The sequence below is a fragment of the Gobio gobio genome, assembly GCF_949357685.1.
Source record: "Gobio gobio genome assembly, chromosome: 5".
In the NCBI taxonomy this organism is placed as follows: Eukaryota; Metazoa; Chordata; class Actinopteri; order Cypriniformes; family Gobionidae; genus Gobio; species Gobio gobio.
The window spans coordinates 33,095,785-33,239,963 of NC_137101.1; the positions used below are offsets into that span (position 1 = coordinate 33,095,785).

At 41.8% G+C, this 144,179-nt stretch overlaps 1 protein-coding gene across 2 annotated transcripts; it reads left to right on the forward strand.

The window, feature by feature from the left end:
• The first annotated feature begins 4,270 nt into the window (after positions 1-4,270).
• On the forward strand, positions 4,271-88,156 carry ptprb (protein tyrosine phosphatase receptor type b). 2 transcript variants are annotated; one of them, XM_079818284.1, is made up of 34 exons: positions 4,271-4,764; positions 4,929-5,217; positions 15,395-15,658; positions 17,534-17,797; positions 19,610-19,879; positions 21,107-21,379; positions 25,965-26,231; positions 29,983-30,243; positions 36,675-36,938; positions 39,144-39,407; positions 40,155-40,418; positions 40,562-40,831; positions 42,340-42,603; positions 45,010-45,258; positions 45,654-45,923; positions 48,294-48,572; positions 52,417-52,566; positions 52,687-52,948; positions 54,728-54,834; positions 55,180-55,285; positions 55,379-55,459; positions 55,551-55,632; positions 55,843-55,933; positions 60,246-60,322; positions 73,747-73,881; positions 75,355-75,477; positions 75,939-76,102; positions 76,201-76,336; positions 77,662-77,771; positions 82,787-84,482; positions 84,795-84,921; positions 86,397-86,495; positions 87,323-87,506; positions 87,644-88,156. In XM_079818284.1, exons 1-29 carry the CDS (start codon positions 4,711-4,713, stop codon positions 77,767-77,769), a joined length of 5,688 nt encoding a protein of 1,895 aa, XP_079674410.1. In that variant the 5' UTR covers positions 4,271-4,710; the 3' UTR covers positions 77,770-77,771; positions 82,787-84,482; positions 84,795-84,921; positions 86,397-86,495; positions 87,323-87,506; positions 87,644-88,156. The 2 variants fall into 2 exon arrangements, with proteins under 2 accessions (XP_079674410.1, XP_079674411.1); XM_079818285.1 differs by having other exon boundaries at positions 55,852-55,933.
• Positions 88,157-144,179: the final 56,023 nt, after the last annotated feature.

A 144,179-nucleotide genomic window follows, 5' to 3' on the forward strand; every position in this document is an offset into this window, starting at 1 on the left:
GTACACCACCTTTCAAAGACACCCCATTTATTAGCATAAACTTTCCGAGTGGAGGAAGCTCTAGCACTTAGGATGGTCTCAATAACTGCAGGCGAAAGCCCCGTGTCCCTCAGTTGGTGCCCTTCAGGGGCCAAACATGAAGGTTCCACAGGTCGGGCCTGGAATGGAATATCGTGCCCTCTGCCTGAGACAGAAGGTCCCTCTCTTCGCCGGAATCGCCCAAGGCGAGCGGTTGAGGAGAGACACTATCTCCGAGAACCAAACCCTGTTCGACCAACGCAGCGCTATCGATAAGAAGCAAGACCCTTGTTGGCGAACCCCGGCTAGAACTCCCAGGAGCAGAGCGACTGGAAGGAGGGAATACAGACGCATTTTGGGCCATGTATGAACCATCACATCCAGACCCAGCGGGGCTGGGTGACAGAGAGAAGCAGGGACATTGCGCTGTCTGAGAAGAGGCGAAGAGGTCCAATCCCTGTGGTCAGCTCTGTAAAATCTGATCCAGATCTGCTTGACTACTTCTGTTACATCTGTAACTCTGTCTGGACAGTAAATCTGCTCCCACATTCAACCGCCCTTGAATGTACACTGCTCGAGTGACAGGAACTTGTTCTGAGCCCAGAGAAAAATCTGTCTCGCTATTCTGATAGCGTGAGCACAGACCCCCCTGGTGATTATATATGAGATATTTAGCTGTACTGTCCACCCGCACTAGGACATGACAGCCCCTCAATTGGGGGAGAAAGTATTTCAGGGCCAGAAATACAGCCGTCAACTCGAGGCAGTTAATGTGCCAACTTAGTTGATGACCCTCCCATTCCCGTTGGGCTGGACGACCACTTAAGGCCGCACCCCAGCCCGTCAGGGAAGCGTCCGTCGTTAGCAACTTGCGACGACAAGGTACGCCTAGAGTGGGACCCAAGGCAAAAACCAGGGTCTGAACCACATGGTTAGTGTACGAAGCCACATGGCGCGCCACTTTATTTGCCTGAGGATTGGCCCTAAGCCCTCTGGCTTTGAGCCACAACTGAAACGGTCTTATGTGCAACAACCCCAAAGGGAAACCCGTGGATGCTGATGCCATTAGACCTAACACTCTGGTGCTGATGATCAGTAAGATCTTGGTCTAGCCTGACTTTGCTCAGGGAATACTGAATGGTCTTGATTCAAGCCACCTTGGTGACCAAAAACCGAACAAACCCTAGATAAGTCGTTCTCTGGGCAGGAGAAAGAACACTTTTCTTGGTGTTGAGTCTCAACCCTAGAGAAACTAGATGAGCTAACACACTGTGTTGAAGAACCATCTCATGTGATTGTGCTAATTTTAGCAATCGCCTCTGTAATTCAAAATTTGAATGCCCCGGAATCCCAATGGAGCCGGTAATACATCCATACATTTCGTATACATGCGGTTACAAGGCTAGCCGAATGGAAGACCCGAAATTGGTAAGCTTTTGCCCCCAAGAGTGAAACTCAGGAACTTCCTGTGTTGTGGCAGTCTTTATATGCGAATACATGCGTCCTTCGGATCAATCGTGCCGAATCCAATCACAATGTTGAATATGCGACACGACCGCCTTCACTGTAACATCTTAACCTTGAGTACTTTAACTGCTTCACGGTTTAAGACTCAAAGATCTAAGATTGGACACCCCCCCCACCCTACTGGGGACCAGGAAGTAACTGCTGTCACTTGTGACAGTACGAACGCCAACTCCGCCTTCACGGAAGTGGAGACCACGCCGTTCAAACACGGAGGACGACAAATAAATTAGTTTACTAATTTTTACTGTGCTTAACACCCATGCAGAAACGCCTGGCAGAAGTTCACACGCTGCCTGAGACTCTGAGAGTGACAATTTTAACACTTCCTGTTGAGGGGATGTTAGACGTTCTATGTCCTGGATGATAGCAGGATTTAAACACTGAACGTCTAACATTTCACTGGAAACCACTGCCCCCCCGAATCACCAGAGGCGGCGGGGATGGAGTGGTTTTGAGGATAACGGGGTGGGGCAAGCAAATGTTTGACATGCCCTGTCCCGTGGGGGGAGACTGGGCACCAGACCACCGGACTTCTTATATTGATGACAGTCCCGAGGTCTGCCCTGAGAGGTTGTTGAGGATGACGAGCTGGTCCCCAGTCTTTACGAGGGAGAGCACGACTCGCCACACTCTGCTTATTACCCCCCTAAATCTTGAAGGACCGAAGAGAGGTTATGTGGCTGACAGCCCCTCCCCTTGAGTGCATTGAGGAAGAAACTGAGTGAACACTTCCTCATGTTTCTTCCACTCCTTTAAATCTGGCCACTACAGAGTTAACTGAGTCACCAAATGAACCACTCAAATCCTTCAGAAGGTCAGCCTGATATGCCTGCAAGACAGCCATTGTGTGCAGCGCAGAACCAGCCTGTCCCCTTATATTTATAATTCTTATATAAATCATATACAATATATATTATATATATATTCCATATAAAATAATATACAATATATAATTCATACATATATAAGCTTTGCCCACGACAGCCGACGTTTATTTTCTACATGGCTTCGTGGGGAGGTATGTCTCTTTAATGAAAATGCAGACCCAGACGAGAGATAGCTCGTGAGCGTCTCCCACCTGGGGTATTCTCACATATCCACGCGATTTCGCACCCATGATAGTCGAAAATGTCGACGTCAAGGGTACAAAAACACGTGAAGTAAATGTTTTTTCTAGACAGAAACCTCAAGCTCACTGCGTTCGGGGATCTCTCATTCACGGTACCAGACAAACTGCCCTGGCCACCGCGCGAACAACCACCTCGATAAATTCCTCGTATGGATTCACTATCATGTGAGGAACGATCGCAGGCCGGCTGCTCGAGGTCCGCGGACCCAGAGATTCATCATCATTCCCCGCGCGAGCCGAAGAAACGCTGGAGCTCGCTTCGGGATCACGCGGGGAAACATGCATTTGTTGAGCGAGCAAGCGAAAGGGACGGACCCGTCTCTTGCTCGTCAACAAACCCATTCGAGAGCTCCGAAAACTGGTGCGGACTGAAAGTAGCCCAGACGAGCATAAAGCATTCTAACTGCAAAGGCTTGCAATGCTTGCACTCGTCTGACTCAATGCAGCGACCGCATGCTCTTCCCCAAACACACACAGCAATAAACGTGTTATTTGAAAGAGAACATGGATATACAGCGTTTCGTTTCCAACTGATCAGATTTAACTAGAACTCTTTCCACTAATGTTTCTTTGTAACAGAGATGAGAAAGAGAGAGAAATCGGCACACTGCCATGTTGAAAACTAACTCCTAACAAAGATCTCGAGTTGAGTCTTGAAAGAGAGAGAGAATTTTTTTTTTTTTTTTCAGATACTTTGTAACACACCATAACACAGAGTTGGTCTGAAAACAAAAAGACCTGGTTTGCTCCAGCTGAAGCTCATCTATTTATAGCCTCGTGCAGCAGGTGCGCCTATGACGTCACCAGCCGAGGCTATAAATACCTCCCGGGTCAATTTAATTGACGTGTTTTCACACTATTTTCACAGCTGGTTACGTCAAAGACATCCCCATTTGCATAAGCTTATGCAGCATTGAGTGTAGCTTTTCAAAGGGAACAGTGTAATGTAAATGCTTGATTTTCCCACACAAAGAAACTGGGAAAGTTATCACAAGACATATGCTAAGGAAGGAATATCTCCAAAAGTCACATTTCACCTTTTCTTTTCTTCATTTTTTATTTTCCTTCTTCCCCTTCTCTCTTTCTTCCTTCACCCTTTTCTTCCCTTCTTCCCCGCCTTTGTTGGACTATTGTTCCCCAGCTTTCTCTGGCTAACTTGAGGGAGAGGTCACGCATAAACATTATTTTCTCAAAATTACAAACATGTACAGATTTTAGCAATGAAAAAGTTATATGTAAAGGAAATAAGCACAAATGTCAGGGCATGTCAAAATGCCTCGAGGGCCCAGAAAACACCTCAGACCCCAAAGGGTTTAAGTGTCTTTGTTGCACTGTAACTACACATTTATTAAGGTTAGGATTAAGTTTTGGTATAGGGTTAGTTTCATGTAGTTATGCATAATTATGTAACAAGGATATGTAAAATAAAAAGTTTTACCAAAATAATTTTCATTCATTTAATTCTCTTGATGGAAGAACGTTTACAAGCCTATTATTAGATTTGTTTTCTCTTCAACACATCCTTCTGCAGGAGCACTGAGGACACAGGAAGGAAGTGGGGCTGGGCTGTATTGAGTGTTCATGGAGCCCAAAGTCATTGGCATCTATTGTTCCAGCAAAAGTTCCAATTCACAGGCATTTATGACCTAAAATGCATTTAGTGGAGGGTGTAGGTTGAAGAAACACATTTTTATGCCACATTTTTATGAACTAGTCTAGTAAAGAAAGGGTACTTTAAGCAAAAGATTGCCATCAGACAGACTGTACAACGCGTCTCCACTGGACTAACAAAAACAAAGATTCAGTAGACGTTTGATTGAGGATATCCTTTAGAGACAGAATTGTTTTCCTTCACACATTCCTGATTGTTGTGGGCTAATGAGTGAAAGTGAGCAGTTCCCACAGAGGTCCTCCAGACTGGATATCGCAGAAAAGTACTTAAAAAGAACTCCTGGATTATACACCAAGGAATGATGTGACTTTTCCAACAGGATTTTTGTGTATTAAACAAAAACATCTAAAAACCAAAAATAGCAATGCTGGGAAGTAAAGCCATTCATGTAGCTGTTTGGGTAACATGTGGAATATTGGTAAGTCTTATTTAACATATTTAATAATAATAATAATAATAATAGTCCTCTTGCAAAAACTAAACTTTTTTTTTTTTTTTTTTACAAAAAATACTATACTGTATGTGGTCTTCTGAATGCCTTTTAATCAGCCCAGTAAAATTATTTCCAACTTTTGTTTTCAGAGTACCATGGTGGCAGACACATGGGAATGTAGCATTAAAGTTGTGAAAGCCATTTCTACCACAGACTCAATACACATCATGCTGGATAACGAAGATGTGAAATGCCAATATACAGTTTCTGTCAGAGAGAGACACAATGACTCGAAAGATTGTCATCAAGACCATGAATATTTCTCACATTTTGAATGCAAAACTGAGAATTTAGATTCTGGAACATGGCATCATCTGGATATAAAGGCAAAGTTGGGTGAAAACCAACAGACACAACACACTGTCTCCCTGCCAACTAGTAAGAATCCTGCTTCTTTGCATCATTTTCAGTCTGATAGTGTTTCTCTCTGAACAAACCCCTAAATAGTAATTATTAAACTTGCGTGTAACTCATCAGCATTTGGGCTCCAGACATAAATTATTTCTCAAATAATGTTGTTTATTGAGAAGATGAGTGATGTTTTTTCACTAAGCTACAATACTTAATAACTAGTATAACTAGTATAGCGAATAAGATCTGATAAAACAAAAACAAAGCACTTGTGACTTTAAAGGAGAAAAAGTGCTATTATAACATTTGTCAAGACTTTTTCATTGCAGTTTCATTCATTTCTAAAAGCTTTATCTTTGCATTTTTGTCCAATGCCATTCAATTTGACTGAATAAGCCATACATGCATCATAATCTATGCTGAAATACAGCCAAGGGAAATACTTTCTTCTTCTTCTGTTTGATTGTAACTACAGAAATTAATTACAGCTGTAATTGCATGCAGGTATTTTTAAATATAAGTACAATGAAAAAATATATATGTACACAATAAGTGCATACTATCAAATTAATAATTTAAATGTTAGTACATAGTAATTAAAGACACTTATAAAGTGGGACCCATAAATTGTATAATCTTTCATTATTTAATACGTTTTTTATTAATTTGAACTTATATTGTTTTATTTGTTTATGTTCAGCCATTTTGCTTCCACGTTTGTTGTAAGGTGAGATGCATGTGTACCTTTATTACAAAAATACATTACATAGAAAACGTCCCATTGCAAAATAAATAAATAAATGCAGATCCACGTTAGTTGATTAAAATAAACAAATGAAGAAAATAGAAAATAACTAAACATTGCTTTATGCTATAATACTGATTTATAAATAAAGCAATTATATAACTGAAATGTATAATATTGTGTGAAATCTGTCATGCTCCCTGGTGTCCCATCAATTGGGCACACATGCACTGCATAGAGTTCTGCAGTGATGACATATTTTTGTAGGCCAAAACCCTCAACAAAAAGCCAATTGGATTTTTCCATTGTCTTTTGAATAATTGCAAAAAATAAGCTCTCTGGAAAACGTGGCATAAATTTATAAGATTATTTTAAAAATTTTGTTTTGTTCAACATGATAATGTTTTATGAATTTTGAAGTCTAAATACAATCTGCAGAATTAAAAAGCTAAAGGTAGGCTATAAATAATAATATAAATAAGTAGAAGGCTATAAAAAATAAAGGGGTCATAAATTGAGAAATTTCCTTGATTTTTTTACTATAAAAATATCCGGTAAGTTTCAGAACTCAAAACTTAACTTGTTAGTCCAAAAAAAGCTTTTATTGAAACCAAGCTCAGCAAATGACTTCAGATTGTCACATTATTATGTCATAGTGCGACAAAAGACTCCGCAGAAGAAGATCAACGCCTACTTCTACATTATTGCCTCTTTAGCCCTGCCCATCGATTGACACGTCATGTAGTAGTAAATACAAGACAGACACAAACACAGGAGGATTACTCCAGCAACAAGACATTTGAAGTGCCAAGTTGTGGAAAAACAGACATCCTTGTGATCCTAACATTAATAAAATGTGGATAAACTTTCTTTTTTTTTTCTTTATTAAGTCAGTCAGATTGCGCCAGTAAGAGACTGTTCATTTGTTCACTTCATTTTACTGCAGATTTGTTTTTAAACAATACAGTTTGACGCAGGCTTTTCAGTGCATTGTATGAAAAATTTCCTGGAAGACTCTCCAACCATCCAATCATTGTGATGTGTCCCAATCGACCACTATGCTCCTTGGTGAGTTTTGCAACCTATCTTAACGTCAGTACATCTCCGCTTCCCACTATTATTATGCTTACATAATTCCAGTCTCAGTCCTTCTTGACTCTGGGTTAGCCAGCAACTTCATTTACCGCGGAACTCTGCCACCAGCTCAACTGCAAAAAGAGGCCCATTAAAGCCTCCAACAAGGTCCAGTCCATAATTGGAAAATCACTCGGCTGTGGCACTATCCGTTATTGTGTGGGACCCATCCAACTGCAAGTGGGCTGTCTTCATATCGAGAACATCGTCCTCCTGTTTCTGAAGAAGTTGATGTCGATGCTGATGTCTTCCTGGAGCACCCATGGCTCATTAAACACAATCCTGTCCTGTCCTGGTTCAACCGTGACATCTTGAAGTGGGTGAACCAATGCTTCCCTGACTGCTTTCCCAAACGTTCAAAGGTGGAGTTGACTCTCTCCATCAACTCCACCTCCTTTGAAAGCCTGTGGAACCGCAGTCCATTGAGATTGCCTCCTGTTACTTCCACTTTCAAGACGTCTTCTGCCCCAAACAAGCCTACCAGTTGCCCTCACACGACCATGGGACTGTGCTATCAACCTCACATTCAGTGAGTCAGTGCCCCGTGGAAAAATTTACTTTTTAGATGCGATCCTGGCCCACACCAACTGCAATGAAAACATTCCAATGCTTCATTGGTTTCACTAACTTCTACTGCCATTTCCTCAAGAATTACCATTCCATCACCGCTCCACTTACCTCCTTCCTGAAGTCCAAGCCCAAGTCTCTGTCCTAAACCAAAGAAGCCACCCATGCCTTTCAGCACCTGAAAAGAACTACCGCTCCCCTCTTAGTTAATCCTGATCCAGATAAATCTTTTGTGGTTCAAGTGGATGCTTCTACAACCGGCTCCATCCATGCACCTTCTCCTCCAAAAAACTCCATGGCGGAGCAAAATTAAGACACTGGCATCCGAGAACTGCTCACTATCAAGTTAGAGTGGCGGCATTGTCTGGAGGGGGCCCGTTATCCATTCCTGGTACTCTCTGATGACCGAAACCTAACTCAGAGAAGCCAAGAGGCTCAACCCCAGTAAGGCAAAATGGACCCTCTTCTTCACACAGTTTGAGTTCTCCATCTCCTATCATCCAGGGATGAAAAATGTGAAAGCAGATTCCCTGTACCGTCTCTATTCTCCAGAAGAAATTCCAGAGAATCCCGAAACCATGCTGCCACTTAATATTGTCATCAGTCCCATTCAGTGGTCCCTCGATGATAGACTCGCCATAGAATCCACCACCAAGCCGGCTCCTCCGGGGTGCCCCTGCCAACCGTATTTAGGTTCCTACATCCCAACGTTTTCCCCTGTATAAGTTTTGCCAACTTATCTTGGCTGGAGATATACAAGTTGTATATATATATTTCCCTTTCATGCATGGTGTCCACATTTGGGGACAGTTAATTTAACTCCATTTAGGGTTCATTTATCTTGGTAATTCTCTCCAAACCACTTGAGGGCAGTGTCAGTAGATTGACAGCAATATTTTAACAATGGCTACTGTCTTGTAACCCAAATATTCATTGCTTGATGACATCATTAATCCAAGATGGCTGACAGCGATAGCCATGTGCCAAATGCCCCAGGCATATCTGTGAAAAACTTTTTTTCTCAATTGAGCTAAAAAAATATATTAGTATGTACAGTAAAGTATGATGAATATGTCTGTATTTTAAAAAACTAAAATTTAGAGTACAATGACGTTTTTATACACCAAAAACTAACTGTCCACGTATGTGGACGTCATGCAACAGTGGAGTCAGATTGCATAAAGTCTGATTTCTGTACCCGGCTAGTATATGTGTTCTGTTTTTGCAAATATGTTTTGAATTGTCTTATATTGTAATAAAACAGACATTTAACAAATATATCAACATAAATAACCATTAAAAGTGACATTATGGCATTAAATGGCAACTTTACACATACATACCGAGACACATTTGCATTTTGCCTACCAAACAAGGACAGCACAAATCAAGCACTCAGTTCAGAATAACAGAGAATATCCCAGAGGACAGTGTGTGTGACAGTGACCGCACTGATGAGGAGTGTGTGCCAGCAAAGCCCAGCCCATATTGCTATTAGGTTTTCACATATATGTAACTAGCATTATAGTTCCTACACTCTGTGTTTTATCGTTGTTATATTGTAATATTAATATTTTAAATATCTGAGCTGTTATGCATAGCATAAAATTACATAGTAAAAGCACAATATTCCATATTGTCATCTGTGGCTTTTTGTCCCATTTTACGCCTTTGTTGCATGGTGTCCACATACGTGGACAGTTAAATAATTTTTAAATAAAACTGAATTTTGTAAAAATTAAAATGGATTTCAATTTTAGCATCATATTACAGTAATAAAAAAAAAAAAAAAAATCTAGATAATGTTTTCCATAATGCATGCATGAAAGGGATATATACTTTATAAACTTTATAAACATACATACAGTATACTCACGTAGAGCGAAAAGGGAGTATTACTGATATATTTTGTCATAGAATAAAATGTGTCAACCACAGACCTTATTTCAGGCATTTAAACAAAAATCCATTGACTTCAGGACAAGAAGTGCTAAATGTTAACTTGTTTATGGGGTTTGGCCTACAAAAATACTTGTATCCCTGCAGCTCTCTAAACCTCTGAAGTAAATTAACCCTGCTCCTGAGCAGGTAATGTTTACAGAATAAGTTGTTACTAACATATCAAGGTATGTTGCATAATCTGCTTGCTGAAAATATCTCAATAATATAAAACACCACATCCTTAAATATAGCCAAGAAAGGCTCTCCAAAATGACTTGGGACATTCGTTTGCATTGACCCATTGGAGAAATTCAGTAGTCCAATAAAAACTGAAAGAAAAAAAAATTAAAAATAAAATTATCCTAAAATTTTGATTTTGTTACACAGGTGGACTGTGCATCAACAGAAGGTATTAATACACCTTTGCGCTTTAAATGTTTGTAGGAACAATGCTGCACATTGCTTCATTTAAGCTTCATGAGCGCGTGCACGGGTTGAAGCGCTATTTTTAGCACGAGTGTAATGTTTGTTAATAGATTTAACGTAAAAAACATCATTAATCTTGACAAACTATATATCATTCTAAACGTCTAAACCTCAAGCATCGAGGACAGACCACTGTTTTTCAATGAAAAGCTTATAACGGCAGTATTTTTGCATGAATGTAAGCAATACACATCAAAACAATTGATAAGAAAAAAAGAGCACATACCGTAGTTTCCTAATTACGAGCCACACACGCATCCACTGCTAAAAGTTCCAGAATGAATGGAAAGGTGAGGGTCCACTGAATAACATCCCATAGAGCATTTTAATCCAACGAAACAATAACGGTGTAATATTGATGGTTAATCCTTTGTTTATATCGCATTTCTGCGGAGCGGAGTATCATACTAGACTGTTATGCAATAAAATAATGCACCAAAAACCGTCTCCCGGTAGCATAAAGTGGCATGGGTTTAAAGCTTAGAATGTTACGAACATAATACAACTAACCCCACTCAAAAACATGAAAAGATAGCCGCGATATAGTCAAAAATATCCAACCATAGCACTCGTTTTAACGATGTCATGACGTGCTCATCCAATGATAATGTCTGTTTATCTGGAGCCAATAAAAGCATTGAATCGTCATGACTGACAGAAAATGTAGCCAATGAACACACGATTCCAACGAGACCTCTCATGTGTATATTTGTCACATGGGCGTGAATATTTATTCATTTGAATGTGACGCGCTCTCCCACGAGAAGCTGAGACGTGACCCACTGTGACACACACACACACCCCTCCCTGTCATCTGACAGCTAACAGCTAACGGGCTAGTACAGACGGTGTCTTTGTAGTAACTGTTTGCTAATCTTACTAACTGGACGGAATTTATTATCCAATGGATCGTCAAAAGAAGTTTGTATTGTGCTGAAGATGCTTTATTTGAGCTCACTCGAAGCAGCGATGTGGAAACCATTGAGGAGAGTCAAGACAGCGATGACGGTGATATGCTTGTTGACAGAGACGTTGATCCAATAACATACCGGTGAGTTGCTATGTGTAGTTGTTTATGTATATTGAGAATGTGTGTGAGAATGTATTTATTTTATTGTTTCTGTGTGCTAGAAAAAATGCAATATACCAGTATGCATTATACATATGCTGATATTTTGCATTTTTCCTAGCACACACGGGGAAAAATTATATATAATTTTTCCCCATGTGTGTGTAAATAAAACATATATATATATATAACACATGTAAATGTTTATATATATATATATATATATATATATATATATATATATGATCAGTATATGTATAATCTATACTGGTATATTGCCATTTTTCTAGCACACAGAAAAACATAAAATAAATACAGTCTCAATATATATAGCATATATATATATATATATATATATATATATATATATATATATATATATATATATATATATATATATATATATATATATATATATATATATATATATATATTATATATATATATTGAGACTGTATTTATTTTATGTTTTTCTGTGTGCTAGAAAAATGGCAATATACCAGTATAGATTATACATATACTGATATTTAGCATTTTTTCTAGCACACACAGGAAAAAAAAAAATATATATATATATATATATATATAATATATAAAATGCATTTTTTCCCCTGTGCTACAAAAACAAATTGACGAAAAAAGAAAAGTTCTGGACGGCCGACCATCTGTGTGATTGTTGATTTTATGTCTGGCCATCAATATGAATGCTCACTGTATCACCGGCCATTAGATTGATTGAAGGACTGTGTGAGAATGTATGGGCCGCCGTCAATATGAATGCTCACTGTATAGCCGGCCGTTAGATTGATGCTTGGGCTGTGTGAGAATGTATAGGTGGCCGTCAATATGAATGCTGTCTAACCGACTGCCCATCAGTTTCATTGTTCATGGTATGGCCTGTAATTAGAGTGAATGATGACAGTGTGATTGTTGATTGAATGGGCAAACTATACAGAAATAATACATGCAGTGCTAATTCTCTTTCCTTTCCTTGCCATTCTACAGGCATCAGGTTGAGTCTTCAGATGAGCTATGGCATCCAAGCACCAGCCAACCAGCAGAAAAGCGAAGGAAGCTTTCAGATTCTTCAAGATCTGCACTTGCTGTTGTAGACCTGAATCGGCCAGTAAAAGGCCAGTAAATGTGTTTTTTTTTACATTTGCAAATTGTGTGTGTTTTTATAGCTATATATTTATATTATATTGTTATTTATATTACTAGTTATATTTATAGTTATTATACTTATATTACTTGTTGTATTTTCAGTTGCAAAGAAGTTTAGCTCTTTTTTATTAATATTTCATTTTTATTATATTTTTATAAGTTCTGTTGTACAAATAAATCACTTATACAAAGTCTTATGGTTCTGCCTATTATTTTATAGTTGAAAAAGCATTCAAGCATCATATATGATGGCTAAAACAGCTTGCAGTACACTTCATAACATTAGTTATCAAGTCTCCTGTAGGTTTCTTGGCACCTGGACATATTCTTAGAAAAAAGCATGCAGGAACCCCATTTTTCATGATATCTTCGTCTAATTTTAAATATAAACTGATGAGACTTGTGCCTTTCAATTCATTAACTAACTGGATTCCTCCAGGCTTATTTTCATATATTTTTACATCAAATAATAAAGTGTTCATTGTAGCACAAATCATCTTCAAGACACTTCAACTTCTATAACTGTTTGTCTTTCTAAGTTTTTTTCTACTTTAATGTTTGGGTAATAAACTCTAAAGTGTTTTCTTTTTAAAGATGTCTAAATTGTGCATGTAGTGCAAATTGTTTAGCAACTGCAATTGTTTTAGTTGGGAGATGTCATTTCTGGGGATGTGCCTCAAGCAGGCGGAGGGAGAAATGGAACAGACATAGTCTTGGAAAAAAGCTTGCAGGAACCACATTTTTCATTATATCTTCCTCAAACTTGAAATATAAACTGATAAGTCGTGTGGCTTTCAATCCATAACTGAACTGGATTCCTCCAGGTCTATTTTCATATATTTTTACATGAAATAATACAACATTCTGTGTAGTGCAAATAATTTTTGAGGCATTTCAACTATTATAATTTTTTATCTGTTTGAGAAATATCAACTCTGATTGCTTTTTATTAGAGTCCCAAGTGTCTTCTTTCCAAAGATACCTTAATTGTGCCTGTAGCACACTGTTCTCAGGAGCTATAATTGTTTTAATTCAGGTAGGTCGTTTTCAGCTGTGAGCCCCAAAGTGGGGATGCAGCTTAACAGGATAAGGTGGAATAGATATCACTAAGTAACTGAATCTTGGAACTATTTTCATTGGTGAAGCAAATATAGGCAATATTCTGTCTAAAATGTAAGTAACTCAATATCAACTTCTTATTTATTGAACTAGTTTATTGTCTAAAAAGGAATATCTCACTCAATTTCAGTGCTTATGGTTATCTGTTGTCAAATATATCGGATGTTTTAATCAAATTTTGATTAAACAGAAAACAACAATGAACAATAATATTTTGGACATTTCACTGATGCTATGTAAAAGAACTTTAAACTGTGTGTACACAGATTATGTAAATCTAGAACTATATGTGCTGGGTAAATCCCAATGGCTAAGTGTCAAAAGCTTCTCTAAATATGAGGAAAGGTTGGATTGTGCTGATAATGTGCCGTGCATACGTGTCTGGGCTAAAATCCAAAACAGGAGTTTGACTGTAGGTCATTTCTTTCAGACTGTTCTCCCCCTCCCATCCGGCTCATTGTTCTTTTGTTCCAATATATACAAAGACTCATTAACTCTCAGAGGTCAGACTGATTACAGTGACAATTATATAATGTACATTTGGACACTTAGGTTATACTTAGAATTGCATTAAAAAATTACAATAAGTAAAAATTGCATACAAAATGCTACTGTGACACTAAGTAATTGGCAATGGCAAAGGTGCAGATTTACTAAAAGCTTGTGCCAGCGCAAACCCTCTTTTGGCGTTAAAAAAACTACTGTATGCCTGTATTATTTTTGCAGCTGACCATATTGCATACGCATTTGCAAGAGTTTCCCTTTCAGAATCACAATTTAGGGGAGGAGAGTATTTAAATTAATCATACAAGGTGATTTACTAAGGTTTACGCTAGTCAATTTAATTGGTATTTGTTCCATTATTTACTGCCCAAAAAAGCATGTCTTAAACCAGACGCTAATTTGCACTACTCTTGGTAGATTGCATTGGTCATTATGGAAATTATCAGGCTGCCTCTGTGTTCTTTAATTTTCACGTCGTCAGTAGATCACACACAGAACTTTCCACTTCCACCAGCGTTGGAATTGCGCTCTCAAGCTAATTTGCCCTGTTTAGAAAAATCTGGCCCAAAATGGCTAAGAAACATGAAGTTAGTTAGCTTTCTTAAGAAATATGTAGCTGTAAATCTGCATATAAATATCTTCAGGCATACTGGACAGAAGCTGTACAGATTTCTGTGATTAAAACAAAAGACAACGGGTGGGGTGTTATTTTCATTTTCTATTTTAGTTATTTAATATTGCATATTATTAGTTGGATCATTAAAAAATGGGATAAAATTTAGTCTTGAACAATGACTATTAAAATGGGTAAAACATATGTGTTAATGAAAAAATCTATGATACACCCACATATGGTTCTCAAGGAGAAAGAGACTGAAAAAAGTAATTAGAAGAGGTTGTCTGAATGTGACCTTTAACCCTAAAGGTTTATTATCCTGTTCTCTCACAATACCTTTTCAACAAAACCTCATCAGGAAGAGCTTTCTTAAAAAAGCAAAGAGCAGCGCTATCGTGTTTTCACATATAGGTTGTTAGACATTCCGCTGCGCTTTCACTGAGAATAATTCACAGCAGGACCCGCTGTGTCCACACCTTTCCTTTCTGCGTAACAGAGTTCTCACATGAGAGCACCAACATATTATAAGGACTGTTATGATAACATCTGTCTGAGGCTACAAAACTGACCAAAGTGATTTTGTGTCTATTTGGTATGTAGAACCTGTTTAGCACTGTGTATGCAAGATTTAAAGTATAAATATTACTTCACTTCATTACAATACATTTAAATGTCTCTCTCTCTCTCTCTCTCTCTTATATGCATACACACACACACACACACACACACACACACACACACACATTGCATGAACTGAGTCTACCACAGACAGATTGACACATTTTAATGCATTTAATTATAATTATACATTTTATTGGTTTTCTACATGGTTGACTGCATTTTTATGTCTTTTGGTTAGGACCTACAGCAGTGGAAAATCTCTGGGTTTCTGGGGATGTGAACAGCCTGGAAGTGTCATGGCAGCCTGGTCCAGGAAAAACAGAGGGATATCGAATCATGCTCATAGACAGCAATGGCATAGGTTCAATCTGGAACGCAACAGTTGCAAACACGACCACCTCTTATACAATAAAAGGGCTTATTTCTGGACGACTCTACAACATCACTATTATCGCAGAGGTTGGAGAGCTTCAGAATTCAGCATCTAGACAAGCACAAACAGGTATTTTGTATTGGATCATCAAGTAATAAATTAAATAACATATGAACAAATTTGTTTGACAATGCAGATACTGTGCTCATATATATGTGCCTTTATGAATTCCTCTGCTGTATTTTAAGCAGATATGTTAACACCCTTTCCTGTTTTGAGCACTGAAATGTCACCTTTGTCTACTTCTGTTATGTCACATTATGTCATGCTGTCTCAGTCATATGAAAGTATCCAATTGGAATCTGATCTAACATTATTGACTGTCCACAATGTGTACCACAATTGTTTTGTGTGTTCATGCCGCTCTCTTTTTTTTCTCTCTCTCAAAATGTCTGCATTGTTTTCTATGGCAATGACGTTGCGTTGGTAGGCATATGCCAATAACAACAACCGGAACATGGAGGGATTTGCAATACAGATCTGTTGTCTTATTTACAACATGACAATCTGTTTTTAAAATCACATTTCACGTTTTGCCGTTCACACTTGATAAATCTTTTGATCTCATATGCAAAAAAATCAGATTTGACTCGCAGTCTGAACAAGGCATCCTGACAGCAAAATTTTAAACATACTATACTATATATATATATATATATATATATATATATATATATATAAATAAAAACATTATATTACTACGTTTTTTCTTTTCTTTTCTTTTTTTATTGGGTATTACACCAGCACGTCTTGGTTAACTAATGTACTGTTTGTTAAAATTATTGTTTTGTGTGTCTAATGTGTTCAGGTTCAGTTGTACTACATATTTTTAATTAGAATAAAACCAAATAATTTGAAGAATATACAAAAGACAGTTAAACAAAATAAAAGACTGAACAAAAAATTAAATACAGTGTTACAAAAGATATCAAAGATTAGCAAATGATCGCATCAGTTCTTTAATAAATGTTGAGTAAATTCTCCTATGTTTTTAAAATGTGAGACATATTAACCTTTTTTGTGTTCCACAAAAGAAATTCATACATGTTAAAAATTAAATTTTTGGGTGAAGTATCCCTTTAAATGGTTAAATATTTGCAAAAATACATTAGTGCTCTATCATAACATTTTAAATATCAAGTAAGCAAGTCCACAATTCAGAATTAAAATATTGGTATTATGCGCAACAAACTTCCGTATTCTGTAAAACAGGTCTCATCGCTTCGTCTTTTGCATGTGCTTCATTAAATATAGAGCTGTTTTATAGAGCCTCCTTCAAAGGAGCAAGCAAACATGAGCATAACCAATGTTCATCGCATATGCAGACTGATATCTAAAAGTTTAGTTTTTTTCTTCTTCCCACTAACATTTAGATATTTAAATGGAATAAAACAGCAACAATAAAAAGAACTACTGTAGCTAGGTTAGCTGATTACCTTAAAAGTCCATAGTTATCACAGTAAATTCATATTGCCGTTAACACTTTCTCCGGCAAGCGGATGCAATGAGACCTGTTTTCCTGTTTGTACATGTGACGTCCGGCATAAAGCCTATTCAATATTAGCTGTATGTTGCATGTCAATAGCAATACACTACACCAGATTTGTGTATAATCTGGACTAAATAAGGATTAATTTACCCAACAATACACAAAGGTTTTATAAAATACAAATAAAATACAAAGTTATACTGAATAAAAATTACTGATAGACTAAAATAAAAATTAAAACTGAAACTACACCACCAACAAACATACTTGGTAAAATAACTGAAACGAAACTAAATAAATAATTTGAAACAAACAAAAAAATCAAATCAAAACTAAATTAAAACCCTAAAACTATAATAACCTTGATGAAGACAAACTTTTTTGTACTTTAAACAGAAGGCATTTTAACAACTTTAGTGCGTAATGTGACTATCCCTCTCCCTCTTTCTGTACAGTACCAGCTGCTGTCTCTAACCTTCGAGTGGTTGGCAATGGCAACCAAAACACCCTCATGGTTCTGTGGGACAAAGCCTCTGGTGATGTGGACAATTACCTTGTCAGTCTGATAATACCTGGTTCAAACTCTATTCAGAATGCCCTGTCCCCTGATAGTACAGATGTGATGTTTGACAATCTGAGTCCTGGAAAGACCTACCAGGTGTCAGTCAGCACCAGGAGTGGAACACTTTCTAATAAGACATGGATCACAGGAATAACTGGTTAGTACAAGTTGTTGGATAAATCAGTTAACTTTGTGGTGTACATGACATTTCTTCAATAACTCTTGAATAACTGTTGAATCTTTTTTAAGTTGCCAGCCACTGCCAGGGTTTTTGATCATTTTCACAAAAATGTAATGGCCCATAGAATATTTTGTTGTATGAATATCGGAGCATGCAATATATCAAAAGAAAGAACAGACCCTCTGCTTTTAAACAAAAAGCTTCATGCATTCCTTTTTTATCAACGCTTAAATATGGATAAGTTTCATTTAAAAAAAACACATTTTGAACAAAAAGCTGAGAAAATCAAATTTTTGTCAAATACTACATCCAGATCAGATTCAGAATGAGATGGAGTAGATTGAATCCATCAACCCCCCTAATGCTTGCACAGTCCTATAACTCGTCCCGTGGTCGACATTTCATCCGGTAACATTAGGCAGTTTTGATTTATATGATGTTTAATGTTGATGATCACGTTATTTTACATATGCATCTGCTTACATACGATCGATTGTTTTTTGCATTTTCTTCATCTGTGTTTTGATCAGGAGATTCTGTACTCATTCAGAAGATGCGTAATAGCGCCCCATAGCGTATAACAGTGAAAACACGGAAACATGGAAAATGCCGTGTTTGGCAGGGAAGCATTTTCCCACAAATAAAGGAAAATTCCGTGTTTGATGGGGAAAGAGATAATAGTGAATCTTTAATTCATAAATATCTTTAAATTTTTGGGGAGGCACACTGCATAGGGAAATATATCTTGTGCTGGTTGACTTTAATTAATTTAATATATTTTTTAAGATTATTAAGTTAGTGTAGTGGATAACACTGTTATACTTAGGTTTACGGGTGTAAACAGGGTCTAAAACGTTTTGAGCTTGTCAACTTGACCACTTCCAGAGGTAAATGGAAATCGCAAATTAACCAGACTGCTTTCGTAGTGTAGACGACCATGCGGTTAATGCATTCAAACAGCCACAAAAGACTACTCTCTGCCCACCTACCTAATACATAATCATTGTGAGACGTGTTGTTGGGAAGCGTGCATACTGATGATTTAAACTTAACCAACTAATTTCTTTAAAAGTCAAACAAATTTCATTTGATTAACAAAAACAATAGACCTTCTAACACACACCCACAATGTTCAGCATGGTGTACTTTCCAGAAAAGTTCAATCTGGCTTGTAAACACTGTCGAAACTACCATTGGTCTGTGGCAATTGCTTAATAGGTAAGTGTGGCTCTGAGGCTCCTCCCTCTTTGACGTAGATATCGTTGACGTAAAGAACTTTGCTGTGAGTATATTGAGCCTTTTCTGCTTGTGTTGTGACAACCTGCAGGAATCTCCCAAATTTAGAAGACTCCTAAACACTAGTCTGAGACAGTAGTTGGCAATGTCACTTTGTAAAGAAACATTGCACCTAATAGACTGAACATGCACTACGCATGAACATTACATCACCATTTACACAAATTTGAGTTATTGTAGAGACGATAATGGTATCGGTTTCAAAAATGTGCTCTTTGAAACCCATTTTCAAAAGTTTGCGGGCCCCCAAAATGCCGTTGTCATGTAAATGAACACCCAAAATGCATAAAAGGTTTCCCGTGTTGTTTATACAGTGTTGTATAAACAGCCCCTAAGGATTTTTTAAAGGCCTCTTCTTAATATAATTAATCTAATTATTTAATTTTATATTATTATTATTATTATTATTATTATTATTATTATTATACAAGTATACTAACTATTTATTATATAGCTAGTAGTTACATTGTATTATTTGTTTTTTCCTATTAGAACCAGGGAAGGTGTCAGATCTGGTGATGGAGAATCTGTCTGATCGTGGCGTGCTAAAGATCACCTGGACTCCCCCTCCTGGAGAATGGGAGCACATCCGTGTGGTTCTGTCAAATGGAAGTGAAATCCTGGTTAACCAAACTGTGGACAGGACAGCAAAGCAAATACTCTTGTCAGGGTTACATCTGCAGCCTGGCAGACTGTACAGCATGGCAATCAGTGTAGAAAAGGGAAGCCTGGCTAATACTGTCTACTACCAGGGGGAAATAGGTAACCATTTGTCAATACTCTCAATAACTATAAATTATCTAAAATACAAGGAGAAGACACATTAAACCTGTTTTAAAATAACTTACTATTCATTATAATTAATTTTAATATATTTGTACTGCTATGCATGCCCCTTAAAACCCCTGAATTTCAGGACTATGTCTTAAATCCCATTCGCACTAAGACAATATGCAATACTCACATTCGATTTTTTTTGTTCAGATCAATGCAAAAGAAATAGCAAAATGAAGGAAAATGCAAATTCACTCTTTTTCAGAAGGTGGCAATATTTATTTTCTGTCAAAATGATGCAAAGCACAAAATATTTACCTCATCACATAACATATATATTTTTTTACATTTTGTAAAAATATGTACAATTTTGGCAGTCTGAAAAGTTTTTAGAGAGATGTAAAAACAATATTCTAGGTTCAGTACTAGTAACGTTCAGTCAACAGAATTTGTGGCATAAAAAAAACAACCCAGAAATCTGGTTTACAGTGAAGCACTTACAAAGGAAGTAAATGGGGACCAAGCGTGAAAAATTCAAACATAAACAATATGCATGATTTTAGTGTGAAAATATCACTCATTAACCTTTTCTGTGTAAATTTATATCCAATTTTACAATGGACACTTTTTCACATTTTCGTGTGTGTCAGAAGCGGAAGTCGTCATAGTTAGTTCTATAGTGGTATAATTTTTGTGTTCCCGTTTGCTCCAATAGCAAAATAAAACAATCCATGATGTTTCCACGACTTTCCATAAGAGGGACAATACAGAGAGATTGATCACAGCAGTCAGAAAAGAGAAGGATGTCAAATTTTATGTCACTCCCTCAGTCATTGTATTAGAAACACCCCCACAGCAGCGCTAATTTGTTTTTGTATTTTTGCAATTTACTGCCAAGGTAATAGAACACAAATTATAGCATTAAAATGTTTTTTTTGGTTTGCTTTTTTAATTATTTAAACTTTACTATATTTGCAATGTTGATTAATGTGGAAATGCATCATCACAGTCTGTGAAAAGGGTTCATGACAATGTAACAAGGTAAACCCTGAAACAACTGTATGGAGAAAAAAAATAATAATGGAAGAATAAATTTAAGTGGTTTTATAGCATTATTATCTTAACTGCTTTATTTAAAAAAAATCTTAAATTCTTACATTTTGTATTTTAGGTTATGTAACATCTTTCTTTTGCTATTGGTATTTGTCTTTTCAGGTCTTCCACCAGTATCTCAACTGCACATCCGTCACTCAGATGAGACCTCCCTAAGCGCTCTGTGGACTCACGCCTCTGGCTCATCATCCCGTAATGGCTACATCATTCAGCTTTTCCAAAGCAACACGTCTACAGTTATTCAGACGCGCAACTTGACCCGTGACATGAGAGAGTGCACCTTTAATGTCCTCACGCCTGGTCGCCTGTACGACATTACTGTAACCACCATGACAAAGAACATTCATAGTTCTGCTTCACTAAAGGGAAGAACATGTAAGGTTATCTTGTCATTTTCTAAGAAAGATTAATATTTTTTTTTTCCTAGTTTAATAGTCTAGAAGTGTAACAACGAGGCTGAGGCTGCATTTGAATCCATTTGCAGAAGTTTATTAATAGTACGTTTAAGAGACAGAAACGTTAGGCCAGGCACCACAATAGCAGTCCAATCAGTTAACATACACAAGATAGATCCAAAAGGCAGAAGTGAGTAAGCAAGCAGAATGTCCAAACACAGTCGTCAATCCAAATCAAGCTACCAATGCAAAGTCAAAATCCAACAAACGTAAGTCAGGAAATCAGGCAGAATCATACACAAGGCAATCAGACAGAAAACTCAATGAATGAGCTGGTCGATTGGGTCTGGCACGATGAAAAATCCTCAATGAGAAAGGGATCCAGGATGACATGGGTGGCTACCCACGACCTCTCCTCAGGTCCGTAGCCTTCCCAGTCCACCAAGTATTGAAGCTGACCCCCTCTCCGTCTTGAGTCCAGTAACTCATTAACCTTGTAAGCTGGAGTTCCCTCCACATCCAGTAGTGGTGGCGGCTCTTGAGCCTAAGCGCCGGGGTCAGCCTCCGGGTGGACCGGTTTGAGTAGCGAAACATGAAAGGATGGAGAGATATGATAGTTAGCAGGAAGCTCCAACTGGTATGTGACCTCATTTATTCTTCTTAGAATTTTTAAAGGACCAACATACCTTGGACTGAGCTTCCTGCTTGGTAGCTGCAATTTGAGGTCCCTCGTAGAAAGCCAGACCCACTGCCCTGCTTGGTAGGGAGGATGTGGGCGACGTCGTTTGTTGGCCTGGAGTTCCTGTACTCTCATGGCTCTCTGGAGATGGACGTGTGCACTGTCCCACACCCTCTCACTACGCCGGATCCAAGCGTCCACCGCAGGGACCGATGAGGGTTCGCCAGACCACGGGAACAAAGGGGGCTGATACCCAAGGACGCACTGGAAGGGGGTCTGGCCAATGGCAGAGTGAGTCAATGAATTTTGTGCATATTCGGGCCATGGCAGGAATTCAGACCAGCGGTGTTGATCTCGGCTACAATATGATCTAAGGTATCTACCAATTTCTTGGTTTAATCGTTCGACTTGTCCATTTGCCTGAGGGTGATATCCTAATGTGAGGCTTATATTGATGTCTAGATGTTTACAGAAAGCTCTCCAAACTTGGGACGTGAACTGAGTTCCTCTATCACTGACAATACTGACTTGATGCACTGAAGCACTGACTTGATGAAACAGTGCTTGTGCAGTCTCCATGGCTTGTGGGAAGTCGTTTTAGAGCAACCAGACAACAGGATTTGGAGAAACGGTCAATTATGACTAAGATAGCAGTGAAACTGTTGGAGAGAGGCAGGTCTGTTACAAAATCAATAGAAAGATGGGAAAAAGGACGCTGTGGGATAGGTAGTGTTTGGAGGAGGCCAGAAGGTAATTCCTTGGGGGTCTTAGATTGGGCACAGACTTGACAGGCTTTGACGCATGTAGTGACATCCTTGGTCATGGAGGGCCACCAGAATGAGTTTTTCAGTAAGTGAAGAGTGCGGGATATGCCTGGATGGCCAGAGCTGAGAGAAGTGTAGACCCATTGCGTTACTGACGTAGATTTTGTGGAACATACTTTTTGTCATGAGGGCAGTTGTCTGGTGCTGGCTCTTGTATATCCTGTATCTTGTATATCTTGTATACAAGTTCACTTTGTATATCCTCCATTATGTCCCAGGTGACAGGAGCGATGACAATTGAAGGTGGGAGGATGCATTCTGGTGTGAGGCTTTCAATGGGGAGATCATACTGCCTAGATAGGGCATCTGCCTTGCTGTTCTTACTGCCTGGACGATATATCACCGTAAACTGAAACCGTGTGAAAAACAAGGACCAGCGAGCCTGCCATGGGTTGAGTCGTTTGGCACTCTTTATGTATTCTAGATTCTTATGGTCAGTTATTACCTGAAAGGGGTGGATTGCTCCTTCTAACCAGTGTCTCCATTCTTCGATGGCTGCTTTCATGGACAAGAGTTCTTTGTTCCCAACATCATAGTCCCTTTCAGCTGCAGTTAACTTTCTTGAGAAGAATGCGTATGGGTACAGTTTACCGGGTTGGCCATGGTGTTGGGAGAGTACAGCTCCGATTCCACAGTCTGAAGCATCTACCTCTACCGCAAATGGAAGATTGGGGTCAGGATGTTTCAAGATAGGGGCTGTCGTAAACTTTTCCTTCAAAGTCCGGTATGCTTGGCTTGCCTCCTCAGTCCATTTCAACTTCGAAGGCTTCCCGTTCAGGAGGGATGTCAGAGGGGAAGCAATCATACTGTAGTTTCTGATGAAACGCCTATAAAAGTTGGCAAAGCCCGGAAACCTTTGAAGCTCCTTCACAGTGGATGGTTGTGGCCATTCTGTGACAGAAAGTTTAGACAGACCTAATTATATTGGTTCGTCACCTGGTTTGGTGGTTGGTGTTGACATCGGTTGCGAGACGGCAGGTGAAAAGTTCTGAGATCCTCTCACATTCCTTTGTTTCGGGGCTCGTCTCAGCAGATTATCAATTTTTATGGTGAGAGTCACAAAGTCAGAAAATTACAAGTTCTCCCCTTTACAAGCCAGCTCTGTCTGCAGATCAGGGTTGAGGCTCTGTTGAAACACAGCTTTTAGTGAAACATCATTCCACCCACTCTGAGCAGCGAGTGTTCTGAACATGATGGCATAATCAGCAGCAGTATGGTTATCCTGTGACATTTGGAGAATCTGTGTGGAAATATCCTTGCCCCCAGCAGGATATCCAAACACTTCTTGTAGTTGTTGGATGAAATAATCAAAAGATGTTCTAAATCGTACATCTGTGTCCCAAACTGCCGCAGCCCAGTCAAAAGCTTTGCCAGATAATGTCATCAAGAAAGTGCATTTATTCCCATCAGACACAAACTTGTCTTCCTGGTTATCAAATTTAATTTTTACTTGACGCATAAAGCCTCTACATTGCTCTGCAGATCCATCAAATTTATCAGGTAATGCAAAGCTTACCGTCTGATGAAGAGACTGGATGTAACAAGTCAAGTGTTCATTGACTGACTGGAGTTTAGCAAGTTGGTCTTGGTAGCCCTTTAAAATTTCACTTTGATAGTTGAAAGCCGCTTGCAGGTTTGAAACTTCTGCTGGACTCAGTTGTGGTGAAGTATTCTGTAACGACGAGGCTGAGGCGGCATTTGAAAACCATTTGCGGAATCCAGTCGTCAATTAGTCGTCAATCCAAATCAGGCTACAGTCGTCAATCCAAATCAGGCTACTAATGCAAAGGGAAAATCCAACAAACGCAAGTCAGGAAATCAGGCAGAATCATACACAAGGCAATCAGAGAGAAAACTCAATGAACGCTTGGTAAGGCAGATGAACTGGCAATACTTCACAAGGAGCAACCACACATGCTGCGTCCCAATTAGCCTACTTATACTACGACCTAAAAGTATGCACTCTTTTTGTGAAGAAAAGTACATACTTTTGAGTGTGTAGCAGAAGAGTATGCAAGCTTTGGGACATACTACTTTGTCATCTTTAACGGACTCTGTCGCTTAGTTACGTGCATCCCGTCACCGTTTAAACTGCCCTGTCAATCATCGTCACAGTTCAAATCCTCCACATTCAATTTAATTTCCTACCATATCGGAGAGAAATGTAGTAGCACGTTGATCTACCATTCGTGGGTCTTTAATGCAGAGACACCCCTCATGTGTTTGCAGTTTAAATATAATGATCCATTTAAAAGTTAATGGCCAAACGTATCATTACAAAAGTTCTCAATGCTGCTGCAGGTAAAATATAATGTGGATAATATTGAATAAATATCTTTTCGCCAGGTTAAATACTGATAATTGCTCACTCAAACCCCTTTATCTAACCCTCTCGACTTAACCGCCAGACTCGCATAACTGTCATGTTTGTAGTTTTTTTAACACTTTTTATCCGTGTTTGTAGTTCTAATCGAATCCTCGTCCATCTCACAATGGGTTGTGGGCAATATTAGCCGTTAGAGTGCGCATTGATCTGCACTTCGAATTCTGACCGGAAATAGTAGACCATCCAGGAATCTTTGGAATACTCTTTTCAACATACTACGATTTGGGACATATTCATTCTTTTTTCGAATACTATTTAGTACGGATAGTATGAGAATTGCGACGCAGCAACAGTCTCTTCCTAAATACTGTCAAACAGGAAATGATAGTAGAAACAGAGGGAGTGGCACATTGTCAGTACTCAGGCGAGGGCTCCCTCTGCTGGTGTGGCGTTACAAGAAGTAAGAACCGTGTTAATTTTCTGAGGGTCTAGGTTATCATGTCTGATGAAACTGATGATTTTCTAGCTTTTTCTTCTTTGGAAAATTGTGTTAAGACATTTTCCATGCACAAACTAACATCAATTATTATTATTTTTTAAAAATCAGAATAAACTTATTAATAAAAACTTTCATTTTCAATGCATTAACAAATGTTAAACAGAACTGTGTTTTTATATTATTAAAGGAAATAAAATATTTAAAGAATCTGATTGTTATCAAATGGTGTGTTCTCAGTGCCTTTAAAGGTGAATCATCTGAAACTAAGTAACAAGGGACATACAGACAGTCTGACTGCAAGTTGGGAGAAACCACTTGGGGATCTGGATTTCTACCACTTGCTGCTGTTACAGGTCGAACAGATGGTGCACAACGTTTCTGTTTCAACAAACACAACCTCCACCCTGCTCCCATTCCTCAGACCCGGTGCTTTACACAAGTTAATGGTTACCACTGTCAGCGGATCACAGACCTCCAAACTAGCCGAGGCTGAATGCCGTACAGGTAACATTCTGCGTGAAAGTATGCAAAATATGCATTATATAAAGTAAACTGCTAATGTAGATTATAAAATGTATTTATAAATATTTTTTTATACATTTTATTTACTTATATTTCCTCATATATTTTTTGACCATCTTTTTTTTCCAGTAACTATTTTCCCACGTCAAATTCACAACACCATCTCTGCAAAACTATTCACAGTTCAACACAAAGGGCATTTATGGAATTTCAGGAAGCTCTGCATAAAAGAAGCAGGTCATAAACACATCCTGCTGGGCTCAAATGCTCTTTCTATTTTCAGCTAGTGTTTAATGAACTCTTTTGAAGTGGCCCAAACAATGGAGGACAGTTACACACTCTACAGCCACTAGAAACCATAAATACCACATGAAAATATTCTGTAAAAACATTTTAATTTATTTAACATGTAATTGTCACATTCATATTCGCTTTTGGAATGCTCTGAGGATTTTGAGTTTACCTGCAGATACTTACCTTTATTTCTGTTTATGGAAGTTTCAAGTTTGAAGTATAGATTGAGGTTTATGTTGACTGTTTTTTGAAAAGATTGTTCTGGAGTTATCTATCACTGGCTTTGATTACCTGACATACATTCCTGTGGATTTCAGTAGCGATCATTAGATCGCTTCAAGCCCTATGTTATTCAAGTTTGCTAAAGACTGTTTCAGCCAGGAACACTTACTTTGAGTTTATTGAAACACAAGTTATATTTGGCACTATTGTTCTTTATGGGGGTTCTTGCTCCATAACTAATAGAACATACTAGAGATTTAGCATTAACCCCCCATGGAACCATCATCTTGAGTGATATACAGATGATTAAGACACTTTAGTAATGTCTTTAAAGCGAAACAGTGGTAATGTGTAGACTTGCAGTGAATTCCAGGACATCTACTGTAGCTTGGCTATGAGGATGAGTGTCCCTCTGCAGTGAGGTCCAGAACAGCTAGGACTTGAAAGCAGAGGTGGGTAGAGTAGCCAAAATCTGTACTCAAGTAAAAGTACAAGTACTTACTGAAATATTTACTCAAGTAAAAGTAAAAGTAACAAACGTAATATTTACTTGAGTAAGAGTAAAAAAGTATTCGATGAGAAAACTACTCAAGTAGTTAGTTACTAGTTACTTTCGATCTGATTGATAAGCGAAAACCCTGAATTTCAGGCTTCTTGGAGAGCTTTCACACACCTCTCTGTAACACTTTACAATAAGGTTGTATTAGTTAACATTAGTTAATGTATTAGTTAACATGAACTAACCATGAACAACACCTCTGTTCAGCATTAGTTAATCTTTGTCAACGTTAGTTCATAAAAATCCAGCTGTTCATGGTTTATTCATGTTAGTTCACAATGCATTGACTAATGTTAACAATATTTTAATAATGCATTAGTAAATGTTTAAATTAACATAAAGATAAATAAGTGCAGTTCATTATTAGTTCATGTTAACTAATGTAAGCTAATGAACCATATATATATATATATAAAAACACACACACATACATAATACATACATATATACATATATATACATATATATACATATACACATATATATACACATATATATATACATATATATATACATTTATATACATATATATATACATACATATATATATATATATATATATATATATATATATATATATATATATATATATATATATATATATATATATATATATGTGTATATATATATATGTGTATATATATATGTATATATGTATGTATTATGTATGTGTGTGTGTTTATATATATATATATATATATATATATATATATATGTGTGTGTGTGTGTGTGTGTGTGTGTGTGTGTGTTTAATGGTTAAACAGTGTAAATTAATGGTGTGCTGGGCTAAGCTCTTCTTAAAACATACTTTGTTCTTATATTTTTATAAGTATATAGGCTATTCTTTAGGTAGGAATAACATACAATACCGTTTTTATCTGTGTGTATTTTCTACACTTCAGACAGGTGTCTGTCCGGATTTGTGTATAAATGCAAGACGTCACATTAGGCTATTCAATTTGTTTCGTTTTGTGAAGAAAAGGATATGTAAATGTGAAGATGTGAACGTTTGTTCGTGGACGTGGACGATTCATTGCTTGCACAAGAGCGCATATGAGGAAAACACTCGGACAGTGTGTGAAATAGTATTATAATAAGGGGAAATTTCCCATAGTTACCAAAATGACCGTTAATAGTGTTCAAATATAGGCATCATTGTGACACTTACCGCTCTTTTCAGGGTGGAATTATTGTATGCTGAGAGATGTCAGTTCGTTTTGGTGCACACAACATGCATCGCATTATGAAACTGTTTTCACTCCAAGATGTCAAAAAGAATATAGACTGAACTTGAGGCCACGGGCAATCTGCCTCCCGTAGCTCACACACATCTTCCTCTGCTTCGGCCATCATCTTCCGACTAAACGCGCGCTAATATAAGCGGGTGATGCGTAGCAACCTCTCGCGAAGCAGCCTCTCCAACGTTTCGCGAGACTTGCGAAAGTCATATTCACTTATTTTAATATATATAATATAATTATTACCATTTGACAGTAACGGAGGAACGCCACCGAATGTAACTAAGTAAAAGTACAGTTTTTTCACAAGAAATGTACTTGAGTAAGAGTAAAAGTACCCATCTTTAAATCTACTCTAAAAGTACAAGTTACCCAAAAAATTTACTCAAGTAAATGTAACGAAGTAAATGTAATTCGTTACTACCCACCTCTGCTTGAAAGCCTTGGTAATCTGAAAAAAAAGAAGACAACAGCCAAAAGGTGGACAGTAATGTGCCTATATTTATAGTGGGGAGGGAAGGAGGGTTGCGAGAAGTTTCAGCATACTTCCCGAGCAGTAATATATATATATATATATATATATATATATATATATATATATATATATATATATATATATAATCTCCCCGGTCTAATAGGAGAATAGTAATTGGAACGATTTGACAGCTGACTGCAGCACTATGCCTACATGGCCTGAGTGAACTAACGCTGCGCTTGATTTTAATACTTACCTGCACTCACCTCAAGCTGCTTGTCTGTTTCCTCAGTTTTGTGTTAAACAAACTCCTGTACCTTGGTTCATCGCATTAAACAGTTCATTACTGCCGTCATCAGGTAGTTTGGATCAGAAACATTTTCCTATACCTCTTAACACTAACCCCCTCAAAAAAACAAAACAAAAAAACACTGGTGCGTGTTCAGCTCCTCCAGTTCTCACCCCAATTCACCTTAAATCCCAATAACTCACTATATCCTTATTTAACCTTCCGATATTCTTTCCCTTCTACCCACACTATATCAGCATCTTACCCGCACCCTCCTTTCTTATATATACTTCTTCTACATTCTCTTTATTAATCCTGTGTTATTCAGAAACTGAAACAACACATTTACACTGTGTTGGTGTGTCGTTACAGTAAAGTCATTTCCAAGTTTAATCAACAGTGTCAGCTATGAGTTCTAAAAGTGTAACAGTCTGACTATAGGATGCTTAAACAAAACATTGATTTGCTTGTTTGAAAAAGAAATAAAATTAATTTTGAGAAGCATTTCAAACTAAAGTGAGCACCATTATTTGTCTATCCTATTGATCATGTATATCTACTATATATTTACTATCTATTGATCATGTATATTTACTATCTTTACTATCTATATTTACTATCACATGTTTACTATCTATTTACTCTGTGGTTTTCAGTGCCCGCTGCTGTTTCTGACCTCACCGTCACTAACAGTGGTCCAGACTTTCTGAATGTGTCGTGGAAGGCAGCAGAGGGAGTTGTGGACAATTACATGGTGATGTTGAAAGACCAGGAGAAGACCGTACACACACTCGCTGCATCTAAAGCAACCACAGAGTGTGTGTTCAGAAGCCTGGTTTCCGGTCGACTGTACACCATCTCCATCACCACACACAGCGGCAGTTATAGGAACCAAACTTTTGTACAGGAGAGAACAAGTAAGAAATATAGCTTTAGGTTTAAAGTAATTTTTAACAGGATGGTAGCACCTTGTACATTTTTTTGCGTCTTACGGATAAATCTGCGGCAGCATATTCTTATTAACATTAAATTGGTTAATTAAAATGATCATTGATACAAATTAATAATAATCATATAATAATTAGTGCTGTCAAATCAATATATATTTAAGAAACAATTGTTCCCTTTCGTTCAGTCACTACGACGTACGTTAGTGACTAACGAATGGGGGGTTTCGCTTAGAAGCCAATTATCTTCGAGTATTCTACAGCGCCCAATGGCAGTGCCAATGCCATGGGCATGCGGAATTTGCATGCGTAACTCCGCCCCACCTCGTGGGTATATAAGGAAGTACGCTGGCAACATCGCATTATGTTTCTGCTTTGGAGCCAAGAGGATCTCTTCACTCCTTCAAGCCTGATCTGAGTCTTCGACAGCTTTTCGAGACGAACAGCTTTCCAGAGGCGTTGGTGTTACGGCGCGTTCCAGTGATCATCATACTGCCTGCCTGCTGATCTGCGCAGTGGTCCGCTAGACAGCTGGTGTGTGGTCCTTGGGCGCTTCGGCGTTCTCTGCGAGGCTTCCTCTCCTAAAAGAGCTTACACGTGACGCGTCCTTTTCAGGATGTCTCGTCCGTGTACTTCTGGGTGTGGTCGGTCGTTATCTCCCTCTGATGGGCACACACACTGCCTGGTATGTTTGGGCTTTCAACATGCCCAGGCAGCGTTTGTGGATGAGTCATGTTCCCACTGCGGGAACATGACCATCGCGGTGTTGCGGTCAAGACTCCATGACCTTCGTACAGAAGTGAGAGTCCCCTCTACCACACCCCGATCTACTGAGTCCCAGAGGCCCAGTACTTCGGCTGGTGGTCAGGGTGACCTGACGGTTACGGTGTGGAACAAAGCCCCGACGCTCATGCCTCGGGCCACACCCCCGTCTTGCACACTGCAACCCGCGAGTGTTCAGACGCAGATCGCGGGGCCGGCTCCGGCCCCCCCGCGTGTCTCGTTTGGCGCTCCAGAGGAAGATGCGATGTCAATCACCGCATCACAAGGTGGGCTCGAGTCCTCTGAGGATGATGACTCGGCTGTGCTGCCGCCTTCGGGCGCGCCAGCATTGCCCGAGTCGGACCCAGAGCTGACAGCCATGTTGTCTCGGGCAGCCGCAAGCCTAGGGATAGAGTGGAACCCTCCACCCTGTCCCGAACGCTCAAGGCTCGATGATTGGTTTTTGGGAGCCCGCGCTGACAGCAGTCAGTCCCCGCCTCCAATACCTTTCTTTCCCGAGCTGCATGAGGAACTCGCGCGGTCCTGGAAGTCCCCGTTGTCTTCCCGTGACCGTTCGGCGACTTCCTCCGCCTTCTCCGTCCTCGATGGGGCGGCAGCTAAAGGGTACACTGGGGTCCCTCCAGTTGAACGTTCTGTTGCGATGCAACTGTGTCCTCAGAGCGCTTCAACCTGGCGTGGCGATCCTAAGCACCCCTCCAAAGCCTGTCGATTCACATCAACCTTGGTGGCGAAATCGCACAGAGCCGCGGGGCAGGCTGCCGCTTCGCTGCATGCCATGGCGATCCTCCAGGTCTACCAGGCCAGGATCCTCAAGGACATGCACGAGGCCGGAGTTGATCCGGGGCTCTTAAATGAGCTGCGTGCCGCCACCGACCTCGCTCTCCGGGCGACGAAGGTGACCGCACGCTCCCTGGGTCAAGTGATGTCCACAAATGTGGTCCAGAAGCGTCACCTTTGGCTGAACCTGGCTGATATGCGGGACACCGAGCGGACCCGGTTCCTCGATGCCCCCATATCCCAGGCCGGCCTCTTCGGCGGGGCGGTTGAGGACTTTGCCCAACATTTCTCAATCGCCCAGAAGCAGACTGAGGCTATCAAACACGTACTGCCCCGGCGGCCAGCTGCTGCTTCCACCCAGCCGCCGGCACAGTCGCCTCAGTCTGCTCCACGCCGAGGACGCCCTCCTAAGGCTCCCGCCCCTCCCACCCGGTCCAAGCAGCAGCCTTCACCCGGGCCGGGTCGCGGAGGAAGCCGTAGGAAGGCGTCCAAGTCCCCTCAGGCCGCCCCGCGCCCCGCTAAACGCCAGGCCAAGCGGCGCTCCTGAGACGGACGGCTCAGGGATGGGAAATTCTTTCGAGGAGATGGTAGCAGGACCACTCCTTCCCCCGGTGGAGGGCCGGGGGAGAATCCTTTGTTCAGCTGCTGGCCCCCGGGTCAGCAGCACCCTAATTTGGTCAAAGAAAGAATTAACACTCCCATCCCTGAGCCCACAGAGTCCGGTGATGACGGTGCGCGCCACCCACGGGTCCCGCCACTCGCATCCCACTCTGTCGCCAGCCTCCTGGCAGAGCAGACCCCAGTGGAACGTGCGTCCTTCCCTGGTCTCCTCTGTCAGGACGCAGCTGTCAACCGTGCCCCCGCACCGGGACGCCCCACAGCCTCCCTTGTCCGGGCCGGTGACGCTGCATCGCTGCAAGCCCACACCGGGTACGTCTGTACTCCGTATGACCCCGCTGGTGCAGTTTCTGGATGTCTGGCTTCAGCTTCCAGGGCTGTCCCGCTGGGTTGCACGGACCGTCAGGCGCGGCTACGCGATTCAGTTCGCGCAGGTTCCTCCCTGCTTCCGGGGAGTCCGTTCCACCATGATCGGGGCCAACGCCCCCGTCATGCGAGCGGAGATTGCCACCCTACTGGCGAAGGGTGCGATCGAACCTGTCCCTCCAGCCGAGATGAATTACGGGTTTTACAGCCCGTATTTCATTGTGCCCAAAAAGACCGGTGGGCTACGGCCAATCCTGGACCTGCGCGTCTTGAACCGTTACCTTCACCGGTTTCCGTTCAAGATGTTGACAGCGAAACGCCTTTTCGAATGCGTTCGTCCACACGATTGGTTTGCAGCGATCGACCTGAAGGACGCCTACTTCCATGTCTCCATTTTACCTCGACACAGACCGTTCCTACAGTTTGCTTTCGAGGGGCAGGCATATCAGTACGCAGTTCTACCATTCGGGCTATCTCTGTCCCCTCGCGTCTTTACGAAGATTGCCGAGGCAGCCCTTGCGCCCCTTCGGCAGCACGGGGTTCGCATCCTGAATTACATCGACGACTGGCTCATACTGGGTCACTCTCGAGAGCAGGTTTGCGGACACAGAGATCTGGTGCTCCATCACCTAGCCCGTCTGGGCCTTCGGGTCAACTGGGAGAAGAGCAAACTTTGCCCCGCGCAGAGGATCTCTTTTCTCGGTATGGATATCGACTCGGTCGCCATGTGCGCGCAGCTTTCGAGCGCGCACGCGCAGTCTCTGCTGACTTCCCTTCGACAAATCGAGGGCAAGAGTGCGGTTCCACTGAAACTATTTCAGAGGCTCCTGGGGCATATGGCATCTGCAGCCGCGGTAACGCCGCTCGGATTGCTTCATATGAGACCGCTTCAGCACTGGCTACGCGATCGAGTCCCGAGATGGGCATGGCGGTCTGGCACGCTCCGGGTACAAGTGACTCGGGCCTGCTTACAGACACTCACCCCGTGGTCGAACCTCAGTTTTCTACGGACCGGAGTGTCCTTAGAACAAGCTTCCAGGCATGTTGTTGTGACAACAGATGCATCATCCACGGGCTGGGGTGCCATGTGCAATGGACAAGCAGCCGCGGGCTCCTGGACAGGACCCCAGCGCCTTCTGCATGTCAATTGCCTCGAGTTACTGGCAGTACGGTTCGCCCTGCACCGCTTCCGAGCGTTGCTGAGGGGTCAACATGTACTAGTCAGGACAGACAACACGGCCGTAGTAGCGTACATCAACCACCAGGGCGGTCTACGCTCCCACTGTATGTCTCAACTCGCCCGCCATCTCGTTTTGTGGAGTCAGAAGCGCCTGAGGTCCCTTCGTGCTGTCCACATCCCGGGAGACCTGAACTGTGCAGCCGACGAGCTCTCACGGATTCAGCCTCTCCCCGGAGAGTGGAGACTCCACCCCCAGACGGTCCAGCTGATATGGGAACGGTTCGGCGACGCACAGGTAGATCTGTTTGCCTCCCAGGACTCTTCCCATTGCTCCCTGTATTATTCCCTGACCGAGGGCACCCTCGGCACGGATGCACTGGCGCACAGCTGGCCGTCAGGGCTACGCAAGTATGCGTTTCCCCCAGTGAGCCTTCTTGCACGGGTACTGTGCAAGATCAGGGAGGACAAGGAGCAGGTCATGTTGGTCGCCCCGTATTGGCACGGCCAGACCTGGTTCCCAGAACTTTTACTCCTTGCGACAGCCCCTCCCTGGCCTATTCCTCTGAGACCGGACCTCCTCACTCAGAGACGGGGCACCTTTTGGCACCCGCGTCCAGCGCTCTGGAAGCTCCACGTGTGGCTTCTGGACGGGACGCGGCAGGTTTGAGTAGCCTTCCACCTGCGGTGGTCGCTACCATCACTTCCGCTAGAGCTGAGTCTACGCGACGCCTCTATGCGTTGAAGTGGAACCTCTTCGTCACATGGTGCTCTTCCCGCCAAGAAGACCCCTGGAAATGCCCGATCGGGTCCGTGCTATCGTTTCTCCAGGAGGGGGTGGAGCGAAGGCTGTCTCCCTCCACCCTTAAAGTATATGTGGCCGCAATATCTGCCTACCACGATCTCCTGGGGGACAAAAAGGTAAGTCAGCACGACCTGATCATCAGGTTCCTGAGGGGGGCGAGGAGACTGAATCCTCCTCGCTCTCCTCTCGTTCCCTCTTGGGACCTCTCAGTAGTCTTAAGTGCTCTGCAGAGGCCTCCCTTTGAGCCTTTGCGGTCGGCCGAGATTAAGTTCTTGTCTATGAAGACGGCTCTGCTGACCGCATTGGCCTCGCTTAAGAGGGTCGGGGACCTGCAAGCATTTTCGGTTGACGAAGCGTGCCTTGAGTTCGGGCCGGCTAACTCTCACGTGATCCTGAGACCCCGGCCCGGATATGTGCCCAAGGTTCCTACCACTCCGTTCCGAGATCAGGTGGTGAACCTGCAAGCGCTGCCTTTGGAGGAGGCAGACCCAGCCTTGGCATTGCTCTGTCCAGTACGCGCTCTCCGCGCCTACGTAGACATGACGCAGTGTTTCAGGACCTCAGACCAGCTCTTTGTCTGTTATGGTGGAGAGCGGAAGGGAAATGCTCTCTCAAAGCATGGTTCCCTCCGGCGACCCCCACACGAGTATTTCCACCGTAAGGCTCCTCAGTGAGCAGGTGTCTTTCCCTTGGCAAGTCCCTGCCACCCCTAGGGTTAAAAATCCACCTTCGGCTGGTACCCTAGTGATCTTCCATATGCAGCCCTCAGCGGGTCATATGTGTATTCTCTAAGCCCTCCCTTCGGTAGGCATCTTGGCATTCCCTCACTGGGATATGCTTCCCAGTGTACCTTGGTATTCCTGTGATAAGTGGGAGTCCTTCGTCCGTACTAGTCTTACGACAGGGTACTCACACTTACGCAGGGCACTGGATGACGGCTGAGTGGCGTTGTTGTATTGGAACCCCCATTCGTTAGTCACTAACGTACGTCGTAGTGACTGAACGAAAGGGAACGTCTCGGTTACGTATGTAACCCTCGTTCCCTGAGGAGGGAACGGAGACGTACGTTTCCTCTGCCACGTCAGCTGTGCAGCCTGGAACGCGGAGTTCAGTCTTGGCTCCTGTAGCAGTAACATAATGCGATGTTGCCAGCGTACTTCCTTATATACCCACGAGGTGGGGCGGAGTTACGCATGCAAATTCCGCATGCCCATGGCATTGGCACTGCCATTGGGCGCTGTTGAATACTCGAAGATAATTGGCTTCTAAGCGAAAACCCCCATTCGTTAGTCACTAACGTACGTCTCCGTTCCCTCCTCAGGGAACGAGGGTTACATACGTAACCGAGACGTTATGTTTATATAAAATATTTCTAATATTTCTAATATAAATATATATACATGCAAATATTTCTTAAATATATACATGAATGAGTATGTATTTGTATATATTAATAATTATTATACACAGTACACACACACATATATATTAGGTAAACACAAACTTTTATTTTGGATGTGATTTATCACGATTAATCGATTTGACAGCACTAAAAATAATTATATATAATCATTTTAAAAAAACTTCCTAAAACATTAAACTTATCAAATTCCCTAAAATAAACTACTTCAAAAGACAATTAATGCCCTTTTAGTTGTTTAGTTGTAAAGTTCAACTGATGGGTTAAAATGTTAAATTCAAATTTCTTAAGATTTCCTTCATTTTGCAGTGAAATGCAAATGATTTAAGAACTTAGAACTATGATATGATAAAACAGAGCTAGATGATAACGACAAAGCTACAACTTTTATTTACCAAAAACTAATTTATAATCACATTAAAGATGTGTCATTAATGTGTAATTTCCCCTTTCAGAGCCATCCACGGTCCAGAATCCCACCGCCATTCACTCAGCCCGAGATGACTTTCTGAAGGTTTACTGGAATCATGCCTCTGGGGATTATGACTATTATGAAGTGACGATCGAGTATAACAGCACACATCTTCAAAGTCAGAAGCTCAATAAGACACAAAGTGAGTGTCTGTTCAGTGATTTGGTTCCAGGACGTCTCTACACTGTGACCATCAGCACTTGGAGTGGGCAGTACAACTCTGCCATCTCTATACATGGCCGAACATGTGAGTGACGTTATGTTTTAGCATCTCTTTTCCTTATTATACGCACCAAACTGTCATTAAAATAATAAATCTAACAATAATATCACTGAACACAAATCAGTCATGTGAACATCACTTAACTTTTGAATCAATATCAAATGAAAGTTTTTTGATATACCAAGCTATTTTCATGTTTCACATCAATTAATTTAACCTCTTATGTACCACATCTTCACAATGCTTTGATATATTTTGATGAATCATGGTGTTAATGCCTGTACTTCTGTTCAGTTTACGAATTGAGCTTTGGTGATTTTTCCTGTAATTGTTACTTGAATCTTTTATTTAGTCTAATTCTTTGTACTGTTTTTCTCATCAAGTATTTTATTTTAGGGCACTTAATAAATTTAGACTGTTTCCGTAAAGCTTGTTTATCAAGCTTTATTTTTTTTATTATACATCATTTAATTAACCAGAGTATGCTTTTGTAGAATTATCTGTAAGAAGCACTATACGTAGCACCTTATACACATGCTTCTTACAGATAATTCTGCAAAAGCATGTTTAAAATGAATCCAAACCTGAAGTTAGCTTAAACTGACAGAGCTAAAAAAAAAATAGGTTGTCCCTATTCTCTATTCTGAGTAATGTGTGTGTTTTGGGAATAACGTGCAATAAACCAATCAGAGTCTCATCTTCCATTCCTTTTAAAAGCCAGTTGCGCTTGTATCATGGCGGATTCACTATTTACATGGTGGAATATACTGTAGACGAGTCAGTTTAAATACATGTGTGTATTGCCACAAATTTTTTAATAAGTAGCCAATTTAATTTGTCATTACTGCAAATAGGTAATTCTAATACATGCAATGACTATGCATTATGGCATGTAGCCATTTTTATCTTTATGTACACAAAAATAATCTTTTACATAGTAATCCTTTTATTTTTAATATTTGGTATGTTTCAGGGTTCCCACGCTTCTTGAAAGTACTTGAAAGTACTTGAATTTCCGACACATGGATTTATGGCCTGGAAAGTACTTGAAAACAAATATAGGTCCCTGAAAGTGCATGAATTAAATTTTAAATACATTTTGTTTAGAATGGTGTTATTTCAAAAATTGTCCTACAGTATATGCGCTATTAAAGACAGAACGAAACGTTGCTTATGTTTGGGGGGTGGAGGGGTAGAGGGGGAAAAAACTTGAACTGATGGAGAGCAGTACATACGCTTGCTGAAAATGAAAAGTTGCGATTTTCTAGGCCGAAATGGCTAGCTATAGGAACCATACTCTCATTCCTGCATAATAATCAAGGAACTTTGCTGCCATACAATGGGTGCAGCGGAGCAATGATATTACACAGCTCCTGAAAATAGGCTAACTTACGTCAACATAACCAACGTGACAACTTACTTGCACAGAGAGCGTGCTGGGGACTATTTTTTGGCGCTGTGTAATATCATTGCACTCTGCACCCATGGTACGGCTCAAAGTTCCTTGATCATTATGCAGGAATGAGAGTATAGTTCCTAGGCTAGCCATATTGGTCTAGGAACTACAACTTTTAATTTTTCTGTCGGTCTTAGTAGCCTTCACGATGTAACTATACAACTCACAACATATAAATAGGAAAATGTTGACGTTATTTTGTCACTTATTTGTCACTTATTGAGCAGTAGGCTAGCTGGAGCCGTTTACCTCCAGTCTTTGTGCTGTGCTAGGCTAGCTGGAGCCATTTACCTCCAGTCTTTGTGCTAAGCTAGGCTAGTGGTATGTGCGTCAGACAGAGTTGAGACACAACCAGACATGGAGATGAGAATGGTATGTATGGACTTATCTAACTCTGGGGGATACAATGAATAAGCTAGAGTCCCAAAAAGTAGATGTGCTCCTTTAAGTAGCCTACTTTAAGAGGTCTTTCGTGATGCTACATATGCTGGGTTAATAGCATAGCAACGCACCAACAATGCGCCTGAACACGACTCGTTTTCAGACCAGCATGCCCATGGGTGCACAAATAGGCACAAATGCATTTGCTATTTAAACAACGTGGCGCAGGATGAGAAAATGATAACTGAAACTAGCAAAAAACACTTGCCACATTGCGCCGGGTGTATGATAGGGCCCAATGACTCTTATAAATGACATTGTTTTTCGCTTTCTTGTATGAGAAAAGATGTAATCAGTGGACTACAATAAAATTTCACCCTTGTGTTTTTCAGTCCCGGGTGCTGTGGGTAATTTGTCCCTGACGGAGTGTGGAAGCAGTTTTTTGAGGGTGAACTGGACGTCTGCGCCAGGAGATGTCGATAATTATGAGGTTCAGATTCTCTTCAATGACACGCAGGTGTCACCAGCTGTGAATCTGAGCAGCACAGTTAGGGAACACCTGTTCTCTTCGCTCACACCAGGCCGGCTCTACAAGATGGTGCTGTCTACTCACAGCGGGTCATACCAGCGTGCCGAGATCCTTGAGGGCCGGACAGGTACTGCAAGATTTGTATTGATAATGCACATATGCTTGAATATAATTTGCTCTAAAATCAAAATTAAGAAATTATATTTTCTATAAAGAAAATGAAAAATATACAGTATGTTTTGGATTTGAATTGTGATATAATTGTCATGGATTCAAGTTTATACCTCGTAGTATTTGTTGTACTGCCTTAAATTTATCCTAATTTAAATCATTGCAATACAGTAATACTGTGGGTGTAACAACGAAGGCATGTTTTTATTTATTTATTTTTTTTTTTTAATTCTTATAAAGAATAAGAATTGTCCATTTTGATTTTATGTTGACTTTAAATGTCCTATTACCTTTGAAGGGTGAAACATTAATTTTCATATTTTTTAATTACATTTTCTTTATTAAAAAATATAATTTTAATGAAATCATTTTGTTTTGACTTTGGACCAAATGTGAAGCAAAAACAACCTGGACATATATTTTATAAGATTCATATTTAAATGTAATACGTTTTATTATGAAGCTAAATATTTTAACATTGCATTAAGTAGTGGTTTAATATGTTATTTGTTTTTAAAAAAGTAAAATCATTCTCATTTGAAATAAATCTGAACTGAAGAATCATACTCATTATATCATTATATACAGTACACTCAATTAGGTGTTGAACCCGACAGGATTTGAGTCAAGATGCATTATTAGCAGCATCACCATCCTTTGTGTAACAGCTGCGTAATTTTCTTTCCCCCATCGTACCAACCAGTACCCAGTCAGGTTCGGAGTGTCCGTCTGAGCGCTGGCACCATAGACAGCAGTCTCAGAGCTTCTTGGTCCTCTGGTGATGGAGACATGGACTTCTACTTAGTGTCTCTGTTTCAGGAGACACATGTCAAGGACATCACACATGTCCCTAAACACATCACACAGACAGAATTTCACAACCTAATACCTGGTCAACTGTATTCAGTTACTGTGCAGACGGTCAGTGGAACTCGGACGAACAACAGCACAACTAGTGGCAGAACCGGTGAGAAACACATATAATAATGGTGTTGTACATGTCAGAACAAGAACTTCAAGTGGAAAGACAACACTTCATGAATCTGATTCATTAAATAGTATTGTCAAGTGCTTGAAACCAGAAACTAAAGTCCAATGTGTGTGTTTCAGACCCCTCTGCAGTCACTGGCCTACTAGCAGATAATGACCTCAGCACACACAGTCTGTTGGTGAGCTGGACTGGAGCTGTGGGTATTTATGATGGATACAGTCTCCAGCTACTAGATGACAGTGACAGAGTGATTGTCAACGCCTCTGTGCCCGCCGCTAAAAACCGCTACCTGTTTAAGAATTTAACGGCAGGAAGGTGGTACAAAACACACGTTCAGACAATCAGTGGCACAGCCAAAAGCAAGGACGTCACCACTGAGGGACAAACACGTAAGACCTTTTGTGTGTTTAAAGTAACTTAAAATCAAAATTGACCCTATTTACTTCATTTTTTATTCACTTGCCAACTTATCACTTTCACAAGTGGTGGTAGTATTTTAGTAAGTGATGCAAATGAAAAATTAAATAGCATTATGAAAGTTAGTTACTGCAAATTGAAACGTTGAATAGAAACACTTATGATCTGTAGTGAAAATGATGCTTTGTGGTTTTGTGTATTGTACTAACATAGTTGAAAATATGCTGACAGTTTTGAAAATGTATCACTTGCTTGTGAAAACAATACAGAAGCAATTCTGGTTCCTGGTTCTATTGTGCATGTTTTGTCACTGCACATGGTTTTTATCCATAATAATTTTTGTTGCACTGTAAGATGCAATGTCTTTTCAATGTAAAAATGTTTCAATGTTTCATTAAATTATGTTATAAAAATGTTGCAATGTAACTTGCACCAAGTTAATTCCACATAGATTAAACCAAACCTATTTGAAGCACTGATATTAAAATTCTTATACCGATAAGCAGACACTTATGTTCATTACATAACCGATAATTGCCAGTATTAAATAAATACAAATATTTCGTGTATTTTAATTATTGTAATAGCTTTTAAACATAAAGAAAATGTTAGTATTACCTTACAGTGCATTTTTAAAAATCTAAATCCAGTCTTAAACTACATGCGAAATGCAACATTTTTAAATATTCATGTTATTATTATTATTATATTAATAATAAACAAAGCATTGGTATTACTTTACAGTACCTTTTAAAAATCTAAATCCAGTCTTAACCTGCCTACAAAATCCACCAGATTACGGATACTACTAGTACTGCTACTACTTTATTTATTTTAAAGTAGTTTAAAGGTGCAAAAATTCTGATTTTATTAATTTTTCTGGATTTAGATGTTTAAAAATTTACTGTAAGGGAATACTGATATTTTGGTAAAACTTTACAATACGGGTGCACTAATATGCATTAATTCATGCTTAACTAATGTACATATAATCATGATTTAATGTATGACTCAAGAAGAACTAAACCATTTATTAATGATTACTGCATCAGCAACTAATGAAGATTCTATATGATTAATAGATTAAGTAATCATTAAATTGTTATTAGTTAAATGTGTCATATTGTATTAATTCCCTAATAACATATTATATTAACTAATAGTGTAAATTCACATGTTAATTACCACAATGGTTGAAGCCATGCATTTATTTACTTGTTGAGGCACATGACTATTAACCAATTCAAAATTCATTCAAAAGCCATCACCCCAATGACATATTACTTAACATTAAGTAAGGGTCATGTGCCTCAACAAGTAAACTCAAGATTGTATTACATTTTGAGAAAATTATTACATTATAAACATTTTATTAAAATAATAATGTAATACTTAATGCAATTACATTATGTGCAGTTTTTACATTATGAGTTGCTACATCGATCAATGATGACAAGACCTGTTATCCAAATCTCCTCAGGTCCAGCAGCAGTGACCGGACTACACATATGCTCCAACACAAGCAGCGACCTCTCATTCTGCTGGGCTGCAGCGGAGGGCCAGGTGGACAGATGTGATCTTGAGCTGTATGATCAGGGCAAGACCATACAGTGTCACAGGAAACTGGAAAAAGATGTTCTGAACTGGTCCTTCACACACCTGCTGCCAGGAATGCTGTATAATATGGTGATCATCAGCAGGAGTGGGAAGCTAAGCAGTCAGTCATCTATATGGGCACGTACAGGTGAATACTTAAGCGGCACCTGAAGCATCCCATTTCCAAAACACACATAATTCATCATTAGACTTCCACGACACAAATCGGCACAATGCCAAATGCTCATTATAACAGTATGAACAACTTAAATACACAATAAAAACAAAACATTGCACTTTTCTAAAATAAAGAAAACAAACAAGATGCCGCTTTCTGCCTCATGGTTTCCTTTCCATGAAGTTAGAGGAACGCGTCACAAAAATGTATCGAAACTAAGCGTAGGCTACTAGCAAACTCCATATACACTAGCTGTGTCTCATTTAATTTCATTTTGAAGGCTGCATCCTCTGGAGGACACATCCTGTGAAGGATGCTGTATATGGAGTGTCCTTAATCAGAATTAAACGAGACGTCCTCCGTAGGACACACAGGCAGGAAGTATCACGTTGATATGCCAACACGTTCACAGTGAAGTTGCACTCTCACACCAGTTATGTGAATGAAAATTATTTATAACTTGAAAATGGCTATGAAATGTTTCTTGCCTTGACAGCAAAGTACTGTTCTGAACGTTTAAAAATCACTTAACACTTGTAATCCTGTTTACCACAACTATCTATTTGAGGTAATACAGCTTAAAAACAAAAACAAGCTTGAAACCACTTAAGTTTAAACACCACATCTTCGCTTGCATGTCTGCCGGCGGCGCCATTTTTTCAAATAATATTTAAAAAACATGACGGTTGTTAATGGCGACGCAAAGAATTGTGAGTTATCTGCAGCAGCGAAGGATACACCTCATGCACACTCCGAATTCCTGAAAAGAAGGGCGCATTTGAAGGTCGCACTTCGCACTTACAAAGTAAGTGTCCTACTTACTTTTCTGAAATGAGACAGCCTTGATGACGCATGTAGCCTTCAAATGCGACCTCTGGAGGACGCAACCTTGCGAAATGAGACAGCTTATATTGCCAAAAGTACTGGGATGCCCCTTTAAATCATCAGGTGTTCCAATCACTTCGATGGCCACAGGTGTATACAATCAGGGGTCCTCTGAGTTAAGAGAAAGAGCCAGGGATAGGGAATTATCCATCTAGAAACCTCCTTCTACTAACTCAACCTGCGAACCCCATGACCGATCGCCACTCTGCCTTTTCAGTAGTGGGACCCAAACCACGAGGTGCAGGCGCTTGACTCGAGAAGAGAGCCAAGTGGAATCTGAGCTTGCAGACATTGAATCTCTCGGTATGCTGATAGTCAGCCTCCTCAGTGGCTGACCTAGCATGCTCCTCTCCCATCACACACATCAGATGAGAGTCGTCAGGTGTAATATAACGAGGACAGGGAGTCACACACACATCGGCTGCGTCCGAAAATCTAGGCAGTTGACTCCTTGCCTTGCTGCCTTATAAGACAATGGCTTGTAAGGCAGTGTTTGTACATTAAAGCACCTCACGAAACTGATTTCGGACAGACTTCTAAGGCAGTGTAACAGTTTAATGATCTACAGCAAAATAGAGAGAGCTTTGGTAAGATCTAAACAAATATTTAATTACTACATTAGTAATTTCTGGCTAGAAATGACATCAGAAGTGGAAAATCTTGGTCTACACACAAACTGACCAGCAAATGCAACTTTTGGACACCATCTGCCACAGAATGGAACGCACAGGATTGTGGGATATCAAAGGCAGCGAAGGATACATCTATGCTGCATTCAAAACTCAATCAGATGAAGGTATCTCAGGAGACAGGAAGTGAAGCTAACATTAGATTCGGAAGTGCCTTGATGGCTTCCGACCTTGAAATGTGTCCTCCAAAGGCAGCATTTTTCAGGTTACGGACGCAGCCATCCTAAAACTCGACCCTGACATGATGGCAGCATTTCTGGCATCTATTTATGGACTTTGTTATGTGCTACATTGTGTTGTGACGTTTATACATTTGGCCAATCAGTTTGGCACGTTAAGACACGTGCTTAGCATCAACGTCATGACGCGGCATCAAGTTCCACTCAAAAAGGAACAATTTTTTCAAAGTTACAAACAAACTAAAAACTACTTATGAAAAATCCAAACTAAGCTAAACTAAACTAAACTGAAAACAACAAAATACATTTCTAAATCTAACAATTTACAAAACTAGAACTGGTCTAGAATTGAAATAGATGTAATTTTTATGTTACTGTACAGTATATCAAAATGTTTGTAACCAGTGAAAATCTGTAGCATTTTTATCCTTGAACCCCAAATTTCAAGTCATTTCTGACTCTTGCTCATTCTAATCTGTCTAATAAAAAGCTAAAAGCACATAACTAAACACATCTTTTATATATGAAGATATTGTCACTAAAAAGCTGTCCAATTATTATCAGTTAGAGATTTCAATGGATTTTTTGTTAGTTTGACAAAACTTGTTTGTTTGTTTTCCCAGCTCCTGCCTCAGTCATAGATCTACATGTTGAGAATCAGGGTCAAATGGACAGTCTTCTTCTGAGCTGGACACGTGGTCCTGGAGCACTTACTGGATATTCAGTCACTGTAGATGGCTTTGAGCAGCATTTGGGTCCAGAGAGCACTCAGGTGGTCTTCCAAAGACTAGTGGCTGGTCGGCTTTATCCTGCTACGATTCAGACCTGGAGTGAAGATCTGACCAACACTACGACTGCAGTAGGGCGCACAGGTCAGTGCTGCTGCAAGTCAGCACTAAAGCTCTTGAATTATGTTTCACCTTATCACTGATCTAATGCCATAGTGATGAGCCTATTTCGTTTCATTTTTTAAATATTGCAATTTTTAAAACAGTATGCAACAATATATATTTTATGCTGAAAATCCTCTTCTCCGCTGCACCTATAATTTTTTTAGTAAATAATGACTTGATCCTCACTTAAAGTATCATACAAAATCAGAAGACTTGAAATATAATGACCAAGTCATATTAATGAAACTTTTATGATACTTTTATAATGATTTGTGACCTTTTTGGAGCGCAGCAGCACTTAGCTTTCATCAAATAAAGTAGCTTGGACATTTTTCTAAAACTAAAGCTAAATTACTCCTATTATATCAAAACAGTTCCTGCACCACCATCATCAATTTCCATCAGCAGCTCTTCCGGCTCTTTGGAGATACATTGGCATGTCCCATATACAGGAGACTATGATGATTTTGAAGTGACGTGGTCTCCTCAGGACACACTTCAGCTTTCTCGTCTTCATTCCACTCAGCGTATCCTGGAAGGACTTCATCCAGGCCGGCTCTATAATATCAGCCTACGGACTGTCAGTGGGATCACACACAGTCCTGTGACCTACAGCAGTCCTGTTTATCAAACTGTCAGAACCCGTGAGTACAGATTCATCAACCACTAGAGCTCATACCAGGACTGACAAAAATTATGTTGAAAGTTATTTGTGGCCAGTTTCACATCCTACAGTATTTAAACAAATTAAAAAACTTTAACTAAAGTTAAGTATGTGATTAACTTATGAAAGAACATACAGTAACATCTAAAAACCTGTGGGCTTTGTTTTGCATATGGCTCTTAGATTTCAGATTAAAAAAAAAAAAAAAAAAAAAAACATATATATATATATATATATATACACTCATCTAAAGGATTATTAGGAAGACCTGTTCAATTTGTCATTAATGCAATTATCTAATCAACCAATCACATGGCAGTTGCTTCAATGCATTTAGGGGTGTGGTCCTGGTCAATACAATCTCCTGAACTCCAAACTGAATGTCAGAATGGGAAAGAAAGGTGATTTAAGCAATTTTGAGCGTGGCATGGTTGTTGGTGCCAAACAGGCCGGTCTGAGTATTTCACAATCTGCTCAGTTACTGGGATTTTCACGCACAACCATTTCTAGGGTTTACAAAGAATGGTGTGAAAAGGAAAAAACATCCAGTATGCGGCAGTCCTGTGGGCGAAAATGCCTTGTTGATGCTAGAGGTCAGAGGGGAATGGGCCGACTGATTCAAGCTGATAGAAGAGCAACTTTGACTGAAATAACCACTCGTTACAACCGAGGTAGGCAGCAAAGCATTTGTGAAGCCACAACACGCACAACCTTGAGGCGGATGGGCTACAACAGCAGAAGACCAAATCGGGTACCACTCATCTCCACTACAAATAGGAAAAAGAGGCTGCAATTTGCACAAGCTCACCAAAATTGGACAGTTGAAGACTGGAAAAATGTTGCCTGGTCTGATGAGTCTCGATTTCTGTTGAGACATTCAGATGGTAGAGTCAGAATTTGGCATAAACAGAATGAGAACATGGATCCATCATGCCTTGATACCACTGTGCAGGCTGGTGGTGGTGGTGTAATGGTGTGGGGGATGTTTTCTAGGCACACTTTAGGCCCCTTAGTGCCAATTGGGCATCGTTTAAATGCCACGGCCTACCTGACCATTGTTTCTGACCATGTCCATCCCTTTATGACCACCATCCTCTGATGGCTACTTCCAGCAGGATAATGCAGCATGTCACAAAACTCGAATCATTTCAAATTGGTTTCTTGAACATGACAATGAGTTCACTGTACTAAAATGGCTGCCACAGTTACCAGATCTCAACCCAATAGAGCATCTTTGGGATGTGGTGGAACCGGAGCTTCGTGCCCTGGATGTGCATCCCACAAATCTCCATCAACTGCAAGATGCTATCCTATCAATATGGGCCAACATTTCTAAGGAATGCTTTCAGCACCTTGTTGAATCAATGCCACGTAGAATTAAGGCAGTTCTGAAGGCGAAAGGGGGTTAAACACAGTATTAGTATGGTCTTCCTAATAATCCTTTAGGTGAGTATATATATATATATATATATATATATATATATATATATATATATATATATATATATATATATATATATATATATATATATATATATATATATATATATATATATATATATATTAATTGTCATAATTCTTAACCCTAAAGAGACTTTCGGGACAAATGTGGGCAAAATCATTAAAAAAACAAAAAGACTTCCCTTAATCTGAGCAGTACAAGACTTGGCTACTTTTCCTAAGTTTGCCACCTGAACACACTGAAGTTAATAAATAAACCTAAAGAAATAACAAAAATAAGCATATTTTACTTTTAAAAAAGATGGTACTTTAGAGGTAAATAAATTCATTAATACCCCAAAAAAGTCATAAATTGATAGATTTTATTTTATCGAAGATGGTGATATAACATTTATTTAAAAACAAAAAAATTGGGATCACACCTGAGACCTTGTGCCCTTTGTGCACCTTTGTGCCCAAATTTGTCCACGAAGGACCAATTAAGGGCTGCTATACAAAGTCTGTATGTGTTTAAAAAAATATCTGTAAAATAAAAGACTAATGATGCACCCAGCAAGTGTAACTGAATGAATCAGAGAATCAATCTTATTGAGTGTTTTTGGTGAACAGAATTAAAAGCGTTGAGTCACTGGGATGAACTAATCTCATCCTAGCTGTTCTGGAATGTGTAGTAGTTTGGTAAATAATGTAATGAACACAGTCGATTCCTCTGCACTGAAACATTATCTGTTCTTTCTGGGATCAACTTCCAGCCCTGGTATTAGATCTAGATTAGATTATAATAGGTTTTGGAGAATGATTTAGTGAATATTTGCTCAGAAACTCAAATATTAAACTCTGTAAATTACTGTAGATTTAGTGATTATAAGAGATTTATTTTTCTCTACAGCTCCACATTCAACTCCAAGCATCCACTGTTTCCCCTTGAGCTCGACCTCTGTCTACTGTTCCTGGATGCCTCCAGAGTCCGATTATGACTCTTATGTTGTGGAATGCCACAATCAGGGCTCCAGGACACCAGTGTACACTTACACACTGGGACATGATGCTCTCTCGCAGCGTTTTGACAGGCTGGAACCCTTCAGAAACTACACCATTTACATTACAGTGATGTCTGGAGACAAGCAAAGTTCAACCACAAAAAACAGCGTTATCACTATGATCGACAGTAAGTGACATTAGAACACAATCTTGCTCATACTTCTTCAAATCACAAACTCTCATTAAAGACTTCTGGTCACTTTATCGGTGCATATTGCTGTATAATGTGATCTCAACATGGCAGCCATCATGAGGGGCAACCTACTCAGTGTAAAATAAAACAGCTTTTTTCTAGAACACAGATTTTAATCATTTTAATTAAAGTTAATACTAGATTTTTTTTTTTTTTGCAGTCTGGATGAGTCAACGCTAGTTGCCTAAAGTTGACAGATTTCACAGAAAATCGCAAACATGTTTATAAAAGCTACTTAAATGTCCTATTTGAACTAAGGCCTAATCATGGTTTAATCTGAGCCCATTCTATGAAACCAGGCCATTGTTTTCATTTGTCATGCTTGGCTCAAATTCAAGCTCCTGAATGGACATAGGGCTCACATACCTGGTCAGAATTAGCTGGCATAGCTCTGGGTCATGTGGGGGGCTCTGGCTTAGCGGGCTTAGGCACTGGCTCTGGGTTTGTGGCAGGTGCATGGAGGTGTTGGCTGGGTTCTGGTTCTGTGGTGGTTGTAGACAAGGACATCGACAATGGGTAAGCATATTCCAAGCAACAGAGAATGACTTCTTGCCATGTAAAATTTCCCAAATTTGGCAGATCCAGCATTCCTTAATAATTCGGTCCTATACATTCCAGCGCCCAGCGAGAGCCCCTCAGACCCCGTTCTGATACGGGCGGGGAAATTCACACAGGGAGAGTCACACTGTTGTTCCGCAAGACCCACTCAGCATACTTATTGGATAACGCTGGGAAGCGTGCCTGGAGGACGCTGTGGGAGCCACATCATGCCCGGAGGGAGTTACCATGTGGAGAATATACGTATGGACTGGCCTTGGGCAGTGCAACATACGGAAGTCCCAGGGGTGGCCCCGGCCTGTTGTAGGCAGGGGAACAACACCGTACTGAGACGGCAGGGGAACTCTGCCGAGGGAAAGACACGAGCTCGCCGAAGGGAGCTGTACCGTGGAGAATACACATATGGGACCGCCGCAGGGGTCACGACATACGGAACCCAGCCTGACACAAGTTCCACCAATGCATACAAGTGCCAGACCTGGCGTCGTACGCTCTGCCACATCCGACTGCCGTGGGTTGCGGAGGACTCAACAGGGTTCACCATTTCCTGGGGAACTCGAGTGGAGAAGATAAGCGCATGTATCTGTTCCATGGGGAAGGGAGTGGCACAGCAAGCCAACACTTAGAACGGGCACTTCAGCGTTGCTGACTATGGGAAGCAAGCACACGAGAAGCAACCGGCTATAAAACCTAGCGAACGTGTTTGGTGTCGCCCAGCCCGCAGCCCTACAAATGTCTGTCAGCGAGGTGCCACGAGCCAGCGCCCAGGAAGAAGCTAGCACCCCTGGTGGAGTGAGCTCTAACCCCGAGTGGGCAGGGCACGTCTTGGGATTCATACGCCAAGACGATGGCATCCACTATCCAGTGGGCCATCCTCTGCTTGGAGACAAAATACGTACCAATATGTACATATCATTGCAGTTTCAAAGTGAAATGTCCACTGGGTGGCGCTAAAAGCTTAGTTTTTTTCCGGAACAGGGGTGCCATGAGCGTGAATCTGACGTTTTATTACGTTGTTTTTTTAACGTACACCTACACTGAACTCTAAACCTACCCGATAGTGTTAACAAAAGCAAATGTGACAAAAATACAATAGTAACCATGTCATTTTAACTTGTGTGAACTCATCTTTGAGCTCTTTTATCATGACTTGTCTTTCACAGGATTCATACCTGAGCTTCAGCATTGCAAGTACAAATCTGTACCAGCTGAGCTACTGAGCAAGCTTGTTATATCAGAAAAGCCGAACATATGAAGCTGGTTAAGTGACGCAAACTCCAAAATGTATTAATTTACATTGTACAAAAAAAAACGATAAAAAGTGCTTGCTGTTTTAATTGCCTCTAGTGTTCATTTCACTTTGAAACTGCAGTGATATGTACATATTGGTACGTGTTTTGGGGTTTGCAAAAACGTTGCCAGAGGTACATTTTGGCAATGAGACCAGGTGGATTAATTTAGGTAGTTATAAAACATTTACTAGTTGTCAGTAAACTATTTCTGTGAGCTCATCGAAAGTGGGGACTATTTATGCCTCGTAAAGGAGATTTTTACAAAGAAGATTTAAAGGCTCAGTTCTCTTCTGCACGGCTGTTCTCAAATGTTTTAAAGTTAGTACTGTTTTGACACTGCAAAATATTTTATTATATTATTATTGTTTTATCTAAATTGTATTTGTTGTATTTTGGCACTCCTGTAATCCAGTGTAATCCGCTGGTACATTTTTATTCAGCAATGTTTACACTTTACAGAAAAGTATTTGTATATCAGATTGCAGAGGCTTAGTTTCCTTTTACTGCAGTCATGTTTACTGGCGGTCTACAGGAATATTATTTTCTATGACATTAAAGAGGTTTCATTTTAATTTTATATTAATTTACTAGTTGTACAGTCTCCATTTTTGCATTTTGAAATAAATATGTGCTATATTTTCCTGTGTTCTGTTCAGAAGAGAACGGAGCCGAACATAAGCTTTACAAATTGTCCTCACTTTAGATGAGCTCACAGAAATAGTTTACTTACAAAAACTAAGTGTTTTATAACAACCTGAATTAATCATGTATTACAGTAGGAATATGTGTTAATAAAGCATTTATTAACACAGTGAGTAACTAGCCTATTACTATATGTCTAAATAATAAGATGTATAAATGTACGTTTAAAAAGTTTATTAATCCTTTACTTACACTTTCTAAATGATCTGATGAACCACTGACAACTCCTAAATAACTGGTTTGTAAATAATGTAAGAAATTATAAATTGATAATTTATAAAGTATGAAAATACAATTATTAAACACATGTGTTTAATTTATGTTTATAAATCAAGAATAAAGCATTTATAGCTGTATTTATAGACTGCTTAGTAATGTCTATTAATGCTTTATAAATGATGAATCAGCTATTTACTAATGCTTAACTAATGTTGTTAATTATAGTTATAGCGTGTAGTTATTATAAAGTGTTACCGATACTTCTTAACACATTCAAATCTTGCCGCTCTGTATATCTCTGATCTCATTCATTCCTACACCCCAGTTTGCTCATTAAGATCTTCTGATTTAGGCTATTACTGGTCCCATGGTGCAAAATGGCATTGTTTGGTGGCAGGGCCTTTTGTATCTCTACCCCCACAATCTGGAATTCTATTCCCCAACACATCAGTGATCTCATATTTCAAAATTCCACCATAAAACATATATTTTTGCCTTATTTAGGTGTCTGTACATTTTCTCTATGGTTGCTGCCATGTTATTTCATTGTAAATCAACCTTGGGTTTGCAGAAAAGTATTATTATTTAGTGTAATATTTTGATGTCAGTTTTTCGGCAAGTGTATGATGGCTAGTGTTTTACAATCTGTTCTCATTTTAAAAGACATATAGTGTATTCAAGTTCTTTAACTGGGGCTTGACATTAACACCCGCCAAATGCAGGTAGATTTCAGCAGTGGCATGTAACGCAGTTACTCCTACTAGCCACTTTGGCAGGTTGAATTTTATATATAATATATACATAGGTCTTAAAATGACAGCAGCCTAATATACCTGCTGCCAAATTATAAGATATCTATATGGTCATTTTTGCCCATGGTATTGGTCAAACTGTGACCAGTTAAAAGTGTCTGGTGAGCAAAAAAGTTAATGTCAAGCCCTGCTTCTAATGTATAGCTTGTCAAAATGCTACGACAGAATCTCAGCTGGTCAATATTTGTTTTTCAGGGCCCCCCGTCCCACCGGTGACAGTGCGGGTCAGTGAGCGGTCCGCAGTCATCACCCATTTCACCATCCTGTTTAATTTCAACTGCAGCTGGTTCAGTGATGCTAATGGGGCCATTCGTTTCTTCACAGTAATCGTCACAGAGTCAAATGGTACCAGTCATTTTAATGTACATTTTTCCCTGAATTTGAATTTATGCAATTGATTATTTGTCCCTGTTTATGCCTTAATGTAAGAAACCAAATCCAGTTTAATTTTAATTTAATTTACAGATGCTGATAATGTCCTGCCGGAGCAGAGACATCCTCTGCCATCTTATCTGGACTACAGACAAAACCATTCCATCAAAACATACCAGACAGGCTACTTTCACAGCCTGTGTGCAGAAGGATCTGACAGCAAGATCCGTGTTTTTGAGATAAACCTCGGAGCAGGGATGAAACGTTTGGGGGGAGCTTGCAAATGGGATCCAGAATCTATTCAGCATGGAAAACATCACTGTGACGGACCGCTCAAGCCCAGAACATCATATCGGTGCTGCTTTATTGTTTTATGTAATATTTGTTGTAGTTTCTGCCTTACATTTAGGGTTGTAAACTGTTTATTAATCTGAACTTCAATGTGTTTTAGTACAAATAATTGTATCTTTGTTTTAAAAATTGTACAATGTAGCATAACAATTTTGCCATTTAGCATTTAAATTGTTAATTTAAAAAAAGTTAGTGAATATCACACCTGGACTGCATTTCCCAAAATCATTGTAAGCTTAAGTTGATCGTAGAACAATTGCCACCAATGGTCTCTACGATCAACTTAGGCTTACAATGATTTTGGGAAATGCATCCCTGAACTGTCATCATTTACTCACCATCATACTTTCCTTCTTCTGTGGAACACGAGAAAAGATGTTTAGCAGAATGTTCATGGTGCTCTTTTTCTTAGACTGAGAGTGAATGGTGATGGGTCCTGTCAAATTCTAAAAAATACAAAAAAAGTGATTACATTAAAATATAATATAATTAACATTTGTCCCCATTCACTTGCAGTGCATGTGTAACCCCTCCAGTCCTACGCGTCCAGCTCCGTGCTGGACTGGTGCCTCTGGCATGGGAGGTGGGCACGCTAACACGGACGCTAAAGGCCGCAGTCCCTAGCATCAGTCACTAGTGCACCTCTTGAGATCAGGGGAATGGGGTCTACCTGCACGGCTCTCACTAGCTGGCGTTACACTCAGATCCCTAAACCTCACTATCATCAGGGTCATGGCACCAATGTAACCCTTCTGGTCCTACTCACCAAAAGAATGCCTTTTGTTCATTGTCAGTAGCATAGCGATGTATGAAGCACAGCTCATACAAAAGTCACTTTCAACCCAAGCAAGTTTCTATTGGTCAATGAGGTGAGTGGGGAACTTTATCGCCCTCACAAGAAACTCCAAAAGTCATGTTATTCCTGTCCTTGTGGCCTGGTCTTGTATGTGGACTTTTAGGTTGTAGTTTTGCTTGGTTCCTGTTCCTGCTTCCCCTTGTCATTGGTCTGATTGTTTCCAGCTGTGTCTTGTTTGTTAATTTTCCTCTGTGTACATAAGCCTTAGCTGTGTCTGAAACCGCTCACTCATTCTCTAATCCCTATAGTGTATGGCATTTGAGTGCACTCTTTATCAGCAAGGAGTGAACATAATGAAGTTAGTGAATTTGGACACTGATGTATACAGTATGCGTCAAGAGAGCTGGAGCGATCTCAGAAACAGCTTAGTCTTGTGCAGTAATAATAAAAAAAAAAAACGTATTTTATCTTACATGTAACTTAATTTAGAAAATAATATTAATAACAGTAAAAATCTGTTAATAATTAATTTGGTGTGTCATGCTAAATTTGTGTTCATAATTATTAAATATAGATATTTTTTAAAAATTGTATTGTGGTTATAAACGAATGTGAACGAATGTAGGGAATGAAGTTGTTCACTCAATCGAACGGCACTACAAAATGGCCGACATCTGATGTAGTGTACTGTATAGTGGATAGGGATCAGTTTCGGATACAGCTCTTGTGATTCTTATTCAAATGACTGCATTTCACCAAGCAAGTTGCAACAGTAAATGTGACGGCACCTTAAGAGCAACCTGAACATTCTACTTAATATCTCCTTTAATGTTCCACAGAAGAAAGTCACAGGTTTTGAACCATATGAGGTTGGGGAAATGAATACAATTTTTTAGCTGAATTAATTGTTTAAATTTCAGTTCAGACAGGTTTAAGATTTTAGATAATTTAGATAATTCTAAATGTATTCACACTTTACTCTCTCAGATTAAGTGTTCGTGCCTTCACTCAACTGTTTGATGAAGAAAACAGAGAATTTACACATCCCCTTTACACCGACACTTACCTCTCCCTCCCACTATTAACTCGATCAGGTAAGACACTGTTATCTTTATTTATATATGTGCTTTTTAGTGTTTAGAAACAGCAGCACAGTTGAGTTGAGGGTTGCTGAGAAAAGAACATGACACAGGCCAGACTCCAGTTTCCTATGTGCACTACCATTGTGTTCACGGTGTGTGTGTGTTCACTACTGTGTGTGTGCACTTGGATGCAGAGCACAAATTCCAAGTATAGGTCACGATACTTGGCCACACGTCACTTCACTTTCACTTCACTTTAGCTTTCACTTTCCTATGTGCACTACCATTGTGTCACAACTCCAACCTATTTTTTTATTAAATAGTGTAATTTTTGTAATTTATGTTTTTGTCACTCAGCGCCACGAAGTGGCCTTACAGGAGGAATCACGGCTGCTACGTTTCTTGTCGCTATGGTGCTCGCTGTGACTGCCTTACTGATTTACAGAAAGAGGGCTCACAAAATGTGAGGACACACACACAAACACACACACTTGTTTTAACTCAGCTTGCATGTTTGTAACTGTGCTGATGAGTATTTGTGAATGTGTGCTTTAAGAGCTGTGCAGGAAAGTCCAGTGATGAAAATGTGCATGTGGAAGGCATTGCCTACGTCACAGATGTGCTCTGGCATAAGGAGGTACCAAAATACTGAATTTCTGTTTATATTAATAATTTATTATTATAAGCATTAATGCTATTGATTTTTAATGTTCTCTATTATGTATTAGCCCAGTCCAAGCAGCCCACTTTGAGTCCCATCTTGCTAAACTTCAAGCTGATTGCAGTTACCTTCTGTCTGAAGAGTTTGAGGTAATGCACTGCATATAATCAAATTGAATACTAAATATTAAAGTCCATCAAAGCAGTAATGGTACAATAGCAAACTTGAAAGCCCAGTCAAGTCATCATTTCACTTTACTCTAATCTAAAAAATGTATTTGAAAATAAGGTGAAATGTATATATAATTTGGGTTTTGCAAATTTAGCATTTTGCATCAACCTTTACCCAATGTTAAAAAGGGCCTAAAGGACATGGGACGGACTCAAACTCAGAGTGCTGCACGTCTACTTGGGAACCGAAGCAAAAATCGCTACAACAATATACTTCCCTGTAAGTAGAGACACATGACATTGTAAGAAAAATACATTCTGAGTACATTAGACTTTCCATGATATTATAATTTTAACACTGATATGGTATAGGCGTTCAAATCGATTAGATCAGTATTTGCGTTGGTTAGGCGCTATAGGTGGTCCTATCATTTTCACTGTGCAGTTGCCAACACAATAATGCAAAGCATCTTTAATTTTATTTTTTATTTATTTGAATTTAAAATTCAAATGAAAATGAAATGAAAAAAATTATCAAAATAAATGATAAATTATTAATTAAAATGATAAATAATGACATTTATTAAAATTATAAATAATTTAATTAGCTTTATGAAATGATGTGGAAAGATTGTGGAACTCTGCATGTGTCCTTCACAGAAACAGGTGAGAATTTGTATGATCTAAAACAAAATAAAGAAAAATATAATACATGTTGTTCATTACCACAGCAACAGCATTAAACGTGGTTCTCGTGTATAACAAAAGCCTACCTGTATGCATTGCAAGAAAAACTTGCTGCATACAGTTTAAGATGCCCTTAAGGTGACTATACTTTATTTAAGGCTATTAAAAATATTTTATTATATATTGTTGTTAAGTAAGTTTAATTCAAAATACTATATTTGCCCCTTTCAACAATTTTCTATTACTTAAAGGATTATTAGTTCACCCAAAAATGAAAATTCTGTCATTGATTACTTACCCTCATGTCGTTCGACACCCGTAAGACCTCTGTTCATCTTCAGAACACAAATGAAGATATTTTAGTTGAAATCTGATGGAAAAGCCTCCATTGACACAATGCACTGTACACGTTCAAGACCCATAAAAGGTACTAAAGACGTCATTACAAAGTCCATCTCACTACAGTGGTTCTACAATAACGTTATAAAGCGACAAGAATAGTTTTTGTGTATAACGACAGTATAGTACGTATGTAGTGATGACCGATTTCAAAACAATGCATCATGAAGCTTCGAAGCGTTATGAATCAGAGAGTCGATTCAGCAGTTTGAATCGCCAAAGTCACGTGATTTCAGCAGTTTGACACGCGATCCGAATCATGATTCGACTCGCTGATTCAAAACCCTTCGAAGCTTCATGATGCATTGTTTTGAAATCGGTCATCACTATACAAGTCAGTATTTAGGTTTTTTTGCACACAAAAACTATTCTCATCGCTTCATAAAGTTATTGTAGAACTACTGTAGTGAGATGGACTTTGTAACAACGTCTTTAGAAACTTTTATGGGTCTTGAGAGTGTAAAGAACATTGTGCCAATGGAGGCCTTTCTGAGCCATCAGATTTCAACTTAATATCTTCATTTGTGTTCCGAAGATGAACGGAGGTCTTACGGGTGTCGAACGACATGAGGGTAAGTAATTAATGACAGAATTTTCATTTTTGGGTGAACTAACCCTTTAATACTAGTAGTGGGAATTTCGGATCATTTTACTGACTCGGATCTTTGAATCTTGTTCAGCAAAATGAACAAATCTTTTTCAAGTAATTTCGTTCATTTCAGCAGAATCTAATTTACATGTAAAATTTTTCAACATATTTAGGTACAATTTACATTTACTTTTGGAATAAAAAATAAACTATAAGCTAATGCAGCCATGGCCAAACTTTGATAAAGAAATGATTTATTAATTGCTATAGCTTGCTTCAGGCTATGTATCCAGTCTGTTAGTTCACCTCACCTCCCGATGCAAAGCGTTCTTTCTTTTGTCACCGTGACAGCCTCATATGTAAATTAATACATGCGTCTGGAAACAGAAAAGATTAGTTCATCCCTCGAGTCTCGGGTCATTCGTTCATCAAGTCCCAGCCCCATGCAGTCACCGGAAACAGAAAAGATTAGTTAATCTTTCAAGTTTTCTCGTTCGAGTCGTTCGTTCAAGTCCCCATAGGCTGAATGCAGAAACAGAAATGATTAGTTCATCTCTCGAGTCTCATTCTTTTTTCACGTGACTGCTTCCCGGTTCAGTGTCTTGCAACATATACAGTCAAAATAACAGTCGTATTATTGACTGCATGTTGTAATATATTTATTATTAAAGGGGTGGTAAAACACATTCTTTGGAAGGCTTGATTGTGTTTGTGGGGTGCACTGTACAGTTGTGTTCATTCGTTTTTTTAAAAAATGCATTATTTTTCATATATTTGACCTTTATTCTACACTGCTCTGTCCCTCCTTGTAAAACGATCTGATGGTTTCCGGGTTGTATGAAGCCAGTCCCTCAAAAATACGCGATGGGCTCAGATTGGTTAGCTGGCCCAGTGTGTTGTGATTCGCTAACCGCCTAGTGCACGTTTGTCCACGCCCCTTACCTGGAGGCTGTGCTTTGGTCAGTATTAGAAACAATGGCGTCAATAAAACCATATGAGCCCGAATCAGACCCAGAACATTTTAGTGAAGATGATCGAGCAGAACCTGTTCAGTTCTCTAGAGTAAAGACTGTGGATCTATAGTGATCGCTACTGAATGGCACTTTTGTATTTTTAGAACGATTAGAGCCAAATATCTGTCGCAAGAACTATTAACCCAAAACGAACACTAAACACTGGCTTTACTAGTAAGTTAGCCAAATCACACACAGAACCATGTTTAGCATGCCTGTAGATAAATAATACATAAAAGCTCTAATCAAAGAATCATTTACACTAATGCCAAATTCGCTGTTGAGATTTTAACGTTAGTGTTTGTAACGTTAGGTGTTCGTCGGATAACGTTAAGTATGAATGAGCATTTAACAGTCTGGTTTGTAGAACAGCGTTGTCATCTGTTTACTTCCTTGCTACAACGTACAATTAACCTATTACAGGAAAACACAACGATGAAAAATAAATCAGACTTACAGGTTGTGGCCCGTAAACAGCTTCTGTTTGTAAATCCAGCTTTCAGGACAAGCCGTTGTGCGAATCCTGTATTGAACTCGCGAAGATTGTGGAAGTTTTCCTCCGTGAAATGTGCAGCGGGAGCCCCGCCCGCGTCGTGCATTCATACACTGGCAGTGTATGTCTCGCGCAGCTGACGTTGTGCAAATCCTGCATTGAACTCGCGAAGATTGTAGATGTTTTCCTCCGTGAAATGTGCAGCGGGAGGCGCACCCGTCGTGCATGATTCACACTAGCAGTGTTTGTCTCGCTGAAACGCTGCTCATGAATTGCAATGGATGAATATTGTCCATTATGTCACATTTTCCAGTCTTCTCCTCCGATCCTGTCTGTCTCGTGCTTTATGATGGGCCCCTCTGTCTCATACACACGTGCATATAACATGCTGTATGTTAAACGCACTGCAACGCACCCCAGTCCCTAGGAAGGCTGAACAAAGCAAGTACCCCAGACCTGCAATCCAGATGAAAATAACAGCGTTTCGTCGGCATTGCAGCAACACCACTCCAGCCTAACTATACCACAACAACAGCGATACAAAATGGCCTCACCCCCCCTTATTTAATATTCTCGGAGGAGGGGTTTATGTAAATATTGAGGCTGGTGATGTCACCAACCCTGGAGGAATGTCTGTAGTCGCCTACTGGCCGTTTGCTGTAGTCCTTAGAAACTGATTTCTTTAAAAGCAAATATCTCCCTTTGCTTTAATTTTTGAACGTTGTAACTTTGCAGATATTGTTTATGCTCAAGCAGCAACATTACACGCTAGCTAAAGTTAGAATAGTGAAATCGTGGTTTACCACCCCTTTAAAATCATCAGAAGATATGTGCAATAAACATTTGTTATGCCTATCCATTCTGACCAACCCAATCTTTCCAGGCTTCATAGGAAAATAAATGATTATACTAGCTAAAAAACTGAAATAAACAAACAAAAAAACTACGCACTTGTTTGTAATTAACTAATTTCTGTATCCAACACGGCTGTCATTTCACGTGACAAAAGAACGAGACTCGAGAGATGAGCTGTTTCTGCATTCAGCCTATGGGGACTTGAACGAACGACTCGAACGAGAAGACTCGAGAGATGAACTAATCAGTACCTGTACAGAACATATGGGAGGTTGTGCATGTGTGGTCAACACAAAATTAACGAATCGCTCTCTGAGACAACTCGTTGTTCTCGAGTCATATTAAAGTTTCGTTCAAAATGAACGAATTGTTCATGAATGACACATCACTACTTAATACCAGTATCATCCTTAAAATGAGTATAACCGCTATTACCATGTACCGCGGAAAGCCTAGAGTATATTTCACAATTCTTTACTATGTGTGCTCAAAATAAACAATAACTACCGGTAGTTTAGACCCTCTTCTCATTAACCACCTTACAAATTAATTGCAGACGACTCAACGCGGGTAAGACTGTCTTGCTTGGAGAACGACCCCTGCTCAGACTACATCAATGCTAACTACATACCTGTGAGTTGAATATATGTTCTTCATTTGATTGTTCATGGTCCTAGCAGAGACACGCAAATGCAAATGTTTTGTACTGCTAATAATAGAAATGCTGTGTTCAATGACTAGGTAAGGCTGCTGCATGCACCATTCTTTAAAGGGCATATTTGCAGGTGAATTTTTTTTTCTAAATGAATATATAACCTTGTATAAAAATACCATATGAAAAGGTAATGCAGGATTTAAAATGTTTTAAAAAGACATAAGAGCACAAATTTAGTAGTTTCATTGGCCGCTTGTAAAAAACGTTTTTTTTTTTCAACATCGCATCATATTACGTCACAAGAGGGAGTCGCTTGCCGAGCTCTGCGTTGGCTCAGTGGAGAATAGGTTGGTATCCAGTTGGGGTCCTTGTATTTTCGGTAGATTTTCTATTCCAATGTATCATTGTCATGGTAAATTATTGTGTCCAGCCTGTCAGGACATCGAGTCCACAGGTTTCCTATTAAAAAAAAGTTGAGGAAACTTGGAAACCTGCATGGTGGCGTTTTGTGCAGGTGAAGAGAGGGGACTTCACTTCTGCATCTGCTTCGAAATACGCGGTGGTGTGTGTAGTGTTCACTAGACCAGAGGATTATCATCGCAGCGATATGATGTGTTTAACATGGGAATACATGTAAAGGATGATATTAAATGAATAAACATCCACACTTGATGCTTCTTTGCCGTTGTTTTTACGTGATTTTATGTAAAAATTTTGAATTATGTGCTGGTAATGTAAATATTTTATTCATGCCGTATGTACATTCAAGTTCACTCAAATACATACTCAATTTGTCTCCTCTAATCGTTGTTCTGTCTAATCCTGGTCTGTCCCTAATTGTGTGTCATAACTGTATGGCTTTGGTCTACCATACGCGTATTAATAAACATTTATAATTCCCTCAGCATCCGAACTATCATAGCGATCCATTGTTTTCCTATTGTTGAAATTCACCGCACTCCCTCTCGTTACGTCACTTCCGGATTTGGCATTTTTAGATGCGGAAGTAACATTTTCTCACAAAAAAGACTCCAAAAGCCTTAATAGCGTATTTTAAAGTATATTTAGTATATATATCTAGTTCCTACATTATTTTTCTATACATTGACTCACTGGGGTCTCTAACCTGCAATATGCCCTTTAAGTTACAGTGTAACAGATATTGCAAGCTAGCTAAATGGTAAAGGTGTCTTTGATGTGATAATGGCTATGATATCTAATAAATGTTTTGAACACATTTAAATATATATATGTTTAATTGTATTTACTGTTTTTTTTTTTTCAATCGTTTACACACTAAAATTAAAACTTTCCCACAATTAGCAAAACCTCACACTCAAGGAGCAAAACACCGGCCTATATTTGCACAACTGTAAGCACATTGTCAGCTTCACACTTTTTGAAAAATATTACACACAGTGATTTGCAAAACACTAAACACACTTGCATGCATAGAGAGGGGTGGAAGGGGGTAGAGGGGGTAAGAAGAGATAGACCTGGAGTAGGATGTGGAAAAAAAGACAGGGACCAAATTTATCAGATGCGATTCGCGCAACCTTGGTTGACCATGAGTATTGAGTACTCATAGGTTGACGTTGAGAGAGGCTGGACAGAGAGTTCAGCCCAACCTCAGCAGATATAAAAAAACAAACCTTTGAAAATGCATGAATGAATCGAATGATTTTACAATGTGGAGAGAAATAAATATTTTCATCAATATGCAGTACTGGTCTTGTGTGTACTGTTGATCAAGATATTCATATACTTTACTCTAACAATATCTCTGAAAAAAATCTAACCCAGATTATATAATTAGAAATGTAGAAATTATTTAAGATTTCTTTAAGAAGTGTTTAAGATTGAGAACAGCCGTTTATAAATGAATCAAACAGAATCAGATTGTATGAACCATGTGTGTGCCATACGGTGTCAAAATTGGGTTCCCTTTCGAGGGAACTCGCACTGCATCGGAACGACACTTTGGGGATACTCCCTTAGCACTAGCGAATCTGAAGTCAGAATGACAACTAGGCCAATCCGATTGGCGTGCGTGATGACGTAACTGTGACGGCATACCCGGAAGTATAAAAGGGGATCTGGAACGTAATGTCAGCAGCAATGCTCTTCAGCATAGCGCTCTCTGTTGAAAACAATTGTCTGTCTATTTACTGTTGTTCTGTCAGAGTGAAAGCAAAAGTGTGTGAATGATGAAGATAAGAGAGTTTAAGCAGTGTGTGCATCCGTTTCCCCGTTACATGTTGGGCTCGAATGCACACCTGCTGTGTGCAGTGTCTGGGTGTTCAGCATGCTCGGGCGGCTCTCGAGGGAGCCGCTTGCGAGCATTATGTGAAAGCTGACACTCAGGCTGCTCCGCTCTCGGCTGGCCATGTTCGATGAGGCCGGCCAGCCTCGTGAGCCCCGTGGATCGGTCGATCGGCGAGGCCGGTCATGGGGCTCATGGATGGACTGTCAGCGGGACTTGGGACTGCTGAGGCATCTTCCCAGTCTTTGTCTGACAGTTCAGATGTTCTCCTTCCCCGTGTGGAAGCCCGCGCTGCGGCTTCTTCCCCCGGGGCGGAGGACCCGATGCGTAAGCGGTCTGATTCTGAGGAATTAGACGTGCTCAGCATCGAGGCAGTCGAAGTTATAAGCTATATATATGCAAGATTCAAGCTCGCGATTGCAGAGGCAGCGCGCAGGTTATGGGTCTGCAATTAAAGTGAACACACGCGATCGGTGTGCATGGGATACTGGTTGGCTTAACGGCTTAACGAGTTTCAAGTCCGTATAGTACGATAAAACAGTATCGTCTGATGATTATGGCTGCATTTAAGTCTGAGGATTTAAATGAAATATGATCTGACTCTGAGGAGTTAGATATTCAGCCTGTCATTCAGACCATGTTTCACCGTATTGTGTGATACTGTTTGGCGTTTTTCTCGAGGGATGAAAGCCAATTGTATTATGACGGCTTGAACCACATTGCTGAGGCAACGCAGGGTTTATGAGTCCGTATAAATACAAATAAAACAGTGTCGTCTGATGATTACGGCTACATTTAATTCTAAGGAATTAAATTAAATATAATCTGACTTTGAGGAGTTAGATATTCAGCCTATCATTCAGACTAGGATTCACCTTATTGTGGCTGCATTTAATTCTGAGGAATTAAATTAAAATATTATCTGACTTTGAGGAGTTAGATGTATTTTTATTCAGCCTATCATTCAGATCAGGTTGCACGGGTTTGGTGATTATGATGGCATTTAATTCCGAGGAATTGAGTGTCATGTTATCCGACTTTGATAAGTTGGATACTTTAATTCTGTCACCCAAGCGTGTTTAACTTGTAAACTGGATATTCATCTAAGATGGAGCCCTCCTGAAGTTGATGTCATTCTCGCCGCCTTGTGGCCTGCGGGACACATCAGTTTCAGGCAATTGCTAATTGCACCCTAGTATCCGCCCTAGTGTTGCGGCACTGTCGAGCTGCTCCCTTAGATGAGGCCCCTGCTGGCCAGCCCCCTCTCCCGGGTAGGAGCGATCGAGGTTGCCTCCCCTGTGGAGTTTTCGGGAATCGATGCTGTGCTCCCGCCGTCTAGTACGCTTCGGGCCACATCGTTTCCCCGCCAACGCGCGCTGCACCAGCCGCCTCTAGTAAGACTTGTAGCGGTCCAGCAAACGCGTACGCACACCGAAAATCTTCCTCGATTTCGCCCTACCGGTTAGCCACTTCAGGGGGTCGGGGAGGAGGTTCGGTTGACACCCGAGGCCGGCCTCGAGAGGCTGGTTCCCTTCGCAGATTATCTCGGCGCATGGTTATGCCTCCGAATATATTAGCTTGGGGCCTGCGACTGTAGGAAAGGGGCATACAGACTGCAGTCCGGTTACCTTCCCCCGAAGTTCAGTGGGGTGGTCTGGACGGCAGTGGTCCCTGGGCAGGTTCGGGCAATGGAACAGGAAGTTCACTCCCTGTTGGTAGGGAGGCCACAGAATGTGCTCCTCCGCCAGACAGGGAGTCCGGGTTCTACAGCCGGTACTTCATAGTTCCTTAGAGGGATGGCGAGTTGCGTCCAACTTTGGACCTGAGGTACTTGAATAGTTCTCTGAGGAGATTCAGATTCAAGATGCTTAGCAATTCCTCCATTGTGATTCAGATCCAGTCTGAGGACTGGTCTGTCACGATGGGTCTGAAGAGGACGCATACTTCGCTGTATCCATCCTTCTGTGTCACAGGAAGTTCCTGAGGTTCGCTTTTGGGGGCAAAGCGTACCAATATCGGGTTCTTCCAGGCGGCCTGGCCCTTTGAGACTCTACACGCAGTAGCGTGTTGACGCCTTCTCAGAGAACTGTGTTCCTGGGAGTCGTATGGGATTCTCTACGTTGTGGGCACAATTGTCTCCCGCACGTATTGAGTCTATACGGGCGGTGGTCTCTAAAATGAAGCTAGGCCACAGCATCACTGTGAAGCAGTTTAAGGACTGCTGGGGCTCATTGCGGCTGCGTCCAACAGAATATCTCTTGGCCTAATGCATGAGACCCTTACAGTGGTGGCTGGGAATCAAGGGGTTTTCCTAGAGGGGAAAACCATTCTGTATGATCAGGGTAACGCGCAGATGCCTTCGTTCCCTAGTCATATGGAAGAAACCTTGGTTTCTGTCCCAAGGGCCAGTGTTGGGAGCGTCCTGTTGCCGGAAATCCGTTTCAACAGACGCCTCCCTCACTGGCTGGGACGTGGTCATGGCGGCCGCTTTGCGAGAGGTCTGTGGGAGACCCGGCATTTCTCCTGGCACATCTACTGCCTGGAAATGCTGGCGGTCTACAAAGCTCTGAGGAGCTTTTTCCCGGACCTCCGCGGCCACCATGTCCTGATACGGAAGTAAACCAGGTGGCTTTCCTTGAGGGGAAATCGATTCTGTATGATCAGGGTAACGCGCAGTGGCCTTCGTTCCCTAGTCATATGGAAGAAACCTTGGTTTCTGTCCCAAGGGCCAGTGTTGGGAGCGTCCTGTTGCCGGAAATCCGTTTCAAAAGACGCCTCCCTCACTGGTTGGGGCACGGCAGGGGGGTTTGAGGTCGCGCCCTCTTTGCAGACTGGCGCATCACATCCTCCTGTGGTCCCAAGGGAAACTGTTGTCCATCAGGGCAATGTATGTCCCGGGGGTCCAAAATCAGGGAGCAGACATCCTGTCGAGGCAGGGGCTGAGGCCCGGGGAGTGGCGACTCCATCCAGAGGTGGTGGAGGCCATATGCAAGAGGTTCGGCCCAGTGGAAGTGGATTTGTTTGCGTCTCGAGAGACGTCCCACTGCCCACTGTGGTTTTCCCTCACGCATCCAGCCCCGTTGGGGTTGGATGCCATGGTTCAGACGTGGCCGAGGCTGCGTCTCTACGCATTTCCCCCCTTTGCTCTGCTCCCGGGAGTCCTGGAGAGGGTCCGGCGACAGGGGGTCAGCCTACTTCTGGTAGCACCCCGTTGGCTGACTCGAGTTTGGTTCTCGGATATCATAGCTCTGCTAGCAGGTCAGCCGTGGGAGATTCCTCTGAGGCGGCAGGTAACTCCTAACTCAGGCGGCAGGTACGATATTTTACCCCCACCCGGAGATTTGGAACCTGTGGGTCTGGCCCCTGAGGGGACCAGGTACCTAGACGCTGGCCTATCGGCAGAGGTGATAGAGACCTTACTCAGTTCCAGGGCTCCGTCTACGAGGAGACTGTACAGCCTCAAGTGGAATGTATTTTCCACTTGGTGCAGGGAGTGTGAGGTGGACCCAGTTAACTGCCCAGTGGCTTCAGTGCTGGAGTTCCTCCAAGATCGCTTCTCTGCGGGTCTAACCCCGTCCACACTCAAGGTGTACGTGGCTGCCATTGCGGCTTTCCACACTCCTATGGGTGATGGGCCTCTGGGTAGGCACCAGCTGGTTGTACAATTCCTCCGTGGGGCTCGGAGGATGAGGCCTGTGGCTCGTTCCAGAGTTCCAACCTGGGACCTGGCAGTGGTTCTCGAAGGCTTGGCTGAGGCCCCCTTCGAGCCATTGGAGTCAGCTGAACCAAAGAACCTGACCCTTAAGGTGGCTTTTCTCCTCGCCATTACCTCTCTCAGGAGAGTGGGAGATCTCCAGGCCTTGGCGGTATCGCCAACCTGCCTGGAGTTTGCCCCGGGAGGATTAAAGGCCATTTTACACCCTAGGCCGGGCTACGTGCCGAAGGTGCCATCAAGGGTGGTCAGGTCATTGGTTCTGCAGGCATTCCATCCTCCGCCTCACGTGACGGCAGAAGAGGGCAGACTTCACCTACTCTGCCCGGTTAGGGCTCTCAGAGTTTATTTGGCAAAGTCTGCACAGTGGAGGAGATCGCAACAACTTTGGGTGTGTTTTGGCTCACCCAGGAAGGGATTGCCTGCGTCTACTCAGACAATCAGTAATTGGATTGTCCAGGCAATTACCATGGCCTACCAGGTGCGCAGTTTGCCTTCACTTGTGGCCGTGAGGGCTCATTCCACCAGAGGCATGGCCTCTTCGGTGGCCCTTCATTCTGGGGTCCCCTTGCAGGATATCTGCGAGGCGGCCGGGTGTGCTACCCCACAAACCTTTATCAGGTTCTATTGCCTGGATCGCCCTACGACGCCTGGTGCTAGGGTGCTCCAGTCCTAGCTGCGCCCGGTCTCCGACTTCACACTAGGGCAGGAGCTACCCTCGGTGTGGCCTAGTGGGGACTCGTTCCCCAAAGTGTCGTTCCGATGCAGTGCGAGTTTCCTCGAAAGGGAACTGCTCGGGTTATGTATATAACCGTTGTTCCCTGAGATAGGGAACGAGCACTACATCCCGTCGCGCCTGGAGCGCATGCTTCAGAGCAATTACTGCCGACATTACGTTCCAGATCCCCTTTTATACTTCCGGGTATGCCGTCACAGTTACGTCATCACGCACGCCAATCGGATTGGCCTAGTTGTCATTCTGACTTCAGATTCGCTAGTGCTAAGGGAGTATCCCCAAAGCGTCGTTCCGATGCAGTGCGAGTTCCCTATCTCAGGGAACAAGGGTTATATACATAACCGAGCAGTTTTGTTAAATCATTGTTTTTCATTTTGCACAAGAACTGAGGTGTTCTGCTACTTGTGTGTGTAGATGTGTGAATTGTGTGTAGTGTTTTGACAAAACGAGCTTTGTTTTTAAAATTGTGCTTAAGCAATCGTAAAAAACAGAAATGTAGTTTTGCTATTTGTGCAAGGCTATAAATGAGACAGATGACATATCTTTTCACACTCATGCTACTTTCACGAGTTCACGTTTACAAATAAGTCGTATAGAAAAATTGGTATGCATATTTGGCGTGGTGTCCAAGGAGAGGACTCCAAGCTCTGTATTTGGCCCGAACCCAGAGTGCATCCCCCTTAGTCCATGCTGTGGTAGGAACAAGTCAAGAGTGAGGAGTCGGGGTGGAGGGATGCTGAAAACTGTGGAGGGATGTCGGTGAGTCGACTGTGTGTGTGTGCAGGGCCGGCCCAAGCCCTTATGGGGCCCTAAGCATAATTTTATTTGGGGGCCCCTCGTGCCACCAATATGATTGACTATTGTCAATTCTTGATAATTCGCACACCCAGTATCAATGTTAATATTTAGCTGTATTGCTTACATCATGTCTGCCTGGCATGTTTTTTGCCCTATACGATTTTTAATTGTAACAGTAGCAAACCCACAGGTGTGGTCAGATGTTAATATTCAAAGTCTCAGTACTACAGTTCAGACTGGGATATGTACTTTTTTTAAGTAGTCTCTTATGCTGAATATGCTCCCTTTTCCCCAGGATTCTTTGATGAATAGGAGGTTCAAAAGAACAGCATTTCTCTGAAATAGAAAGCTTTCAAAAAAATCCTAAAAACATTGTACACAACTGTTTATGTTTGTTGAGCATCAAATCGTCATTAGAATGATTTGTGAAGGATCATGTAACACTGAAGACTGTAGTAATGATGATAAATTCAGCTTTGATCCGAGAAATAAATTACACTTTACTATATATTCACATAGAAAACAGCTGTTTTACATTATAATAATATTTCACAATATTTCTGTTTTTACAGTATTTTTTATCAAATAAATGCAGCCTTGCTGAGCAGAAGAGACTTCTTTTAAAAACAAGAAATGTTGATTTCTTTCAAACATTAAACAGTTGGGGTTTTTTTTTGCATTCCATTCGACTTTGTTGAAAGAACCTTTTCATTTTCTAAATTAAAACTTCCAAAATGTAGGCTACTCCGTCCAAAACATGCAGCACGTCAGACAAGATATTCGCACTAAACCATAGCGTATTCTCAAATCCATCCATTCATAAAAAGGTTACCGGGCAACTGACGAGTACGTTTTGGCGCCGATTTTCTCGCACTTGGACTTTGAACCCCTAAAGGCCTGTTCACACCGGGACGATTTTCGCACGCGTTTATCGCCGACGTTTAACGCCTCGGGACTTAACAATGGGCGCCAATGTGAGTGTTCACACCGACGCGCAAAACGCCAGGCGTAAAAGCGTCATTTTTAAAAAAACGCCTCGGGTTCGTTTTTTTATTTTGACGCGACGCGTAAAAAACTGTCCGACCAATGAGATCGGCGCTTTTGTTCACGTGCCTGGAGCTGCTGAAGTGACAGTAAAACACGACTTGGTGGCGCTCAAGCACAAAACGGTCTTGCCGAGCACACATTGATACGACGAAGAAGTAGTAAGTAGACAAAGAAGAAGATGAACTGCTAATGCTGTTTGCCAGTTAGCAAAAAGTGTGTGAATGGTTTTGTCCATATACATAATAGGTGTTTCTCAATGTCAAGGATCCTTCCTCTGTAGGACTAATCCTTCCAAGTCACTTCCTTCAGAGGCTAGGCGAGACTCCTCTTTAGCATTCGGAGAACATGTAAATGGAACAGGCTTGCAAGTGCGCGTCAGCCTCATTACGTCAGTGAAAAGGTCCGTTAGCCATCAATAACGTCATTTGTATAATATCAATACGGTTGTAATTTGTACTGGCATTTAAAAGTTAATAATAATAATAATAATAATAATTAATTACATTTATATAGCGCTTTTCTAGGCACTAACTCAAAGCGCTTTTACATAGAAGGGGGGAATCTCCTCAACCACCACCAACTGTCACCAAAAGTTAAACTTTACTTATATTTACTACGGTTATAACAAATGTTTGGTAACGTTACACTTGAAAGCATATTGCCCCGTTAACGCTCCGACTCCGCCAACGTCCGATATTTGTATTTTTTTAACAAGATAGCAAAGCTGCGCGCATAGGATTGTGGGTGATTTGAGAACGCTAAGTGCGCGAAGTCTACTCGTATGCATCCTTTCCTGTATATGGCATATTTTTCGAACGAAGGACTCAGACCTTGGTTGAAATTCCGAGGATCCTCGACATTGGAACAGCCCTTCGACGGCTGTCGATGACGTAGCATCCTCGGAATTCTGGCTTCCGAGGATCCTTCCTTGACATTGAGAAACGCCTAATATGTCTATGGTTTTGGCAAGCACGTAAATACTGTCTCTCTTCTCCTTCTATGTGACAAGCGAGTGTCAGAGGCTTAAAGTGCCGCAGCACCACCTTGTGTACCGGGAGCGCTATCTACTGAATGTGCACGTTCACTCAGCGCAGCGCCAGTGGAAATCGCTTGGGTGTGAACACTCAAGACGCGCCGAAAAACGGCACGAAAAACGCTGGCGATAAGCGCGCGCGATATTCGTCCCGGTGTGTACAGGCCTTAACAAGCGAATAGTGTCCGGCCGATGGCGCCGTGAGCTCCTGCAGTGCTGTCAGAATCAATTCGTGCATATATTAGAAAACTTAACATTTTGCAGTTTATTTAGTAATTGTTTAAGGCCATTTCGCGATTTCAATCATCATAAAATAACATTGCCAGTTGGTAATTTATTGTGCTCTTGGGGGCCCCCTAGTGCCCAAGGGGGCCCTAAGCAGCCACTTAGTTCGCTTATGCCTTGGGCCGGCTCTGTGTGTGTGTGTGTGTGTGTGTGTGTGTGTGTGTGTGTGTGTGTGTGTGTGTGTGTGTGTGTGTGTGTGTGTGTGTGTGTGTGTGTGTGTGTGTGTGTGTGTGTGTGTGTGTGTGTGTGTGTGTGTGTATATATATATATATATATATATATATATATATATATATATACATACATATACATACATATACATACATATACATACATACACACTGAACAAAATTATAAACGCAACACTTTGTTTTTGCCCCCATTTTTCATGAGCTGAACACAAAGATCTAAGACTTTTTTCTATGTAAACAAAAGGCCTATTTCTCTCAAATATTGTATTGTACTATATCTAAATCTGTGTTAGTGAGCATTTCTCCTTTGCCGAGATAATCCACCTGTTGGAAACTCTTTTCTTCGTCGAATCAAAACAAATCTATATCTGGTGTGACCACCATTTGCCTTGCGCTGTGCAACACATCTCCTTCACATAGAGTTGATCAAGGTTGTTGATAGTGGCCTGTGGAATGTTGGTCCACTCCTCTTCAATGTCTGTGCGAAGTTGCTGGTTATTGGCAGGAACTGGAACACGCTGTCGTATACGCTGATCCAGAACATGCTGGCCAGGCTAGTACTGGGATGTTTTCAGCTTCCAGGAATTGTGTATATTCAACCTTTTGTGTACATAGAAAAAGTTTTAGAACTTTGAGTTCAGCTCATGAAAAATGGGGGCAAAAACAAAAGTGTTGCGTTTATCATTTTGTTCAGTATTTATAGGGTTCTTCTCATGCTGATAAGATTGATGTGGTAATTGCTGATGACAAGTTGCTTTGGATAGATCATTTGATAGATGATTCCTCTCGAACTTTTTTGATAAAACATTTAATAAGCATCAAAAGAGAGAAGCAAGCAGAGAAGAGAAGATTCGAAGCTTCCACAAAGACGGGTTTATTAACAAGACGATCACCGAACACAACACACACGTAAGCATAACAATCAAGAACAGACAAGGAGTGCTGGGAGTGAGTTCAATATAAAGGGAGGGCTACTGACAAAGACCAGGTGCAGGGAATCTGGTGAGAGTGGGAGAGACGATGAGGTGAGTTCAGGTGTGGGACAGGGAAGATCATGGGAAATGGAGTTCGGGACAGGCGTGGATTGTAACACTACCTCCCCCTCCTGGTAGGCGCGCCTTAGATGTAACACCGGGGAAGGGGGGGTGGGCGCCCTGGAGACCTACACGCAGGTGCAGACAGGTACTGAGGTCTAGGACATCAGGCGGCCATGACGGGTCAGGAGCCTTGGGATGCCATGGCGGATCAGGAGTCGTGGGATGCCAAGGCGGATCAGGAGTCGTGGGATGTCATGGCGGATCAGGAGCCATGGGATGCCATGGCGGATCAAGAGCCATGGGATGCCATGGCGGATCAGGAGTCGTGGGATGCCAAGGCGGATTAGCAGCCGTGGTATGTCATGGCGGATCAGGAGCCATGGGATGCCATGGCGGAGCAGGACTTGCTGCTAGTTCGTGGGCTGGAGCAGCCTCGTGGGCGTGAGCGGGCTCGTGAGCTGGAGCGGGCTCAAGAAGAACTGGAGCAGGATCATGGAGACTTGGAGTGGCCTCTTGGGAGACTGGAGCGGGCTTGTGAGCTGGAGCAGGCTCATGAAGAACTGGAGCAGGCTCGTGGAGGACTGGAGCTGGCTCGTGGAGAACTGGAGTTGCAGGATCGCTCCAAAAGTCTATTAACAACCGTTCCTGTGGCTCTGGCGAGGTCGCGGCCATCTTGGCCGGAATTGAGGGCTTCGAGGTGGCCTACCTCCTCGGCCATTTGGGCTTTGGGGCAGGAAGGACTACCCGGGAAAGCCCACTGGAGGGATATGCGGAGGAAACTGGCTGAGGGTGAACTGACCAGGACGCGTGTTTTTCTGAGGGGACTGGACGAGGAAGACACACATTCTCATGAAACCGCGTTAAGTGGAGAATCTGGCCAGTTCACCAAATAAGATAGCTCAGTAAATTCCTCCACGTACCTCACCAGTGGGCGACCGTCCTGCCTAAGCCCACACAGGCGATTCAGCGCTGAAGTGTCTCTAAGAGGGGACACGGGAGAGATCGGGGTGACTAAGATATCCATCTTGTTGTGGAAGTCCTGGCAGTTTGGTCCGTTCTTCTGTTACAGATGTGTAGTGCAGCTTAGAAAAAAGATTCGGAGCTTCCACAAAGATGGGTTTATTAACAAGACGATCACTGAACACAACACACATTTAAGCATAACAATCAGGAACGAACAAGGAGTGCTGGGAGTGAGTTCAATATAAAGGGAGTGCTAATGACAAAGACCAGGTGCAGGGAATCCGGGGAGAGTGGGAAAGACGATGAGGAAGTGAGTTCAGGTGTGGGACAGGGAGGATAATGGGAAATGGAGTCCGGGACAGGCGTGGATTGTAACATTGAACAGTTTTATATTATAGGTTGCAAAATTTGTTTGGGATACAATTTTATTCCCAATTATTTTGTTGAAGTGGACCATCAAAATAAATTGTAACCAAACTTACTCACCCTCATGTCATTTCAAACTTGTGTGACTTTCTTTCTTATGTGGAACACAAATTTCAAAATATCTACGTTTGTCTGTTACCCCATGATTTGTAACATAACACACCTTAAATTGTCACACAGGAAGGTAACATCATTGGGAAGACAAAGGCCACACTTTGAAGGCCGCGATGGAGCGTTGTTCAAGAACGGTCTTGCCTACGAATGACTTTCTCCTAGGAACTGTGACAGCTGCCATTGATGAGTGGCAGAAACGTTTGCACTGGACTTTTTTAAAGTCTAAAAAACATAAAGTTCACAACCTGTATAAATATGTCCACCATGGTCCATTTATGTACATAATAAATAGTATAAACTATATAATATTGCATCATGGTAAAATATAAAGTCAACATTTGATTTTTTTACATTTCTATCATTACATATTGTAGTTAACATATTAAGTTATACTCACTTAAGTTTAAAAGTTTAATTCAGCAATTTCTCTCCAAAAAATCCAATTGTCACTGGCACAATAAATTCTAAGGCCACAAAGGATCCATCTGTTGTATCCTTAATTTCACTGGAAACAAAGGGTGCATTTCGAGGCCATATTTGAGGGAGCCGACACGGTGACGCAATCAGCTTTCGAAGGATTCAGCGTCTGAATTGGGACACAGCAAATGACAGCTTCTGTGCCTTCAGCAAGTGCTCTATGTGAAAATGTCTCTCTCTATGTATTGTTTGTTTGATTTTTACTAATAATTTCTTTAAAAAAAAACGAAATATTTGTGCACTGTTCACACACAACCTCAGACCAGTCAATGGTCCTTTGTGTACACATGCTCAAAAGTATTTCTGTATCTGTTTAACAGGGAAACAATTTCAGATGGGAGTATATTGCCACACAAGGGCCTCTCCCAGGTACCAAGGATGACTTCTGGCGTATGGTGTGGGAACAAAATGTGCACAGCCTTGTAATGGTAACCCAGTGTGTGGAGAGAGGCATGGTGAGTTTGTTTTTGTTTGTTTGTTTTACTTTTATTGTCCCCCTTTGGGGAATCTAGTTTTTCAGCTTGGAGGTAACAGATATACAGATAATACACAATACTCATCTCACAGAAAAACATAGTTCATAAAGTAATCTACCACGAAGCCTTAAAGCAGCCACGAAGCCTTAAAGCAGGGGTCTCCACACTCGGTCCTGGAGGGCCACTGTCCTGCAGAGTTTAGCTCTAACCCCAAATAAACACACCTGAACCTGCTAATCAGTGTCTTACAAGGCCCTAGTAAAACACTGATTAGCTGGTTCAGGTGTGTTTATTTGGGGTTGGAGCTAAACTCTGCAGGACAGCGGCCCTCCAGGACCGAGTTTGGAGACCCCTGCCTTAAAGGGTTAGTTCACCCAAAAAGGAAAATTAGCCCATGATTTACTCACCCTCAAGCCTGTATATTACATTCTTCTTTCAGATGAACACAATCAGAGTTATATTAAAAAAATGTCCTGGCTCTTCCAAGCTTTATAATGGCAGTGAATGTTGCTCTGTCTTTGAAGAAAAAAGGAAAAGGTGTAGCGCCCACACCTCTCACAGTTCAAAATGCTTACGCTACATCTGACAACATTGCACACCAGTTACACTCGAACTGCGAGAGGTGTCGGCGCTAGACTTTTTCCCGTAAGTTTAATACAAAAGATGTTCCGCCGGAAGTTAGACATTTCACTTTATAAAGTTTTAAATATGGATATTTTCCTTACACAAATGCATCGCTTCGCTCCAGAAGGCCTTTATTAACCCCTCGGAGCCGTGTGGAGCAGTTATGATGGATATAGATGTACTTTTATGGACTTCAAAAACAGAGCAACATTCACTGCCATTATAAAGCTTGGAAGAGCCAGGCCATTTTTTAATATAACTCTGATTGTGTTCGTCTGAAAGAAGAATGTTATATACACCTAGGATGGCTTGAGGGTGAGTAATTCATGGGCTAATTTTCATTTTTGATTGAACAAATTGTTACACACAAGGTCCACGCATGTGTTTTTAGGAAGATATAAGGTCAGTTTTTATTTCAAGAACTTGCAACACACACATACAATATGGGGAACAGCCTCAACAAAAAATGCAGGCTCATCAACCTGTCTCGCGAAAACTCGCATTCTTTTTTAATCTCATGATTCTACAAATCGATCTTCAACAAACCTCGTCTGCCAAACATACATACAACTGTGTATGATACATGTCAATAGGCTAAATTTGATTTAACCCTATGACATTTCCTGCCACTTTGACAAGGCTATTCAACCTATTCCTACTTGTCAATGTGAGTCCCAAACCAAGCTACAATACAAAAAGAAAACACTGATGCAATAAAATATGGTCATCATTTTGTAGCATACATTAAATGTTTCAATCTTTCTTAAAAAAAAAAAAAAAAAACATTTGTTGAAATTTGTGAATTATGTGAATGTGTGTATGATTCAGGTCAAGTGTGATCGCTACTGGCCGATTGACAGTGAACCTTTGTATTATGGTGACATTGTGGTGAAACTGCTTTCTGAGACGGTCCTTCCAGAGTGGACCATTCGGGACTTCAAGATATCATGTGTAAGTGTTAAATAAGTGTAAAAATTTCCGTATACAACAGAAATACTCATTCATTACTTAAAGGCAAAGTTTGTAATTTTTTTCAATAGTAAATTGTAATAACATTCTTTGGGTTGTTCACTATAATCAAAAGAAAAAAATGAGGTTCACTGTTTGTTTTCTGCTCTTTTACTAATTATTACCGTCATGACAATGAAAATGAGGAGATGTGTGGAAATGCAATAATTGTTGTGGTCCTACAAATAGGTTTCATTTTCATAATGCAAAATAGAATTTCTTTTTCAAGATTTACCAGTTTGGGAAACCTCTTTGGAAAGTAATTTTGTAATTTGCAATTTAGAGACCGCTAGTGGCACACAAACTCTTTTAAGCATGTATGCGGTAAGAAAGGGCATGACTGAATTACTATAAAATAGCAACATGTAGTAGTTCTGAAATAATAATGCAAGGTCTTTTTTCAGGAGGGTCAGTTGAGATACCCCAGGATGGTGCGTCAGTTCCATTACACCATTTGGCCAGATCACGGAGTACCGGAGACAACCCAATCACTCATTCAGTTTGTGCGCACAGTCAGAGATTACATTGACAGGACAACCAGTCCTGGAGTCACTGCAGTACACTGCAGGTATCTGTGTATCACCTCCTTAACAACTTTAAAAGACATTTCAGGGTGTTCTCACTCAAAATCATATTTATAATGGATATGTTTTTTCTTTCTCTCAGTGCTGGTGTGGGCCGAACTGGCACTTTCATTGTGCTGGATCGTGTTTTACAGCAACTAGACAGGAACTGCACAGTGGACATTTACGGCTGTGTGTTTGATCTACGTCTGCATCGCTCACACATGGTACAAACTGAGGTATGAGTCTGTCTGTAGCGAAATCAGCAACATTTACAAATGGCAACACTGGAACTGAGTTGATCAGGACAGATCACAGTCTACAGGGCCCATTCACACCAAGAACGATAACTATTAAGATCACAGTCTACAGGCCCATTCCAGTGGTGGACACTAATAAGTACATTATTCAAGTATCTACTAATATTTTTATTTTGGGACACTTACTTTTACTTCATACATTCCAAAGCATAACATCGTACTTTTTACTCCACTACATTTCATAAAAACATGTCGTTCCTAGTTTTGAACTGAAGAAATCTTCACCTGCTCAGAGATGCTATGGCGGTGTCCGATTTGTGAACAACCTGATTCTTTTCAATGAACCGGTTAAATTATTTCACAAATCGCACCGAACGATTCATTTGTGAATGCATCTGTTCTCGAGTAAACAATTCACTGATTCTAATGATCCAGTCACATAGTCTCCAGTTAACAATTTACTGAATTAACAAGTCGGACTTAAAATGAGCCAAGAACAGGAGATCCTCGGAGCTTGAGTACGCGAACAACCAATGCAGAATATTAGGATTTATTATTGTAAATGAAAATCATATTTGGATCAGTTGTTTGTGAACTAAATCTGCTGTAAAAGGGCGAGCTGTTTAAGCCCACTGTATGAAATGCTTGAATGTGGACATGTCCACATTTGTGTATTACCGTCTGAATGGGTAGGTTTTAGGTGAACATAATATTAAAATAGTGCAAATTAATGCCCATGCATCTCCTCCGCTGTAAAACTAGTGTTTTTATAGCGTTCTTATTAAAATTAACACATTTTGACACGTGACATTTGCTTTTTATTGTAGCCTATGTTTATATTTGTCAACACATTTTGTTTCCTCATTTCTATATAAAATTGTATAATACCATTTGTCAAATCTAATATTTGAAGTGTAAAGTTTAAATGGCATTTTATTTTGTCATTTTACAGTTTAGAATGTTACCATAAACATTGCCCTATCCCGCTCATATGGTGGTATTAGTTTTATTTGTGCATGCCTTAAAAAATGTTCCCTAAATTTGATTTTAAATGTTTACCCTGCAGATGCCCTTGTTATAGTTGTAGTATGGACTTTCCTATTCTCAAAGAATTAGAATTTTTTTTAAACTTTATAGCTACTGTTATAAATATCGTCTTTGGTGTGAACAGACCGTAGACAAATATTAATTGACTAAACGTGTAATTACTTTCCTTACTGTAGTTACTGTATTGGTCTGGAGATTTAATGAAATATATTAATTGGATTATAAGCACCCTAATGTGATGGTCTTGTCTTCTGCAGTGTCAGTATGCTTATATCCATCAGTGTGTGCGGGATGTTTTGAGGGCTCGTAAACTTTGCTGTGAACAAGATAACCCTCTTTTCCCCATCTATAACAACTTATTATAAAAGTAAGTATTGTATGTGTATGTGTTTCACTTATACATCGTATGGATGCAATTTTACAGTATATTTGCAACAAAACCATAGAATCTAAATGTTGCAGTGGTTTATAAATTTTAACCCTTTGGACCCTAAGGTTATTTTGTGGCCCTGAAGAAGTTTGACATGCTCTGTCATTTGTGTTTTTTTCAGCTGCTTTAAAGCATATGAATGGCTAAAGTCTGATTACACTCTATTTAGCACAAACAGGGCTACAGTAATATATGAGCAACATGTACATAAAAGTTTGTAGTTTTGAGAAAATAATGTTTATGCATAGTTAAAAAAAAAAAAAAAAACTAAAATGTTAAATCACTGAAATAAGGTAATCTAACACACTTTCAACATTTGTTCACAAGGATTTTCAGAACTGGATGTTGTTGCCTAGAGTTTTTTCTTCAAAAAAGGTGAAAACCATTTTGATCACTCATTCATACAAAACAATATAGTCATTTACATTTGCATTTATGCATTTAGCAGATGCTTTTATCCAAAGCGACGTACAAATGAGGAGTACAGGAAGCGATCCGTCATGAGGAGGCAGCGAAACACAGAAAGTGCCTGAAGTACTATGTTTTGGACATTGCACAGAGAATCATACACTAGGGCAGGGAAGAAGTAGAGAAAAATAGAAAGAAAATAAGGAAAATTTTTATTATTATTATTATTTTTAAGATAAGGTTAAGTGCTTGCGGAAGAGTTTTCAGCTGTCGTTTGAATGTTTTCAGTGATTCTGCAATTCGGATGAAGGTTGGAAGATTGTTCCACCAGCAGGGAACAGTGAATGTAAATGTTTTGGAGAGGGATTTTCTGACTCTCTGTGATGATACCACAAGCCTTGCTCCTTAGCTGAGCGAAGGCTTCTGGTGGGGGTGTAGACTTGTAGGAGCGAGTCAAAGTATGCAGGAGCTGAGCTCGTGGTGGATCTATAAGCGAGTGTAAGCGCCTTGAACTTGATGCGAGCAGCGAGTGGTAGCCAGTGCAGAGAGAAGAGTGGTGTGACGTGGGCCCTTTTGGGTTTGTTGAAGATAAGACGTGCTGCTGCATTCTGATAGAAGTCCAGCCAGAAGCGCATTGCAGTAGTCAAGCCAAGAAATGACCAGGGCCTGGACGAGAAGCTGGGTTGCATGCTCTGTTAGGAAAGGTCTGATCTTCCTGATGTTGTGGAGCGCAAACCTGCATGAGTAAGCAGTCTTTGAAATGTGGTATTTGAAGGAAAGCTGGTCGTCAAAGATTACGCCAAGGTTTCTGACCGACCCTGAAGGGGTGATCCGAGATTAACCTAGCTGGATGGTGAAGTCATGTTGTATTATCAGATTGGCAGGGAAGACAAGCAGTTCAGTCTTTGCCAGGTTGAGCTGCAGGTGATGTTTTTTCATCCATGCCGAGATGTCCGCCAGACAGCTGGAGATTCATGCAGCTACTGTGGGGTCGTCTGGTTGGAATGAAAGGTAGAGCTGAGTGTCAACAGCACAGCAGTGGTATGAGAATCCATGTGCCTGTGTGATGGGTCCCAATGATGTAGTGTAAAGGAAGAAGAGGAGAGGTTCAAGCACTGAGCCCTGAGGAACCCCTGTGACCAGCTGATGTGCTTTGGATACCTCCCCTCTCCAGGCAACCTTGAAAGACCTACCTGGGATATAGGACTCAAACCAGTGGAGTGGAATCCCCGTGATGCCCAGTGATGAAAAGGGTGGACAGAAGAATCTGATGATTGACCGTGTCAAAGGCAGCAGATAGACCGAGGAGGACAAGGACTGATGATTTGGAATAAACTTTTGCAATTCGCAGGGCTTCGGTGACCGACAGCAATGCAGTCTCTGTGGAGTGGCCCTTTTTGAAACCTGATTGGTTGATGTGCAGCTGATTATTCTGTGAGAGGAAAGATGAAAACTGATTAAAAAAAAAACGGTCAAGTGTGTTTACTATGAATGGTAGGAGAGAGACAGGTCTGTAGTTATCTATGAATAAAGAGTTTAATGTGTGTTTCTTAAGCATTGGAGTTATCCAAGCCTGCTTGAATGTGGTAGGGAAGATGCCAGTGCTGAGAGATGTGTTGATGATGTGTGTGAGTGCTGGTAGGAGTGTAGGAGAGATGGTTTGAAGGAGATGTGAGGAGATGGGATCTAGAGGACAGGTGGTATGATGGCTGGAGAGGACAAGTTTAGATACTTATGCCTCAGTGTAGCAAATGAGGAGAGATGATGTTCGGCTGTGGATTTGGCTGATGTAAAATCGTGTGTGCAGGGGGGTGAGAACTGACTGCTGATGGTTGTTGTTTTGTTTGTGAAGAAATTGGCAAAATCATCGGCAGATAAGGAGGTGGTGGGAGGAGGCGGAGGAGGACAGAGTAGAGAGTTGAATGTTCTGAAGAGTGTGCATGAGTTTGAGGTGCTGTTGATTTTGTTTTGGAAGTATGAAGATTTAGCTGCATGGAATTCACCTGAGAAGGATGAGAGCAGAGACTGATACTTACTCAGGTCAGACGGGTCGGTTGATTTAAGCCATTTCCTCTCTGCTGCCCTGAGTTTGGTCCGGTGTTCACGAAGAACATCAGATAACCAAGGGTTAGAGGAAGTAGTACGTGCTGGCCTAGAAGACAGAGGACAGATACTATCTAGACAAGAATTTAAAGTGAAACATAAAGTGTTTGTAGTGGTGTTAACATCCATTAGTGGAGAATTGGGTTGATGAAGCAAGAGAAGATGACACAGCAGAGGAGAGATGAGAAGAAGAAAGTGAGCGCAGGTTTCGCCTGAAGGTAACTGGAAGAGGGGCTGGTGGTGGCTGAGTAGTAAGTTGTAGATTAAATGTGATGAAGTAATGATCTGAGATGTGAAGAGGTTTGACCAAAATGTTATCTGTAGTGCAGTTGTGTGTGTAGATGAGGTCAAGTTGGTTGCTAGATTTATGGGTGGGTGAGATCAAATGAGGCTAGGAGTGAGTGGAAGTCTGCAGCATAAGGTTTGTTGATGTGAATGTTGAAGTCACAGAGGACTATAAGTGGGCTGCCATCCTCTGGGAATGAGGACAGCAGCACATCCAACTCCTCAATTAAGGTGCCTAATTGACCAGGAGGGCGGTAAATGACTACAATATGGGTTGTAACGGGAGATGTAACTGTAGCATGGTATTCAAATGAGTTGTTGTTGCATAGAGAGGTGTGTGTTGAGTATTTCCAATTATTAGAAATGAGAAGACCTGTGCCTCCACTCCATTTTTTAAAAAAAACATTAGAAAATATAATACTTTTGAACGGTAGTGTATTGGATTTAAACAACACATAGAGCAGTGGTAAAAAACAAAACAAATACAGTGTTAAAGAGACATTAAGGGCAAAATTGCAAACAGGGACAGTGCAAGATGAACAAAAACTAATTAGCCTCTCTATTTGAGCATGCTTGTCGTCTACATTTAAAATAACAAACTTGAGTGTGCAAAAGACTTAACATATGTGAACGGCCCCTTAGTCAGTGCATGGTAACATCAGCGTAGCAGTCAATAAACGGGACAGTAATGTACGGGACATTTAGGCCCAATAAACGGGACGTCCCGGCTAATACGGGACAGTTGACAACCCTACTTTTATATCATGCTGTGTTTAATATTATAGAGCATAAAGCATTATAGAGCATATCCTCATGTCGCATGTGTATCTTTATTTAGCATTGAAAGGTTGCCTACCTATTTCATATTTCAACATGTTTCCATTGATTTCACACATTTTAGTCTGGCCATAGTTCAACTAGTAGCCTACAATGTGTTTATGCATCAATAACGCTAATATAAGTGAGAAGAAATGTTTTACCTTAAAAATTCTCATGTTAAAGTCGCATTCTTCTTCTTCTGAGGTAGCCTAAATCCAAGGTAAATTCAGCGTGTCTTCCGAACTCGATGAAAAGCAGAAGAATGATGAAGCTGATTCTTTGTTTTGAGGTGATGGGGGCATTTACAGGTTCGCATTCCTTCCTCGTGGATGATTTGCATGTGAATCACTTTGTGCGCACGTGGGTGTGGTCACATTAAAGATAATGAGGCTCCGCTGGAGGAAATGTACCTCTTGCTGTTTTCATATGGATTGCATAAACAGAGAATATTTGTTTGTTATATAAATAGACATTCCAAGCTTTATAAAGAGATATCTGTCGTGTCTGTGTGGCAAGTTTTCTATGAGTTCTGAGTATATTTCCACATGCATTTCAGAATGGACATCACAGGGAGACAGACAGGAGAATGCGCATCCTGTTTGTTTTCTTTATTTAGCAAAAAGCACAACATTTAGGTTTTTTTTTATTATGAGTGTACATAAATAAAAGTAGACACTTTAAGCTTTGTAAAGACATATTGTATTTTAAGTTGTTTTACACTGTTATGAGGGAAAATCCAGCAAAACGCACGGGCGCGTTCTTTGGGTTCAGAGGGTTAAAACAAAAATTGTGATCCGTTATTCTTCCCTCTTCTTCATTACTAATAGCTGTAGAAACAAGAAAAAAATATAGCTGCAAGCAGCGATGATGGGTCAAATCCCCGCTGGCACCACCATACCACAGGCTTTGGGGCAATGCATTTAAATGGGGTAAATGTAAAGATATTATGTCAAGAAATGAGACTCTTCCTGTTTCCATTTTTGTCATCTCTTTAATCGCCCACCACGCACAAAGTTTGGCGTGAATTGTGTGAATCCCATAGGAGAAGCAGATAAAAATTCAGAGCCTGATTATTTAAAAAATCCATGTTCAAACCAAAATATCTGACATCCTGTTGGTGGAAGCTAATGACTGTAAATTAGAAAGTTGATGAGAACAATATATGTACCTAGTTTGGGGACTGTAGGTAAAACTAATTGTTTCCTGTTTATATAGCCATTAGTAATGAAGAAGAGGAAAGAAAAGTTGATTACAATTTCCATTTTAAAATTTGAGCATAGATGCCCTGTTCTCATGTTTGTGTGTATCTGAAAATGCCATGTAATTTTTCTTCACAGAGTTTGTGTATACGGGATCAGGAATACTTTCCCCTTGTTGAACAAGAACAGAAGAGAAGCTTTTGTATTTTATCACTAGTTTTAATAGCAGGGCATAACAAAGATATATGCTTTATTTTTATAAAATTTTCTGTGACATACTTATGTACTGCCCACTGTAATTATTTATGTTGTATGCTAATTTTGTTTAATAAATTGTATTTAGACTATTGGCACTTTTTGGAATTTAGTATTAACGTCCTTAAATGCATAATGCATGACATTTCATTCTTCAGTAAACTGGAAATAAACATCACAATTGTTCTCTAATGGACCTATTAGTAATCTAGAAAAAAGTGTTAAATAAAATAAATAAGAAATAAAATAATAAGTCTCATTTTAGATTTTTTTTACCATGTACAATAGCTTATTTTTCTTTAAGGAAAATCCTGCTTATGAACCTGAAAGGCTGGTTTACAATCCTCTCTTATTTTATTATATAACTTGGAAATCATAATTTTCTACCATCCAGTGCATCTGGTCTGTATTTGGGTCTGACCCATGTCAGGAACAGTGTTTACTCATTTCATTTGACTTCAAGAGAAAAACAAATCTGATTATTATTAGTGGTGGGCCGTTATCGGCGTTAATGTGCTGCGTTAACGTGAGACTCTTATCGGGCGATAAAAAAAATATCGCCGTTAATCTATTCTCAAAGTTGGGTTGGGAGCTGGGTCTATACTACGCAAGCTATGATGACTTTCACCTTGATATTTTAGCGCGGATGTCTACCTAGCCGAATTGCACTGTAGGGGCGAGAGAACGAGTCTTTGAACCTATGTGTATGCCTACTAGTGTTGTCAAAAATATCCATATTTCGCTATCGATACTGAAATATCTGAAACGATACAATACTCATTTTCTACAGTATCGATATCAGCTGCGCTCTCCTCTCCTCTCCCCGCCTCCTCTCATTCAGTCCGGTTAATCCTCTGAACATTGCGAACGGGTGTTCGGTTGGACTTTTGTTAGTATTGGTGTTGTCGGTCTGAATTTCGCGCGGGGTTGCACATAACGTTAATAGCTGGGTTTCAGTCACGTGATTATGATGACGCGTGAAGGCGGGGCGATTTCAGATGGAGGGCAGGAAGTAAATATGGGGAATACGTCTATGGAGGAAACCGTTGCGGAGAGAGTGTATTGTACGAATTTAGAACCAGTTTCAAGAAATAGATACAAAGAGTTAATGAACAGATATGTTGGACGTGACCCGTTCCTCATGAAGATGAGTGAGTTTCCGGTCGAACTTAAAGATTTGCAGACAGTGGAGGCTGTTGACATCACCAACTATCTGGTCCTTCAGACTTCATACTACACCAGACAGCAAATGAAGGCATATAAAAGTTTGGAGGCGTACATCTTTTTTGTTAGCGGGTGGGTCCACAACCTCGGTAGCAAACGGCTCCACGATGATCATCGTTTGGTCTTCGCCAGGGTGAGTGTTTGTTCTTATATTGTTGTATGTGTTAAGATGCTAGCAGTAACGGCTATAATGTCAACAAACATGCAACACATCTTTACGACGATGTTAGACTGACAATCGTTTATGTTTCAAAGTAAACCACTCTCAGAGATCAGGCGAAACACCTCTGAAGACCTGGATTATTGCGAAGGAGGATGGAAAAGTCATTGCAGCTCATTGCAATTGCATGGCAGGGTAAGTAATTATGAAATTATTAATTATTCTCTCTCACACACACTGCTAGCATACTGGAGAGAGCATTAAAGGGGTCATGAGCTGGATTTTTATTTTTTTTATAATGTTGCCTGGGGTGCCCTTATAATATTAGTATGTTATAATGTATATATAAAGTATGTTATAATGTTAGTATGGTTTTTACATCAAATTTTGTCATAATTTGGAAATAACATGCATTTTTTCTAGCCTGATTTTAGCCTCTGATTTGAACACTCTAGGCTATATTGCACATCATCAAAAAATAATAATAATATTGTATTCTATTCACAGACTATCAGAATCATGTTCTCATGTAGGAGCAGTTCTTTTTTCTATTGAAGTTGGGGTAAAGATGCGAGATTCAGCATCCTGCACAACAGAGCAGTGCAAGTGGCTGATGCCATCACATGTAAAAAAGGTAAGGGGACACGTTCACTGCAAACCAAATGTGGGACAGAGAATGTTTTTTTTTGTCCCTGTTGGACAAAGAGAAGCTAAGACAGCAAAGACCCACATTAGCTGCACAGTTTGGCATCTCAATCCTGGGATGATAGCCTTACCTGTTTTGCTCACAGCCATAGGATAAATGACAGATTTATACTGCATATAGATATGTTATGGTTATGGACCACAGAAATTTAGGGCCCTATTTTAACGATCTGAAACGCAAGTGTCAAAGCGCGAAGCGCAAGTAACTTTGTGGGCGGGTATCGGCGCTGTTGCTATTTTCCCGGCGGGATAAATGGCTCTTGCGCCCGGCGCAAATCTAAAATGGGTTGGTCTGAAGTAGCTTCATTATTCATAGGTGTGGTTTGGGCGTAACGTGAATAAACCAATCAGAGCGTCATCCAACATTCCCTGTAAAAGCAGGTGCGCAAGTTCCATTATGGATTGCTATTATTATGGCGTATTTACCAGGTGCACGCCAGGAGCGGTTCACAGCCGAGGAGACTGATGTTCTTGTAAGAGCAGTGAAAGACAGAGAAGTTGTGTTGTATGGGGATGGGAGAAACCCACCCAAAATAGCGTCGGTTAAACAGGCGTGGGAGGAAATAGCCACAATTGTTTCATCAGCTGGCATCCCCAGGACGTCGCACCAGTGCCGCAAGCGCTACAATGACATCAGAAGACGGGGAAAGTCCAAGCTTGCCAGCATCAATCGGGCACGCCGTGTAACGGGAGGTGGATCTGCCTCTACTCAGGACCTGACGCCAGCAGAGGACATCGCTGCGTCCACCCTCACCGATTTTTTTTTCCTGGTTCTTGACGGACAAACCAATTTGTTAGATGTCCTTATATACATATCTATGTCTTGCCAGAAGTTGCCACTATTGGGCAAACAGGTCTCCTTAATTATTAGACTACAATTAGCCTGAATAATTTGTAAGCTAGATTTATGCCTATTTTTTCACATCTTCGTGGCACACCACAATGATTTCCGTCATCTCATGTGTTAATATTTTTTAGTGTAACAATTTATGATTTGCAAAAATAACTATTGCATCTGTGTAGATTACATGAGCAAAGTGTATGCGCGTTGTGCACGCTATTATGGTCAAGCATGCGCCCTTAAAATAGCATAATGAACAACGCGCAACGCGCCACTGACTTTAGACTAGGTTTTTTCTGGTCAGTGGCGCAATTGTTTAATGGAACAGCAAAATAGCACCAGGGATTGTTTGCGCCGGAAAACGCCTCCTTTTTTGCGCTGGACCGCCCAGGGAGCGCAAGTTCATTCACTAGTTTAGCGACGTGCTTCTGTGGAGGGAAAAGTGCGCTTTGCGCGGGTGCAAAATAGGAATGACACATGCGTCGGTGTACAAAGTCAATGGCGCTGGGTGCAAGATAGGGCCCATGGACTTTATGATCTTCTTTGTGTTAACTTATTTTCAGATTCCTGCTGCTCCAGTAGCTCTGATCGACTTCTCCTCAGCTAAAGCCAAAAAAAAAAAGCTTGACCATTCCATTGATGGCAGGACAACTGAAAACCAGGTTGGGAAATCACTTTCATGCCCAAGAGTGAAGAGAGTGTCAGAAACATATGCTAGTTTTTTTGAGACTTTAAGCAAAAACTGTCCAAGGAGTGCAGCACTGATGGCTAGGGAGCCGTACTACAAAGAATTCATCCCCAAATCTAGTATGCTTCCTAAAACTGTTCTTGAATACAGAACACCAGAGACTCTGCAGCTACCCCCCATTGAGCTTGGAGAGCTATGCCAGGTATTTCAGCTAGAAGAGCTCATCATGTCCCAGGTCCAGGCTGTAGAGAGGGCAACTCGAAGTCAGAGTGCAAGCAGGATTTGGTTTAGGCAAAGAGCTGGACGCATAACTGCTTCCAAGTTGAAACAAGCTATTAAGACCAACCCCCAGCAACCATCCAAGAGCTTGATCAAGGCCATATGCTACCCAGAAGCATATAGGTTCACCACAGCCGCTACAAGGTATTTAGGGTTTGAATTAGGGTAAGGCAGAGGTAAGGCTGCGTGTAAACAGTGTTTATGTCCAGAAAAAGAAACACTGACAACAGAGGGTATCATTTGGATAAAAAAGAAGGCTGTCTATTAAGTAAATGTATCTTACTGTATCTAACACATTGCTTTGGTGCGCAACTGATAAGAGAAAATCGCGCAGTGGATTGAGTATGGTAGGGACAGCCCTGAAGGGTCAACATTAGTTATAGGGTTATAAGACTAGGGTTACGCAGGAGTAGAACTAAGTATAGGGGTTAGGGTAATGGCATTTAAATCACTGAACTGGCTCTACATATCCAATACTAAGTAATCATTTCCTTTCATGTTTTGCATGTGTACTGTGTACAGTTATGGATGCAAACATGAAGCACAAGCCAGAGGAGTGTATGAGAAGCTGTTGGGTCGGGAGCATGCAGGCTTCTCCTGTATGGACAGTGGTCTCTGGCTGAACCCCAAGTGGCCATACATGGGGTCCTCCCCTGATGGGATTGTCACTTGTGACTGTCACGGAATTGGCATCTGCGAGATTAAGGTAATATTACAGTCTCTGTTGTAGTAAAGTCCCTAAATCTCAAGTCTGAGTCGTGTCTCAAGTCCTAAACTGAGCAAAAAGGCAGAAAATATATTTGTTAATCTATTGTTCACGTGTCCTTCTCTCTGTGATTTTAGTGTCCACACTCTCACCAAGATGAAGCCAATCTGCGCTTGTGTGCTGGGGAAAAGGGCTTCTGCCTCATCAATGATGGGGATAATGTCATGCTGGACCGGACTCATGACTACTACTACCAAGTTCAGGGACAGCTTCACATTGTAGACGCTGTGTACTGTGATTTTGTTGTGTGGAACCACAATGACATTTTTGTTGAAAGGATTTTGCCCGAACTAGAACTTTGGGATGATGTTATCCCTAAAATTGAGTGCTTTTTTAGAAATGGTATACTTCCAGAAATACTGGGGCAGCAAGTTACAAACTCGCATGTGTAATGTAATGAAAGGATCCAGGCACTCTTGAAAGTGGTCTGTGTTATTGCTGTTATATCAATTCTGTTGTATGAGACAATATTACATTTTGATTAAAATATTTGTTATGAGTATACGAATATTTGTTATTATGAGTGTTGTATTTGTGAGTTCTGGCTGTTGTATAATTTAAATGAAAAGATTAAATGCCACTGAGAAGACAGAATTGTACATGGTGGTTTATTTACAAGATTAGATTTTTCAACAATTGTTATAACAAAACATGGTGTGCAATAACAGATTAGAATCCATTTCATTACATATAATACATATAGCCAGTACAATTGGGACTAGTGGATAAAAATATTACACTCGTTGAAAACAAATTAACAGACTGATACGTGTCGGGGCTCAGGTACTACTACTCCCTGTCCTCTTACTTATCATCATCAGAGCCAAGAAGCAGGGATCACGTATTGGACACTACAGGTGTGCGGGCTCAGGTACTGGACTGACTATTATCCCTATCCCTCCCTCCTCCTTACACCAATGGGACAATAGACTCTGAAAGATTAGACAAGACACAGCAAATAACCCCAATCTTGTCAATCAATGCTTGTGCCTCACCTTGTTTTGTTGCCATGTGCTCTATGGGCATAGCCCTGCTTTGCAGAATCTGATATTTTATTCTGACTAAACCGATAACTCTCTCAACATGAATAAGTAAATTCGCTATTTTTCTTGTGTCTGCCACCTCATACGCTGACAGCTGTTTTCTCCCCTTGGTAAATGCAGGTATCTGTAGTGAAGCACAGTAAAATCCCACACTCTCACCAATATTGAACCCACGGTCTGCTAGGACAATATCTCCAGGTAAACGTTTTTTTAGGAGGCCACTCTCTATTGTGATCTGTTTAATGCTGACTCTCCCTCCCCAGGCACAAGATATGTAAGTGACATAGCCTTGGGGTGCAACACCAATCAGACATTTTACAGTATGGTGATGCTTGTAGTTTGACCACGTTTGTGCTTGGGCTAGTAAATTAGAGGGCTTCTCAATAAAAACTTCGAAACAGTCAACTATCACAGCAACTTTACATCCAAATGCCTGTCTGAATCCCATTGGCATTGTAGCTTGAAGAACATGTCGCTCTGGCCACTCAATTTGAAATTCCAACCTTGCATGAAGTATGTCAAGTACTTTATGCCAAACTCTAGAAGCAGTTGGCAGAGAGATCTTGAACCTGAAAGCTAAATCTTTCAGCGGGAGATTTAGTCTCAGCTTCATCAAAACTAAAATGAACTGTTCAAATTTAGACAGCACAGACATAGGACCACAGCTGATGTAGGGTTTGCACAGCTCAACAATCTGAATTAAAACTAAGAAGTTGGGGAGCCCCGTGTAGAACCTTGTCTTGTCTTCGTTTTTTTCAAAGGACTCCTTGTTGAACTGTGTTTCCAGTGCTTTGGCTCGAAGATCTCCCAGCTCTGTTGTGTTTTGTCTCAGAACATCCTCCATCTTCTCAATGTCATCCATTGTTAGCTCAGTCTGGCATCCAGCATCTACATAGCCTGCAACATATCAGTGGGGAGCATAATTAGTTAATTCATAATATGAATTATGTAAATTGTTCTCTCGTCCAATTATACAGAGTGATTTTTAGTTCATATGAATTATGTGAATTGTTGTTAAAGGGATACTCCACTCTAAAATTAAAATTCTGTCATCATATACTCACCCTCATGTTGTTTTAAACCTGTATGAATTTCTTTCTTCTGGTGAACAGAAAGGAAGATATTTAGAAGAATGTCAGTAACCAGACCGTTTTTGGTACCATTGACTTCCATAGTATATTTTTTTCCTACTATGGAAGTCAATGGTACCAAAAACGGTCTGGTTACTGGCATTCTTCTAAATATCTTCCTTTCTGTTCACCAGAAGAAAGAAATTCATACAGGTTTGAAACCTGTATCCCTTTAAGTAATCTTTTTTACAACGTTTTTAAAAACATACAAGTTTTCTGGTCAACATTTGTAACAATTAATAATTATTAATAACAATGAATAATAATGCTGGTTACAAATCTTAGTACAATAATTTACCTTGATCATTTAATGTCCCATTCCCACTGATCCCCTCTGATTGTGGGTTGTTGTCAGCTGTCTGCTTCGGGTCGGAGCTTTCGGCTGTCTGCGTCAGATCCGGGCTCTCATCTGTCTGTTGGAGATCCAACATATAGCCTCTGCACATTCCGACCGTCTTTGTTGGTCTTCCTTGAGCTTCATCCTCTGCTCTCGTTTAAGAGACGCCTCTGATTTGGGTTTAGTTTTTTGGTAACCTAGGTTGACAGTCGGAGCCCAATCTACCGACTCAACGTCACCCAAAGCGCTAGGGCAGCCTAAAAAGCCCCAATGAAGTCCACATTAGACTACCAGTAACTTAATAATCATTACTAAGTAAATGAGCATTTAACGACAACCTAATGTTATATAAACAGACACAAAAACACGTTGGCTAGCTACGTTAACATACCTCCGACGAAGTGGTCGCTGCAGACACGGGCATTAACAGACTCAGCTCCTCCCGACCGCAGACTTACGTTAGAAATCCACTTTTTACGGCGTTTCAGTGAGCTTTTCTACATTTCTCACTTTTATGAGTGACCATCTTCGGTACTCTATAAAAACCCTTTTCTTTTTCTCGATTTGAACGATTGGAGCAGCCGTAAACAACACAAAACATTGGCATTTTTTCAGACGGCAGATCCTCAGATTTCACTTCCTGCCCTCCATCTGAATTTCGCGCTCTCGCGATGCAGCAGCGTGACGTCACGTGAAACCAACCTATTCTACAACTTCCCGCAGATTTCGCGCTCGCATCTGAAGCGCACACACACATACCGTAATAAAGCTGCCACTGACATACAAGTGCAAAAATGAGCTCCTTTTTCCATCTTATTAATGGTCAAATACACTCAAAAATGTCTCAATGCCCATCTTGGTGAGTTTTAATGTAAACAGTCGTAACCAGCTCACAGGAACAGTGGGATCCATGCGTGCTTCAGGTCTTAAAGGGACAGAAGTTATTTATTATTCAAACTACAAAAAGACAAACGATCACTTATGAGCACATATTTTGAATGCCTTCGGCAGAATTCAAATGAGCCATCTAGATTAAAAAAATGTATCTATGCCCATCACTAATTATTATACAGTCAAATGAATCAAGATCTATATTTTCTATAAATATATATTTTTCATATTACTTTTATTAAACTCTTCTCATGATAACTGTATGAGACATATAAAACCAACCGACAAGGAATATGAGGAATGGACAGACGGATACACATAAGGGTGTTAACATTTAAATTGCATAATTGCCACGCACAATCAACTCGGGTCAAATAATGAATGCTTTTTAATTGAAGCCTGAGGAGAAATGGAGAAGCCTACAGATTATTAAAAATGTAAAAGCTGAATCATTTTAAACTCTGATCCAAAGGTGAGAGTGGGGATAATATACAGACAAATAATATACTAATCAAATCTGAATCAGCCAGTGCATGGGGCAACAATATATGGATTCATATGGTCACAATCGTTCTGCAGAAGATGTAATTTTGAAGGATAAATTTGAGGGAAAATGGTTAAAAGCATTATGTGTTATTTATTATGTGTACATATTATAATGTTAAAAAGTCAAGTCAAACTTTCCAACTAAAGTAAACACGGATCAACTGACTTCAAACTAAACTATTATTTTCAATGAAACATCAACATCTAGTAAGCTGGTAATGCTGTTTGAGGAGTTGTTTAATCCTCCTCTGCTCATACAATTTCACCTTTTTAACGATTTTTAAAACGCGGTGCTTATTCCAACCAAAATTCAACGTCTGTCTGACGTTGGAGCTTGACGTCAAACAAACGTTGGGTTTAGATTTAAACTCAACTTTCATTTTCAACCAAAATATGATGTCGGACTGAAGTTGGATTAGTTGGAGTCCAACGTTTTTCCAAAGTCACATTGATGTACTGTGCCTGCTGGGTAAGCCTCTGGGTGAAGGAAATGAAAATTCACGCTTGTACAAGTTGCAGGGTGCAGCTCAAACAAACTTTTCAGTTGTGCTGCTATTCTGAATTGCAGAAGAATAGGATGCAAAAGAAGAAAGTTCAACACTCTTACTTCAGCAATAAAAAAAGTCATTTTTGCTTATGGTTGAATTGGATCACTGTTCAGCAGCATAGACCTTAAGTAATAAAGTGAGATTAAATACATAAAGTATATTTGCGTTCTGTAACATTTAATTATTGCAAGTTTTCGTAATATTCTGAGTTCGCATTTCACTGTTTTTATTTATTTTGAGGAATACTGAGTGAGATGAGTACATGCAAATGTTCACACATCGCCTCTGCACTTTGTTCCCGGTTTCTCTCAACATGGGGACAGGAGAGGTGTCAATAAATGGGAAAACAAATGTTTTAATGTAGTAATGTCGACCAACATTACTACTAATTTTATTGGAACAAGATACAGGAAAAAATCTAATCATTAATATGATCTCTTTAAAACATTTAATTTGCATGATTATATCGGTACAGTACATTTTAAGTGTTTGAATCAAATAAATTCAAGAGCCTTTTATAAAGAAGCATGACAGTTCAATGAAATCACAGCCATGCTAAAATAAAAATAAAATTATGGTTACAGTAATTCATCACTAAATTGGTATTGTGATATATATACAGGTATATTCTACTAAAACATTTTTCATGTACTATTGAATTTCACAACCAGCATGAGAATTAATCAGAGAAAAGAAAGATCGAATTTCTGACAATTTGATAAATCACCTCAGAAAACTCCTGGTTTGTTTTCAATCTTGTGAAACACATTTCCATTTGGTTGAACGTTCCATGCCACTCTTGTGTCCTTTTCTATCCCCTGTTCCTTCAGCTTCTGCTTTATCTAAGGAATAGATGCAATCCTTTATTACCAAGTACTACTGATATACACACTCTCTCTGCCTGTGTTAAGAATAACTGGCACATTTCCCTTAATAAAGCCTGAAATATTTGCATATATCTTTTTTCTTTTTCCAACAAATGGTTAGTGAGTGTTGGTGCTTTACCAAATGTTGAATGCGAGCCTCGGGACATTTTGTTTTGGAACTGTTACTAAAATGGAACATTCAGTTTAAAAAACTGATTTGTGTTATTTGTTTTTTTATTTATTTATAATAAACATCTAAATAGACTAAACTTAATATATGACAGAATATATGAAAGAATGACTGTCCATGTGTGTTTCTCTGCCTCGACCTGAGACACTGGTAGACTCCAGCATCCCCATGTCCCTTCATAGGATAAGCAGAAGAATAGATGATTATGCCAGAATTGATAACAGGATTGAAAGAAACAACATGGCATATTTAGGGCCAGATTTACTAAAAGCTTGCACTCTTTCGCCATTAAAAATCGATACTGTCAGGATTTATGAAAGACGCGCAGTAAAAATATTAGTGCTGAAAAGGCGTAGACATGGTTCTTTTTGTGGCTGACCTTATTGCATATGCATTTAAGTTTCCCTTTCAAAATTTATGGGAGGAGAGTATTTAAATGAATCATACAAGGTGATTTAATAAGGTTTGCGCTAGTCAATTTACTGGTATTTGTGCCATTATTTTTCACCATGTCTTAAACCAGACACTAATTTGCACTGCTCTTGGTAGATTGCGTATTTTAATCCATATTGTTTTGGTTAGAGGTTGAGAACCACTGCTTTCTTCATGAAGTAACGAAAAACTGATATTTTTGTGATCGTTTTTTACTTACAGTAATTTGAGTAAAAGGGTTGATCTTGACAAGATCAGATAACTACGGAGCCCGCACATGACAATTCGTTCCCACAACTTACTAATACGTCAGCACATTTTACTAATTTGTTCCCTCGTTTTAAGTTAATAACTAAATCATCGCCACTAATTCGTTCCCTTGTTTTAGTTAGAGTTTTTTACGATTGCTTAAGCACAATTTTAAGGCTCGTTTTGTCAAAACACTACACATAATTCACACATCCACACACACAAGTACTATGTGCTGGGTGAACTATCCCTTTAAACACTTGTAAAATTTTGAATTTTCTAATAATATAATCTGGGTTTAATTCTTTTTAGAGATATTGTTAGAGTAAAGTATATGAATATATTGATCAACAGTACACACAAGACCAGTATTGCATATTGATGAAAATATTTATTTCTCTCTACATTGTAAAATCATTTGATTCATTCATGCATTTTCAAAGGTTTGTTTTTTATATCTGAGGTTGGGCTGAACTCTCTGTCCAGCCTCTCTCAATGTCAACCCATGGGTATTCAGTACTCATGGTCAACCAAGGTTGCGCAAATCGCATCTGATAAATTTTGTCCATATCCTACTCCAGGTCTACCCCACTCTCCCTACTTAAGTGATTACAGTTTTTTACAATCGCTATGACAATTTTTTCAATACTTTTAACACATTTCCTAAACTCTTAACACAGTTAGCTTAACGCACTGCGTCGGAACGACGAATTTGGGGAACGAGTACCCACTAGGCCACACAGAGGGTAGCGCCTGCCCTAGTGTAAAGCCGGAGACCGGGAACAACTAGGACTGGAGCACCCTAGCGCCAGGCGTCGCAGGGAGGTGCAAGCTATAGACAGCTGTACAGATCTCCTGTGCAGACTTAACTAAATATATTTGACCGGGCAGAGCAGGTGAAGTCTCCCTTCTTCCGCTGTCACGTGAGGCGGAGGATGAAATGCCTGAAGAACCAAAGACCTGACCACACTAGATGGTACCTTGGGCACGTAGCCCACCCTAGGATGTAAGATGGCCTTTACTCTGCCAGGGCCAAACTCCAGGCAAGTCGGCGTAAGCGCCAAGGCCTGAAGGTCCCCCACTCTCCTCAGAGAAGTGATAGCTAAGAGAAAGGCCAACTTAAGGGTCAGGTTCTCTGCCTCAGCCGACTCTAGTGGCTCGAAGGGGGCCTCAGCCAAGCCTTCAAGTACCACTGCCAGATCCCTAGGTTGGAACTCTGGAACGAGCCGCAGGCCTCATCCTCCGAGCCCCACGGAGGAACCGTACAACCAGATGGTGCCTACCCAAAGGCCCATCACTCACAGGAGCTTGGAAAGCCCAAAGGCAACCACGTACACCCTGAGTGTGGACGGGTTAAGACCTGCAGAGAAGTGATTTTGGAGGAACTCCAGCACTGAAGCCACTGGGCAGTTAACTGGGTCCACCTCACGCTCTCTACACTAAGTGGAAACACGTTCCACTTCGGGCTGTACAACCTCCTGGTGGAAGGAGCCCTGGAGCTGAGCAAGGTCTCGATAACATCTGCTGACAGTCCAGCCTCTAGGTACCGGGCCCCTGACCCAGAGGTCCCAAAACTCTGGGCAGGGGTGAAATATTGTGCCCCGTGCCTCAGACAGCAGATCCCTCCTCAGAGGGACCTGCCACGGGAGACCGTCTAGCAGTGCTATAATGTCCGAGAACCATACCCGGGTCGGCCAGCAGGGTGTTACTGAGAGTAGGCTGATCCCTTCTCGGCTGACCCGCTCCAAGACTCCCGGGAGCAGAGTGATCGGGGGATATGCATAAAGACGCAGCCTCGCTGGGGCTGGATGTGTGAGAGAAAAACCACAGTGGGCAGTGGGACGTCTCTGAGACGCAAACAGTTCCACTTCCACTGGGCCAAATCTCTCGCACATGGCCTCCACCACCTCTGGGTGGAGCCGCCACTCCCCGGCCTCAGCCCCTGCCTCGACAGGATGTCTGCTCCCTGATCTTGGACCCCCAGGACGTACATTGCCCTGATGGACAACAGTTTCCCTTGGGACCGCAGGAGGATCTGATGCGGCAGTCTGCACAGAGGGCGCGACCTCAGACCCCCCTGCCAATTGAGGTACGATACGACAGCTGTGTTGTCTGTTCGTACCAGGACATGGTGACCGCGGAGGTACGGGAAAAAGCTCCTGAGAGCTTTGTAGACCGCCATCATCTCCAGGCAATTTATGTGCCAGGAGGAATGACGGCCCTCCCACGGGCCCCTCGAAAAGCGGCTGTCCATGACCGCGTCCCAATAAGTGAGGGAGGCGTCTGCTGAAACGGTCTTCCGGCAACATGATGCTCCCAACACTGGCCCCTGGGACAGAAACCAAGGTTTCTTCCAAATGACTAGGGAACGAAGGCATCTGCGTGTTACCCTGATCATACAGAACGGTTTTCCCCTCGAGGAAAACCCCCTGATTCCCAGCCACCACTGTAAGGGTCTCGTGCAGCAGGCCAAGAGATATTCTGTTGGACGCAGCCGCAATGAGCCCCAGCAGTCCTTAAAACTGCTTCACAGTGATAGTGTGGCCTAGCTTCATTTTAGAGACCACCGCCCGTATGGACTCAATACGTGCGCTAGACAATTGTGCCCACAACGTAGAGAATCTCATACGACTCCCAGGAACACAGTTCTCTGAGAAGGCGTCAACACGCTACTGCGTGTAGAGTCTCAACTCCAAGCACTGAGAGCAGCCAAGGACGACACCTCAATGCCGAACTGCTGCTACCACTTACTTTGCGAGGGGAAGGGCTAGGCCGTATGGAAGAACCCGATATTGGTACGCTTTGCCCCCAAAAGCGAACCTCAGGAACTTCCTGTGACACAGAAGGATGGGGGAAGGGAAGCATGCGTCCTCTTTAGACCCGTCGTGACAGACCAGTCCTCAGACTGGATCTGAATCACAACGGAGGAACTTTAAGCATCTTGAATCTGAATCTCATCAGAGAACGATTCAAGTACCTCAGATCTAAAGTTGGACGCAACTCGCCATCCTTCTGTCACGTCACAGACAAGGAAACTGGTGCGAGGACTCATGTGCAGAGAAAAGAATATTTATTTAACAAAATAAAACATAAACACAAAACAAAACCCACAATGGGGCAAAACACCTAATCAGAAAACACATAAACTCAAAACATACCAAATATGGGGGAACCAGGAATCACGGGGAAACAGAAGACGTAGACATACATGGCAACGATACGACCAAGACTGAACACACAAAGGAACTATTTAAAGGGGACAAATCAAGCAGGGAACGAGGGCACACAGGTGGGACAAATGAAACCAATAACGAGATAACAAGGGGGGTGGGATCAAGACAAAGACAGAGCACATGCCCAAAATAACAAAACACCACAAGTGCACACGAGACAGGACAGGCATGTGACATTACCCCCTCCTTAAGGAGCAGCTTCCAGATGCTCCACTAGGGACAGACCAGGGCGGGACCGGAGGGACAGACCAGGGCGAGACGGGAGGGACAGACCAGGGCGGGACGGGAGGGACAGACCAGGGCGGGACGGGAGGGACAGACCAGGGCGGGACGGAGGGACAGACCAGGGCGGGACGGGAGGGACAGACCAGGGCGGGACGGGAGGGACAGACCAGGGCGGGACGGGAGGGACAGACCAGGGCGGGACGGGAGGGGCAGACCAGGGCGGGACGGGAGGGGCAGACCAGGGCGGGATGGGAGGGATGATCCAGGGCAGGACGGTCCAGGGCGGGACGGGAGGGACCAACCAAGGAGAAACGGGAGGGACAGACCAGGGAAGGACAGACCAGGGAGGGACGGGGAAAAAAAAAAGTTCAGACGGCCAGGCCGGCGCGCAGAGTTCAGGCGGCCAGGGCGGCCCGCAGAGTTCAGGCGGCCAGGGCGGCCCGCAGAGTTCAGGCGGCCAGGACGGCCCGCAGAGTTCAGGCGGCCAGGGCAGAGCAGGACGCCTGGGCGGCGCAGTCAGAGCAGGGCGCCTGGGCGGCGCAGTCAGAGCATGGCCCCGGGTCGGCGCGGGCAGAGCAGGGTCCACCGGAACACGGTCCACCGGAACAGGAAGCACCGGAACGTGATCCACCGGAACAGGGCCCACCGGAACACGATCCACCACCGAAATTGGGACCACCGGAACACGATCCACCGGAACACGATCCACCGGAACAGGGACCACCGGAACAGGGACACTGCATGAAAAGTGGGATTTTCGTCAGTATGTGACACTGTAGATTGCCGTGAAACTTCAGGTTTACGACTGTGCACGGCAATTTGCAGGCAACACCGAAAACTGCCGTAAATTGTCGTAAATTGACGTGGGCCTTGCTTGGCAGTTGTCCCCCCATGACCCCCCCTCCCCTTAATTCTAGGGGAGGCTTTATCATGTAAATGAACATGCTGTGAGCTACACAAATGCAAATCAGAGTAGCAGCAGGGGGAGTTTTATCTAGGTTCTGAATTTTTTTGACTAAAACAAGTTTAAAGTTTAAGTTAAAGGGCCCTATCTTGCACCCAGCGCAATTGACTTTGTACACCGACGCATGTGTCATTCCTATTTTGCACCCGCGTAAAGCGCGCTTTTCCCTCCACAGAAGCACGTCGCTAAACTAGTGAATGAACTTGCGCTCCCTGGGCGGTTCAGCGCAAAAAAGGAGGCGTGTTCCGGCGCAAACAATCCCTGGTGCTATTTTGCTGTTCCATTAAACAATTGCGCCACTGACCAGAAGGGCCCTATTTTAACGATCTGAAACGCAGGTGTCAAAGCGCGAAGCGCAAGTAACTTTGTGGGCGGGTCTCGGCGCTGTTGCTATTTTCCCGGCGGGATAAATGGCTCTTGCGCCCGGCGCAAATCTAAAATGGGTTGGTCTGAAGTAGCTTCATTATTCATAGGTGTGGTTTGGGCGTAACGTGAATAAACCAATCAGAGCGTCATCCAACATTCCCTTTAAAAGCAGGTGCGCAAGTTCCATTATGGATTGCTATTATTATGGCGTATTTACCAGGTGCACGCCAGGAGCGGTTCACAGCCGAGGAGACTGATGTTCTTGTAAGAGCAGTGAAAGACAGAGAAGTTGTGTTGTATGGGGATGGAAGAAACCCACCCAAAATAGCGTCGGTTAAACAGGCGTGGGAGGAAATAGCCACAATTGTTTCATCAGCTGGCATCCCCAGGACGTCGCACCAGTGCCGCAAGCGCTACAATGACATCAGAAGACGGGGAAAGTCCAAGCTTGCCAGCATCAATCGGGCACGCCGTGTAACGGGAGGTGGATCTGCCTCTACTCAGGACCTGACGCCAGCAGAGGACATCGCTGCGTCCACCCTCACTGATTTTTTTTCCTGGTTCTTGACGGACAAACCAATTTGTTAGATGTCCTTATATACATATATGTCTTGCCAGAAGTTGCCACTATTGGGCAAACAGGTCTCCTTAATTATTAGACTACAATTAGCCTGAATAATTTGTAAGCTAGATTTATGCCTATTTTTTCACATCTTCGTGGCACACCACAATGATTTCCGTCATCTCATGTGTTAATATTTTTTAGTGTAACAATTTATGATTTGCAAAAATAACTGTTGCATCTGTGTAGATTACATGAGCAAAGTGTATGCGCGTTGTGCACGCTATACATTATGGTCAAGCATGCGCCCTTAAAATAGCATAATGAACAACGCGCAACGCGCCACTGACTTTAGACTAGGTTTTTTCTGGTCAGTGGCGCAATTGTTTAATGGAACAGCAAAATAGCACCAGGGATTGTTTGCGCCGGAACACGCCTCCTTTTTTGCGCTGAACCGCCCAGGTAGCGCAAGTTCATTCACTAGTTTAGCGACGTGCTTCTGTGGAGGGAAAAGCGCGCTTTGCGAATTAGGAATGACACATGCGTCGGTGTACAAAGTCAATTGCGCTGGGTGCAAGATAGGGCCCGAAAAAACCTAGTCTAAAGTCAGTGGCGCGTTGCGCGTTGTTCATTATGCTATTTTAAGGGCGCATGCTTGACCATAATGTATAACGTGCACAACGCGCATACACTTTGCTCATGTAACCTACACAGATGCAACAGTTATTTTTGCAAATCATAAATTGTTACACTAAAAAAATATTAACACGAGATGACGGAAATCATTGTGGTGTGCCACGAAGATGTGAAAAAATAGGCATAAATCTAGCTTACAAATGATTCAGGCTAATTGTAATAATTAGGATAAGACCTGTTTGCCCAATAGTGGCAAGACATATATGTATATAAGGACATCTGACAAATTGGTTTGTCCGTCAAGAACCAGGAAAAAAAATCGACTGAAAAACTGAAAAAACTGAAAGACTGAAAAAAAAAAGACTGTGAAATCACCTTTACCATAATGTACAACATTACAACTTCACTTCTCTGTCTTTCACTGCTCTTACAAGCACATCAGTCTCCTCGGCTGTGAACCGCTCCTGGCGTGCGCCTGGTAAATACGCCATAATAATAGCAATCCATAATGGAACTTGCGCACCTGCTTTTAAAGGGAATGTTGGATGACGCTCGGATTGGTTTATTCACGTTACGCCCAAACCACACCTATGAATAATGAAGCTACTTCAGACCAACCCATTTTAGATTTGCGCCGGGCGCAAGAGCCATTTATCCCGCAAGGAAAATAGCAACAGCGCCGAGACCCGCCCACAAAGTTACTTGCGCTTCGCGCTTTGACACTTGCGTTTCAGATCGTTAAAATAGGGCCCAAAATGTTAACTTAAATTTAAGTTAAATGTACTCGTTTTAGTTCACATTACTAAATTTTTAGGGCAACCAGTTTGCTCCAATTTTTTAAGTAGATTCAACTTGTCCGGGCTCACAGTGTAGATTAATTACTCTATATGTCATTAGCAATAACCAATGTTATGTAAAAAAAAATTAATAATACAGGACAGCAGTGAAGACAGCAAGACAATGAACCAAAGCACACAAGTAAAGCATACAGTTTACATACCAAAATAAATTTTTCCACCCTGCACTGTGAATGATTTTTTAAATGGCTATTAATCATAAATGTGAAAAGTACAAGTTTGTGTGTTTATAGTTAAGTCAGATTGTGTTTTTCTGTAATTGTCATTTAAATTGAGCTCACACCACATTTTATGAATTATCAATGCAGATTTTCAAGAGGTGGTTTCCTGGACAGGGTTTAAATTATGCCAAGAGTAGGCCTTAATCTAGTTAATCGTGAGTTAAAAAATTGTTGCCTGGAACAAAGATTAAGCACAGATTACTAACACCTGGACTATGAGTCCTGAACTAAAATAAACTGGATTCATTTACAGTTTTATCTAATTGCTTACACACAATTTCTGAAAATATGGCTCCATTTCTTGTAACTCTACACACAAAACACACAAAACATCAGACATCTCTTGCAAAAGCAACACTTTGTGCAAAACTATTTTAACTCTTCCAAAAATGTTGTTTTTGCATATATCTAACTACACACAAATATGCACAACTGAGGAATTTACAGTTGAACTGAAATCAACTGAACTGAATCAACACTGAAGTCACTTGAGCTGAATATTGACAATATTGGCTGAATATTGGCTTGTTAGAGCCGGTTTACTGCAGAATTTGTTTTGAACTTGTTACTGAAGCTGCTATGAAAAATATATTTTGTTGTATGCATATTCTTTCTTTCTCAAACCTTAGTTTTGATTTCTAAGTGATCAATTTATGTATAAGTGTTTTCACACATGATCATTGGCTGTATGGGTCCTCAGTAAATTAATGTGGCATTTAAATGGCAAAAGTCATTCTTGTCTCTATAACATGGCTTCCTAAAGACACGTTTATGGGTAAATAAAATATTAAAAATATAAATAAAATGAATATCAAAACATATTTTAAATATAATGAAGTCATTTTATTATAGCACTCATCAGATGTTCCTGGAAACAAAACAGAGACAGAACAGTATAAACAAACTATACAACAAACTAAACGATACTCGGTTACTTAACGTAACCTCGGTTCTCTCTAGAAGAGGGAACGAGTATTGCGTAAGTTCCTTACGCTACGGGAAAGTATTCTTTCTTCGAGATTTCTGAAAAACCCAAAATTATCCTTAATTTTGTAACATTGTCAACGCAGTGCGGCAGCCTGGCAGACCATAGCAGGCTATTCCAGCGTGCCATTGGCTGCTCTGCTGGCAACTGCAGCAGCCTATCGGTGAGCCCGCGTGACGTGGCGACCAATGAGGGCGCTTCGCGCCCACCTGGCTTCATTTGCCTACAGGTGGGGCGTGGCCACGTGTATATAAGCAGGGCTCACGGGCTGCATATTCGGTTTTCGTAGTTCTGAAGCGTAAAAGCCCGCGGGGCGCACGGCAAGGAACGCAATACTCGTTCCCTCTTCTAGAGAGAACCGAGGTTACGTTAAGTAACCGAGTATCGTTCTCTTACGAGAGGTTCTCTCGTATTGCGTAAGTTCCTTACGCTATGGGAACATATTGTCAACGCCGTGCGCGCCTCGCATACAGCATATGTATCCCAGGGAACCGGGGACCATAACACTGCTCGGGCAGGGTGGCCGGTAAAGGAAACGGGCCACCACATATACGGACACTTCGTTTGAACTGACGGGTGGTTACAACGGGTGGTTACAACACCCTGCCTTATGAATGAGGGAACGGCACCTGCCGGTCGCCTTCAAATTCACCACACCTTGTCTCATGAATGAGGGAACGGCAAGGCCGGTCGCCTTCAAATTCACAATATCTTGTCATATGAGTGAGGTAACGGCACCGCCGGTCACCTTCAAACTCACAATAGCTCTTTTCGTAAATGAGGGAACGGTACCGCCGGTCTCCTTCAAATTTACATAAGCCTTGTACCGAACTTACTACCAGTATGTGAGCTATGTCTGCGCAGAATCACCGGGCAGAACCAACAGCCTTATTGAACTGATAACACTTTCGCCTGTAAGGCAGGAACTTCCAGATTGTAAAATCTCACGAACGTAGACGGGGAGGCCCAGCCTGCCGCCACGCAAATATCGTGGATGGAAATCCCTCTGGCCCAAGCCCACGAAGAGGCCATGCCTCTGGTGGAGTGTGCTCTGACACCTAGCGGGCACTGCAGGTGTTTGGAAGCGTATGCAGTTGCAATCGCGTCCACTATCCACCTGGACAGGGTCTGTTTCGAGGAGGCGAGACATTTAGCGCGCCCTCCAAACGAAACAAATAGCTGCTCAGAACGCCTGAAGGCGGCGGAGCGTGTGACATAAACCCTCAATGCCCTGACAGGGCAGAGGATATTGCCACCGTCCCCCTCGTCGGATGCTGGCAGAGCCGAGAGGGAGATAATCTGCGCCCTGAAAGGAGTGCCGATCGCTTTGGGGACATAACCATGCCTCGGTCTGAGAATGACCTTAGAGTCATTAGGACCGAACTCCATACACGTCGGGCTCACTGAGAGCGCGTGTAGATCCCCCACGCGTTTCACTGAAGCCAGAGCTATCAGGAACGCGGTTTTTAGCGAAAGGAACCTTGGTTCCACAGTCTCGAGCGGTTCAAAGGGATGAGCCTTCATGGCCTCTAGGACCAAGGCCAGATCCCAAATAGGAACCGATGGGAGCCGCGGGGGATTCATCCGTCTAGCTCCTCTGAGGAAACGGATGATGAGCTCGTTCCTTCCTAGCGTGCTGCCTAGCGTCGTCTGGGCGAACGCTGCTATAGCCGCTACATACACTTTGAGCGTGGAAGGGGACCTGCCCAGTTCCAAGAGCTCCTGGAGGAAGGAGAGCACCCGCTGGACCCCACATTGCTGCGGTTCCAATCCCTTGGAAGCACACCACTCAGTGAACACCGACCACTTAGAACTATATAACCGCCTCGTCGAGGGGGCTCTAGAGTGTGAGATCGTGTTCATAACCCCTTCGGGCAGGTCAACGGGTATCCGTTGGTCACCCATACATGCAGAGACCATCGCTCTGGATGGGGATGCCAAACTGACCCTCCTGCTTGAGAGAGGAGGTCTGCTCTCAGCGGAACTGGCCAGGGGGGTGAGTGCGACAGCTTCACCAGCTCTGGGTACCAAATCTGGTTCTCCCAGCGCGGCGCTATAAGGAGCACCGGGCGGCGCGTTTCCCTGATTTTCGCTATAACCTGGGTCAATAGGGAAATCGGCGGGAAAGCATACAGCGGGAGGCTGGGCCAAAGTTGGGACAGCGCATCCTCGCTTTTGGACAAGAACGTCGAGCAGCGGGCGTTCTCTTTTGTTGCAAAGAGGTCGAGCTCCGCTCTGCCGAATAGGCGCCATACCAGCTGGACTATCTGGGGGTGCAGGGACCATTCTCCTGGGAGAATGAGGCCCCTGGACAGCTTGTCCGGGCCCACGTTGAGGTGGCCCGCAACGTGCGCCGCTCTCAGCGAGCGCAGCGAGCTGTGTGCCCACACGAGCAGGCGTTCCGTCAGATTGCCCAGACACCTGGACCTGACACCGCCCTGCCGGTTCACGTAGGACACCACCGTGGTATTGTCCGACCGGACCAACACATGGTGTCCCCGTATAAACGGGAGAAACTGCTTGAGCGCGTTCTCTACCGCTATCATCTCCAAACAGTTTATGTGTAGGAGTTTTTCTCCGCTCGACCAGAGGCCCGAGGCCGGTCTGCCCTCGAAAACGGCGCCCCAACCCGAGGTGGAGGCGTCCGTCGAGATGACTTTGCGGTGTGAGATGGCTCCCATTGTCACTCCCCGCTGGTACCAGTCGGCTACTAACCAGGGCTCTAGGGCTGCAACACAGCCCTGAGTCACTCTGATCCTGAAACCTCCGGCAGCCCAGGCTCTGTGAGGCGCTCGGGCGTTTAACCAGCGTTGCAGCGGGCGCATGCGCATTAAGCCCAGCTGGAGCACAGCTGCAGCTGAGGCCATACGTCCCAGCATCCTCTGAAAAAGCTTGAGAGGTGCGATTTTGCCCGGCCGGAAGTACGCAGCCATGCGCCGAACTTGGCGCGTGCGTTGTGGTGACAGGCGGGCAGACATAGCCACAGTGTCCAGATTCAAACCCAGAAATGAGGTTGATTGCGTGGGCACTAATGAGCTCTTGGTCCAGTTGACCGTGAGCCCCAGGCTGTCCAAATGGCTGAGCAGCATTGCCCTGTGGGCGAGGAGCTCGGCCTCTGACTGCGCCAGGATGAGCCAGTCGTCCAAGTAGTTCAATATTCGCATCCCCCAGTTTCTCAGGGGAGCGAGGGCCGCGTCCATGCACTTCGTAAATGTACGGGGTGCTAGTGACAGGCCGAACGGAAGGACGGTGTATTGATAAGCCTGGCCGTCGAAGGCGAATCGTAAGAATGGCCTGTGACGCTGCGTTATCTTGATTTTAAAATATGCGTCTTTCAAATCTAGGGAAATTAGCCAGTCTCTCGGGCGAATATGCGCGAGGATCTGCTTGGTCGTAAGCATCTTGAACGATCTCCTCAAAAGAGCTTTGTTCAGACGCCTCAGATCCAGAATCGGTCTGAGCGACCCGTCCCTTTTTGGCACGAGAAAATATCGGCTGTAAAAGCCTGACTCGCTCATAGAATGGGGAACCGGTTCTATAGCCCCTTTGCACAGCAGCGTGGCTATCTCCGCTCGAAGTAGATGTGCTACTTCTTCGCTCACTCTCGTCTCTATACGCGCACAGAAGCGCGGAGGGCGGCGAGCGAACTGCAGAGTGTAGCCGTGCTTCACTGTTCTCAGCACCCATTCTGATACACCTGGAATGGCTTCCCACGCTTTCGCGTGTGCCAAATGGGACAGAACGGCCTCTGGGCTCGAAACGCCGCGTTTCGCGGGTTTGACGGCCCGTATAAGAGGGGCGGGCGCGGTGCGCGCGCTCTCTGTGCTGTGGGCCAGCCGCTCGCTTTCGGTGGCTGGCCGCCTTACACACTGTGTCTCTACCGCTTTGAGCGGGGAATGTCTTGTGTGTGGCCCTACACTCATCGCTTCGGCCACCTTGGGTGGAAAACAAATGGTGTGTGGCGCGGCGCGTAGCGCCTGGGGCATAATGTTCGCGAAAATGTGTGAGCGCGTTTGAGCGGGCACAACTCTTACGCGTGGAACATGACCGGTTAAGAGTGGCTGTGTGACAGCGCGTGTGGTGGCTAGGCGTGGACGCAGACAAGCGGACACGTGACCTAACTCTAGCACTCGAGCGGCCGGAGGCCGCTTTATGTGAGTGGGGGACACGGGGTTTATTGTGCTTATGTGCAGGGGTGAACACAGAAAAGTGGGCACATTTACTGCATTTGAAACACATACGGCGTGAGCCGTGCAACCAGAAATAATGCAACTTTTGTGATTTCTCTGGTTCGCCGTAAAAACGGCGGTGGTTGACAGGCGAGAGGGCGTTTTTGCCGGCTCGTTGGCTGCGTGAAATTCCTCTGCAGCAGCCACAGTGGTGGGGGCTGACAGGAAAAAGAGTTTTGACGGTGGTCCGGCCGCAGCGGGACTTGCCTCTGGCTAGGAGGGCTTTGGAGGCTCGGACTTCAGCACGATCCTAGGCCGGGGGCCCCGAGGGGGAGGCGGCTTACCGTGGCTGGAAGAGCGCGATCTGGGGCGGCCGCTCGGTCTTCGCTGAGACGAAGGGGGCCGCGCTGGGCGCTGCGTGGAGCTCGGTGCTGGCTGGTCGCGAGGACGGCGAGCAACGGAGCTACCGCTGGCGCCTGGGCGTCGAGGCAGGAAGAGGTTCATGGCCTGCGTCGTCTTCTGTACTTCGGAGAAACGGTCGACGATCGCCTTGACCGCTGGTCCGAAGAGCCCAGATGGAGAGAGCGGGGCGTTTAAGAAGGCCGCGCGCTCTGTTTCTCGCATGTCCGCGAGCGTGAGCCAGAGGTGGCGCTCAGCTACCGTGAGGGAGGCCATGGAGCGTCCGAGGGCCTGTGCTGCGGTCTTGGTAGCGCGGAGGGAGAGATCCGTCGCGCTTCGCAAATCCGTGATCAGCTCAGCGTCACAGCTCCTCTCGTCCAGATCACGGAGGAGATTGGCTTGGAGGATTTGCAGCACGGCCATAGAGTGCAGAGCAGACGCAGCTTGACCGGAGGCAGCGAAAGCGCGGCCGATCAGCGATGACGTCACTCTGCAGGCCTTAGACGGGAGGGCAGCCTTTGAGCGCCAACCAGAAGGCGGGCAAAGGTGCGCTGCGACCGCCTCTTCCACCGGAGGGATAGCGTTGTAGCCTTTCTCAGCCGCGCCGTCAACTTGTGAGAGCGTCGAAGAAGCCTGAGACGAGACCCTCGCGGAGAATGGCGCGTTCCAGGACTTCGCGAGCTCCTCGTGAAGCTCTGGCAGAAAGGGTGCAGTCCTGGCGGTGGGCGCACGGCGGCGACTGTTCAGGAAGCATCCGTCGAGCCGATTCGGCGCTGCCACCTTAGGCGGGGCCCATTCGAGGCCTAGCTGCTCGACAGCCCGGGTGAGAAGGCGCAACAGTTCGGCGTCCTCACCCGCTCGAGAGCGTCCGGAGGCTCGGACTGAAGAGGTCGCGGAAGACCATTCCTCGCTGTCGGAAGCCATGATGGAGCAGCTGTCGGCGCGTTCCGCGGCCGCATCCGCCTCATCCCCAGAGGCGGCAACAGAAATGGCGGCCTGGGGTGGGGGCGGGGAAGGCGAGAGTGAAGCGGGCGGGAAGGGTTCCGGCGAGCTTCTCTCGGCCAACTCCGGAGTCCGCTGCGAGCGGCGCTTTTTCCTGCGCGGCTTAGCAGAGACTGGAGGGATGTCATCTTCGAACTGATCGAGTCGAGCCCGCAGGGTCGACATCGTTAGTTCTTCGCACTCCGGGCATCCGCCGGCGAGAAGTGCGGCGGCGGCGTGATCACGGCCCAGGCAGAGAGCGCAGATCACATGGCGGTCCCCGGAACTGAGCTGCGCGTGACACGAGCCGCAGGTGGAACGAGACATTTTTAGAAAAACGCTCGGCTCTTTTTGTGAAAGTGTGACGCAGCGGCGACAACACTGAGCAATAAAAGGATATAATGCTGCCGGATAGCAGAGCAGGCACGGATGGCTGAAGGTGGCGCGATGCTGCCGGCTTCTTCAGGCGCTGTCCTCTGCTTGCTCGTCTACACGTTCAACGGCGGCGGGTTCCAGATCCAGCGATGCGAAGGGCTTCGCTGAAGAAAAGAAAAAACCGAATATGCAGCCCGTGAGCCCTGCTTATATACACGTGGCCACGCCCCACCTGTAGGCAAATGAAGCCAGGTGGGCGCGAAGCGCCCTCATTGGTCGCCACGTCACGCGGGCTCACCGATAGGCTGCTGCAGTTGCCAGCAGAGCAGCCAATGGCACGCTGGAATAGCCTGCTATGGTCTGCCAGGCTGCCGCACTGCGTTGACAATGTTACAAAATTAAGGATAATTTTGGGTTTTTCAGAAATCTCGAAGAAAGAATACTTTCCCGTAGCGTAAGGAACTTACGCAATACGAGAGAACCTCTCGTAAGAGAACACCAAATTACAAAAACATTATTATGTGAAAGTGAATAAAGTTGTGTGTGTGTGTGTGTTTTCGGTTATAAATATGTGCTGTGTAAATTAGCCTATACTTTTAGAAATTATATATAGCCTAACTTTAAAAAACCAACAATAACCCATATAGATAAATTATAATAATTGTATAATATTAAGCATTTACTTAATATACATTTTAACATTAGGCTACTTTACTCTAGCACAGTAGTCAGTTAAGCAATTAATTAATATCTTATATTAATATACATAGCCTAGGCTACATCTAAAGGTAAGTCTGCTTTAAAAAAAAAAAATTACACTTCGACATGTACAGAATGTGCGCGTTAAGAAAAATGTGTCAAATGTGACATTTTGAAGACACACATTTTGTGTCTTCTTAACATGTTAAAACTGTGCGTCGACTGTGTGTGTATGCCTGTTACACGACCAGAATGTGCGTGTCTACACATACAAAAGAAACACGTAAAAAATTGCTGCGTTGACGCGGAAAACAGGGCGTGTTAAAACGGTCTTAAGTCACGCGTTTCGTATAAAGAGATTTGGCCCCGGGCGCGTTCCATATTAAAGCCCTAGTCCAATAACGTGCGAGGTCGAGGTCATGGCCATGACGCGTAGAAGACGAGCTTTAAGCTTTTTTGTTTTTTTACATTTCCTATGTTTTTTGCTGCTTTCCTTTTTCGCGATCAACAATGACAGGACACCGTCTTCAACTCAATCTCTGCATGGACGCAAACTTTTTGGACTCATTTTCAGGAGGCTGTCTTCGTCTTCACAACTCTGAGGCAAACTGCAGGCGCTATGAACCACAGCATGGATAATGTAACGTTACAATATAAAGAATATGCTTTTATTCAGCTGTATAAGGAAATGGATGCGTTAATAGATCCAAGCTTAAAACTGCACATTTTGTTTACACAGACTATCCTCGCCTCATAACGAAGCCGTGAGCTCTTATCTGCTTGGAGAGATTTCCGCGAGTCCAGATTTAACCGCTGATCAAGACGACATTGTGTGTAACTTAAGTATAACTTCTGTTTTTCTCATTCCTTGTTTAATTTTACAGTGACTGTTTTTATTAATACCAGTCTCATGTAATTGTTTTCCAGCTGCCTATAAGACGTATTATGAATCGACACGCCGCAGCTTCAGATACAAACAACCTGAACTTATATAGCAGGCGGAAACTGCGAAGTTTAGCTCGGAGTCGATCAAGAAGAAAAAGGGTGAGATTTATTATATTAGATCCGTTTTTTGTCAATGTGAGTATTTTTCAGGTTGCTTATTGTCTTTATGGATTGTATTACAGTTGCTGGAAGCGAGAGTGTGCTGGATGAGGTGGACGTTTGGAAGTCCGCGACCATTGAACTCATATCTGACGAGGAAGACGGCTTTGTTGACGGGGTGTCTGGATGGATTGTGCGGCCACCGCCCTCTCGCAGCCTGGAGCTCGACGAACTTTACATTACATTACGAGACATTACTGCTGCACTGTACATAGTTGTGTGTTTAACAATAAAGCTCTTTCTTTGAGTAAACCGCTGTGTTTTATAAATTAAGCCCTTTCTTTGAATGAACAGCTGTATGCTTATAAATGAAGCTCTTTCTTTGAATAAACGGCACGGTCCGTATAATTTTCCCATATATTCCTTGATGGTATGAATACTTCATAGCACAATAACATTAATATAAAACAAATTATTACAACATAAATTATATATTTATTATTATTATTGGGGTTTACATTTATAATGAGCCAGGGGGACCAATAATGATTGGTTTGCAGTGATCTGCCAACCAATCACGAGGGATTTTTCTTTTTTAAATGTAGTGGCTTCAGCCAATAGTGAGTGAGTAAATTCAAGTCTGGCCGTTGACTCTCTGGTTTCGCTGCTATTCATATGCAAATTAGAGGCGTTGCACCTCCGCGGGCTCTCTCAGCGGGGGGCTCTCCACCTACGTCATGGTTCGTTTACGACAATTTGTGGCACAGACGAACGCGACGTTCGCTGCCACTAAATTGTCGAAAACTGCCGAAAATTAGGGAGATTTCCGGGAGTATACAGGCGTTTACGGGGTCGAAAATCCCCCTTTTCATGCAGTGGGACCACCGGAACAGGGACCACCGGAACACGATCCACCACCGGAATTCAGGGTTCCCTTTCAGTCGGTCACTACGACGTACGTCGGTAATACCGACGAATTGGGATCACTTCAGAGAGCCCCTATCAGCTTCGAGAACTTAAGAACAGGCCAATGAACAATTGGCGTGCGAGATTTGCATCTCGCGCTCCGCCCCGCGCCGCGGGTATAAACAGGAAGCGAGAGCAACGCACTGACGTCATTCACTTCGGAGCCGAACGGCGTTTGAAGTTCAGACTGCTTCCTGATTTCATCAGCGATGAGGAGCGAAGGCTGTCTCCCTCCACCCTCAAGGTATATGTTGCCGCTATCGCCGCAAGCCATGACCTCGTTAATGGTGAGTCCTTAGGCAAGCATGATCTGATCGTCAGGTTCCTGAGGGGAGCGAGGAGACTAAATCCTCCTCGCCCCTCCTCTATACCCTCTTGGGACTTGACTCTGGTGCTGACCGCACTGCAGAGGGCGCCCTTCGAGCCTTTACAGTCAGTAGAGCTTAAGATCTTGTCTCTAAAGACAATCCTCCTGATTGCATTGGCCTCAGTTAAGAGGGTAGGGGACCTGCAGGCATTTTCGGTCGACGAATCGTGCCTGGAATTCGGGCCGGTGATTCTCAGGTGACTCTGAGACCCCGGCCTGGATACGTGCCCAAGGTTCCCACTACTCCCTTCCGGGACCAAGTGGTGAGCCTGCAAGCGCTGCCTTCGGAGGAGGCAGTCCCAGCCCTGGCTTTTCTCTGTCCAGTTCGCGCTTTGCGCGTCTATGTTGACAGAACGCAAAGCTTTAGGACCTAAGAACAGCTCTTCGTCTGTTGCGGAGGACAGCAGAAGGGAAAGGCTGTCTCCAAGCAGAGGATGGCCCACTGGATAGTGGATGCCATCGTCTTGGCGTATGAATCCCAAGACGTGCCCTGCCCGCTCGGGGTTAGAGCTCACTCCACCAGGGGTGTAGCTTCTTCCTGGGCGCTGGCTCGTGGTGCCTCGCTGACAGACATTTGTAGAGCTGCGGGCTGGGCGACACCTAACACGTTCGCTAGGTTTTATAGCCTGCGTGTAGAGCCGGTGGCTTCTCGTGTGCTCGCTTCCCATAGTCAGCTTCACTGAAGTACCCGTTCTAGTGTCGGCTTTCTGCGCCATTCCCTTCCCCTGGAACGGATACGTGCGCTTATTTTCTCCAGTCGAGTTCCCCAGGATTGGCGAACCCTGTTGAGTCCTCCGTACCCCTCGGCAGTCAGATGTTGCGGAGCGTCCGACGCCAGGTCTGGCACTCGTATGCATTGGTGGAACTTGTGTCAGGCTGGGTTCCGTATGTCGTGACCCCTACGGCGGTCCCATACGTGTATTTTCCACGGTACAGCTCCCTACGGCGAGCTTGTGTCTTTCCCTTGGCAGAGTTCCTCTGCCGTCTCAGTACGGTGTCGTCCCCCGCCTGCATTTGGCCGGGGCCACCCCTGGGACTTTCGTATGTTGAGCTGCCCACGGCCAGCCCATACGTTCTTTCCACATGGTAACTCCCTCTGGGCATGATGTGGCTCCCGCAGCGTCCTTCGGGGCACGCTTTCCCAGCGTTATCCAATACAGTCTGCTGAATGGGTCTTGTGGAACAGCAGTATGACTCTCCTGGCGTGAATCTCCCCGCCCGCTTCAGAACGGGGTCTGAGGGGCTCTCGCTGGGCGCTGGTAGTGGTAGTAACTGTGGCGCTTTCCATAGGGATCCCAATTCGTCAGTATTACCGACGTACGTCGTAGTGACCGACTGAAAGGGAACGTCTCGGTTACGTATGGTAACCCTCGTTCCCTGAAGGAGGGAATGGAGACGTACGTCCCGTCGCCACAGTTCCTTCCATCAATGCATGGCCGAGTCACTGGTTCGGCTCCTCAGTGAAAAACGTCAGTGCGTTGCTCTCGCTTCCTGTTTATACCCGCGGCGCGGGGCGGAGCGCGAGATGCAAATCTTGCACGCCAATTGTTCATTGGCCTGTTCTTAAGTTCTCGAAGCTGATAGGGGCTCTCTTAAGTGATCCCAATTCGTCGGTATTACCGACGTACGTCTCCGTTCCCTCCTTCAGGGAACGAGGGTTACCATACGTAACCGAGACGTTTTTCCTACATTGAAAATTTTTTGGCGGCCGCCAAAACAAATTTTTGTCCCGCCAAAGCTTTATTTGATGAGTTATTGTGATTTATGAATGATGTAGAATAGATGCTGCGCTTGTAAGTGAGTGACAGAGAGAACGATCAGAGCTCCTCCCCCGCTCGCACTCTCTCTGTCTTCAAAATAAGCATTCTTAGCTTTCTAATATTTCACATATTACGTTAATCAAAATCAAAAGGTCGGAAGACCGAATCCAAGTTGCAAATCCGTGGCGCTGTCAAACGATGTTTTCCTTTAATTACCGCTGGGTGTGAAATGCGCTCAAAAAACATTGACTGATTCTCTGACCAGCTGACATAAACCATACTTTCAATAAACTGAATTGGGACCACCGGAACACGATCCACCACCGGAATTGGGACCACCGGAACACGATCCACCGGAACATGATCCACCGGAACTGGGACCACCAGAACACGATCCACCGGAACCGGGACCACCGGAACTGGGATCCCCGGAACACGATCCACCGGAACTGGGACCACGGGAGCACGATCCACCGGAACACCGTCCACCGGAACTGGGACCACCGGCTCTCCTACCCCCGAAATAGGATCCTCTCCAGTGGAGGTGTCTGACAAGGTAGGCCTGCTCTTCCTCCTCTTTCTCCGTTTCCGGGTCATCGGAGGACTGGGGCCTCCACTGACAGTCGATGGAAGGGAACTGTCAGTGGGCTGGGATTCTGTTAGCCGCAGATGTTCCGACTCACCAAGATGGTAGATGTGGTGGACAAAGTCCCAGAATCCCAGATGCCCCAGCTTTTCCATCTCCCCCGGGCTGAGAGGCATGTCCAAACAAATGTTCAATACCTCCTTAATCTCAGCCTCAGTGTAAGTCATGTGGTCTACTTTAATGAGGAGACTGCAGGCGAAGTCCCTCACGTCAGCCCCCTGCTGAAGGATGTAGTTAAAACTCACATACTTGGCTATTTGCAGGTAGTTGGAGGGAGATGAAAAAAGGAAGCTACCCATCTTCTGCTGAGTCCTCTAGTGGTCGTATCGTTCTGTCACGTCACAGACAAGGAAACTGGTGCGAGGACTCATGTGCAGAGAAAAGAATAATTATTTAACAAAATAAAACATAAACACAAAACAAAACCCACAATGGGGCAAAACACCTAATCAGAAAACACATAAACTCAAAACATACCAAATATGGGGGAACCAGGAATCACGGGGAAACAGAAGACGTAGACATACATGGCAACGATATGACCAAGACTGAACACACAAAGGAACTATTTAAAGGGGACAAATCAAGCAGGGAACGAGGGCACACAGGTGGGACAAATGAAACCAATAACGAGATAACAAGGGGGGTGGGATCAAGACAAAGACAGAGCACATGCCCAAAATAACAAAACACCACAAGTGCACACGAGACAGGACAGGCATGTGACACTTTCTTAGGAACTATGAAGTACCGGCTGTAGAACCCGGACTCCCTGTCTGGCGAAGGAGCACATTCTGTGGCCTCCTTACCAACGGGGAGTGAACTTCCTGTTCCATTACCCGAACCTGCCCAGGGACCACTGCCGTCCAGACCACCCCACTGAACTTCGGGGGAAGGTAACCGAACTGCAGTCTGTATCCCCTTTTCTACAGTACGCAGGGCCCATGCAGATATATTCGGGGCATAACCATGCGCCGAGATAATCTGCTAAGGGAACCAGCCTGAAACTGATGTGTCCCGCAGGCCACAAGGCGGCGAAAACGACATCAACTTCAGGAGGGCTCCACCTTAGATGAATATCCAGACAAGTCAAACATGCTTGGGTGACATAATTAAAGTATCCAACTTATCAAAGTCAAATAACATGACACTCAATTCCTCGGAATTAAATGCCATCATAATCACCCAACCCGTGCAACCTGGTCTGAATGATAGGGTGAATAAAACATACATCTAACTCCTCAAAGTCAGATAATATTTTAATTTAATTCCTCGGAATTAAATGCAGCCACAATAAGGTGAAACATGGTCTGAATGATAGGCTGAATATCTAGGGTTCAAGCCGTTATAATACAATTGGCTTTTATCCCTCGAGAAAAAAGCCAAACAGTATCACACAATACGGTGAAACATGGTCTGAAACAGGCTGAATATCTAACTCCTCAGAGTCAGATCATATTTAATTTAAATCCTCAGACTTAAATGCAGCCATAATCATCAGGGCCCGGTTTTTCAAAAGTAATCCACTAGGATTTTGGATAACGGATTGGATCAAATCTTGAAAATGTGTTTTTCAAAAGAAAAAACAGATTACATAATCGGATTAGATCATGTAATCCAATCTTGGTTTTGATCCGGATCAAACCTTTAGTTTGGGTTTTTCAGAACTTTTTTGTAGGATTTGGATCACTTTGATCCAAAAAATCTGGATTAAACTGATCCCATCAGAAGGGTGGATTCAGCGTGGATTTCATGCCCAAAATGTAATGAAAATGTAATGAAAACTATCTTACAAGATATCCTATTTATTCATAAGGTTTTAATTTTATTTTTTCATCCATCAGGCTACAGTGATTAGATAGGCTTTAACATATTCGGCCTCTCAGTATAGGCCTACAGCAAAGTAGAAAGAGTTTGGCCTCATAAAATAATCCCCCAAACAGCTGTCAAAATTGAGCAAAAACAATAAATTTTATTCTGTCACTAATTGATATATATATTCATTACAATCGAAAATATTTTTGTTTTTAGAATATTTATTAGTGATGCAATGATTACAGAATAACCAAAAAAAATGCAAAGAATGGCAATCACTGATTTTTGAAATCCAAAACAACTAACTATTGCGTCCCTTGTTGCACGTCCTGTTTGCTCGTTCTGAAAGAATGCAGGAGGTTGGTTAGGGTCTCCAAGGGGCTCAGGTGCATCATTGTCAGCACAGAGAGGGACATTGCGCTTAGTAGCGATGTTGTGCAGGACAATACAGGCAAGGGTTTTTCTTGTTTTTAGTTTTTTTTAAATGTGTGTGTTTTCATTTCAAATAAAAATAAACTTATATTGACCCCACACTGGCTATGCTACTTGTTGCTCTTTACATATCTATAGTTCTACATTGTGATTTCCTATCCTGTTTGAGCACTGGTTATCCAGCACTGGTTATCCAGATTTGGTGATCCTAAAAAGTTCCTATCCGGATCAGATTGATCCAATCCGATGTTGCTTTAAAAAACTGTCTCCAAAAGTAAACTGGATTACGTGATCACGGATCGCAAAAAAAGGATTACTAAATCCGGATCAATTTTATCCGGATTAAACCTTTTGAAAAACCAGGCCCAGGCAATACTGTTTTATCATACTCTACGGACTCGTAAACCACACGTTGCCTCAGCATGCACGCCCAGGCACTGTACAGGCACACGCCCAGGCACTGTTTTGGTAATTGCGTGATGTAGGTGTGTTGGTGCGTTTAGAGTTTAGGAAATTTGTTAAAAGTATTGAAAAAAATGTCATAGCGATTGTAAAAAACTTTAATTGAGTGATGATTGTTTGATTATTGAAGACACCTGATGATAATGAGCAGAATCACTGAAGGAAAGAGAAACACAAGAACTACAGATGACTTCAGCCACAGCTTTAGATGAAATCAACTGAAAAGACATTAAAATCTCTCTTATTGCGAACCACACTGACTTTAGTTCTGTCATTCCTCTACAGTTCTTATTGAGAATTAACAGGTTTAGATGTTGATGTTTTATTGAAAATGTTTGGTCACCATTATGGTGATCAATGTTTCATTTAGTTGGGTAGTTTGACTCTTTATTTGGTTTGTGGTTTTTGTAACGGTGTTAACAAAACGTATGATTTGTTACAAAGAAAGCAACACAAAAAATATGGCTATCATCATAAAGTAAAATGATTGACTAAATTAATCTCTAACAAAAACAGGTTATTTGTTGTTAATAGATCATCCCAATCCCAGTCATCCCAATTTTTGATTTTTAAATACATTTTGGGGATTTTTTTTTTATTGATGCACACAAACATCAAGAATCAGTATTCTCAACAATGGTGACATGCTTAATGCTGCAATGCGTACTATGGCGCTTCCCAGCATGCTTTGCTGCATGAAACCTGTTTCCATGGACCCTTTTCACACTTCCGCGTTCGCGAACCGGATGTCATCATTGTTGGGTAAAAACAACAATGGCCGCCAGCGAGATGTATGTGTTTTCACAGTACCTGAAATATTTGCCAACTTTTACGTTTGGAGGCGTTGATCGTCTGGTCCAAATGTATTCATCTACTGTTCAAACAAAACTAGACAAAGGCTACACGCTCTTTTTCGAGAGATATCTGCACGAATATGAAGGTAAGATGATAAAATGTGTTATTGTTGCAATGGCTAGCCATAAGCTAACTACCTTGGATTTTTTTTGCCGTAATGTCTAATGTGGTGAATATGAAAGTAAAAGCTAGAGCTCGATCCTTCAGGTCAATGAGGAAAAGAGAGGAGCCGCATAGGATTGAGGTTGTATAATAGTTCAGTTCACTTAGAGACAGAGTTTACTGGAAGTTCACAGTATCCAGATCTTTCATGCCTGTTCTTAACCTTGCTGTTGCGAGGTCTGTTTGGTCTTTTTTTCTTGCTGCTCCTGTGCTGCGGTTGCAGCTTGTTCCATTATGATTAATAATGTTATTAACCAATTTATCAGACCTTGAGTATATGAGGATGAGGGGAATATATATGTAGGACCTGTAGACAATTCATACACATTAGCCATTTCTTCTGTAAATAAACAAATAGTTGTGCAAATATATTGGGCATTTCTGGATGGGAATGGATTTAGTCATTAGCCTATAATAAACTTTTGTAGTTTATTATTTGCCTTTCTGAAACTGGTCTTACAGTTTTTTACGATTGTTTACACACTAAAATTAAAATTTCCACACAATTAGCAAAACTTTACTCCAATGAGCAAAACACCTCCACAGATTTGCACAACATTACACACAATGTCTGCTTCACCCTTTTTGCAAAACATTACACACAGTGATTTGTAAAACTCTACACACATTTTCACACCTTAGACACAGATAAGGATTGTGAGGTTACTTCCTTGTAATTACAAAGCACCGGATTGCCAATTACCACACTAATGAACGAATTGGATAAACACATCTACCAGGTGTGGAAGCACACATGTGCTAATTTGAAAACGCAGCACTCAGGTTTGTTATAAAAGGCAGCAGGTGAGTTCACCTGTCTTCAACAAAAATGGAAGGAGTTAGAAGAAGAAGAAGAGTGAGAATGAGAGGGGGAGCTCAAAGAGGAGATGGTAGAGGTAGAGGCATAGGTAGAGGAGAAGGAGGAAGAGGAAGAGGAAGAGGAGAAGGAGGTAGAGGAGGACACCTAGGTAGAGGAAGAGGTAGAGAAGGACTTGAAGAGGTGATAGAACCTGAACAAAGAAGACGAGGACCAAATTTGACACGAGAAATCTGTGCAACACTTATTGACCATGTTATCAACCATGGACTGACACTGATGGAAGCTGGACAAAGAGTTCAACCAAATCTCAGCAGAAATACTGTTGCGTCAGTAATTCGGACATTTCATCGACAAAACAGGTAAGCTAACCACACAGTATACATTGAAACTGAAGCTTGTATAATCAATATTGTTTACTGTGACATTTGACAGTATATTTGATTATATATCTCTTTATATATCTCTATATATAAATATATATATTTATTATTATATATTTATTATTATATATTTATTATATATTTATTATTATATATTTATTATTATATATATATTATTATATATATATTATTATTATATATATATATTATTATTATATATATATATATATATATATATATATATATATATATATATATTATATATATATATATATATATATATATATATATATATATATTATTATATATTATTATATATATATTATATATATATTATTATATATATATAATATATATATATTATTATATATATATTATATATATATTTATATTATATATATATATATATATATTATAATATATATATATATATTATAATATATATTATAATATATATATATATATATATATATATATATATATATATATAATATATTATAATATATATATATATATATATATATATATATATATATATATTATAATATATTAAAAACGCAGCACTCAGGTTTGTTATAAAAGGCAGCAGGTGAGTTCACCTGTCTTCAACAAAAATGGAAGGAGTTAGAAGAAGAAGAAGAGTGAGAATGAGAGGGGGAGCTCAAAGAGGAGATGGTAGAGGTAGAGGCATAGGTAGAGGAGAAGGAGGAAGAGGAAGAGGAAGAGGAAGAGGAGAAGGAGGTAGAGGAGGACACCTAGGTAGAGGAAGAGGTAGAGAAGGACTTGAAGAGGTGATAGAACCTGAACAAAGAAGACGAGGACCAAATTTGACTCGAGAAATCTGTGCAACACTTATTGACCATGTTATCAACCATGGACTGACACTGATGGAAGCTGGACAAAGAGTTCAACCAAATCTCAGCAGAAATACTGTTGCGTCAGTAATATATATTGAAATAAAGTCAGTCTGGTTAGTAATGTGTGAAGCTGGTAATGCTGTTTGTGGAGTTGTTTAATCCTCCTCTGCTGAGATCTTCAGAGATTTAATGTCTTTTTTATAGTCAGTCGTAGTTCTTGTGTTTTTCTTTTTCTCTTTCCTTCAGTGATTCTACTCATTATCATCAGGTTTTCATCACTAATGGCCAATCATCACTTAATTAATCTCTCAATTATCTCATTAACTTTAACACTGATTCAGTGTTACTTTAACACTCTGTAGAGTGGGACCAAATGTTCTCTGAGCAGTGTTAATTTAACTCTGGGGATTTTACTGTGTAATTGATATCATTGTTGGTTGATTACTGTAACTTACAATACTGTAAGTATTGAAATAAATACTTGAAATATTCAGTCTGCAGCATCAAGTGTTGTGCAGTAAGGTTATAGTAGGCCTACAGTATTTGTCTATATTCTCCTATCTCAAAACAAATCATGAATAATGTTGTGAGTTTCTCACTATTTTTTGTCACCTAAATTATCTCTTACATACAGTAAGAATGTCTGGCCAAAAATCTTTTTTTTTTTTTTTACAAATGTGTTTTTTTTATTTATCACAGCAGTGTGAAACTGGCTGCAATGGTGTATGATCATTGATGACTGTGTTGGTTAAATGAAAACGAATAGCATTTTCACAAATATGTGTATGTTTTGACTGAAGTGTGTCATTTTGCAAACAATCTAGGAATTTTGCTAATTGAGTGTGGTGTTTGGATAATTGTGATTTATATTTTGACAAAAAGAACTCTGTTTTCAAAATTGCGTGTAAACAATTGAAAAAAACTGTAAGATAAGCTGAAAATCATGTTCCTCTGCCTCTTTATGGTTAAATAATGTTTATAATAATAGTTAATATAGAATGCTATATTAACTATTCCAGGTTATTTATGCATAGCATAAATAATAGTTAGTATAGCATGCTATTCCACTTTCATCAAAACCTATTGTCAAGTCAACTTTATTTATATAGCGCTTTTAACAATGCAGATTGTTTCAAAGTAGCTAAACAGTGTTAAACAGGAAAGTAATGCAACAGAATTTTATTCAGCCTTCTAGCCATTCCGGAGAAAACGGTGATGTCATCAGTTCATACAAAGCTATAGCAATGTCATTAAATACGATAAACAGTGATTCTGGAACAGATCTGCGTCTTCCTTATCCCTTTAAAAAACATATTACAGTATGTAACCATATTCCGTCCGTTCGAAAAAAAAAGTTGCACTAACTGTCCGTTACAAGCAGCATTTGCCATCAGGCAGGTAAGTTAGCTAACATAAACATATTTTTGCTAGCCTACCTGCTGCAAAATTACAAAAATTTTGTACAAGACAAGTAGAGCTATTTTATCCAGTGTAATTTATCACTTACCACTATCTTGTTTTTTCTTATCTTCCTCTTCCTTTCTCTTTTCTTTTCTGGCTTCCTGAAGCATAATTCCCCTTCATGATGACTGCCGAGGAGGTTTTGTATTTTGCCGGCAACAGAGATCACATGGTTGGCTGGCTGCTGTCAGCGACTACTGAAAGGGGCCCCATTGAGGGGGATCCCGATAACAGTGTCATTGCACTTTACTGCATTGACTATCAAAGGGGCGCTCACACAGTTTGTCGTTGCATTTTATTCTTAACCTTTCGTTGTCTTGGGGCCCCAGGCCAGCTCGGGGCCCCAAGCAATTGCTTGGTTTACCTGCCTTGTCGCGACGGGCCTGCATACACCCTAGCAGCAGCAAAATTTGCAAAAGTATATTACTGTAACCAAATTGAAAATCATTGAATAATATCTATTGGGGGAAGCATACACCCCTAGCGGCAGCAAAATTTGCAAAAGTATGTTACTGTAACCAAATTGAAAATCATTGAATAATATCTATTGGGCGAAGCATACACCCCTAGCAGCAGCAAAATTTGCAAAAGTACGTTACTGTAAACAAATTGAAAATCATTGAATAATATCAATTTGGGAAGCGTACACCCCTAGCAGCAGCAAAATTAGCAAAAACATGTTATTGTAACCAATTTGAATCATTGAATAATATTTATTGGGCGAAGCATACACCCCTAGCAGCAGCAAAATTTGCAAAAGTATGTTACTGTAAACAAATTGAAAATTATTGAATAATATCTATTTGGGAAGCGTACACCCCTAGCTGCAGCAAAATTAGCAAAAGCCTTTTATTGAACCCAAACTTAAATTCTATCGGGGTGATTCCAACGCTGGAGGAGAAGACGACAACCCCCACGACTCCACACTGCGTCATGAGATCACCAAGCCACAATGTTGTTAGTATTGAATAAGAGACCTCTGCCGTGAAACGTACCTGCTTTGTTTATTTAAGCACAGCATGTTATTGATACTCTGGATAAGTTAAAGCCACAAGCATGTTGCTAACATTACATAGCATGTGCAATATGATTGTGTTTCCAATTGCAACTATAGCTTAAGACCAGTATGTCCAATAGTAACCAGATAGCCTTTAGAATTAGCATGTTTCAAATGCAACTAACTTAAAGAACAGCGTGTTCCAATAGAACTAGAGTTAACACTCTGCTCCAATAGCAAACTATAAAACATTACAAACCTGCTTCAATGCAACTATGTAGCTTTAAGAACAAGCGTGTTTCTAATAACACTACATTTTAATAGCGGTGAATTAGAGAATACATACGTATAAATATAAACTTGCAGGACTTACGATATTATCATCACAGTCTGTGAAAAGTAGTACTGCAGCTTTAAGAACAGCGTGCTTCCAGTAGCACTAGCTTTGAAGTTTCCAATCACCTATACTTTAGGAAGGAACACGCAGATAACATAATCAGAATAAATGCTGAGCTGACTCACTGACAATGACTGATTACTATTATCTTTTAAGAGCTGCACCACAGCAGAATGATTCAGTTTGCACCATGAACCGTTTTCCTGTGTAGCACCGCGAGCTGCTTGGATATGTGCAGTAAAGCGAAGAAAACAAACCAAAGCACCTGACTTAGGTTTAATTAAGTCATAACTTAGCATGTTGCATAGACAAGCAAGTTGCCAGCATGGCAACAGATTGCGCACATTTGCCAAAATGATCACATAGCCTAGCTGCAAAAGCATTTACTGAAAATGACTAGAAACTTAAAAACAAAACAAAAACCTTTATATAACTTGATAGCTTTTAGCAAGCATTTAAAGGAACTTAGCTTTGCTTCGTGAAGACATTCAGGGATGATTACATGGGTGTTTGATCTTCTCTTGATATCCTTACAGGTGAGTGCAGATCACCTCAGAATTGTTCTTGGTCAGTTACATTAGTAAACTTCAGCGAGCCCATGTCAACAAAGTAGCAATGCCAACTCAGTCACTTCTAGATAAGCTGTTTACGTTACAATCGATGCAGCAAACCGCGTTCAAGTTCGCAAACTTGAATGAAACTGAGGTGAAATCCATGCAGGAAACAAATTCCTAGTGAGATGACGCAATGTTTAGGCTGTTACCCTCCAAATTCGGCATGATAATTAGCTCCGAAGAACACGATAATTAGCTCCGAAAAACGCGACAGCAGCTGATGATACTGAAGGAGCTTTTATATGCATGCTGTGATAGGCATCGTATCCCTACAGGTAGACGTGATCAGCTGACAGTCAGCTGAAGTAAGCTTGACTAACGTGCTCTGTCAGAACTAACGCTAACGCTGGATGTGTTTGTCAAAACGCAAAATAGTATTTTCATTGAGAAGAAAAAAAAATCAGTCTACATTGTGTTGTCTCTCTGGGTCCGGCCACAAAATTTTGTCTACATCGCATGCAATGTCCTCTAGTCCAAGGCACCGGGGAAAATGTATCCTAGAATGCCATATCCAGGCCTGACATGATGCCTGGTCAATATCCCCACATGCCTCCTCTATTGCCTGTAAAAGGGCCATGTTGATGGGGATGACAGTCATAGACCTTCCAGCTCCAGGCAGAGAAGAACTCTTCAATTGGATTCAAGTCACTGGGGTGGTACCCTTAAAGAGCACCTATTATGGCATTTAAAATGTTCCAAATATTGTTTTAGAAGTCCCCAACAACAGTTTTGCATGCATGCAATGACAAAAAAGACTTTAGTTTTCTTATAATATGCATTTATTTTTACCTGTTTTGACAGCGATTCTCAAATGATTCCTTTAGTGATTCACTTTTCGTAAAACCCCGCCTTTACGAGACGCTAATCTGCGGTGATTGGTCCGATGACCCAGTCAGTTGTGATTGGTATAGTCTGTGCAGATATTTTCGGAAACGGAATGCCCATCACCATAAATGGTTTAACTGGATTGAGGGCGCATTCGTCCTCAAGCTTTATTTGTTTAAATTAGCTCAAATGACTGTCAGATGTAAGTAATTACCATGTCAATCTATACATCATTTAAAAGATCTAAGAGTCAAGCTTCCATTTTTTACCTCTGTTTTATTCTCAAAGTCTTATAGTGACAGTAATTTGTTAATATGTGTCAGGAGTTATGAATATGAAAACCGCCTCAGTACCGTTTGATTGTAATATGAGCCTCAGCTGATCTCATTCATAAAAAAACTCCTCTATTCTCCTCACGAAGACTCGCGACAAATCAAATAACTATTGTTTTGTAAAATTTAAATAATTAAGGTAATAGGTGTCCTCAAATTTAATGAGTTAGCTTAACTTACTAGATTTGACTTTGTGTGTGCTATTGTGAGCTACACTGTAAAACCCAACAAGTTCAGCTAACTCATTTCATTTAAGGACACCGATTACCTCAAACCATTTAAGTTTATAAAAAACAATAGTTATGAGTACTCTGCACTTATTTTAATCAAGTCCACTAAAAAAGGATATTTCTCAATATACAATTAAACTTTACACTGCATTCAAATACTTGATATAGCTGAACCTTCCCTATATTGAGTAAAACAGCTGAAATTACAAACTTTAAATGAAATCAGAGTGCTTCCAGTTACTGCTAGCTCACAATAGCACACACAAAGTCAAATCTAGTAAGTTAAGCTAACTCATTAAATTTGAGGACACCGATTACCTTAATTATTTTAATTTTACAAAACAATAGTTTTGAGTACTTTGAACTTATTTCAATTGAGTTCACTAAAATAAGACACTCATTGCTATCAAGAAATTAAGTGATTAATTAAGTGATGATTGAGCATTAGTGATGAACACCTGATGCTAATGAGCAAAATCACAGAAGGAAAGAGAAACACAAGAACTACAATTGACTTAAGACACAGCTTTAGATGAAATAACAGAAGATACAAGAAGACATTAACTCTCTGAAGATCTCAGCAGAGGAGGATTAAACAACTCCACAAACAGCATTACCAGCCTCACACATTACTAACCAGCCTGACTTTATTTCTGTCATTTCTGTTATATTGAAAATAATAGTTTAATTGAAGTCACCATGATGGAGATGAGTGTTTGCTTTAGTTGGGCTCTTGACCCTTAAATCTCTAATATTATTTTTTTCTCTGGCTGCTTTAACTGTGTGTTTAGAAAGCACATTTGAGGAATGCCAAGAGAAAATATGATTAGGTCATGTTGCCTATACAATGATGTTGGTATAATCATCATATAGTGGCTTAAGTTCAGTTGGAGTCCTATGCTCTGGTATTGTGTTGTTAATTTTTGTATTATTCATAATGGTGGCTACATAATTAAACAGCACAAGATCTAGAACTGTTGTGGTAATTGAATAATGAGCAAGATTTTAAAACCATGTAGTGCTCAAAAGGTTTTAATTTAAGGCATTACTTAGACACACACATATATCAAGAATCTGTGTATGAATCTCAACAATGGTAACAATCAATGAAAAGCTTCATGCTGCAGTGCATACTGGGTACCACCAATCAAAACTCCCTCATGGGTCCCAGCATGCATTGCGGCATGAATAAATTATGGATCTGAATTGTGACAAATTTTCTTTGATTCTTACTGTTTGCTTTTACTTATGCTGTGTTTGTTGTGATGTTCAAAGTTGATCTGTTTATCTGAATATTTTTTTTTTATTGTCACCATTGTTGAGATTCATTCTCTGATTCTTGATATCTATGTGTGTCCAAGTACTGTTGTAGATAAAAACCATTAGTGCATTGATTTTATTAATTTAAGTCCTGCATACTGTTCAATTACCACAACCATCCTAATTTTGTGCTGTAGAATCACATAGGTTCTTTTATGAATAATACAAAAAAATAATTACACAAAACCTCTATAAGCAGAGCATTAGACTCTGAATGAGATCAGTAATTCAGGCATTACATGACGATAATATCATCAGCAAAAAACAACCAACACCAGCTGATCACATTTCCTCTTGGCTTTTCTTACCATAACAAATGTGCTTCGTAAACACAGTTAGGGCAGCCAGAGCAAAGCATATTTGGTCAAGGGTCAATATCCCAACAAAAGCAAACACTGAACACCATCATGGTGAATTCAAACAAAACTATTATTTTCAATATAACAGAAATGACAGAAATAAAGTTAGTCTGGTTAGTAATGTGTGAGGCTGGTAATGCTGTTTGTGGAGTTGTTTAATCCTCCTCTGCTGAGATTTACAGAGATTTAATGTCTTCTTTTATCCTTCAGTTGATTTCATCTAAAGCTGTGGCTGAAGTCAATTGTAGTTCTTGTGTTTCTCTTTCCTTCAGTGATTCTGCTCAATACCATCATCAGGTGTGTGTTTCTCTTTCCTTCAGTGATTCTGCTCAATACCATCATCAGGTGTCACCACCAATACGCAATTATCACTTATTTAATCACTTAACAATACAATTATTATCCAATTATCATGCTGGGAACTAGAAATGTTCTATAACTCATTCAGTTTGAGTTCTGTTTCAGTCATTGTGTCCACACAACATTCGGTAATATTTGAGTGCAGTGAACTCATTTTTATTTAGTACATACAACTGTTAGGTTTTACAGTGTAGCAGTAACTGGAAGCACTCTGATTTCATTTAAAGTTTGTAATTTCAGCTGTTTTACTCAATATAGGAAAGGTTCAGCTATATCAAGTATTTGAATGCAGTGTAAAGTTTAATTGTATTTTGAGAAATATCCTTTTTTAGTGGACTTGATTAAAATAAGTGCAGAGTATTCATAACTATTGTTTTTTATAAACTTAAATAGTTTGAGGTAATCGGTGTCCTCAAATGAAATGAGTTAGCTGGTATTGTGTTTTTAAATTTTGTATTATTTATAATGGTGGCTACATAATTCAACAGCACGAGATCTAGAACTGTTGTGGTAATTGAATAATGAGCAAGATTTTAAAATCATGTAGTGCGCAAAAAGGTTTTAATCTAAGGCATTATTTAGACACACACAGACATCAAGAATCTGTGTATGAATCTCAACAATGGTAACAATCAATGAAAAGCTTCATGCTGGGTACCACCAATCAAAACTCCCTCATGGGTCCCAGCATGCATTGTGGCATGAATAAATTATGCATCTGAATTGTGACAATTTTTCTTTGATTCTTACTATTTGCTTTTACTTATGCTGTGTTTGTTGTGATGTTCAAAGTTGATCTGTTTATCTGAATATTTTTTTTTTATTGTCACCATTGTTGAGATTCATACTCTGATTCTTGACATCTGTGTGTGTCCAAGTACTGTTGTAGATAAAAACCATTTGTGCATTGATTTTATTAATTTTAGTCCTGCATACTGTTCAATTACCACATCCATCCTAAACTTGTGCTGTAGAATCACATAGGTTCTATTATGAATAATACAAAAAAAATAATTACACAAAACCTCTATAAGCAGAGCATTAGACTCTGAATGAGATCAGTAATTCAGGCACTACATGACGATAATATCATAAGCAAAAAACAACCAACACCAGCTGATCACATTTCCTCTTGGCTTTTCTTACCATAACAAATGTGCTTCATAAAGTTAGGGCAGCCAGAGCAAACATATTTGGTTAAGGGTCAATATCCCAACAAAAGCAAACACTGAACACCATCATGGTGAATTCAAACAAAACTATTATTTTCAATATAACAGAAATGACAGAAATAAAGTTAGTCTGGTTAGTAATGTGTGAGGCTGGTAATGCTGTTTGTGGAGTTGTTTAATCCTCCTCTGCTGAGATCTACAGAGATTTAATGTCTTCTTTTATCCTTCAGTTGATTTCATCTAAAGCTGTGGCTGAAGTCAATTGTAGTTCTTGTGTTTCTCTTTCCTTCAGTGATTCTGCTCAATACCATCATCAGGTGTGTGTTTCTCTTTCCTTCAGTGATTCTGCTCAATACCATCATCAGGTGTCACCACCAATATGCAATTATCACTTATTTAATCACTTAACAATACAATTATTATCCAATTATCATGCTGGGAACTAGAAATGTTCTAGAACTCATTCAGTTTGAGTTCTGTTTCAGTCATTGTGTCCACACAACATTCAGTAATATTTGAGTGCAGTGAACTCATTTTTATTTAGTACATACAACTGTCAGGTTTTACAGTGTATTAATAGTTTTAGAAATTGTGCTATAAGAATCACAGCTAGGGTGTAAGCATTCAGAAAAAACTGCAATAGACGAATTAATGAACATTTTAACTAATAGGCTACAAAGGAACGATTTACAGTTTTTCTCAATTGCTAAAACACTAAAACCCATTGGCTGAACAAAGTTCTCAGTTGCCTGAACTCATTTAGCTAATTGTGCAGTCTATTGTCAATACCTTAAACCATTTCACATGGTAAAACACAATTTGCAGATCTCACTTAAACTCTAAACACATTATCATTCTCAAAACATATTCTCCACACTAATGCACATGTCATCCATACTGGTAAACACAAGTGGCAACAATCAAATACAAATAAAGAACAAATGTCACTGAGTGAACACAACCACTCAAAACTGATTTAATGGGGTGATGAATTGAGAAATACACTTTCCCTTGAGCTTTTGATATATAAAAGGTCATAGTAATATTAGTGATGCACCGATCATGATTTTACATGGCCAATACCGATTTTTTTTTCAAGAAAACTGGCCGATTCCGATTTTTTTTTTTTTACATAATAAAGGAATAAAATTATACATGAACAAGATGTTTATTTGGTATTTAACAGGCTAAATTGGCTTTTGGCTAATGAAAACAAGTCCGCAATCTGAAATTAACGGGAAATTTAATTGGAAATTAAAAGGCTGAAAGGTGAAATTAAAGGCAACCCCAGGTGAAAAAGTCGTACTATTAAATATATTAAAAATATATTTGAAATTCAAGTAGCATGCTTATAATACATTTGTATTCCCAACATGCTTATTTGAAGTGCATTAAAAATATATTGAATTGCATTTTAATATATTTCTAAAAAGTATACTAGAAGTACTTTGGTAATAAATATATACTTAATTATACTTTTAAGAAATATGCTAAACACAAGCGTACTTTTAATATATTTCTAAAACGTATACTAGAAGTACTTTGGTAATAAATATATGCTTAATTATACTTTTAAGAAATATGCTAAACACAAGCGTACTTTTAATATATTTCCAAAAAGTATACTAGAAGTACTTTGGTAATAAATATATGCTTAATTATACTTTTAAGAAATATGCTTAACACAAGCGTACTTTTAATATATTTATAAAAAGTATACTATAAATACTTTGTTTATAAATATATGCTTAATTATACTTTTAAGAAACATATCTTTAGTGTATTTATATTTGATATATATTTATGCAATATATAATACATTTATAATGCAAAATATATATATATATATATATATACACTGTAAAAAAATGCTGTAAAAAAACGGCGAAATTTTGACAGTAAAATGCTGTTTTCCATTAAAACAGTAATATACAGTAGAAGACAATGCATTCTGGGTAATATTTGTAATTTTCGAGAAAATAGCCAACAGGAATATACCGTGAATTAACAGTGCTCAAAGTCGACACTCAGAGGCTGTGCTTCAAATCACACCCTATACCCTCATTCACTATTCCCTACACTAGTTTACTGATAGTGAGCGAAAATAAGTGAGTTTAAAAATCCTTCATAACTGATTCCTAATCACTGTTTGATATTTTACAAACTGTCACAGTTTTGGTAATGAAAAATAAGGGTAACATGAGATGTAAATATTAAAAAAAGGTTTTGTTTAGCGAATAGACAATGAATGAGATTTAATTTCATTATGTTTATGTCACAATCAATAACACCTGATCACAAGTGTTTTGCTACAACAAATATGTCTAATGCTGCGTTCACACCAAACGCGAATTGAGCGTCAGGCGCGAGTGATTTCAATGTTAAGTCAATGGAAAGGCGCGTTGACGCGCGTCTGGAGGTCCCGCGGCGCGGGAGGCGCGTTACGCGCGGCGCGAAGGACGCGAATCCGCCTCATTCGCGCGTCCAGTTCGCGCGAATGGCGCGAATTGAACGCGAATTGAGCGTCTTGCGCGATACGCGCGTTACACGCGAATGGTGCTTTTGTGCATTCACGCGTTTGAAGCGAATTCGCGTCTGACGCCCGAGTTGAAAAATTTGAACTTTGGCGTCAATTCGCGCCGCGTTAACCAATCAGGAGCCTGCTCGCTGCTGTCACGTGGTAAAGTGACGTGTATGAGAAACCCTGCATAAATTAAAAACAGTACTATTGTGTCACAAAATGTAGTTTTAAGACGTTTTCAGGTGCGAATGTAGTTGTTTAAAGCTCAAATCTGTGGTTTATTTATAAAGAGAGCGCCTATTTAAAAAAAATAATCTTGTGTTTTTGGAGTTGTGAGATCCAGGCTATCACCGGGCAATCACTGCTCATAACCCCAGCGAAGGCAGCCTTTCCTCGGCCAGTCCTTCTGCTGCTGCCGCTGGCTCTGATGTCCTGTAGTGGTGCATCTTGTGTGGATCTAACGGGCGATCTTTGCTCTCATGAATATATAATTTGTTGTCTGCCAAATCGTTTTGACTGAGGGCAAAGAGAAGTTTTATAACTTTATATTTTAAGGATATTTAAATATACATGTACTGAAGATGATGTAGGAGTTGCCTGGACCACATTTGTGTGGCTATTAATGCTTAATATATATGTTTAATGAAAATGAAAAGAGGCAGAGTGGTGTTTTATGACATATTTCTCCTGGAGTGCCTTGAACGCGCGTCAATTTCGCTTCCAGCGCTCGATTTCTACGCGCGTCCAATTCTCTGCTGACGCGCGAATGCATTCAAAATGTACGCGCGTGAAACTAGACGCGGTAGACGCGATTTTGACGGTCTCGCGTTTGGTGTGAACGCAGCATAAGAAACACTATTGTTACAAAGTCAAGGGTCAAGAGCCCAACTGAAGCAAACACTAATCACCATAATGGTGACCAAACATTTTCAATTAAACATCAAAAGTTAATTTGATCTGTTAATTTTCTATAAGAGCTTCTGTAGATGTCTGACAGAAATAAAGTAAATCTGGTGAGTAATAAGTGAAGCTGGTAATGCTGTTTGTGGAGTTGTTTAATCCTCCTCTGCTTTAATGTCTTCTTTTATTTTCAGTTGATTTCATCTAAGGCTGTGGCTGAAGTCAGTTGTACTTCTCTTTCCTTGAGTGGTTCTGCTTGTTAACAGCAGGTGCTCATCACTAATTCTCAATTATTACTTAATTAATATCTTAATTATCTCATTAACTTCAACAATGCTTCAATTACTCTAACACTCTGTAGTGTGGACACATATAAGTGTCCATTTAAAACTGAAGATTTTGCTGTGGAGTTCAAAGGGTTAAAGGAATTAGATGAAAATTAACGGTAAACAACTGTAAATTAATTTACGGAAAAGTACTGTAAAAAACAGCAGTTTACTGGCAACCAGAGCTGCCAGTAGATTACCGTAAAATCAAAGAAAAAACAGTAATATACTGTAAAACGTAACAGTCAGATTTACCAGATGAATCAAGATATTTTCACTGAAATAGTAGTGAAAGTTAATAGAAAAAAGTTGTGCAAAGTCTGTAACTGATAAGGAGAGTAAATATTAAAATGAACTGTTTCTATGTGTTGTTGCACAAGATGATATAGAAGAGATCTTTTAGTTTAATTAATTTGTTTTGTGGGTCACCATTGTGCTGGAGAGTAGAGCCTGTGCTTCAGTCCAGGATGAGCAGAGAAACACTGATGAAATGCTGCTTGATGCTTTATTTAAAGTTAGTGACTGTGTTTGCTAATGCAGTTATGAGCTGTTTGTTGAGTAATTTATCACATACATGTGTGCTATTGCTAGCGATGAACTGTAAAAATTGAAGTTAAAGTCATCTACTTTCACTACTACACATTACGTGTTTGCAGTTTATATTAAGAAATGTTCCTTTACAGTGGACTCAAATTAAATGTTTACAGTACAAACACCAATATGAATGCTAGTTTTAAAATGAGAACTGTTTGAAGCAATCAGTTTTTCAAATGAAAAGAGTTACCTTTCACACAGTAAAATCCCCAGTGTTAAATTAACACTGCTCAGAGCACATATGGTCCCACTCTACAGAGTGTTAAAGGGGTGGTAAACAACGATTTCACTATTCTAACTTTAGCTAGCGTGTAATGTTGCTGCTTGAGCATAAACAACATCTGCAAAGTTACAACGTTCAAAGTTTAAAGCAAAGGGAGATATTTGCTTTTAAAGAAATCAGTTTCTAAGAACTACAGCAAACGGCCAGTAGGCGACTACACACATTCCTCCAGGGTTGGTGACATCAACAGGCTCAATATTTACATAAACCCCTCCTCCGAGAAGATTAAATAGGGGGGGGGGGGGGGGGGGGGTGAGGCCATTTTGTATCGCGGCGCTGTTGTGGTTAGTAGGCTGGAGTGTTGTTGCCGCAATGCAGAGGAAACGCTGTTATTTTCATCCGGATTGCAGGTCTGGGGTACTTGCTCTGTTCAGCCTTCCTTGGGACGGGGGTGCGTTGCAGAGCGTTTAACATACAGCATGTTATATGCACGTGTGTTTGAGTCAGCGGGGAATCAGGCACGCGCAGGGCTCCCTGCAGCACATCTAACAGAGGAAAACATCCACCGTCTTCGCGATTTCAATGCCGGATTTGCACAACGTCAGCTGCGTGAAAAAAACACTGCCGGTGCGTGGATGCACGACGCGCGCGCTGCACATTTCACGGAGGACAACACAAACTTCCACAAACTTCGCGAGTTCAATACAGGATATGCACAACGGCTTGTCCTGAAAGCTGGATTTACAAACAGAAGCTGTTTACGGGCCACAACCTGTAAGTCTGATTTATTTTTCATCGATGTGTTTTCCTGTAATAGGTTAATTGTACGTTGTAGCAAGGAAGTAAACAGATGACAACACTGTTCTGCAAACCAGTCTGTTAAATGCTCATTCATACTTAACGTTATCCGACGAACACCTAACGTTACAAACACTAACGTTAAAATCTCAACAGCGAACCTGGCATTAGTGGAAATGATTCTTTGATTAGAGCTTTTATGTATTGTTTATCTACAGGCTAGCTAAACATGCTTCTGTGTGTGATTTGGCTAACTTACTAGTTAAAGCCAGTGCTTAGTGTTCGTTTTGGGTTAACGTTAGTTCTTGCGACAGATATTTGGCTATAATCGTTCTAAAAATACAAAAGTTAAAGTGCCATTCAGTAGCGATCATTATAGATCCGCAGTCTTTACTCTCGAGGACTGAGCAGGTTCTGCTCGATCATCTTCACTCAAATGTTCTGGGTCTGATTCGAGCTCATATGGTTTTATTGACGCCGTTGTTTCTAATACTGAACAGCCTCCGGTTTCCGACGTGCACTGCGGTTAGCGAATCACAACACACTGGGCCAGCTAACCAATCTGAGCCCATTGCGTATTTTTGAGGGACTGGCTTCATACAACCCGGAAAGCATCAGACCGTTTTACAAGGAGGGACAGAGCAGTGTAGAATAAAGGTCAAATATATGAAAAATAATGCAATTTTTTTTAAAACGAAGCATGAACACATGTTACAGTGCACCCCACAAACACAGCCAAGCCTTCAAAAGAATGTGTTTTACCACCCCTTTAAAGTAACACTGAATCATTGTTAAAGTTAATGAGATAATTAAGAGATTAATTAAGTGATGATTGACCATTAGTGGTGAACACCTGATGATAATGAGCAGAATCACTGAAGAAAAGAGAAAAAGAAAAACACAAGAACTACGACTGACTATAAAAAAGACATTCAATCTCTGAAGATCTCAGCAGAGGAGGATTAAACTCCACAAACAGCATTATCAGCTTCACACATTACTAACCAGACTGACTTTATTTCTGTCAGATGTCTACAGAAGCTCTTACTGAGAATTAACAGATTTTTTGTTTGATTTTGTTTTGAAAATTGTTAGTTTTTAATGTGACCATCATGGTGATCAGTGTTTTCTTTAGTTGGGCAGTTTGATGACTTTTTAATGTTAGTGTTTCTCTGGCTGCTCTAACTGAGTTTGTTATGGCAAGAAAAGCAAGGGTAAACACAATCAGATGCTGTCGGCTGCTCAGTGATAAGAATATGATCATTGTGTAGTGATTTAATTAATTGATCTTATGACTGAGTAAGAACAATACACTATTAACTTTTTTTATTGTGATTCTAGAAGAGATCCAGCATAGTTTTAATTAGAAAAGCTGAAAAGTTTTGCAACCGATTGTACACTAATCACTTCTAACTCCTGCGAGATTAACTCACACACAGACATCAAGGATCAGTCTATGAATCTCAACAATGGTGACCAGGGCCGGCTCTGTAAATCTGGGGGCCCTAAGCAGGATAATTTTGGGGCCCTGCCTTGCAGTGAATAATGGAGTATTGCACTGCAAACCAGCAACTGTATACAATCTAACACTTACATATTTCATCTGTATATCTTTTAACATGATTGCCTACAATTATTTTACTGCTTATTAAAGTACACTCACTGAAACAGTAAAAGTAAAGATTATAGATTTGCAAATTTAAGGTCAATTTGTTGTAAACAAATAAATATTAATAATTTAGCATTAACAATATATAGCTAACTTACAACATTAGCCATAGTGGTATGCGGCTCGCTATACTCTACTGAAGCAGCAGGAGAGTCACCTCCTCCAGCTGTTGAGATTATAATATAATTAATAATAAATACAGTATGCAGAGTAGATAAAACACATTAATTTTAAATTAATATTAAAGTACAATTACACAACATAGTGAATTATGATTATAAAACTAAATTTTTTATTGGCAAGAGGAAAATTAGCTATGTTGAAGTTGCGCACAAAACTATTCAAAAGAAAGGCAGTGGGAAATATTTACTTGTGTCAGCCTCATGAAATGTTTCTCCACGACCACCAAAATATTTAAGAATGGCTCCTCCTGAGAAAGTGACATTTAGTTTTTTACAATTATGTTAAGGGTAAATTAAAAGAAATCCAATGTTAAATTATTTAATTATTGGTTGATTAACTCTTACATACTGTTCATATTTTAAACCTTCACAGCATGGACTGCATTCACTGTAAAAAAAAAAATCAGGTGCCCAATTGAAAATTTTCTAGTGAGCGATCACATCTAAAATTTTCAGTTGGCCAAATTTAATTTCTTGAATTTTAATTGAATTAAAATGCATCAATTCACATTAATTCAATTTGGCCAACTGAAAATTTTAGATGTGATCGCTCACTAGAAAATTTTCAATTGGGGACCTGATTTTTTTTAGTGTTCTTTACTAAAATTTACCACAAATCCATTTTGCTTTTAGGTGTCTTGTATCGATCATCATTCAAAAATGTTTCAGAGAGGACACTGTGTTTTCTTTAGGTTTAAATGGTCTGGGCGATTTAGCTTAACAATATATAAAATATTTCATAATAGTAGGCCTATATAGATTAATATTTATTAATAATCTTTAATTGCCTATTCAATTAAGACCATAAGAAAAAGCTTGTATTTAACCGCTTTATTTTAAACTTCATTTTGATTTTGACTGTCAAATGATTGCTCTTTCTCTTCCTATTACTTTCTTTCTCTCGAATGTTCTTAAACTATTTTTTTATTGTAATAAGCGTCTATTGAGACAAAGATTTTTCGGTTTTTTCTTTCCCAGAACTAGTGTAGGTCATGTAACGTTAACTGTTAAAAAGAAAATACATTCAAAGGAGGTGGGTCTGTCTCTACGCGGTCTGTAGCCCAGAGCTGGGGCCGACGGCTGGACCATAGCGCAAGCAATGTTGATTCAGCATAATCGACGGACAGCTAACGTTATGCTGCGTTCACACCAAATGCAAATAGGGTGTCTGGAGCGAGTGATTTGATTTCAATGTTAAGTCAATGGAAAGGCGCGTTGACGCGCGTCTAGAGGTCCCGCGGCGCGGAAGGCGCTTTTCGCGCGGTGCGAATGACGCGAATTGAGCGTCTTGCGTGATAAACTGCGGCGACGCTGGCGAGTGCAATCTGTAGTTAGGGGGCCCCCTAGTGGCGGCGGGGCCCTAAGCAGCCGCTTAGTTCGCTTATAGGGAGAGCCGGCTCTGATGGTGACATACTTCATGCCACAATACATTCTTGGAGCCATAGATGAGTTTTGCTTAATGCACCCAGAATGCATTGCGGCATGAAGCATGTCACCATTGTTGAGATTCATAGGCTGATTCTTGATGTCTGTGTGTGAGTAATACTCGCAGGAGTTAGAAGTGCTTATTGTGTGATGTGTTATTAAACTGGAGTACAAAATTTATGTACAAATTTGTTGATAATTGTTTAGTTTTTCTGATGAAAATATTGCTGGATCTTCCGCTGTAGAGTCAGAAGTCTACTATAATCATTGACTCTCAGGAGATCAGCAAATAAGGCACTAAATGATGATAACAACTGTATCAGAAACAACAAGCATCAAGTTTCTCTTGCTGCTCTCACCATATCAAACAGTTACAGCAGCCAGATAAATAAACAATGATAACAACTCAAGGGTCAAGAGCCCAACTAAAGTAAACACTCAAACAAAACTATTATTTTCTATAAAACATCAACATCTAAACCTCAATAAGAGCTTCTGTAGACGTATAACAGACATAAAGTCAGTCTGGTTAGTAATGTGTGAAGCTGGTAATGCTGTTTGTGGAGTTGTTTAATCCTCCTCTGCTGAGATCTTCAGAGATTGAATGTCTTTTTTATAGTCAGTCGTAGTTCTTGTGTTTTTATTTTTTCTCTTTTCTTCAGTAATTCTGCTCATTATCATCAGGTGTTCACCACTAATGGTCAATCATCACTTAATTAATATCTTAATTATCTCATTAACTTAACACTGATTCAGTGTTACTTTAACACTCTGTAGAGTGGGACCATATGTGCTCCAAGCAGTGTTAATTTAACACTGGGGATTTTACTGTGCATGGTATTATTACGGTAACATACTGTAAAAAAGGAGAGCTGTAAATAAACAGTAGAGGGCTGTAAATTAACAGTATATTGCTGGCAACCACAGCTGCCAGTAGATTACCGTTATTTTACAGCACAATTTTTTACAGTGTAAGATGCTACAGCAGGTGCTTTTTAAATCAAATTAAGTCAATGTAATTTTAAGGTAAAATAAAAGGTAACACTTTAGAATATGGTCATTAGTTAACATTAATTAATGTATTAACATGAACTGACCATGAGCAGTATATTTGTTACTGTATTTGTTCATCTTTGTTAACGTTAGTTAATACAAATACAGCTGTTCATGGTTTGTTCATGTTAGTTCACAATGCATTAACTAATGTTAACAAGATTTTAATAATGCATTAGTAAATGTTGAAATTAACATTAACAAAGATTAATAAACGCTTTATAAGTGCAGTTCATTATTAGTTAATGTTAACTAATGTAGTTAACTAATATTAACTAATATTAACTAACGACCATTGTTCTAAAGTGTTACCAAATAAAAATGATCATCCTATAGGCTACAGAACTGATAGTATTTCATTTCAAAAGTGCATGCATGTTCTTCTTTTGGCTACAAAAAGAAGTATTTCGGCTTTGTCACAAGTTAGTCTGTTTTGCTCTTATCCGATCCAACACGTGAGAAGCTGAGCTGAACAAACGCTCACTATCCGCTTGTGCAGGCGGAGAGGTAAGCTTGCGCAACTTCAGTTCGCGCAGGAAAGCGGATAAATCGGCAGAAAAATACAAAGAAAACCGTCCGGTTGCGGATCGCGCTCTAGAAGCAAAAAACGTCCGGTTACGGTTTTTGGCCGGTCAACCGGTGCATCCCTAAGTAATATAAGAATATCCTGTAAGTTTCAGTGCTGAAAACTTCCTTGTTTGTCAAAGAAAAGCTTTTATTGACACCAGGCCCAGCAAACAATCGATCTCAGAATATGCCAGGCTATTATGTCAGAGTGTAGCGAAGCACCGCCTCAACAGAAGAAGAACAGCGCCTGATTCTGTAGCCCCGCCCACCAACTCGTGCCACTAACATAACACAGGCCTACATGAAGCTAAACCGGAGGAATTTCTAAACATACCGCATAAGCTTCATTCGGATTCCAATAATATGAATGCATGGATGAACTTTATTTTTAATGAATATCCAGCTCACGTGGGGAAGACATTGCACGTCTGTTCTTTCATTTCACTGAATTTGTTTGTTAACAAGAGACTGGATTTGCAGACAGGATGAGATTAACCACACTTTATGTGAGTAAAAATGTTTTTTATATGTGTCAGTATTGCATTGTTAGATCGTTTGATATCTATTGATTATGTGTACCTGTCTAACTGAACATTTGCACGCTCTCAAAGGCTGAAGATTCGCAATGAACCAACAACACCACAAATAAAGGAATTTGTGGTGTTGTTGGTTCATTGCGAATCAGGATCAGACTCGGACATGTAACGTTATGGGCTAGGGCTCGCAAAGCCCAACGTCCTGGGGCTATGTGGTTTTCAGATGGGCTACCAAAACATAATAGTGAAATAACATTCCTTTCTTGATGTGCATTCACTCTCTTGACTTGATATTTGAAGGAAAAATACCATCGCGGAAGTTTTGATCATGCAGTCTGCGACATACTGTGTGTGTGTGTGATGCACGGTTCACGCTTATATCCACCGACCGGGCGGGCCAAGTAATAAAAAAATAACATACCAATTAATCACAGGTGGATGAGAGATAAATCATTGTGTTTGTTTGATAAAGATATTTTGCAATAGCCTGGATGCCAGCCGAACTTAGCCCCGCCCACAACATTTTTACTCGGGCAGTTCGGTCTGGACTTGATCCATAGAGAAGTAATTATGCCCGAACAGAAACTGTTCGGACCAATGAAATTGTCAGGGCGGGCTTTAGACGATGATGGACAGATGATAAACAGTAACGTAATCATCCACGTCATCAAAGGCGCTTGGGTTGAGTTTGTTCTAATCCTAAACGGAGAACTTGTTCGTATATGCATTCACCTTTACTATTTCTCTCAGAAATGATGATCGTGTTGGTAAGTACTCTGTGTATCCTTAAATTCTTTTTTCACAACACCGGCAAAGATCGTTTACACTCATCTTTTTCTTCTAACGTTAGGCTACTTATTCCAGCGTGCGTAAAGACAGGGTTGCCAAGTTTTTACAACAAAACCCGCACAATTGCTAACGTTCCTCAGTCCCTGAAGACAAAAAGGCGGTGTCATGTTCTGCACAGCGCCCTTGTATACTTGAAGGGAACTTCAGCTATTATACCTACTCAAAAAATAAATAAACCAGTAGAGCTTAGTGACTATCGGCCAATTGCATTAACCTCTTTGGTGTTTAAAAGCTTTGAGGGGCTTGTTAAAAGGTATGTAGTGTCAAATACACAACATTTAGTGGATCCTTTTCAATTTGCATATCAGCCAAATAAGGGTGTGGATGATACAATCCTAACATTGTTTCACATTTTGAAGGTCCCAAAAATCATGTGAAAATCCTATTTGCTGACTTTTCTTCAGCTTTTAATAATATTCTGCCATTCGTTTTGGTTGAAAGACTAGCCACAGAAGTTTCCTTAGGTGGGGGACTTATTCTGTGGCTGCAGGACTTTTTAAGAAACAGAGTTCAGCAAGTGTGTGTGGTGGGCTCACTGTCTGAGAAACAGATTACTAATGTTGGATCCCCTCAAGGGCTGTGTCCTCTCACCCTTACTGTTTATTTTGTATACAAACAACTGTACAAGTACACATCCAGGGAGATACCTAATTAAATTGGCTGACGATACAGCATTAATTAGTCTCCTTCAGGTGGATGAGGACAATCATGGACCAGTTTTAAATTAATTTATTTCCTGGTGTGACACGTCAAACCTTAAAGGTGCCCTAGAATGAGTTGAAACAATATTTTAAATTGTTCTCTGATATCTACATAGAGGGTAATTAACTTATTTAAGGGCAAAATTTGTCCAGATACGGTTTTACAGGTCCATTTACAACCCTAGAAATTGTCCCTAGAATGAAATGGTCTGCCTTATTTAGAAGGGTCATGAATATTAATGTGGAATTCTGCTCTGATTGGCTGTTTCACTGCGTGGCTAATTTCAGTAGCTTTAGTGACAGAAACACATCTATACTGTCCATCATGAAAATGGAGAGATTATGCATCCAACCTTATATGTTTGATCCTGTTTCTGACGAAGATGCAGATTTTGAGGGACAACCAAATTGTTTTGAGATTGGAAATGGACGCTTCTGAGTGGTAAGTTTGTAAGCAACTAAACTAACATAGTTAGCTCCTGAGTTCCCTTTCAGTCGGTCACGTTCGACGTACGTCGGAACTGACCGATGAATTGGGATCTATTTTCAGAGACCAATCTACTTCGAGTGTATAGAAACGAGCCAATAAACATTGGCATGCGGTTCACGCACCGCCCCACAGCGCGGGAATAAAACACGGACGTGAACAACGCATACCGCTTTCAACTTCGGAGCCGATGGTTTTGCTGCATACCTGCACAAGACTGTTTCTGCCGAGAGTGTTCAAGAGAACGAGTCTGGAGAGTGCTCTTCCTGGTGTTGGCGTGATGGCGCGAGTCAGCGAGTGGCCGCAAAAGACTTCCGGTGCTGGTTCGTTGGGCGTTTCCTTTGAGTGCTCACCCGTGGGCTTGCACTATCGGACCGCGGGGAGCCGCGGCCATCTCCCTGAGTGCTTCAGCACTATAAAAGAGCATTTTTCCATTCACAAAAGAGCAAAATACACGGTTTGACCCTGCGTCTTTTTCAAGATGTCATTCAAACCGTGTGTTTCTGGATGCCGTCGTTTTCTGTCCCCAGTTGACGGTCATGATCGTTGTCTCACGTGTTTGGGCGTTCAACACGCTGAGGCAGCGTTCGTGAATGACTCATGTTCCCATTGCGGGAACATGACCATCGCAGTGCTTAGATCTAGGCTCGAATACCTCAAACGGGGTGGAGTCCCAATGCGCATCTCCCGATCTAGCGGTCCTCCCGCTGCAAAGCAGAGGGCTGCTACTTTGGCGGATGCCTTTGGTGGAGATCTGAGGGTGACGGTCAGGGCTTCCCCGACGGGCCAAAAACCCCTTGGGCCCCTCCCACCCTCCGCTGCGCCGGTGGAGCTTTCGGAGGAGCGCGCTGGTTCTTCCCACGGGGGGCCGGCCGTTTCCTTTGGGGCTCCGGCTGAGGATATGATTTCGCTGGCTGCATCGGAGGAGGAGCTAATGGGTTCTGGAGATGACGACCCGGCTGCGTTGCCCCCTTCGGGTGTGGCAGCGTTGTCCGAGCCGGATACAGAGCTTACGGCTATGCTCTCCCGGGCCGCCGCGAGTGTCGGGCTCGAGTGGAACCCTCCACCGTGTCCCGAACCCTCGCGGTTGGATGATTGGTATCTCGGGGCGGCCCGTGCTGGTTCTCAGCGCCCTGCCCCAGTGCCATTCTTCCCGGAGGTGCATCAGGAGCTCACGAAGTCGTGGTCGGCGCCCTACAGCGCCCGCCATCGATCAACTGACTCCTCCATCCTCACTACCCTCGACGGTGGTGCGGCTAAGGGCTACGTGGGGATACCTCCGGTCAAGCGCGCCGTGGTGATGCAACTGTGTCCCAGGGCCGCAGTCGACTGGCGGAATGCCCCGCGTCTCCCCTCCCGGGCGTGTAAGTTCTCGTCCGGGTTACTGGGCAAGTCTTACGCTGCCTGCGGGGAAGTCGCATCATCGCTGCATGCCATGGCGCTCCTGCAGGTCTACCAGGCCAAAGCGCTCAAGGAGATGCACGAGGGTAGTGCCGACCCAGGGATCATGCAGGAACTGCGGACAGCGACGGACCTCGCCCTCCGGGCGACGAAAGTCGCTGCCCGCTCCCTGGGTCGGGCGATGTCCACTATGGTGGTCCAGGAACGCCACCTGTGGCTGAACCTGGCTGATGTGCGCGAAACCGACAAAGTGCGGTTCTTCGACGCCCCTGTCAGTCAGGCCGGCCTCTTCGGCGACGCCATCGAGAGCTTCGCCCAACAGTTCTCGGTGGCCCAGAAGCAGACGGAGGCGATCAAGAACATCCTGCCCTGGCGGACCGCTGCTGCCTTCACCCCTCCGCCGGGTCCAGCGCCTCCTCCTGCTCGTCGCCGAGGGCGTCCTCCTTCGTCCGCCTCCGCCCCTGCTAAACCCAAGCAGCAGCCTCCACCCAGGAAGCAGGGCGCCGGACGCAAGGGGGCCGCCCAACCCGCTCAGGGCCCCGCTAAGTCTGCCGGTAAACGTAAGGGTAAGCGGCCCTGAGACGGGCAGCCCAGGGACGGATGGATCTGCTCGGAGGGAGATGGTGTCCGCACTCCTCCCCCCCCCGGAGGAGGACCGTGGGGCCAACAACATAACATCTCTGCCACTAGCTCCTCGGAGCTCAGTGGTACCCACATTGTCAATAAAAGAGCAGTTTCCTATGTCCCTGGGCCCCAAGAGGGCCAAGATCGTTGTGCGCGACGCCCCCGGGCCTTGCCACTCCAGTCTTCCCCTCTTCTCGCCAGGGGGCAGTGTGAGGCTAGAGCACGCCCCCGGGCCTTCTCTCCCACACACTGCCCCACCTCGGAATGTTCAGACCCTTCTCCGGGTCGCCTCCGGGCCGTCCGAGTCAGGTCTGAACATTCCACCTCGCTGCCTCACCCCGGGTACGTCTGTGGTGCCGTTGGTCCCGCTTGCTCAGTTTCTGGGAGCCTGGCTAGAGCTCCCGGGGCTGTCTCGCTGGCTCATCCGTACCATCAGACTCGGTTACGCGATTCAGTTCGCGCACCGGCCCCCCAAATACAAGGACATCCTGTTCACCTCAGTGCGGAGCAGCGATGCCCATGTATTGCGGGCGGAGATCGATGTCCTACTGGCGAAGGGCGCGGTCGAGCCGGTTCCTCCAGCCGATATGAGGTCGTGGTTCTACAGCCCCTACTTCATTGTACCCAAGAAAGGGGGTGGGTTACGGCCAATCTTGGATCTGCGCATTTTGAATCGGGCCCTGCACAGACTTCCGTTCAAAATGTTAACGCAGAAACGCATCTTCGAATGCATCCGTCCCCAAGATTGGTTTGCAGCGATCGACCTGAAGGACGCGTACTTTCATGTCTCTATCCTTCCTCGACACAGACCGTTCCTACGCTTTGCGTTCGAGGGGAAGGCATATCAGTACAAAGTCTTGCCCTTCGGGCTGTCCCTGTCGCCCCGCGTCTTTACGAAAGTCGTGGAGGCAGCCATTGTTCCACTCCGAGAACGCGGCGTTCGCATTCTCAACTATCTCGACGACTGGCTTATACTCGCCCAGTCTCGGGAGCAGTTGTGCGAACACAGGGACCTGGTGCTCCGTCACCTCAGCCTGTTGGGCCTTCGGGTCAACCGAGAGAAGAGCAAACTCTGTCCCACGCAGAGGATCTCTTATCTCGGCATGGAGCTGGATTCGGTCAATCGGACTGCGCGCCTCACAGAGGAACGAGTCCAGTCAGTGTTGAACTGCTTGAATACATTCAAGAGCAGGACGGCGGTCCCACTGAAATTCTTTCAGAGGCTCCTGGGGCATATGGCATCTGCAGCCGCGGTAACGCCGCTCGGATTGCTTCATATGAGACCGCTTCAGCGCTGGCTACACAACCGAGTCCCGAGGTGGGCGTGGCAGAGCGGCCAGTATCGGGTCCCAGTTACCCCGTACTGTCGCCAAACCTTCAACCCTTGGTCCGACCCCTCGTTCTTACGGGCCGGAGTGCCCTTAAGACAGGTGTCCAGGCATGTTGTGGTATTCACAGATGCCTCAGCCTCGGGTTGGGGGGCCACGTACAACGGGCATGCAGTCTCGGGTCTGTGGACGGGGCCCCAGCTGCATTGGCATATCAATTGCCTGGAGTTAATGGCGGTACGTCTTGCGCTAAGTCGCTTCAAGAAGCTGCTTCAGCACAAACACGTACTGGTCCGCACGGACAGCACTGCGGCCGTTGCGTACATCAACTGTCAGCATGCTCCAACTCGCCCGCCACCTCCTCCTGTGGAGTCAGAAGCATCTGAGGTCGCTTCGTGCCATTCACATCCCTGGTGCGCTGAACCAGACAGCCGACAAGCTCTCTCGTCAGTGTCCACTTCCGGGAGAGTGGCGACTCCACCCCCGGAGCGTCCAGCTGATATGGGACCTTTTCGGAGCCGCACAGGTAGACCTGTTTGCCACTCCGGACTCGTCCCATTGCCAGTGGTACTATTCCCTGAACGGGGGTACCCTCGGCACAGATGCACTGGCGCACAGCTGGCCCCGGGACCTACGCAAATATGCGTTTCCCCCAGTGAGCCTTCTAGCACAGACTCTGTGCAAGGTCAGGGAGGACGAGGAGCAGGTCTTGCTAGTTGCGCCCTACTGGCCCAACCGGACCTGTTTCGCCGAACTTACACTCCTCGTGACAGCCCCACCCTGGCCGATTCCCCTGAGGAAGGACCTTCTTTCTCAGGGAGGGGGCACTCTATGGCACCCGCGTCCAGACCTCTGGAAACTCCATGTCTGGTCCCTGGACGGGACGCGGAGG

Excerpts from the sequence above, each read along its gene's own strand:
- ptprb (XM_079818284.1), top strand. The coding sequence starts at position 4,711 with ATGCTGGGAAGTAAAGCCATTCATGTAGCTGTTTGGGTAACATGTGGA. Across the intron at positions 17,798-19,609 it reads ATGGATCACAGGAATAACTG|AACCAGGGAAGGTGTCAGAT; the intron begins GTTAGTACAAGT and ends TTTTCCTATTAG. Across the intron at positions 26,232-29,982 it reads CGAGGCTGAATGCCGTACAG|TGCCCGCTGCTGTTTCTGAC; the intron begins GTAACATTCTGC and ends TGTGGTTTTCAG.